The sequence below is a fragment of the Cynocephalus volans genome, chromosome 1 (genome assembly GCF_027409185.1).
Source record: "Cynocephalus volans isolate mCynVol1 chromosome 1, mCynVol1.pri, whole genome shotgun sequence".
In the NCBI taxonomy this organism is placed as follows: Eukaryota; Metazoa; Chordata; class Mammalia; order Dermoptera; family Cynocephalidae; genus Cynocephalus; species Cynocephalus volans.
In genome coordinates this window covers 189,573,500-189,711,707 of record NC_084460.1, presented here as the reverse complement: position 1 = coordinate 189,711,707, position 138,208 = coordinate 189,573,500, and the positions used below count along the sequence as shown (strand labels likewise).

The 138,208-nt window shown below is 54.9% G+C and overlaps 4 protein-coding genes and 2 non-coding genes across 10 annotated transcripts in view; 5 read left to right on the top strand and 1 right to left on the bottom strand.

Moving 5' to 3' along the window:
- Positions 1–8,604, top strand: part of AIRE (autoimmune regulator) — a 10,735-nt gene extending 2,131 nt beyond the window's left edge. The window contains exons 6-14 of the mRNA XM_063083896.1: positions 1,127–1,272; positions 1,458–1,538; positions 2,498–2,613; positions 3,686–3,785; positions 4,224–4,406; positions 5,082–5,203; positions 5,339–5,441; positions 7,258–7,326; positions 8,357–8,604. Of these exons, the coding sequence (XP_062939966.1) occupies positions 1,127–1,272; positions 1,458–1,538; positions 2,498–2,613; positions 3,686–3,785; positions 4,224–4,406; positions 5,082–5,203; positions 5,339–5,441; positions 7,258–7,326; positions 8,357–8,437 (1,001 nt within the window). The 3' untranslated portion in view covers positions 8,438–8,604. The remainder of the gene's footprint in view (positions 1–1,126; positions 1,273–1,457; positions 1,539–2,497; positions 2,614–3,685; positions 3,786–4,223; positions 4,407–5,081; positions 5,204–5,338; positions 5,442–7,257; positions 7,327–8,356) is intronic.
- A 13,024-nt stretch (positions 8,605–21,628) lies between these two features.
- PFKL (phosphofructokinase, liver type) lies at positions 21,629–45,544 on the top strand. The gene is made up of 22 exons (XM_063076495.1): positions 21,629–21,784; positions 27,031–27,104; positions 30,058–30,135; positions 30,999–31,188; positions 31,665–31,830; positions 32,312–32,356; positions 32,560–32,668; positions 33,978–34,073; positions 35,083–35,175; positions 37,089–37,214; positions 37,978–38,042; positions 38,644–38,707; positions 39,895–40,041; positions 40,287–40,357; positions 41,000–41,087; positions 41,444–41,596; positions 42,632–42,796; positions 43,076–43,137; positions 43,371–43,482; positions 44,265–44,364; positions 44,456–44,561; positions 44,967–45,544. Exons 1-22 carry the CDS (start codon positions 21,700–21,702, stop codon positions 45,112–45,114), a joined length of 2,343 nt encoding a protein of 780 aa, XP_062932565.1. The 5' UTR covers positions 21,629–21,699; the 3' UTR covers positions 45,115–45,544.
- A 1,396-nt stretch (positions 45,545–46,940) lies between these two features.
- Positions 46,941–58,756, bottom strand: CFAP410 (cilia and flagella associated protein 410). Of its 3 annotated transcripts, none has more exons than XM_063105988.1 (8): positions 58,633–58,756; positions 57,475–57,493; positions 56,098–56,144; positions 53,126–53,355; positions 51,969–52,137; positions 50,988–51,081; positions 48,278–48,322; positions 46,941–47,412 (listed from the first exon to the last, which is right to left on the bottom strand). In XM_063105988.1, the coding sequence occupies exons 1-8, from the start codon at positions 58,707–58,709 to the stop codon at positions 47,284–47,286; spliced, it is 810 nt and encodes a 269-aa protein (XP_062962058.1). In that variant the 5' UTR covers positions 58,710–58,756; the 3' UTR covers positions 46,941–47,283. The 3 variants fall into 3 exon arrangements, with proteins under 3 accessions (XP_062962058.1, XP_062962067.1, XP_062962076.1); XM_063105997.1 differs by having other exon boundaries at positions 50,988–51,078; XM_063106006.1 differs by lacking the exon at positions 48,278–48,322.
- A 16,368-nt stretch (positions 58,757–75,124) lies between these two features.
- On the top strand, positions 75,125–132,163 carry TRPM2 (transient receptor potential cation channel subfamily M member 2). 3 transcript variants are annotated; one of them, XM_063106902.1, is made up of 32 exons: positions 75,125–75,289; positions 76,135–76,223; positions 81,123–81,291; positions 83,344–83,524; positions 85,313–85,479; positions 88,992–89,172; positions 90,409–90,470; positions 91,636–91,836; positions 94,234–94,336; positions 102,875–102,996; positions 103,218–103,391; positions 103,449–103,571; positions 105,758–105,895; positions 106,430–106,559; positions 106,760–106,905; positions 107,748–107,860; positions 108,639–108,852; positions 111,325–111,443; positions 112,084–112,216; positions 112,640–112,811; positions 118,014–118,197; positions 120,360–120,541; positions 120,844–120,976; positions 122,281–122,368; positions 123,379–123,466; positions 124,140–124,297; positions 125,005–125,081; positions 127,250–127,336; positions 127,505–127,610; positions 129,389–129,490; positions 131,091–131,207; positions 132,038–132,163. In XM_063106902.1, exons 1-32 carry the CDS (start codon positions 75,125–75,127, stop codon positions 132,161–132,163), a joined length of 4,350 nt encoding a protein of 1,449 aa, XP_062962972.1. The 3 variants fall into 3 exon arrangements, with proteins under 3 accessions (XP_062962972.1, XP_062962959.1, XP_062962965.1); XM_063106889.1 differs by adding an exon at positions 125,353–125,454 and having other exon boundaries at positions 103,218–103,571; XM_063106895.1 differs by having other exon boundaries at positions 103,218–103,571.
- On the top strand, positions 127,564–127,630 carry LOC134365720 (Z6 small nucleolar RNA). Its single transcript, XR_010022157.1, has one exon. It is a non-coding gene; the product is annotated as a Z6 small nucleolar RNA (small nucleolar RNA).
- On the top strand, positions 129,357–129,432 carry LOC134365725 (Z6 small nucleolar RNA). Its single transcript, XR_010022158.1, has one exon. It is a non-coding gene; the product is annotated as a Z6 small nucleolar RNA (small nucleolar RNA).
- Positions 132,164–138,208: the final 6,045 nt, after the last annotated feature.

Sequence of the window (138,208 nt, the reverse complement as noted above, 5' to 3'; positions counted from 1 at the left end):
CCCTCTGTGTGGATCTGCTGGCTTTAGCGGAAAGGGGCGGGCACTGGAACCTACCTGGGGGGACCTTCTGAGAGGCCGGTGGCCAGGCCCACATCCCAGCGTGGGATGCCCAATGCTCCTGGGCATGTGGACGGGCCCTGCTGGGTCAGGGTCTGCAGCCTTAGCAAGTTATGCTGTGTTGCTCAGACCCCCCAGCCGGGGCAGCCTGCAGCGCCACACCCTGCCCGCCCCAGACTTCTCTTTGCCTGGCTCCCCTGCCACCCCTTCTTCCTGGGTGCCTCTTATGATGAGGGGTCCAGGCCCCTTGCACCCCAGCCAGGCTCCTACCACGGGCCCCAGGAGGCCGACAACCTACCTACAGGACAGGCCAGCCACCGACTGCTCGTAGCCATCGGCACCATCTGACTAGGGTAGCTGGCGGCAGAGCCACCAGGCCATCGCGTCACTCACTCCACAGTCCCTGCCACAGCATCTTCTCTATGCTGGACACCAGCCAGGGATGCAGAGGAGAACCAGGACCAGCCTGGGCTCTGATGCAGGCTCTGGCCTCACCCCACCAGGGATGGTCCCAAGGATCCCTGCATTAATGTCTTATAACAAACTGCTACCACCTGAGAGACTTAAAACAACAGAAATTCCAGAACTGAGGTGTTGGTAGGACCATGCTCCCTCCCGAGGTTCTAGAGAAGGTCCCCTCCCCACTCGTGCTGCCCGCAACCCTCACTCTTGGGTAGTGGCAGCATGGCAGCAGTCTCTGCCTCGGTCTTCACACGGCCTCTCCCTGGATCTCTCTGTGTCCTCCTCTTTTTATAATGACACCAGCCACTGGACTTAGGGTTCAGTATGACCGCACCTTAAGTAATTATATCTAAAAAGACCCTCTTTCCAAATAAGGTCACATTCTGAGGTTCTGGGTGGATGTGAATTTTGGGGGACACTACTCATCCCGGTGCAGGCCCCCAGCACAGAGTCCCTTCCTGCACCCAGTGCCCTGGCCCCAGGCTTAACTGGGGCACGGTGGGGTGAAGGACCAGCAGGCTTTAGGAAACACAGACTGTCTCTGCCAGACCCCAGCCTGGGACTTGCAGGAGGGGCAAGGCCTGGACCAGCCAGCATCTCCTCCCAGGGGGCTCCAAGAAGTGCATCCAGGTTGGGGGAGAGTTTTACGCTCCTGGCAAGTCGGAAGACCCCGGCTGTGGGAAGAACAAGACTCGCAGCGGCAGCAGCCTGAAGCCTCCGATCCGGGCCAAGGGTGCCCAGGGCACCACCTGTGTAAGCGTGGCCCACTGTCCCGGGTGCCCCTCCCCCCCAGCACTCCCAGCAGCTGCTGCTTGGTTCTGGCCCTGGAGCTCTGCTGAGGCTGGCGGCTACTGCCCAGAGGTGCCTGATGCCAGCGGCCCCATGAGTCCCTCACTACCCAGGCTGCCCTTGATGAGTGACCCTCTTTTCCCTCACAGGGTGGAGGCGAGACAAGGGCAGGCCAGCCGAGCAGGGTCCCCGCCCCTCCAGTTCTCCCCAGTGAGCCCCAGCTGCACCAGGTAATGCTCCAGACCACGGGAGCTGCCCCATCCTTGCCACTGTCCCCTCGGACAGGTCCTTGTGTGGCTTTGTCACCTGTCCTTGGCAATCAGGTGACTGGAGCTCAAAGGCCTAAGATCCTGCTCACGTTTTCTTTTTAAATAGTGGTTGTTGTCTTTTTCTGATAATACTCAATTGTTGTAAAAATTCAAATAAGTCAGAGAAAGTGAGGTCCTCCCAGGCCTTTAAATCCATAACGTCTGGTCTGGGCCGTCCCTCAGCTGGGCCGTCCCTCTTTCACTGGGGCCTGGCATGGGGCAGTGGCCCTGCTATAAGCCAGGAGCTTGAGGGTCCTCTGGGAATGTCAAGCCCATCTCTCGTTCTTTAGCACTGTTCTTCAATGAGGTAGAACCAGGTGGCGTGTGTCCACTGTCATTGGTTACAAACCCGACACCTCGGCACCAGGTGCTCTGGCCCACCCTGCCCTGCAGGGGTCTGGGGGGTTGTTACAATGAGTGTGATCATCACTGTGCCTGGCAGTCTGGGTCTCCTGGAGGAGGTGGCATCCAGGAGACCCTGAAGGCATCGTGGCCACCGTTCAGGCAGGGGGGGAAGAGGGAGGATGCCTCAGGTGGAGGGACAGCGGGTGCTGGGGCTGCTGGGAGACACCACTGTGTCTCTGTTGCCCTGTAAGGAGGGGTTGCGTATGGGCGGTGTGCAGTCTAGGGAGCTGCTTGGAACACAGCAGCCCAGGAAAAACCCGTCCTTCCCAAGAGGGATGGCCCCAGGGGCGGCGGGAGGGGACCAGAGCGTCAGAGAGGGAAGGACCCGGGCATGGGCAGGCAGGGCATGGGACTTGGAGTCCAGGTCCTGGAGACACTGCTGGTGGAACCATTCCATGGGGAGGGGGCTCCCGGGGAGGACACCACACCCCATCCTGGGGTTCTGCATGGTCCTCTCTCGCCTGCACCTGCGTCAGAAGAACGAGGACGAGTGTGCCGTGTGCCGGGACGGCGGGGAGCTCATCTGCTGTGACGGCTGCCCTCGGGCCTTCCACCTGGCCTGCCTGTCCCCACCTCTCCGGGAGATCCCCAGGTGAGCCTGCGCCCTCCTCACCTCTGCGGTGGCCCCAGGCCATCTGGCTTAGCGTCTACATCCACCTGCTGACCCTGAATGCGAAGCCATCTACAAGTCTCTCCAGTCCATGGAGTTTGGGGGGAATGAGGCCTACCTGGGAGGGGGCTTTGGTTCAGGTCACTGGGCTGTGGGGCTGGGGCCTGGGCTCTCCCACCATGCCACCTGCCTCCCTGCCCAGCCACACCGGCCTCCCTGCCTAGCCAGCAGGGCCCTGGAGGGTGGCAAAGGAGAACTGAGGCCCTAGGCAAGAGGGCCCTCCTGTCTTAGTTCACTCTGGCCTCCCCAGCTCCCCAGCCCTAACCTCACTCCAAAGTCCTAGTGCCAGACAGGGCTGGGGAGTGCAGAGGCCACGGAGCTGCACCGCCCACGGGCCTGTGGGTGCAGCTAACGCACGGGACCCCATCCTTGCTGGGGTGCAAGTCCTCCTCTGAGTCCATGTCCTAGAGCTCCCCACCCCCCAGCTCCCATGGGGAAGAGTTCTGAGGGGGCATCCAGAGACCCAAGTTCCAGGAAGGGCGCTGCTGCTCGCTCCCACTATGACCTTGACCAGGTCTCACCCTCTCAGCCTCAGAGGATTCATCGCTAAACCCAGGGGTGGGGGCAGCGTCATCATTCAGCCTTTCTGATGCTGACCATCCTTTTCCTGTTCTCTCCCTTTCTGCCTTTGACCATCTCCTGTTCTGCTAGTCACCACCCCCTTAGGGAAACATGGTGGTCCTTCCAGGGACAGAAAGAGGCCAGCTTAGGGAGGCTCCACCAGCCCCTGAGAGGCAGGCACAGGCCACTGCGGGTTAGTAGGTGCTGGGAATTCTTGGGGCTCATCAGAGAAGCACTCAGAGGGGACACTGTGCTGGCGAGGGCCACCCCACTTCCACCTGTCTCTGCCTGCTTCCCTGTCTGGGCCTGGGTCTCCCCATCTGTGAAGGGAATGGTGAGTGGAGGCGCCCTCAGGCCCCCTGTCCTGTGGGTCTGGCAGTCCTCACCCCTTTGCCTTGTCCTGCATGCCTCTGACTGGTGACCACATGGGCAGTGGGACCTGGAGGTGTTCCAGCTGCCTCCAGGGAAGATTCCAGCAGGTCCTGCCCTGGGCTGAGGAGCCCCAGCCCCAGGAGCCAGCTGCGGAGACCTCGGTACGCCCAGGACCACTCTCAGCCCTGGTCAGCCCTTCCCGTCCCTCTGCTCCTATGGAGTCCTGTCCCCGGCCACTCCCGTGGCAGGCCTTCCCCAGCTTTCTGCAGTCCAGCATTTTACACAGCTTTCCTGAAGCGCCTGGGGCCCGGGAAGCCCCATTTCCTCTGCTCTGACTGGCAGGGCCTCGGCTCTGTTGGCCTAACACGGGATGCACTGTGACCACTGACAATATTCTCCAAAAATGCTTGAAGTGTTCTGTTGCAGCTCATCCCCTGGGTGATGGGGAAAGGGTCGAAGACCTTGCTGAGGGCCACAGAGCAGGATTCCTCCTACCACACCAGCCTCCCACCCCCCACATTTCAGGGTTCTAGTAGTCACTGATTCCCAGTGGGGCTGGGCAGTCCCTTGTGGCCCCTCTGAGTGGTGACTGGTTCCAGGTCCTCCCGGGGCTGAGGTCGGCGATAGAGGAGGCGAGGGGCCCGCCCCGGGAGCCCCCAGCCAGCGTGGACACTGCTGTCACCTACAAGCACCTGCTGCCCCCACCTCCTGCAGCCCCCCTATCAGTGTTGGACCCCTCGGCCCTGCATCCCATACTGTGTGCAGGCCCGGAGGGGCAGCAGGTGAGGGGCTAGGGGGGGAGGCTGGGGGCTGGGGGTCTGTCTTCAGGGAGCTCATGACCTGCAGGGCAGCGGGATGGGCCTAACGCCGGAGAGTAAGGTTCTGCCACTGAAGATGGGCGCCAGGTCAGGGGAGCCTGCTAGGAGCCAAGGGAGGGCCGGTGGGAAGAGGCTGCGGGGGGCACAGAGCAGGGGGCTGCGGAGGAGAGCGCCCAGACCTGGGATGGAGGCGGGGGCTCCTGGAGGGCTTTCAGCAGCTGCCACACACTTTGTCATTGCTGCAGAAACCCCCACCCCAGCCCCAGACCCTGGGCATTACCGTGAACCCCCTCAGGCAGGACAATGAGGGGGGAATGGCCAAACACGTCCGGAAGACCCCCAAGCCCTCTCCCTGCCCTGCCTCATTACCTCCGGAGACCCCCGGGCGGGCCCGAAGGCTGATTTCTGCGGGCTGCAGCCCGAAGGTGCTCGGGTTGCCCAGAACTCTGGCACCGCGGGACCCACCGTCCTGTGTCCAGGAGGCGGCACCGTGTGCTTTCCCACGCGCGTTGGCTCTACCCGCCTGCGGACTCGCCGTGCAGCCCTGGGGGCGGGGGGGTGCTGAGCGCGCGGGTTCATCACGAGCCCGGGCTCGAGACATGCCCTGGATCGCATCACCCGCGCTGTCACCCTCCGCAGGGCTCAGCGGCCGGTGCGCGGTGCGGCGTGTGCGGAGACGGCGCGGACACGCTGCGGTGCGCGCACTGCGCCGCCGCCTTCCACGTTCGCTGCCACTTCCCGGGCGCCGCCAGGACCCCCGGGTGAGTGAACGGAGCGGGGAGCGGGGGGTCCGGTGGGGGGGCGGGGAGGAGGGGGGAGGCCCGCGCCCCTCCCGCACACCTGGACGCGCGCTGCCGGCCCCGCCCGAGCCCGCGGTCTGTCTGCTTCCGCCGCAGGACCGGCCTGCGCTGCAAGTCTTGCGCCCGAGATCCGGCCCCGGCCCCCGGGGAGGGGGCGCCAGCCCCGATCCCCGCACTTCCGGCCCCAGGGCCCGCCAAGGTCAGTGCCACAGCCCCGCAGCGTGCCGCGCTGGGGGACGGGGGTGAAGTCCGCGGGGTGGGGACTCGCGAGTTTGCATCGTACCCGCTGACCACGTGTTCGTTATTTTATGAGAAATGTTTTCTTTAAACCCACTCCTTTATGGTAACTGAAGTCTATGTGAAAAGGAAACCTATCCTAAGTAGTAACAGCTATGAAGTCACCATTGGGGTTACGGCTCCCTCACATGGGCCAGGGGGCCCCGCTGCCCTGGGTGGGGGTGAGCGCAGACAAGGTGGAAGGAAGCTTCACACTGGTGGGAGAGAACATACCAGCAAACAGGCTTGCTGACCTGGTGACCTCTCCCCAGTAATCTCAGCGCAGCCCTCCCTGGGGCCAGCACCCTCACCTCCTCGACTCTGCAGTTGGGGGACCCTCTCAGAGAGGCAGAATGACCCTGGGTCCCAGCCAGGGGCTCTTCCTACACTTACCACACTCTCATGGGTCAGATGAGGGAAGGGGTCAGAAGATGCTATCTGTGGGCCAAGGTCACAGCTGGTGAGGGGCAGTCAGGCCTGTCCTGGAGCTCAGAGACAGGTGTCTGGAGGCCCTGTACCCTTGTGTGGAAGCCTCCCCAGGGTGGGGGCCTCCTGCCCTGACTGCAAGCAGGGGCCCTGACACCGTCCCTGCCCCAGAAAAGTCTTCAGGGATCCTGTGAAATGGCCATAAGTCCACCATCCCCATTCTCTGGCCTGCCTCTTCCTCCCCAGTACACACTGTGGGCGACAGAGCACTCCAGTGTGCAGGCTCTGGCCAGGCACTGGGACAAGCATCAGACCAAGGCCTCGCCCACGAGGCTCATGTGGAACCACCAGCGTGGTCCGCATCTGTCACAGTCCCCTTCTTTCTCCTAGAAGCTTCTCTCCTCTTTCCATGCATCTTCACAGTGAGTGTCCAGAGTCCCAGCCAAGCTTGCTCAGATACCCCCGCCTCCAGGCAGCCTTCCGGGGATGCTTCCTTCAGTGACCTCCCTGGTTCCTGTCTCTTAACAGCAAAGATCCCTTTTTATTTTTTTATTGTGATTTAATTTTTAAATTTTTTTATTGTGATGTAAAATATAATGAAGAGTGAAAAGTTTCAGTCCCCCCCTTTCCTGTCCCCAGCCTGCCCCCTTCTCAAGTGGTAGTGGGGTGTGGCCCCCAGACCCTACCCTGAGTAGGTCTCCCTCACACCCTTGCAGCCAGGCCCTGGGGATTGCTCCTCCTTCAACCATCCTGGGCCGGTCCTGCCTGGCAGGGCCTGTGCTGATCACTGTAGGTGTGGAAGAACTGAGATTAGACTGTTTAGAGCTGCAGATCTGGCAGTTTCACATGGCTTGACTTAACACTGCCGGGCCATGAGGCTGGGGAGCCAGAGTCCTTATTCCCTGCTCCAGCCCCTCACCCAGGGGCTGGCCCTGCAAGCTTGTCAATGGGGGCAGGGCTGATCTCCTTGGACCAGGCACTTTCCTCTCTGAGCCTCAGGTTTTCTGTCCATGACAGGGTCTCTCCTACTTCTCCAAGTCCCCTTGCCCCTGGGGGCCTTGGGCAGCCAGCTTCTGGAGCAGGCAGAGCCCTGAGCTCACTCATGCCCAACCTCCCTGTGCCTGCCACCCAAAGAGGAGAGACACTTCTAGGAGGAGGGAGCTGGGCGTTGGCATTTGGTTCTCGGCCCTGCCTGGGAAGCCCCACAGCACCCCCACTGACCCAGGCCCTGTTACCTCTGTGGGGAGTCCTGCCTCCATTTCCCCAGTGGGGTTGCAAGAGCTGGGGTGACCCTTCCCTTTCCTGGGTTCCAGGGGGCGGATGACTCTGCCACTCAGGAGCCTGTGCTGCACAGAGATGACCTGGAGGCTCTCTTGAGTGAGGTAAGGAGATGTCATCAGGCCTGGACCACACCCCCTGCTCCTCGTCCACTGCACCCCACTCTGGACATCCCGGCACTGCAGCCCAGACCACTCATGAGACCGGAAACTCAGCTGCTCCTCCAGGATGGCGCTGGGTCCCCTACACCCACAAGGGAGCTCCTAAGTGCTGCTGAGCCCACAACCAGCCCCTCCCCCTTCAAGCTGGGAGACCAGCGGCTCTCAGAACCTCAGCATCAGCACAGGGTCAGCTCAAGCATGGACTTTCCTTTCCTTGGTGGGGGGAGGGTGTGTCCCGAACCTCTGCCTCTCCCCCAGGATCTCTTGCTCACCCCTCCCAACTTGGGCCTCACCCCCTGAGATGAACAGGTAGAGTCAATGGGAAGAAAACTTAGTTTTTAGGGGCCCCATCTTCTGACAGGAGGACGACCTCCTTCAGCCATTCCCAGACCCCAGGTGGCTGACACACGTCCTCCTCCATGTCTAACGTTGCACCTCAGGGTCCCAAGGGGCAGGGGACCTACCCTGTGTGGTGGGCTGTGCACAGGCACCTCCCAGGTGGTGCAGGGTCTACGTAGAGACCCCAAGGCATGAGAGAGAGGGAGGGTGACCCTGGCACTGGATGAGGTCATCGTAGCTCTGGGAGGGGGCAGGTCCCTGGATACGGTTGGAGAAAAGAGGGTCAGATTCTCAAGCCCCCTTCTGGGCAAGTGACCCATTCTATTGGAACCGTGGGGCTTCTCATAACTCCCCAGTCCTGTGGGAGTATCAGGTCCCTGAGCAGAGTGAGGAAGGAGCCATCCAAGGAGGCAGAGCGGCCGTGCCCTGGCTTATGGGGTGCCGGGAAGGAGCACTGGACAAGGAGTCCTCCCTGGACTGCCATGTCCCCACCTTTGAACCTGAGGGTCAGGTTGGAGGAGGGTGCCTTCGGTCACAGTGGTCATGGTGCTGTGGACATGGGCAGGGCGGTGCAGCTGCCTCCTGGAGGCTCTTGCAGGTGCTGGAGTTCCCTTGTGTCTGCTCTGTCACACAGCACTCCTTCGATGGCATCCTGCAGTGGGCCATCCAGAGCATGTCCCGCCCGCTGGCCGAGGCGCCCTCCTTTCCCTCCTGACCCAGCATGGCCCAGGACGGCCAGGCAGCACAGGGCTGGCTCCTCCATCCCACATCAGTGGGTGGTGACTGTTCTGAGAGGGACCAAGGGGCACGCCCCCTCACCCCTGCAAGCTGGGCCAGCTCAGGACCAAGAAGAATGGAAAAGTACCAAGTGCTGTCAGTGCCTGTCTGGTAAACATGGCCCAGTCCTTGTGGGGACACAGGCCATCATGTGCCCTGAAATTAAAGCCACTTCTGTGGAGTTTTGAGATGCTCTGTAGCGGGGTGGGTTTGTTGGGGGCCTGTACCCCTGTTCCTGACATGCAGGCCACACTGGAAGGGAACTCACTCTGTGAGAAGAGAAATACCTGTGAGCAGGAGTCACACCTGGAAGTGACCGCGTTCCTTCCCTGCTGCCCCTGGCGTGGGAGTGTGGCCCTTGCCACCCCCACCAAGGCTTTGTGTGGTCTGGTCCCCCCCCCCCACTGCCGCTGGCACTGTGCTCTTGCTCCCCCGACCTGTTCCTCATACAGCCAGGTGCATTCTTGCCCCAGGGCCTTTGCACAGCTGTTCCCTCTGCTTGGAATTTCCTTCCCTTGGAGCCTCGTGAGTCTGGCTTGTCATCTCTGAGGTCTCAGCTCCAACGTCACCACCTCACTCATTCATTTAGTTGCTCATTTATTCAGGATGCTGGCATTGCACATCTATGTGCTGAGCATTTTTCCAGGCCTTAGGGGTCCCAGAGGGACATTCCGAAGGGAGGGAGGGATCACTTAAAGGAGGAAGGTGACCTCAGACAGTGTAACTGCTGAGAAGCATGAAACAGAGTAAGGACTGGAGGAGGTGGGCATATGTGGGGATCAGCCAGGGACCCCCTCAGAGGAGGAGAGGAGCTGGGGAAGGATCTGAGTCGAGGGACAGGCACGAGGTCACGGGATTGGGCACAGTGGGACATGGTGGAGGAGGACTGGGACAGTGCTGTGCCTGATTTTATTCATGGCACCTGCCACAGCCTGAAGACCACCTCTGCATTGACTTCCTTTCTGTATGTCTCCTCCTGATAGCGGCAGCTCGGGGACGGGGACCTGATCTTGTTCTCAGCCATGTCCCTGGGCCTGGCACAGCTGCTGGGTCGGTGTCAGTAGAAGGAGATGGCAGAGCTGTTCTGACTCTCCCACCACAGAGACCCCAGAATGCCCAGCTGGGGGCTCAGAGACCTGGGTAGGGAGGGGGGCAGCCTCAGGCCCCACCATGCATGGGTGCAGATCTGGGACACATATCCTGACTTGGGACACATGGTTTGGGTCTCCACCTCCAGCCTGGAGAGGGCCTAGGCCGGGAGTGATAATAGGGGGCCCCAGCCCAGGACAAGCACACAGCCCTCACGGCTCGGGGGCTCAGCAAGTGGGCAGCTGTTCCAGTACAGGTGGGCAGGGTTGGGCCAGGCAGCAGGCCCTCAGATACCAGGAGGAACCCAATAGCAGGGAGGCACTCGGACCATCCAGTGTGGAGGCTGGACCACGTTCCTGAACAGGGAGACAAGAGAAAGGAAGTTCGGGAACGTGTGCATAAGCGGGCAGCAGGCACAGGCACACTCGTGCAGGCAGGGAATGGGGCTGGGGAGAGGGGGCTCTTTTTGACTCACAGGCCCTGCTGACCTGAGACATTCGCCCTCCGTGGGATCCCGGTGCTGTGCGGCCCCAGTGCCCAGAGCTATTGCCCCTCTCCGGCCCTGGCCAGGTTTCCCAGTGGGGCGTGGTTACTGATAGGATGGAAGAGGTGGAGCTTGCAGAAACCAAGGGGGTGGCCTGGTGGGGACTGTGGCGGGGGTGTTGAGGGAGCTGGCTGGGACAATCCTGGATACTTTGAACACCCTTCCCAATGCTGTCCACCCAGCTTCCCCATGGCCTTCTCTTTCCCCAAGTGCACCCTCGCCATGAGGTCCTCTGGCCGCTGGTACCAGGCACAGTCCAGCCTTCTCTCAGCCCTGTGCAGTGTGGCACCCTGGATCTTACCTTGGGGGACGGGGGGGGGACCCCAGTTTCATCAGAATTCCTCCACAGACAGGTACAAGGGTCTGGCTGCCTGCCCCCTTGAGAAGAAAAAAAGACTCAAAAGTCAAATGGTTGGTGTTAGAAAAGCACATGTATTCAGCTGAAGGAGACAGTAGGCTATTCCATCTCCAAGACTTACAGTTACTAAGGGGTTTTTTAAGGAGGGTTTGATGGAATGGAATGTGGGAGGTGAAAAGCAGGAGAGAGGGAGATGTGAGTTATGAGGGTCCATGTCTGTGAGTCAAATACAAGGTCTCACCAAGGCTTTGTCTGGTTTCTGTTCTCATCTTCACTCTTATCTCAGGACCCTGCAAGATTTTGATTTGCTCCAGAGTAGAGTCATCTCTTCTGTAGTCTTTCGTGTAGTTTTGCTTCGCATAGCTCTGGTTGACTTGGCTGGTGCCAAGGTCAGCTTCCAGTCATTTGGCCTTGATCATTTCTCAAAACTCCATGAGTCTTGAGGAAAGAACTGTTAGCTTTGCAAAGTACTGATTAGTTTCTCAGCCTTGTTCCCCTATTTAGCAGCAAGATAAGAAAGTCAGGGGGTGGGAAGAAAGAGTGGAGAGAAAAAACATTGTCCTTTTAAAATCTGCCCCGCCCCACAGCCCAGGCAGTTTTAGTTCCCAACATGGCTTCAGTCCTGCTCACTCCAGCACTTTCACAGGGCCCAGTGGCTTCTATCACCCCCATGTCACTTTCTTCAAATGCAGGATTGAGCCCTGAGGTCCTGACCTCCCACAACCTAACTGCTCACAGGCTCTGGGGCCGCCAGTCTCCTTCTCCAGAGCAGTCCAATTCCATTAGAAACAGCGAGAATTCTGTTCGGTGGCCCCCACCCCTCCCCTGAGCTGCATCCCATGCGGCAGCAGTGTTTGCTGGTCTGGTCTGCCTTTCTGGGGGGGTGGAAGCTCGTCTTGTTCACCCAGCACCTGGAACGGGCCCTGCCCATGTGACAGAGCCTGGCGTTTGCTGACTGAGCAGGTGAGCACCCACGAGGACCCAGCAACTATGTCCAGCAGCCCCAGCCTGCATAGCAGCTACACACCTGGGTCACCTACTGTGTTCATTTGCTCAGGCCTCTGTGACAAAGTATACAGACTGGGCAGCTTAAACAACAGAAATTTATTGTCCCACAGTTCTGGAGGCTGGAATTTCCGAGGTCAAGGTGTGGCAGGGCTGGTTCCTCCTGAGGTCTCTCTGCTGGGCTGTGGATGGTGTCTTCTCCCTGTGTCCTCACACGGTTGTCCCTCTGTGTGTGTCTGTGTCCTGACCTCTTTAATGACATTATCACACATAAAGTCACATGCATAAAGTCCTGGGGTCAGGACAAAGACGCTCTCCCTGACCACACTTGAGTCAGGCTTCTCTGAGTCCTCTTCTGGACTAGGCCTTGACCTTGAGTTCTGTCCTTGGCCCACCTTTTCCAGGTTTGGAAGAGTCCTACCCAGTCAGTTTAGAGAGAGTCCCTCATCCCTGACACCTGCTCACCCTTGATAGCTGATCAAATTCCTCATCCCCACCCTGGACAGCTATCACCCTGGCCTGACCTCAGCAGGAATCCTGTCTGATCAGTTTAGCCAGAATCCCCTCACCCCTGATGTTTCCTCTTCATGATTTTCCATCCACGGACCCCACCCTGCTTGTGGCTGTAGATCCCAGCTTGCCCTGGTGTATCTGAAGTGGAGCTCAATCTCTCCCTCACTGTGAACCCACTGCGGTGCACCCTTGCACAGTCTTCCCGACCATCTTCAGCATGAGTGTCGTACCATTGTCTCAAGAGGGGAGGGACATAGTTCAGCCCATGATGCCTGCATCAACTCATTTTTTTTTTTTTTTAAATTTTAACTTCTCAGTATACATTGTAGTTGATTTTCATGACCCTTTATTCGTTGCTCTTCCCCCTGCCTTTTTTTCTGAATCCAGACCTTGGTGTTATCAGCACCACACTCTAACCAACTGAACTAGCCAGCCAGCCCTGACTCTTTTAGTCTAAGAGGCTGGCAGCGGCCAGTTGACGGGCCTTGCACCTGGTTTTATGCTCAGCTGCCTCTGTTTGAGAATTATTAATAATTTATGAACACAGAGATCTGAACTTCATTTTGCGCTGGGCCCGGCAGCGAGTCCTGCCCGAGGCGCCGTGGACCATCAGGGACCGGCCGGCTCAGGGTCGGGGTCACGGTGAACAAGAGGCTAGAATCTGGTGGATGTTGATGAGCCTCTTAGGCTCAGAAAGTCAGTGTTTCTGGAAATGATTAGACTCAAGGTAGCAATTCAGTGCTGGAGTTCTTGGCTCAGAATTGGGGAGGGAGGTTGGGGATAATTGGGTGGGGGACATGGGGTACAAAAGCAATTTGTCGTAATGGGCATGCTGCCAGTATGAATCTGGCCTTCAGATCTTGGGCATGAGGGGTCACAATCAGCTTTGTATTCATGAATATTCATAACCAAAAAAAAAAAAAAAAGAATCCTAACTGATTTAAAAACCTACCGCCTAAGCCCCACCCTGTAACTGTAGCTCTCCAGCCCTCTGTCAACGTGGGTGCTGTGAGGAGGACAGTTCTGAAAGAGGCCTCAGCCCGTTCTGTTCATTCTCAGGGATCTCAGGACTTGCAGAGTTCCCTGCCCCCCAGCTTGGGAGGGTTGGGCTGGTACCTGCAAGCAGGGTGCTCACAGGGGCTCAGGGACAGGTGCCGCTCAGTTGCCAGGGACCAGGCCTCGGGAAGCTCTGATGGCCACTCCCTTCCCACCTGCAACTTTCCCACCTGCAACTTTTCCTACAACAACCTCCCTCCGCCCAGCTCTACGCTTCCCACGTAAGGTCAAGCCAATTTGTCCACACCTGGCTAAAGCCGCTCCTTAGCTCTGTCCTAAAGAAATACCCCAACAGAGGAAACCCATCTCATATGCAGTGAGATGTCCACCCCCTAGTCTCAGGAAAGCTCCCCTTACTTCGCTCACAGCCTCCCCTCCAGGCCTCTGTGAAGACCCTTCAGCATCCTGCCGCCTGGACTCGCTCACCATGGCCTCCCTCCCAGAGGTCTGCATGCACCGGGGCAGCCCAGCCTGTGTCGTCCACACTGTGGAGCCCAGGCCCATGGGGGCAATTGGGAAGTGTTTGCATAATTAGTGAGTGGGGCTTTGAAAATAAACTAAGTGTTTAGCAGTAAGGGGATGTTTCGAGGAATAACATTATAGCCACAGATTGGGACGTTATCCAGACATTAAATATAAAATAAGCACAAGCATGGTGGGTAAACATGGATAAGTATTAAGTTTTTAAGAAGCGTATGTGTGTGCGTGTGTATGTATATAGAGATGTGTATATATAGAAAACGTATATAGAATGTACATATGATTATATATGTATATAGAGAGAATATATTCATAGAAGAGAATATGTGCATGTGTGTATATGTATAAATGCACACACAGAGAAAATGGAGGAAAACACTGAAAAAAATGAAGACTTGTGTGTTTCAGCAGGGAATTATAGATGATTTTTCTTTTGTAAACTCTTCTATTCTTACTAATTTTTAAATAACTTCAAAAACATGATTTCTAAGCAGCAGTAGATGTAATTCATAAAGGAGAGTCCGTTGCCAGCTCATGCATGAAAGGGCGGGCTGGGTGGGGCCCCTCTGCTGGGCGCGGGCCCCTGGGTGGGGTGGGTCATCCACCCTGCACCCAGCACCCAGCACAGGCTGGGCCTCCACTCCCCTGCGCTGGGTGAGTGACCCTAGGAGGGATGTCACCTCTCCCAGAGTGTCGGAGATGCAAAGGATTACTCAAAGCCCATTTCTCCAGAGCAGTGAGAGGCCCAGAAGGGGTTAATCCCAGGCAGTTCCTTTAAGAGATCAGGAATTCCTAGGAAATAACCCCGAAGGAGGATTTCTCTGTTTTTATTGTCCAGGCAAGAAAGTTACAGAAAAGGAACACAGATGGTTACAAAAAGAACAATGAGATAATTATCGTGGCAACACTTAGTTCCTAAGAAACTTAAAGAAACAACTGAAAACAAGATGCAGAACAGCCCCCAACCAGCAGCCTTGAAGCCTTTAACTCACATACTTTCCCATCATTAGCTTTAGCCGCACCAAGGACGACTGCCCTTAGAGCCAGCATTTTTGCTGTTTTACAGTTTTTATCTACAACAGAGACTTTAGTCCTGGGAAAGTTTTCTCTTTTTCCCAAGCTTAGCATTTCTATATGCAATTCTAAAAAGTTAGGTGATTCCTAAAACTACAGGGCTGTGGTCCTACTATGCTATAAGTTAGGCCCTGTGAAATAACATTTGCTTTGTTAATGTTGGTATCCTCCACAGAAGAAAGGGACTGGCACCCACCTGCCACCCACGGTGTGGAAGTGCAGTGCTCCTGCACTGTGTGGGGGGGGATCTGCACACCCTGTTCTCTGTGAACAGCCCCATCATTCGAACTGGAGCCAGAGCTCACGGGGCTCCCAGGGAAGGGGCTCTCCAGCCCTAGCCCTGCCCCTCCCTGGTGCTGTGAGCCAGCCCCCTCCAGGGCCCCACTGTGCCCACCCCAGTCCTCCTGGTTGGGCCTCTTGTGTCTCACCCATTGTCCCCTTCTCTCCTCCCCATTGTCACTGCTCATACTTCCCCCAGAATCCCCCCCACAGCTCCTCTGCCTGCAGACTTGCTCCCCACCCCCCCACACCCCTGCTCCCCAGAGTAGTCTTCCTGAAATGCAAGACACTGCCCTGCACAGAGCCCTTCAGAAGTGCTCGTTGAGGGGACATGTGGCCACTTACTGCTTGCTGTACTAAGAACGTGCATGAAATTCTCTACAGCAAAATGGGAACACAGGCCGGTGAGCGAAACCTAAACCCAACAGCATTCATCCTTCTCTGTTGCTTATAACAGAATACCTGGAACTGGGTGATTTATAAGAAAATGAAATTTATTGATTATAGTTTCAGAAGCTGGGAATTCCAAAGTTCACGGAACACATCTGGTGAGGGTCTTGGTGGTGGCAATGATGACCCAGGAGTCTCACAGTCAGTGGTGGGCTGCATCCCAACAAACGGCCCAGGAAGCTTATCCTACAATAAGGCTCATGACAGAAGAGGTGGGGCAGAGAGAGAGTTCCTCATGGACTGTCCTTTTAAAGCCCTCAGAACCACATCCCTGACCACCATTACTAATCCATTCATTACAGTACAGTCCTACAATCTAACCACCTCTTCAAGGTCCCACCTTTCAGTTACCATAATAGGATTTCCCACTGTCAGCAGTTACCATGGGGATTAAGCTTCTAATTTATGAACTTTGGGGGACACAATTCAATCAATCCACAGCACTAACCACAGATCTCCAAGGCTTCCCACGTTGCAGGTGGAAGAGCAGAGTCAGTAGTGTACCTTAGAGCCAAGTCCAGCCCTGCCTGCCTCCCCAGAGAGGCCACGCAAGCCCTCCTTACAGCAGAGCCTGTCCCCCAGCAGAGTCCTTGCCCACCGCTGTCACTCTATCTTCTTTGCAGCACCTGTGTTTCAAGGTGACCCCGAACGAGACCACAAACCAGGGGTAGGCAGACAAGGCTTATGGTAGGAAGCCCTAGAAAGGGGTCTCCCCTGTGAATGATATGCAGGCATGTGGATACTTCTGCAGCTGGCCCAGGTAACCAGATAGGGCAAGATGAGGGCCAGACAGGCAGACAAGGGTCTCCCAAGATGTCTGCAAGCCAGCCTGCCCGCTCTAGTCTTCCAGAAGGACCCCAGGCCTAAACAGAAGCCCCTTCTGATCATGCATTGGGCAGCCCTGAGGTCTCAGCAGATGGGCCTGGTGAGGACCCCACCTTGGTGGTGGAGCTCCCAGGGAACTGGGGCAGGGACAGGGGCTAGAGGGAGGGGTGGTGCAGGTGAAGCCCTGATCCCTCGCTCACCCAGCAGAGGGCAGGAGCTTTCCTGTCTGGAGGGCAAAGCAGAGAGTCTGGACTGGGATGCCACCAATGGTCAAGGGCAGGGGCCAGGTCTCCACAGGCAGACATGCTGAAGGCAGTGACTTGCCCCTGTCCTCACTCAGCTCCCACCTGCTGGGGGCCAATCTTTCCTGCCAAGCCAGAGATGGGAAGAGGCTTCTCTTGAATCTCGCCAGCCTAAAAGGACAACAGTCCTGGTTGGGGAGGTCCAACAAACGGCCCAGCAAGCTTATCCTACAATAAGGCTCATAGTCACCTGTGACATTCAGAGGGTCTGCCTCCTAATCATGATCTGAGGACTCTCAGGCATAAAAGGAGTGTCTAACATGGCATAGACCAAGACAGACACAAAGAAGTACAGCAGCGTGGATGAAAAAAACTCAAAAGCAAGGAAAGATCACAAAAAATCAAATAAAACTGGCACTATCCTTAGACAGAGCCCATATTCATGAAGCCAGGAAGCAGGACACTATCAAAAGGGACATTCAGAGGAGAATGGCAGTAAAGCTCTTGGGAACCAAAACCATGGCAGCAGAAGTGAAAACTTTTCCACAAGGTGGGAACGCAAATTTAAAAAAATCCCTCTGAAAGTACAGCAAAAATGAGTTAGAAAACAGAAATAGGTCAGAAGTGTAGAGTTTCAGCCCAGGAAGTCCAGAGTGTAAATACCAGGAGTTCCCAGAAGGGTAAAGGGGAAGCTTGGGAAGGAATATATATTGTCAATGGAAGATCTTAAGGACTTGCCCCCAGGAAACAACTGCTGTACTGGAAGGACCCCCATGTGCCCAGTGCAGCAGTGGGAAGCAGACCCTCCCACATGAGGTGCTTCATGTGGACTTTCACAACAGCTGGGAAAAGACCATGCTACAAGCTTCTGGAGAGAAAATACCAGGTCATGTGCAAAGATGAGGATTCAGAATGACTTTGACTCCTCGGTTTAGTGCTGGAAGCAAGGGAACGATGGAATAAAGCTTTGAGGTGCTGTGAGCGGATAATTCTAACTTTAAAGTCTATGGACAGCCAAAGTTTCTATCAAAATTCAGGGCAGAGTAATGCAAGGTCCCAAGAAAATGCCCTCCCATGAGCCCCATCACCCCATGTCCTGACCAGATGAGGAAGAAAAGAGGAAGGAAGATTTGGAGCTGGTGACCATGAGATCCACCAAGGAAATGGATGGTGACCGGAACCCCTGGGATGACAGCCGTGCTGGTGCATGGCCACACCCATGCGGACAGGTGTGCCTACAGTCATGGGCAGCTTGAGGCCATCTTCCTTAAGATGCCCTGCTGTTGTTCCATCTTCCTAACCTGACCCAGCAGGCCCAGCGAGTGGCCCACATCTGTCTGTACCTGAGTTGGCATAGCCGTTAACTGATGAAGTTCCTATACTGCTCCTGCCCTGACGTGCAGTGAGGACATGCTTGTCGACCCAAAGGTGGCTTTGACCTTCTGGTGAGAGCTGGAAGTGGTCCTTGGTGTGCTTAGAAGCAGGAACTATAGAACAATGTGCCCTGGCCATATGTCTGCTGATGTCCAGGGCCTGCCCATGGTATGGCATGTATCCCAGGACTTAGGCTGGCCTTGCCCACACCTGCCCCAAAAGGAGCTGCTGGTGCCTAAGAACACGTCCACGAATGCTTTGCCACTCAGCTCTTTAAGAGGTAGAGATTTGTTCCTCTCCCCTTGAGGGTGTGCTGAACTCCATAATTTGCTGCTAATTGCAGAACAGGTTTACCACTCCCAAGGGAAGACTCCCACTGTACGGAGGATGGCAGAGGTCATCACTGCACCAACCACCAGGAATAAAAGGGTCCAAACACTTCTGCACTCTGCATCCTGGGCTACAGTTCTGCTAACAGCCTGAGCCAACAAGACAGAACACACTCACATGCAGCAAGGTATATGAAATGATTACTTACAGATAGGCAGCAAGGGACAGAGAGGTCTCAGCTCCATTGTGAGCCCCTTTCCTAAGGCTTGAGAAAACTGCCTGGGACGGATGGTCTTGACTGCCGTGCCCCACTTTTCCCTGCAGCTGAGGGACCCCAAAAGGCACCTACCCCCGTTATTTATTTCAGGTGCAACATGACTCACTGGGCAAAGCTTTGAAGAACATCCTGCTTCCAGGGAGGGAGGAACAAAGCCTGGGCTGTCCCGGGCAGTTCCTCCCTGACTTGTGATGTTACATTCCCTGGGAAGGACAGGAACAAGGCCCTGGCTGTTCCAGGCAGTCCTTCCCTATCTCAGGATATTGCATTCCTAGCACATTGTAGTCATTCTGAGAGCTACATGCAAGAAAAAGGGTGTGCGGGCGGAGGAGAAACTGAGGTGGTCCTGGAGAACTGTCCTGCACAGATGAATACAATGTGCTGGAAGTGACCATACATGACCTTTGAGGTCAGATGACATAAAGCACTGTGGCTGTCACCTTGGATTGCTTGCTCTGGGGGCAGCCAGCTGCCACATGGTGAGGACATGCAAGGATCTCTGTGGAGAGGCCACATGGTGAGGAACTGAGGCCTCCACCAAGAGCCTGCTGAGGACACCATCTTGGAAGTGGATGCTTCAGCCCCAATCGAGCCTTTGGATGATGCAGCATGGCCATATCCTGACTGCAGCCTCATGAGAGACCGCACAGTCAGCGTGGGCTACCGTAACAAAATATCACAGATTGGGCGGCTTCCGCAACAGAAATTTACTTCTCACAGTTCTGGAGGCTGGCAGTCCAAGGCCATGGTGCCAGCAGGGTTGGTTTCTGGTGAGGGCCCTCTTCCTGGCTTGAAGATGATGCACCCTGCTATGTCCTTGCCTGGGCTTTCCTCAGTGACCTCACCTGGGGAGGGAGGGAGAGCAGAGAGAGAGGTCGCTCTTTGGTGTCTTTTCTTATAAGGATACTAATCCTGTCAGACCAGAGCCCCACACTTAAATGAGAGACCTCATTTAACTCTAACTACTTCCTTAGAGGCCCTGTCTCCAAATACAGCCACATGGGGGTTAAGGCTTCAGCATATACGTTTTGGGGGAACACACACATTTAGTCCATAACAGAAACCCTGAGCTAGAACTACGCCAAATCCTGGCCCTCAGAAACTGTAGAGGCCCCATGACCCACAAAGAAACACCAGAACAACTAAACATTTTTCTGTTTGGTCACTTTAAAAAAAAAAATTGTGGTAAAGTACACATAACATAAAATGTATCACCTTAACCATTTTGAAATGCACAGTTCAGTGGCATTAAGCACATTCACACTGTCGTGTGACCATCATCACCGTCCACCTCCAGAACTTTCTCACCTTCCCAAACTGAAGCTCTGTCCCATTAATCACTCACTCCCCATCCCCTCCCCAGCCCCTGGCACCTGCCCTTCCACTGTCTGTCTCTATGGACTTGACCATGCTAGGGACCTTGTGTGAGTGGGGTCACACGGTATTTGTCCTTTTGTGTTTAACTTATTTCACTTATAATGTCTTCAAGGTTCATCCATGTGGAGCATGTGTCAGAATTCCTTCCTTTTTAAGGCTGAATATAGTTCATTGTGTATACAGACCACATTTTCTTTATCCACACATCCGTTGATGGACGTGTGGATGGCTTCCTCCTTTTGGCTGTTGTGAATAGTGCCGCTGTGAACATGGGTGTGCAGATACCTGTGTTAGTCCTCGCACTCAATTCTTTGGGTATATACCCAGAGTAGAATTGCTGGACCACATGGTAATTCTGTCTTCAATTTTTGGAGGAACCTGCACACAGTTTTCCACAGTGGCTGCACCGTTCTACGTTTCCACTAACAGTGCACAAGGCCTCCAGTTCTTCCACATCCTCGCCAACACGTGTGGTTTTCTGGGTTATTTTGTTTTTTATATTAGCCTTCGTAATGGATTAGAGGTGATATCTCATTGTAGCTAAACTATACATTTTTAAGAATACATGCAGGCACACACATATATACACTCATGATAAAACTATAAGAAAAGCAAGAAAATAATGACCAAAAATGTCAGCACAGAGGTCACCTCTGGGGGAAACAACAGATGTCTTGTCAATGCTCTTTAACGTGTGCTTCTGCGAGTACACATTCTTTGGTGTGTTTTCTCTCATTTCACAATTAAGCAGAGTAGTCTGTATTCACAGCCACCATTTCCTGGACCCACGTCCCTCTCCTCACCAATCCTACTCCTCCACTCTGAATATTTCACACAGTAGACTCTTTTTGTGTAAATGTTCTTATTAGGATATAGCATATGCAGAGAAAAACACACGAATTATAGGTGATGGGCTTGCTGAGTTTCCATAAAGTAAACACATCTCTGTAATCATCACTGGGGTGGCTTCCCCACCCCATCCAAAACTCCTAGTGGGTGTCTGGGCCTGTCCAATGGCCGCCCAGATCAGGGGCTCCTGCAGGCAGTGCCTTTCCTCAGAGCCCTAGATTTGGCTGGTGGCCGCCTCTCCCTCCACCTTCCAGGCTCCCCCAGGGCAGGGCCCTGTCTGTCCTGCCCCTGAGGCTGGACCTCCACTCCCGCCCCACCCACTGCCCATCCAAGGTAGAGGCCACTCTCCTGACCACAAGTTCCCTGCCCCCACTTTTGGTGGGCAAAAGTTTTCCAAGGGTCTGAGAAAGCACTGAAGTCAGGTGGAAACAAATGCACTCCTGTCGGTCTTCCTTGGCATTCCATTCTGCAACTGCAACTGCACCTGCCAGCGTGGTCCGCCAGCCATGAGGGGAGGGAGGGGCCTCCGGCAAACAACAAACTTCTTGAGACACAAAATTAAAATAGAGCAGGTGCATAATTACAAATGAACCAGGGCATCAGCGTTTGGCAGAGGACTGCGTGTGCGCGGCCACGCCTGCTCCGGTCTTCGCTGAAGCCCCGCTATGACAGGCGAAGTCCCCTGAAACTACTTGGAAGGTGTTGCTGCTGGTTTTCTTTAACAGTGCCTGGCTATCATGAAATGGACCCTCAATAAACGCGGAGCGTTTGTTAATTGAACAGGTTTGGAAACTTAAGGGGAAAAGATGGCCAGGATGGGCCAAAGTGGCAGATTCCCCACTAGCCGGGAGGTCGGCGGGGTGGTTCTGCCGCGCGCCAGCCCCCCTGCGGCCATCGGGTCCCTGCACCCCGTCAGTCAAACGTGGCGCTGAGGCGGGCGCGGGGCGGGATCTGGGGGCGGGTGCGGGGCGGGGCGCTCTGGCGCGAACGGCGAGGGGCGGGGACCCGGCGACAGCGGCCGCGGCACGCACAGTGGCGGCGGGAGAGCGAGCGCGGGCCCTGGGTCTCGGCCGCCGCCATGGCCACCGTGGACCTGGAGAAGCTGCGGATGTCGGGGGCCGGCAAGGCCATCGGCGTGCTCACCAGCGGTGGCGACGCGCAAGGTGGGCGGGGGCTGGGGCCTGTGTCTGGGCGGATCCGGGGAGAGGGGGAGTCTGCCTGTCCCCGCGCCCCTCTGGGTGCGCGCGCCACCCCTCGCCCTGGGACCTGGGGACGCGGAGTCAGCCCGTTCTCCTGCTCCGGCCCTGCGCCTCCGGGTCCCCGCGCCCAGACTCCACCCCGACGCGCCCCGGTCGCCTGCCTACGTGCGGCGCGCCACGGCCTCGCGCGCCCCGCCCTCGCGCGCCCGGCCCGGGGAGTGTGTCTGCGCCCGCCTGGCGGTGGCCCAGGGACATGGCGCGGACGGTGGGCGCGGGACTGGCTCTCCTCGCGCCACTTCCTTGGTGACTTGTGTCAGGAGCCACGTTTCCCGGAGGCCACGCTGGGCGCAGGTCTCCGAGATAACCCTGAGCAGGTCCCCGAGGGCCCGTTGGGTCTTCCTGGTTCTGAAGCGATGGGGACCCCGTGCTTCCCCCAGCCACCTCCAGGGCCGGCTCAGATGCGCTACACCCCTCCCCTCTCTTCCCCTACCCCCTCCTCTCTTCCTCCAGCCTGCCTGCTTCCCGGACTCTGTGTGGGGGCGATTCTTACCCTGGGACAGCTCCTCCAACCTCCCCCGCCCCGTCCCTCCTTGTCTCCTTTTGTTTTGGCCTAGGACCGGAACGGGGGGGAGGGGGGGAGGGTTGTTGTAAGGGGGCTTTGGGATTTTTCTTTGGCAAAGTCCTGTTCTCACCAGCCTAGTACAGGACAGTCCCCAGGTAGTGGTCACCTGCCCAGGGTCCTACAGCCTAGGTCTGGCAGAGCTGGGTGGGTTCTTGGCCTGGGGTCCATCCTTCCTGCAGCTCCCCTTCTGGTGGCCTGGTCCTGTCCTGACTGCAGGTCTTGCAGTGTCTCTGGCCTGGGATAGCCAGGGTGGCACCTGTGGAGCTCAGCCTCAGGGGGACGCCACCCCTGTAACCCTCAGGAGGAGGGAGGAGGGGCCTTGAGGAGACCAGAAAGCATGTGGGGACTGAGAAGGGGCTGAGGCAGCACCCTCAGGCTGTGCAGCAAGCCTGGTCTGTTTCCTTCTAGAGAATTCAGAAAGTAATTCAGAAAGCACAGACACACACTTCTCTCGCCCACCAGAAGCAGCGGGAGAGGGAGGAAAATGGCTTTTCCCAGGACACAAGCCCAGGAAGGCAGAATGCCAGCCTGCAGAGGGGATCTCCTTCAAATTCAGTAGAGCCCGGTGGGCCTGGCCTGTAGTGGCAGCCACCGTGCCCTTACGCACATCCATGGCGAGAGAGAGAGAGAGAGAGAGAGAGAGAGAGAGCGAGCTTGCTGCTTGTTGCTGGGCAACATAGCTTCTCGGAGCATGGCCTGGTGGGCGGGGGTCAGACTGGGCGACGAGGCTGGTGGGAATGGAGGGTGAACTTGGACAAGTATGATCCCATGATATCAGACTCTGGGAGAGGCCTGGGATCTGGACGACTGACACGTCCAGGGAGGGCTGAACCCACTGTGCCCACTAGAGAGGCCTCTGGAGCCCAGAATCACCTCCTTGGTGAGGCCGCTGGAGCCCAGAATCCCACTTACACAGAGGTCTCCACCTCAACTTGCTTGTCTGCAGATGGAGGCAGCAGCATTGAGGGTTTGGGAAGGTTGAGTGGCCTGCATGTAGGTAGGTGTGCAGAGGTCCTGTGGGTGACATGTCCCTGTCTCCCTCCCCTCCACCTGCACAGACTAAACAGAGAAAGAGGGCCTCTGCTGGGATGGATGAAGGGCCAGGGGCATCCAGGGTGACAGACAGTGGTTTTGGATGCTGGTGGAAGGTCTGGAGATGGGAGGTCCCTCCTGGACCAGGCGAGGGTGCTGCAAGTGTGGGCAAGTAGGCCGGGTGGGGGCAGAGCTTGTCTGAGCTGGGGGTCCCCCTGGCCGACTGGGCTCTGGTGCCTCGCACGGAGTGGGGAGCACCTCCTGGACATGCCTTCCCGAGCCCCCGGCAGCTCTGGCTTCTCTTGTGTGTGCACTGTCCAACTTGTAGACGTGAGAACTGATGTTTTTTTGGTTGGGACTGATGTGGAAACAGTTGTCATTGGATGACGGGGAGGAGCTGGCACTCTGAGCAGAACTGGAGCATTTTCTGTTTGGACATTCTGGAAAACAGTCCACGTACTGCTCCCCAGGCCAGCACCGCTCCTGTGAGCCTACTTCAGGCAGTGGGTACTCTGTCTGCCTTCGGGGGCCCCCCACTGCCTTACAAAAAAGGCTGGCCAGGCCTGGGAAACAGGCAGGCTCCACGTGTGCCCTGCCATGTGCTTTTCTGGGTCAGTGTTGGGCTGACAGCAAGCAGGAGAAGGGGAGCCCAGAAGCGCCCTCCCTCCCAGATGCTGAAGTGTGCATTTGCTGGAATGTGTGAAAACCAACCAACCTCACGGGGTGAGGGCGGCCTGGGTCTCCAGACCCCAGGTCCTGGTTGGGCTGGCATTGACCAGCTCTGTGACTTGACCCAAGCACCTTCCTGGGGCCTGTTCCTCCTTCTGTAAAAAGGGGGTGGGGAAGATAGGCATCTGCAGCTTCCTTCCAGCCAGCTCTGGGTCTCTCCACGGCATTGGGGGAACGCAATTTTTTAAGGATATGTATCTTATCAGAGGAATCTGTGCATAAGGAACTGGAAGACTTAGAACAAAAAACAGCCTGGCCCAGTCTGCCTTTTTCCACCCCGATCTCACCAGATCTCACCGGGCCTCCCTCCCTGTCCCTAAGTAACACCTGGCGGATGCTGCCTGTGTGGGTTCATTCCTGTTACTGCAGGTGAGGATTTAGCTCCCTGCTCCCCATAGGGTGGTGTTGTGTTTGGGTGAGCTGGCCCCATGCTGAATCGTTAGCTGATAACTAAATGTTGCCGTTGCTGAGCCTGGCATCATCTCATGGTTACTACTTTCTTGTACAGCATTTTGTTTCTCTGGGATCTAATCTTGATAAAAGGTCACTTTAGGAGCAAAGAGCCAGCCACAGACATCAATGTGGCTGCATCTGTTTCCAAGAACAGAATGCCTTTGGGACAGTCCGAGCTCTGCTTGCCCTTCTGCCCTGGGGGGGCGGTGACTGCTGCCCCGGGCTTATTTTGAGGAAGAAAGCAGATTAGAGGGCAGTTCCCATGAGATTTTCAAGGAAACCCGCCCCTTCAGGTTGGGGTGTGCATGGCTGCAGCACAGTCCCATTCTAAAACCAAATTTTCACATCACGTGGCGCAGTCACTTTGTTCTTCTCCCGGAGGGCTGACACAAAGCTTGGTTTGGCTGCTTTATTGTGTCTGGGTGTTGTTTCAGAGTAGGTTTTGTTTTGCAGAGTGTCCTGAGGTATTTGGGAGCCAAGGGCAGACTGTAACCCGGGCCCCTTTGCTGTCCCTAGGGGCTCTCGGAAAGCTGTCCAGGCTGGTTGGTGAGCTGGCTGTGATGCCAGGGTGGCCTGCCCAGCAGCACACGGACTCCACCAGGGGTTACCAGAGACTGTGGGCCTGGGTCCCAGCCACTGCCCCCCTTCTGCCTTCTCTTCTGACCCAGCCCGGAGCTGCTTCCTCCATCCACCTTCCAGAGGCAGCTTGGACCTCTGCCTCTACCCGGGTGGGCAGGGTGGGGAAGGGACCTGTGTGAGCTGGGGCAGGCGAGGGATGGAGGGAAGCTTTGCTGCTTTCGGGCTCTGGCAGAGCTGATCTGCCTCGCTGTCCCCCACTCCAAGGGCAGGGGAGGGAGGCCTGCAGCCCACAAGCACAGCCTTGGCCCCCTGACCTCGGACAGCAGGACGCTTGAGCTCTTCAGACTGCTGCTCGCGGTGTCTGGGTGCATTCGAGGGAGGATATGCCCACTCCCTAACTTCAGCCTTGGCAACCCCACTTCCATCTGTTTTGGGGGGTTGAGATGTTCATGGTTTCTTTAGAAAAGGGAGTTTGCTTGCTAAAATCAAGTGTGTAAGCTGTGAGTGTAGACAGCTCCAGGTCCCTGCTGGCCCCTGTGCCCCTCCTCTGGGAGCCCCTGGCACTGGCTGTCTGTTGGGTTTGGCTTCAGCCTCCAGGTTGGGGTGCCCGGCTGCCAGGTGAGGAGGGGCCGCTTGCTGTGCCCAGGAGGGGCCTAGTGAATCAAGGCCCTGCCCTTACCCACTGGGGCTCTAACAGGTCCCTTACCCTCCCTCTGGGACCTCGGTTTCTTGTCTATAACATGGGGATTGTGGCAAATGCCCCATCTGCAGTGGGGGAGCCCCGTGCGGGGGGCTGGTGTGAGGGGAAGGCTCTGCCCTGCTGAGCTGTTCTTCAAGGCTCGGGGGTGTCGTTGCAGACCTGCTCACTCCTGTGGGCCCCCAGTCCAATTTGGAGACCCCAACCGGGGACTCTCATGTAATCAGGGTGAGAGCAAACACAGGTCTGTGATCTGGCCTCCAGACCCATCTCAGAGCATGGACCCTTGGCCTTCTCTCTCCCCCTCTGAGGATGCGGGGTGGTCTCGCTGGCCCCGTCTGCACTGAAACATCTGCCTCTTTTGGGATGCTTTTTGTGACCTGGGCTGCGAAGAAGGTTTGAAGCGAATGGCCATAAGCATTTCCTGTGTGCAGCCTCTTCCCCGCTCCTGGCAAGAATCCTTTTCAGGAATCCTGCTCTGCAGAGTAGCTGCTGGGAGCCCGGGGCTAGGGGGCACAGAAGAGGAAGTGACCCGCCCAAGCCTGCTGGCACTAGCGTCTCCTCAGGCAGAGGGCAGGAGCTAGTGGCTCCAGCTGCCCTGCCTGAAGCCCTGGAGGCAGGGCTGTCCTCTGGGTGCTTGCGCAGTGCTGGGACAGGGAGCGTGTGGCCCCAAGGTGTTCTCGGAGTGGCCTTCCATGCCCCGTGTCCTGGGATGCAGTTCTGGCAGAGGACGAGGGTAGGTGTGGAAGGCTCTGCTGGTCCTTGTGGTTAGGTCCTGGCCCCTGGGCCTGCGCGGGTTGGGGCTCCCATGACTGAGCCCGGGTGTTAGGGCTCATAAGCTGGGGGAGCACGTTGTGGAATGAGCCAAATGCATTCTGGAACATCGCACACTCCTGGTCTCACTCTCCGGGTGGAGATTTTCCTAGTTTAACTCTGAGGGCACCTTATTTCCCGACGCTCAGAAGGTGAGACCTGGAACCTGCCAAGGTTCACCCCCAGGCTTGACCAGTGCCCCAGGGCTGGTCCTTGCATTTTTTGGCCCGGTGCTCTCTGGGATGGAGAGACCGGCCTGATAGGTTTTGCCCTGTTCCCTTGTAGGCATGAATGCTGCTGTCAGGGCTGTGACACGCATGGGCATTTACGTGGGAGCCAAAGTCTTCCTCATCTATGAGGTAGGTAAGGCCAGTGTGGCAGCATCCATGCGTGCGCCTGTGGGGAACATGGGCTTGTCTGCCAGGCAGGCCGAGGTCTGCTCTACACGGATCACTCCAGAGCCTTTATGTGGCCTCTGCTTGGGGGTGTACATGGTCAGGGGAGTGTGGGAGGGGAAGCTGGAGACCTGCTGTGGCTTGGGGCCTGCTGCCCAGAGAACCAGCCAGGCCAGAGGTTCAGAGGCTGCCTGGGGGACTGGGCGGGGAGGGGGCGGCGGCAGAGAGGAGTGAGGGATGGGGAGGAGGAGGGAGACCTGGCCTTGTCCTCCCACAGCCATCAGTGGTCATTGTTCAGTCCGGGGAAGGAAGGGCACAGGGAGGCTGGCCAGGATGTGGTCAGTGGAGAAGGCCGGGCCCCTCCCACCACATCCCTGCCTGGAGTCCGGCCTGTACTGTCCTATAGAGCGGCTGCAGTCACCCCGCTCTGAGGCATCTGAGCTGGACCGCTGTCCTCCTTTGACCCCAGGCCTCCTGCACTCTTACCACCCAAACTGTGAATTCCCCAAGCCACAGCAGCAGGCAGTCTCCGGGCCGCAGAGCGCACTGACTGCGGTGGGCTGCCTCACTCCATCCCTGGTCCAGCCCAGCAGGTTACAGGTCTGCGGAACTCTCTTGTGTTGCTTGTGGTTTTCTGGTGGTGTTTTGTTACTTTGTTTTCACTTTTTACATAAAATGAAGCAAACCCTAAGGCTCTGCTCTCTCCCACTGCTCAGCGCCTTGGCTGTCCCTGTCCCTTTGCCCCAGGTTAACGGGTACACACCCATCCCTGGGCTCTGCAGGGATGTCTGAATGAGTGAGCAAGTGAGTGAGTGGGCAGCAGGCTCCTCCCACCCTACGACTAGGCTTAGGTGGGGCTGGGACCCTGCAAATCCCAAAGCTAGATTTAGGAAGCAGTTCCCAGAGTCCCAAGGAGCCCAGCAGACATGGCCGTTCCCTGAGGACAAGGGACCTCCAGGCAGGGAGGGGTGGGTCATAGTCTCCTCTCTGAGGCTGTACACCTGTGACAAGGTGTGCCCTCGCCTCGATCCTGTGTTTCTTCTAAGTGGGGATACCGATTCTTTCTTCCTGGAGCTGTCAGGACACAAAAGCTAATGCGGGCAGAAATGCTTCACAGTCCCAGACATGGGCCGCTTTACTCACCCAGGAACCCGAACTGGACCTGTGGGCTCAGAGCTCGACACAGGGAGCTGCTGAGAGCTGTGAAGTGTTGGAGTGCTCCGGCCCGGCCCCTGAACAGACGGGGCCTGGTCTGCAGTTGGGGCCAGAGAGAGGGGAGAGTGGGGGAGGGGAGAGAATGGAAAGGAGGGATGGGAGGGGTGGGAGAGTGGGAAGGGGAGGGGAGAAAAGGGAGAGGGGCAGCGGACAGGAGAGGTCGACTGGGCCTGGGAGAAGAGACACAAAGCGGGTGGAGGTATGCAAAGACATTCTAGAAGGTTCCAAGGGTAAGAAGGAGCTATGTTTGTGAGACTTTGATTCCAGCAGATGCGCTTCATGGGGTCTCTGGGGACTGCTCCTCTGCACAGTGGGGCAGGGGCCAGGGTGGCGCCTGAGCACTAGGCTCTGTGCCCGACCCTGGGTTTTTGCAGACAGGTCTACATGTTTCATAGCCGCTTGTTCAGTCAGTGCTGTGGGTTTTCAAATCATTTTTTTCTGCATAGCTGGGGGGGGTTGGTATGACCAGAGTGGGGTGGGACTGGACTGGCCTGAGCTGGAGAAGGTAGCTCTGTGGTACCTCAGACTGGGGTGCCTCAGTCCTCCTGTGGCCCCTGAGGACTTTCTCCTGCTTTGGGCTCCTGCAGGGGCACCTGCCCCGCTCACACCTCCTGGGATGGGCTGTGGGGCGGGCATGGGAGGCTTTGTGTCAGTGCTGGGCTGCAAACGTGCCACTTCCTGAGCGGAGACCCTCGCTGCGCCCTGCAGCATGTGTCACCTTAGCCCCCAGGGTGGGAGCGCTCACCCTTCCTACCCCTGGGCCTCAGCACCTGGCTGGGGTGGAGGCCAGGGAGGAGCAGAGCTCAGAGCTGAGCTGGAGTCTGCCCAGGCCGGAGGGATGGCTCTCCCACAGCCTCACTGTGGGACTGGGAGCAGGCCGGGGGGCTTCTCTCATAAACAACAAAGAACAGAATAGGCCATGCAGTAGGGGAAGGGGCACTTGGCACAGAGGCTGTCCAAGTGGCCAGAGGCAGGTGTCATCAGGGAGATACTCGTGGGAATGCCTATGAGGGGCTGCCCACTGCCACCAGGAGGAAAGATCAGCCTGCCCAGGGCTGTGGGCATGCGGAGCTCAGGACCCCCTCATGTCACTGATGCGTGAGGAGCCTGGCACATGCCCCTGGGGGCACTGTGGAGCAGGGGCGAGGCTGCTCCTACCCACTGGACTCCAGAGTCCACTATTGGGTGTGGACCCGCCTGCTCGCCATGTGCGCACGTCCTTGCAGGGAGGCCTGTGTGTTCTTAGCAGCCTGATTTCTAATCTCCCCAAACTGGGACCCTCCCAAGTGTCTGTCAGCAGTGCGGCAGATGGTCAGCTGGGGGTGTTCATACCACAGCCTGTCACACGCCACGGGCAGCAAGGATTCAACTGCAGCGGCACCTGGAGAAGGCTCAGGGACTTGGGGCAAGCAGCCAACATAGAGGCCTTCTGTGATGTCATTCCCACCAGGTTCAAAGCAGTGGACCTAATCTGCGCCATCAGGAGGCACCATAGCGTGTTCCCCTGGGGGGTCCTGCGTGCTGTCTTGTGCCCGATCCAGGTGCAGTGACATGGGCTCAGCCTGGGAACACTCCCCAGATGGGCTGCTGTGCCTCATCACCCCAGGACCTGCTGGAGTTTGGCCTTGTCTGAAGTCCCTGCTCCGATGGTGGGGCAGTCGGCTCTGGGACCTCCCTGCTCATACCTGCCCTCTGCTTTCAGGGCTACGAGGGCCTTGTGGAAGGAGGTGAGAACATCAAGCAGGCCAACTGGCTCAGCGTCTCCAACATCATCCAGCTGGTGAGGCCTGCGGCCATATACCCCTTCCTGCCCTGGGAGTGTGTGAGCATGCATGTGCACACTCAGACACACGCAGACACAGACACACACGCACACAGATATACACCCTGTCCTTCAAGGGCTCAGCTCCAGGCTGCCGAGAGGTTGTGTGATTGTGGGGTCATGGGGTCACGGGGGTTAAGGGTGCCACTGGGAGTCCTGGCGGGTCTAGGCCCAAGTCGTGGTGATCTGGACCGGGATGCTGTGGGGTGGAGACAGAGAGGCTGCTGCTCTGCTCTAGGGGTCCCAAGATGGCACAGACCCAGGCTGGTGGGTCTCAGGAGCAGCGGGGGGTGGGGAGGATGGGGCTGCCCTCACCCCAGAGCGCACTAGCCTGGATGGGTAGAAGCTGACAAGCAGGGGCTGTGTGAGCTCCAGGTGGAGCCGCAGAAGACTCCTTCCCCTCAGGGCCCTGTCCAGCTCCCTGCCTTGGTGCCTGTGTGGGGTGTGTGCACAAGCGTGCATGGGATGTGTGTATGTGCTTGCGTGTGAACGTGTGTGTGCACATCTACCAGTGCATGCGCATGTGTGCAGGTGCCTGGTGCTTTACAGTCTTCGGATCCTTCTCGCTCCATTCCCTTGCTGGAACTTTCCCAGCCCAGTGTGCAGATGACATCCATCTTCCTTGTCTTATATCCAAGGGAGAAAGGCCCAGGGAGGCGGGGATAGGCCTGGGTTTCTGGAGACACCTTGGATTTCTCCCTTTAATTCTACGGGGTTCACCAGTTCTGATGCTGCCAAGGACTATGGTCCCTCTGGTGTCCCCCAGGTCACCTTCTGCCGGGCTGTCATCCCATCTGGAGATTCTGGTCTGTTCCATGCAGGGCGGCACTGTCATCGGCAGCGCCCGCTGCAAGGCCTTCACCACGCGGGAGGGACGCCTGGCTGCGGCCTACAACCTGGTCCAGCGTGGCATCACCAACCTGTGCGTCATCGGTGGGGACGGCAGCCTCACAGGCGCCAACATCTTCCGCAGCGAGTGGGGCAGCCTGCTGGAGGAGCTGGTGAGGGAAGGTGGGTCAGCAGCGTGGGTGGCACGCGCAACTGGGTGGCAGTGGAAGTGGTGGATTCCAAGTGAGTCAGGTGTGGGTTACAGACTTAGTTAACACATTAAACATGGTTCAAATTTGGGCAACATAAGACACGACGTCCCGAGGTCGTTGCTCACAAAGTGACATCTTGGAGCTTCGTCAGTGCTGGGTCACTCATGTGGGAGACAGAGATGAGGCTGTGGCCACTCTCCGTGGGTCCCTCAAGGCCTCTCTGTTGGGGTGAAGAGTCTACACTGGCACCAGCGGTTCTGCCACCTGCTGTGGGGACCTGGGGGGAGGAGGCTGAGCCTGGGGTGCTGGGGGCCCTACCCGGGTTGCACACTGAGTGGATGGGAGGGGAGAGGGAGGGGGAACATGGTCTCTTGCCCTGTGCTGTGGCCGAGGGAGGTGGTTGGGGCCCAGGGGCCTTAGCTAGGCCCCCTGCTTCTCCTGGCCCAGGCAGGATCTCAGAGACCACGGCTCAAACGTACTCACACCTGAACATTGCCGGGCTGGTGGGCTCCATTGACAATGACTTCTGTGGCACGGACATGACCATCGGCACGGACTCTGCCCTGCACCGCATCATGGAGGTCATCGACGCTATCACCACCACCGCCCAGAGGTAAGCCAGGCCCTCACTCAGGGTCCCTGTCCTCCCTGTGGTGGTGAGGCTGGCCTCATGGGGACGGCCACTCTGCAGGGGAACGACTTCCTCCTCAGCCTTTAGGACAGCTGCCCTAAGCCCCCTTCTTGGGGGGGATGTATGGAGGTCAGTGATGGGTCACAGGGGTTAGTCCCTCCTGCCAGGTTGTGAGGGGTCTTTGCAGTGCAGCCTGGCTCTGTCAGGTGCTGCCCACCTGGGATGGTGGCCAGGCCTGGGCTCAGCAACTGGCCCTCAACCTTAGAGCAGAAGTTGGGAGCTCGGGGTGTCCTTTAGCCAGTGACATGCCTCTGGGCTAGAGGAGAAGGGCAGCTGTCCTTTGCCTGCACCCCATCCTCTCTGTCACTCAGGCACGCCCCACAGAGCTGGGGCCACTGGGTTGGCAGGGCCCTGTGGCTGCTGAGGCCCAGCACTGACGCTTGTGCCCGTTCCGTTTCCACAGCCACCAGAGGACATTTGTGCTGGAGGTGATGGGGCGGCACTGCGGGTGAGGAGGGCCTGTCCTGGTCAGCTGGGGGTGGGTGGGGGAAGCGGCTGGGGACAGCGGTGGTGGGCGCGGCACCTCGCAGGGTGCCTGGCATGTAGCAGGTGCTCCTTGCGGGTGTGAGATCCTGGGGCTGGAGGCAGGGGAGGGAGAAGGTGCAGCCTGGAGGGGGTGTCCTGAGCAGCCAGGCCCCCTTGCTCCTTTAGGTACCTGGCGCTGGTGTCAGCACTGGCCTCGGGAGCCGACTGGCTGTTCATCCCTGAGGCGCCCCCTGAGGACGGCTGGGAGAACTTCATGTGTGAGAGGCTGGGTGAGGTGAGTGGACGAGGGTCCCTGCTGCAGCCGCGTGGTGGCACTGAGAGGTGGCTACCCTCGGGGACCCCGGAGAGCATCTCAGGGATTCTGAGGCTGTGGCTGATTCATCATGGCTCACGGGCTTGACAGCAGCTGGGGGTGTCCCCTGGGGCAGTACCCAGTGAGAAGTGGGGGGCTGCGGTGCTGACCGCATGGACGCACCCTCAGTCCTGCCCCTGGTTGGCAGAAGTGGACAGGGCCACTCAGGCCACCTCCTGGGCTCAGCTTCCTGTGGTCAGTGCGGGAACAAGAGAAGCTGCCTCCTGGGAGCTGACTGCTGAGCCGGGCTGGCGGGAGGGTGAGTGGCCGGGACATGGAGCAGTGACCCAGCAGGAGGGCAGCCCCTTCCAAACCCAGAGGGCAGGGCTCACGGTGGGGAGGGCGCTGGGCCCTCACCCACCAGGGGAAGGGTTTGTGCTTCAAGGGTTTGGGGCCCTGGTGGTGGGTTAAATTGGGGAGATAAGTGGTCAAAAGTGCCTGTGGCTACAGAGCAGACAGTGGGTCCTGGAGGCAGGAGAGGCCGCGACCCCATCTCAGGGGAGATGAGCAGGGGGTGCCAGGTATAGGGGTTCCCGGAATACAGCTCTCTGGGTCCCTTGGGATGGAGTTGGGGGCTGTGGCATAGAACGAGCTGACACTCTGCCCTGCAGACCCCTGAGACCACCCAACTAGGACAGGTTGGCCCCTCATCCAGGCCACCGAGTCCACTCCTGCCATCCTGTGCCCAGGCCCAAGGTTGCAGGGTGAGCCCCACAGGTCCTAGCGGCTCTGGTTCTGATCCTCTGGTTTCTGGGGTCCCAGGAGGCCTGTGTTCTTAGATTCTGTGGCCAATCTGAGGCAGGCAGAGTGTCCCCGTCCCCATGTGAAGGTGGCTTCACTCCCATCTGCTGCCGGACACTTGCTCTCCCTCCCTGTGGTGGTGCAGCCTGCCCACAGTAGCAGGAGGGACCGCAGGTCATGACTTGGCTTCTGGAACCTTCCCAATGAGGCCAAGGGGCAAGGTACAGGCCTCATGTCCGAGGCCTGCGGGCCAAGAGCTCTCCCCAGTCCCTCTTGTCCCCTGCCCCCAGGAGGGTAGGCTCAGCTCCTCCCCATGCTCCTCCAAGCCTGGGTTCCTCCTACAGAGCGGGAGGAGGAGGGGCAATCTCATTCTTGCTTATGTGGGTTTGGGTGTGATGGCCTTGGCCCAGGTCCTGCACCCCAGGGACGGCTCCCAGCACCTGGTGGCAGTATCCTGGCAGCTGAGCCCTGGGATGTGTCTTTGACCCAGACTCGGAGCCGAGGGTCCCGTCTAAACATCATCATCATTGCCGAGGGTGCCATTGACCGCCATGGGAAGCCCATCTCATCCAGCTACGTGAAGGACGTATGTGTGTTGACCTGCGGGTGGGGTGGGGCCAGGTCACAGGTGGCACTCCTGTGTCTCAGTCCCCGAGGGCTCCTGCTCAGGACCCCAAGCCTGGTCCTTGCAGAGGTGGCTGGTCTTGGGCTGGCCTTGTCCTGGCTGGAATGGGCACTGGAGGGGGCTTTCTCATCTCAGATGATAGCTCGGTGTGGATGGAGCTGCTAGGGTCTCCCAGAAGCCCCGACTCAGGCTGAACCTGGGCACTGCCTGCTCTGTGTCAGGAGCCTTACCCTCTGAATACAGTGTTCATTCAGAATGTGTTTTCTGCAGGACCAGGCCCACCCTATCCTAAAATCTACCCAGGCCCCCAACACCCTCCCAGTGACAGGGCCCAGCCCCTCAGTGACAGTGCACCCACCGTCCTTTGCTGGATTTGCAGCTGAACAGCTTGGACTGTGAGGAAGTCCTTCCTCCCTGTGACCTCTATCCACCCTGCTGCCATCTGCCCCCAAGCCCTGGGTTCCCCCACCCTCCAGCAGGGAGCACAGCCTCAGGGCCTCCAAGCCCCCGGCCTTTGACCACCCATCCTGTGACCATGTCCCACCCTCTGCCAGGGCTGACCAATCTGTCAATTCCTCTGTCCACTGTGGCTCCAGAACCACAGGGGCCAGGTGGAGACTGACCAGAGGGGGCCAGAGACCATGTCTAGCAGCACTCAGGGCTGCAGGCCCCGGGGACAACCCCCTACACACTTACACACAGAAACAGCCCCTACACACATGCACACACACACACACACATACACACACACACACACACACACACACACAGAAACAGCCCCTACACACATGCACTCACACACACATATGGAACACCCCCTACACATGCACACACATGTACAAGGAAACCTCCCATATGCATTATGATGCTATGGGCAGCAGCCTGAGCTGCGCTTGGGACCCCTGAGGCAGGGCAGTGGATGTGTCTGGAGCCCGAGGACCCTTTCCTGACTCTCTCTCCCACTGAGCAGCTGGTGGTCCAGAGGCTGGGCTTCGACACCCGTGTGACTGTGCTGGGCCATGTGCAGAGAGGAGGGACCCCCTCGGCCTTTGACCGTGTCCTGGTAGGTGGGGTGTCACTCTGATCTGGGCGTGCATGTGTGTATGTTGGTGTGTGCGTGTGTATCAGCATTTGTGTGTGTGTTGGCGTGTGGATGTGCATGTGAGTGGGGAGCATGTGTGTGTTGGTGTGTGTGTGTGCATGGGGGTGAGCATTTCCTTGCTGTTTTCAGTCCTCGTGGATGAGACCAGGTCCTGGCCCCTCCATTTCTCTGTGGGTGCAGAGGACCTGGGGACTACTGGAGACCTGCCCCTGTACTGTGCCTCCTTGCAGCCTCCTCCCCTCCCCGTGTATTGGCAGTCAAGGCTACAGACCCTCCCGGTGGCTGGGGAGGTCCCTGGGTGACCAGAGGGCAAGGCCTGCGGGGCTCATTCTGTGGCTCAGGCCTCCCATAGTCGGCCGAGAGCTGTCTGGTTGTTCTGGGTTCTGAGTTTCCATCCTCGGTCCTCATTGTGGCTGAGTCTCACGTTGCCCTCTGCAAAAGGGAATTCTGTTGGAGCCAAATGGAGCCAGGTCTGGGTCCAAGAAGGCCCCATGGGTGGCCAAGTGCCTGCATGTGGGGGCTGGTTACCTCAGGGAGGCAGGACTTGCCCTGCTTGAGAACAGATGATGCCGTGGCTGTCCCTGCAGTGTGGTGTAGCTGCTGTGCTGTCCTGAGCCTTCCCAGGAGACCCTTGTTGTGTGGTCTCTTCTGGCACTTGCCACAGAGCTGGACTGGGGTGCACTCTACAGCGGGGGACTCTGACACTCAGAGAGGGGCCTCGCTGATCTGGCCCGCCACCTGCTGAACCCTATGTGAGGCCTCAGGTGCACTCTGACAAACCTCTTGAGGGGTCTGGGACATCGGGGCCATGCTGGCCACCACCCAGCCTGGGTGGCAGAGACGCAGCTGCCAAGGGCCAGATGGGCCAAGATCCCCCACTTGCAGGCTAAAAGGCAGACTTGGCCAGTTTCACAGATGCTGGCAGAAGACACAAGACGCCTGGGTCAGAGATGAAGCGTGGTTTATTACCCACAGCCGCAGCCATCACCAGAGTGTCAGCATCTTTGTGCTGGTTCCCTGCGTCCACATTCCCACAGGTGGCATGAAGAGGGCCAGGTGACACTAGCCCACACGTGGGAACCTATGAGCCATCAGCCTGGCTGCTTAGCACCCCTGTGGAAGCTGTACTCACTCTTCTAGGATCATTCCCTGAACACATGTCCTGGGAAAGATGGTCCAGAACAGGAGCAGCAGGGGCCTCACTTGTGAGACTTGTGGAAACCCATGGAGACTGTGGAGAATTGTCCCTGGCATCTGTGGCCCAGCAGATGCACTGGCACGTCCAGAAGGCAGGGCACCCACCACCTTGGGGCATGGAACGGGACTAGGCGGCAGCAGTCTTGCTTCCTGGCATGCCTGTCTGTCCCCTTGGCTGCACCGGGACTTATGCTTGTGATTTGTCCTCAGTGAGGACAGTTCTTAGATGTTGTAACTGGAGCAGCCCGCCAGCCCATGCCCTTCATTGACACTTGCACCAGGAAAGCTGCGACACGAAGGAACTCCAAGCATAAAGAACCCTGGAAACCTGGCTCCAGCCCTCGCCTGCCGCTCTCAGCCCAAGTGACAGTGGGCAAGTCGCACCCCTGCAGCCCGTGTGCAGTGCGGTGCAGTGCATTGGCCAGGCCTTCCCAGCAAGCCTGGGGGCCTCAGGAGATGTGCTGGATGAGCTGTCCTGATTACTGGTTGTACTGTCACTGTCTCTTGCACTGCCAGTTGTAGAAGCTCCAGCCAACATGTGGGGGGCTCTGAACGCTGAGGTCTGTGCCTTTGCAGAATGACGCTGGGCACATGGTTCAGAGGGCAGAGGGGTGAACGTGTGTGTGTGTGGGTGGGGGTGGGCTGCACTGCTGAGCCATGCCTGCCGCCCCACACAGAGCAGCAAGATGGGCATGGAGGCCGTGATGGCGCTGCTGGAGGCCACGCCCGACACGCCAGCCTGCGTGGTCAGCCTCTCGGGGAACCAGTCAGTACGGCTGCCCCTCATGGAATGCGTGCAGGTGGTGAGTACCCAGCCCTCCCCACCTGTTTCCCTGCCACCCACCCGCATGTGTTACAGGGAGCAGAGGCTCCTACCATGGCTGGCCTGGGGGATCCCAGGGCTGCAGTCCTCCAGGCAGAGGAGGAAAGGGTGGGCCCATCCCCAGGTGGGACATGGGATGAGCCTCAGTACCTGAGATGGGTATTGGAGCTGCAGGGAGCTGGGGAGCCGAGGTGAACTGGCCTTGAAAACCAGGCAGGGCAGGGCAGGGCGTTTGGGGTTAGTATGGGAGGGATGAGGAGGTGGACAGAGCCCAGCCTTGGGCCAGGCTAGGGCAGGTGGTGGGGGATGCTGGCCCTGGCAAGCCCCGTAACTGGGGCAGAGCAGTGGGCTGCTGGGCTGGGGGATGGAGTGGCCTCCCTCCCCTTCCACTTCTGGAAGAACCTCTCGCTGTGACGTCCACGGGGCCTTGCTTTGGGCTTGGCTGGGCACTGGTTGTGAGCCTGGGGGCCGGATGGGCCTTGCCCTCCATTCCCAAGGTCCTGGCTGGGCTTCCACGGGTCTGAGGCCTTGTGAAGCCCAGGGGTACCTCTGTTGAGGGGGACCAGTGGGTAGGCCATGTAGGGCCTGCCCGGCCTCAGCCCTGAGAGCTGGCCTTGGCAATGACTGCTGTGCCCCGGACAGGAAACGTTGGCCAGGTCCCACTCCTGGGCCCGCTGGGTGGGGCTGTGGCTGCAGGCGTGGGCCTGGCTCCCTCCCAGCCTCTCTGGCTTTTCTTCTTCAAGACCAAGGAAGTACAGAAGGCCATGGATGAGAAGAGGTTTGAGGAGGCCATTCAGCTCCGTGGCAGGTGAGGCCTCGCACGCTGAGCCCTGTCGCTGGGCGGCTTCTGGTCTGCTCAGCCACTGTCAGGGGCCTCAGGGCCACGGCTCCCATGCGGGACGTGCAGACTCGTGGCCCGAGCCTCTGTTCAGAGCAGTCTGCAGCCGAGCGCAGTCTAAGGAGCTGGGGAGGAGGCGCGGTCACTGGGGGATGAGTAGGCAGGTGCGGGGTGGACATGAGTCGCTGGTGGGCGCTGGGTCCGAGCACGACGGGGGCGGGGTTGAGTCCGGATGACATGGTGGCCCAGTAGGGGCACCGGAAAGGTGTGTGCAGACGTTTGGGATTTGGTCCTTGGGCAGCATGGGTCCTCCCCTCCTGGGTTTGGGGACCTCGTTTCCCATTGCTGCGCCCCCACCTGCTGCCGACACTGCTGATGCCCTGCAGGCTTGTTGCCGCCACGCGCTTTGCTGTGCGGGGGCCACAGTCTTGTGTTCCGTGGGGGTCTTGCACCTTCCATCCAAGGTGCCCAGCTGGGTGCGTGGTGGCCGTGGGGAGCGGTGCTGTGTGGTGGGGTCTGTTCCTTGGGCTGCAGGGCTGGCTGCACACTGCATAATGGGCTTCCTTCCCAGGAGCTTCGAGAACAACTGGAACATCTACAAGCTCCTTGCCCACCAGAAGCTCTCCAAGGAGAAGGTGAGGGGTGGGAGCAGCCCTTGCTGCCAGGTCTGCTATCCACCATCTGCCTGGAGCTGTGGGCCCTTCCCTGCTGTCTGGCTCTGGGCTGTGCGCCAAGACAGTCAGGCTGGGCAGAGCTGGCTGGTGCTTATCAAACAGCTGAGGAATGAAGCCAGGCCCAGAGATTTAACTCGGGAGAGAAGGGAGCCAGTGTTTATGAAGTGTCCCCAAATTGCTGCAAACCTCAGGAAATGAGATCTTTCCAAATTAAGGATGATGAAAGGGCTTGTTTCTGAAATCCTGGGGATGAGGACAGGGTCCTATCAAGACAGTCAGGGACGGCGGGGTCCTGGCTCCAGGGCCTCTGAAGCCATGGCCATGGGGGTGGCTGACAGAGGCTGTGGGGCTGGTCGGGACAGTGAGGCTGGCCTGGGAGGTTCGTCATCCTCAGTGGTCAGCTAGTGAGTGTCCCTGTTTCTTCAACCTCCTGTTCATCCCCAGAAACAGCCAGGGGTGGGCAGCGCCCTCCGTGGTAGAACAATATGGTCTCCATGTCCCCTCCCAGAAACCAGCTAGGCTGTGATAGCCTTGGGCAGCTGGGCTGGCTTGTGGTATACCAGGACCCATGGGGCTACACTGCCTGGCAGAGCCCCCAGCCACGTGGCATCGGAGTGCACTGCTGTCAGCAAGGCGTGCTGTGCGTGCCAAACGCATGCCGGGTTCCAACGCCTGGGGTGGAAGCGAGGGTGGGATACGCCACTAGTAACTTCTTCCACAGTGATTCCACGCTCGAATAATACTATCTTGCATACATTGAGTTAAATTAACTACGATACCAAAGTTCATGTCACCATTCTTTGTACTTTCTTAATGTGGCTACTAGTAAACAGGACAGCATGGCCCTGCTCCTGCCCTGGCCTTGGGGATAGGGCAATTGCTGAAGGCCACGCAGCCCTGGCTTGAGCCCACGCACTGCAGCCTGCGAGCCCGGCTTGCACGCATCTCATCTGGTCTTTACCAGAATCTTCTGGAATTAGCAAGGCAGATATTGTTATCCCCACGACTTGACGTGGTGGGCAGTGTCCAGGCTGGCACGAGGACCTGGCCCCCTTTTCCAGAACCTGCTCTCTGGCTCACTTCCTGTCTGGGTCTGAGGGCCCCTCCCACCCCGTCTCATGCTTTTATTAATGCCTTTCTCTCTGAAGACCAACTTCTCCCTGGCCATCCTGAACGTGGGGGCCCCGGCAGCCGGCATGAACGCGGCCGTGCGCTCAGCAGTGCGGACCGGCATCTCCCATGGCCACACAGTGTACGTCGTGCATGATGGCTTCGAAGGCCTGGCCAAGGGTCAGGTGGGTGCGGCTGCGACCGAGGGCTGGGCTGGCGCCTGCAGAGGCTGAAGCTGGTTTGTCATTTGGCTTATAACCTCCCCGATTGCTCACCAACACAATCGGGGCCCTCTGGAGAGGGGTCGGCTGGTCCATGTAGCCGCACCCACCCAGCCTGTGGCATGATGGTTGGCTCAGGCCTGTCCCTACCTGAGAAGGCATTGGTAGGAGCCTCTGCTATTCCCCTGACACTGCTTTCCTTATGGCAGGTGCAAGAGGTGAGCTGGCACGATGTGGCCGGCTGGCTGGGGCGCGGTGGCTCCATGCTGGGGACCAAGAGGTGAGTGGTGGCTGCCAGGGCAATGGGCATTGGGAGAGTGCTGCCAGGGGAAACCAGCCCTGTGGCCCTGGGCTCAGACCCCACAGAGTGGGCCTCAGACCTTCTTGGTGGGGCTTTCTCACCTGTGGGCACCTGCACAGGAGATGGCTGCTCCCCCACCAGGTGGGGCCGGGGGTGGCGGTGTACGCGTGCCGCTACTCACTCGGCTGAGGACATGGCCGTGTCTGACAGCGTTCATGCCAGGGCTTGGGGGGCTTCTCATGGGCCTGAGGTGACCCTGTGTAGTACGTGTGGGTAGGGCCTGGTCACCCCATGTCACTACAGGGGAAGCTGCCCATTCTAAGCTGAGAGGCTGCAAGTTTTCTTCCTGCTGTCATGTGTCAAGAGAGGGAACCTTGGGCAGGAAGGGATAGCTGGGCCATACAGGGAGGCGAGGGCCTGCCCTGTCACCTGGCCGCCCACACATGGAGCCTCCGCATTTCTGTCTCTGCATGGGGGCCACACTGCTATGCTGAGGGGCATTTCAGTGACTGATTAATTGCTTAAGGGACAGCCAAAGCCTGCTTTTTCCTGCGCTCAGATACAATTTGGATGCATGTCCTTGGGTGATACATGTTCACGCTGACATATCTCTGACTGCAGGACGCTGCCCAAGGGCCACATGGAGTCCATCGTGGAAAACATTCGCACCTACAACATCCACGCCCTGCTGGTCATCGGCGGGTTTGAGGTGAGGGCTGCCTCCAGGGGACAAAGCTGGGCACAGGAGACCTGAGAGCTTTCCCTGTCAGCCTGGGGCCACTGAACCCCTCCTGAAAACCCAGGGGCCAGAAGTGTGAGCACAGGCCACTGGACTGATGCAGGGGCATGACGACCAGTGCTTTAAGTGTGGGGTTTGGCCTTGGAGAGTTTTATTGTCTTCTGAAGGCTTCAGAGGGGTCAAATCAATGCAAGGGTCAAATCAACCTGATGCTGGTGAGAAGGGAGAGGGGGAAGAAGGGGGACCCCGAGGGGGTGGAGCAGGTGTCGAGGTGGCCCAGCCTCAGGCCCAGCGGCAGGTCAGCTGGCTGCCCTGTCCCACCGCAGGCCTACGAGGGCGTGCTGCAGCTGGTGGAGGCGCGCGGGCGTTACGAGGAGCTCTGCATCGTCATGTGCGTCATCCCTGCCACCATCAGCAACAACGTGCCCGGCACTGACTTCAGCCTAGGCTCGGACACCGCCGTCAATGCCGCCATGGAGGTGCGGGTGGCGCCCGCGCGTATGGCGGGTGGCCCTCAGGAGAGCACGCAGGCGAGGGGTGGGCACGCTGCCCCGCAGCCCCTCACCGGGGCCAGGTGTAGTTTAAACTAGAAACCTTTGCGGGGATGGGGAGGGCGGTGTCCTGCTTCAATTCACAGCTCTCGATTTCTGGCAAAGCCGCACGTTTTGTATACATCCACTGGCTGTTTTGTTTCTTTTGGGGAATATCTTTTCCCAGCATTTGCCCGTTTTCCTACTGGCAAGGTGTGCTTTCCATCTTACCTCCAAGGGCGCTTTCCGTGTGTGGGCCAGTGGCCTGCGGCAGGTGTTGCCGACGCTTCTGCTATGTGCTCTATGTCTGTACCTAGATTTTAACCTCAGGGTTCAGATCCCAGTAACCTATTTATGTTGTTTTATTTCTCAGTTTTTTCTTTAATCTCAACGTCTCCTTTTCAAACTCTGGACTTCTCACAGAGTGTTATTAGTACCCGTTACATTGTCATCAGCATCTGTAGGCAGGTTGCTTTCACGTGCTGCCCACCTGGTCTTCACAAGGACCCGGCAGTGGCAGACTCATCTTTAACCACATTTTACAGACAAGAATGCTGAGTCTCAGTGCATGCCTGGCCCATCCCTGGGGATGCCCTGTTAACAGCACCCTTGGCCTCTGCCCACTAGATGCCAATGCCCCCTCTACCTCTTTGTGACAACCAAAAATGTCTCCAGGGTATTGTCCACTGTCTCTTGGGGGCAGAGCCACACCAGGTTGAGAGCCCCTGAGTCTGTGTGGCCCAGGTGGGAGGTGGGCCCACGCCTGGCCCTGCCCAGCTGCAGGAGGCGCTGCAGGTGCCCTGGATGCATGGGTACATGGGGGGCCACCTCCTCCTTAACCTTGGCATGTGACTGTCCTGGTCACCTCTGCTCCTCAGTCAATCCAAGACATGGTGGGGGGGATGCCTGCAGCATAGCAGCGTCCCGTGGCCCACCAGGGAGGGTGGGGACAGAGAGGCCACTGACTGCCCCCTCGTCCCCCAGAGCTGTGACCGCATCAAGCAGTCAGCCTCAGGGACCAAGCGCCGCGTGTTCATCGTGGAGACCATGGGGGGCTACTGCGGCTACCTGGCCACAGTGACCGGCATTGCCGTGGGTGCTGATGCTGCCTACGTCTTTGAGGACCCATTCAACATCCATGACTTAAAGGTGAGCCCAGCCCTGCCCCTTACTGCTGCAGATCTCCTGGTGGACCTGCTGGATGCCCTCCTGAGACACACACAGGGTGGGTGGCTCAGGGAGGGCCCCGGGCACAAGGACAGTGCCAAGCAGGCTGCGGGCCCTGTTGTAGTCTCAGGTGGGTGGCTGTCCTGCCTTGCCCTCTTTGCCCAGGGCTGTCCAGTTGTGCTGGCCCTGCTGTGGGTTAGTCTTGGATCCCTTCCTGCCTGCTGCCTTCTCCTGCTCACCTGTGTCCCTCCCTCCCTGCAGGCCAACGTGGAGCACATGACGGAGAAAATGATGACAGACATCCAGAGGGGCCTGGTGCTTCGGTGAGCTGCTGCCAGCCTGGGCCACAGCTGGGGCTCCCAGACCTTCAGAAGGGGCAGTGGCCACCAAAAGGCCGAGGGGGCCTGGGGAGGCTGCATGAGGCCAGGCTTTCCCGGGGGCTGCCACCCCAACCCCCAAGCCCAGTCGGTGGCCTGGCCCAGTGGGGACTCAGGATTTGCGGCAAGACCTGAGCCAGTTCCCATTTAACTCAGGCCCCTGCTGTTCCTCTTCCCAGAAACGAGAAGTGCCACGAACACTACACCACGGAGTTCCTGTATAACCTGTACTCATCGGAGGGGAAGGGCATTTTCGACTGTAGGACCAATGTCCTAGGCCACCTGCAGCAGGTGCAGGGTGGGGGCATCGATCCAGGAAGGGAGTCCGTGGGCCATGTTGGGGCTCTTGCGTGTTGGGAGCCCAGCCCCTGTCCCTGCCTTCACTCTGTACCTGGGGCCAGGGGTCCCAGGAGACATGGGTGCATACATGTGCCAGCACTTCACATGCATTCACGCCACGCCTTGGTCATCTGGCTGTTTGTCCCCACACATCCCGCTCCATGGTGTGGAGACGGGTCCCCATCTTGCTGAAGGCTCAACCCTGGGAAAGGGGGGCTGGCACCCAAACCCGGCACTTGGACCCAGGTCAAGCACCTTCCCCTCCCCCAGGCTGCCCAGTTTCCTGCATCCTCCTGTGGCCACCTCCACCCCTGCCAAGTCCCCTTGGCCTCATGGCCATGTGCCTGGGGTGTTTTGAGCCCAGGGAGTGGCAGGTAGGGTGGCTGGATGTTGAGGCCCATGGTGGGACCACCACCCGCCAGGTGCAGAGGCCCCTGGGGCCACCCCATCTGGAGCCCACTGCCGGCCTCTGGAGGTAGCTTCCAGGCTAGACTCCGAGGTGGAGAAAGGGGCTGGGGCCCTCCAGGCAGTGGGAACAGACTGGAAATATGTAGAGGGTGGAAGGACAGGGTTGAAGGCTCACCATCAGGTCATGACGTGGCCAAGTTGTGGCTCATGTGCCAGCACCAGAGCCCTGTCTGCATCCGGGCTGGGTGTCTTTCCTCCCACCCCCCTTTCCTGGCCCTGGGTGGCCACCACCAGCACCAGGAACAACTCCCCACTGCTGTTTCCAGGGAGGTGCTCCAACCCCCTTTGACCGGAACTATGGGACCAAGCTAGGGGTGAAGGCCATGCTCTGGATGTCGGAGAAGCTGCGGGCTGTCTATCGCAAGGGTAGGTGGTGAGGGCGGCCCCCAAACCATGCCCTCTGTTGGGGCTTGGGGTGCGGCCTGGCCTCAGGGGCTACCACGTGTCTGTGTCACAGGACGGGTGTTTGCCAATGCTCCAGACTCGGCCTGCGTGATCGGCCTGCAGAAGAAAGCTGTGGCCCTCAGCCCTGTCACTGAGCTCAAGAAAGACACTGACTTCGAGTAAGTTCCACCAAAGCCATGTGGAGAAGGGTGGACTGTCAGGGTGGTCAGACCTCCCCAAGGCAGGTGTGCCAGGCCTGGGTCCACTTGAACCCTGATCCCATGAAGGTGCCTCCGCCCCCACGCCTGGGGTCTCTGCCACGCTGTGGAGAGCAGGGATCACACCCGGGTCTTCTGACCCCAGTGTGGGGCAGTGTGCAGGGTGGGACCAGCAGCAGGGGAGCCAGGACTGGCAGGCTGGGGCTGATGGGCCTCACATCTGCACTGTGTTGGGCCCCTGATGGATGGGGACCTCAGGCATGTCCCAGACACCTCTGCTGGGCACAGCCAACATCAAGGTGTACAAAGGGAGGGGCATGTGGCCCAAGCAGCTGTGTGATCCCTAACACCCACCCCACCCTGTAGGCACCGCATGCCCCGGGAGCAGTGGTGGCTGAACCTGCGGCTGATGCTGAAGATGCTGGCACACTACCGCATCAGCATGGCTGACTACGTGTCCGGGGAGCTGGAGCACGTCACCCGCCGCACCCTGAGCATGGACAAGGGCTTCTGAGGCTGTATGTGCCTGCGCCCACCTCTCCTGGCCCCCCAACCCATGCCAGCTGCAGCTCCTGCCCCAAGGCCGGGGCTCAGATGGGGCTCGGGTCCCTCCCCAGCTGCCTGTGGGTCCTCCTCCAGGAGAATGGAGCACTCCAGGGTGATGTGGGGGCCTCGTTGCTCCCAGTTTCCAGCTCCTTCTTGCCTGGGGCTGCTGCTCCTTGGCCTCTGCATCCTGGGAGGCCCTCAGCCTCTCCCCTCCTGGGTGTGCACATCAGACTGCCCCTCACCCTCACCTGCCTGTGCCCAGGTCTCATGCAGAGAAAAGACATGCTCCTGCAGGGCCACTGTGACCTGCTCCTGCTTGCACCGCCCACCATGGCTGAGCAGCAGTTGTCACCCTTCCAAGAAATAAAAGCACCTGTGGATCTGTTGGCCTCTGGAAAGCATGCCTGCAGAACCTCTGGTGGGGAGGGGTGGCTGGACCATATGGCTGACCTGGTGGACAGTAGCCCTTGGGGTTGGGCTGGGCTGCACGTCCACGTGCCCTTGGAGACCATCACTCTCCAGGAGCAGCTGGAGAATGATCCTCTCCAGGGTTACCAGGGTGACCTGAGCCCCTCCCAGGCCTTGCAGAACTTCAGCCCTGCCCTGAAGGTCAGAAGGGGATGCAGCCTCTCACCTCAAGGTCTTGGGAGGGTTTCTAACCCTGGCTCCTGGGCCCCCATGTCTGACCACAAACAGCCCCCCAGACTCAGCCTGGGTGGGGGCTCAGATCTGCAGGCAGGTGGCTGCTCTAAGCCAGCATCCCAGAGACACTGGGGAGGGTCAGTTGGGAAGGAAGAAAGGCACCTAGACTAGCTGCATCTCTGTGGGCCCCTCAGCGTGCATGTGAAGTCCATGAAGCTCTCACAGCACAGCACGTCTGTCCCCACCACGGGGGCTGCCCACTTGCCACATACGTGGGCTGTCCCTGTTGGCACTGTGCAGGGACTCAGGATGTAGTTTTGGGACCACAGGCTTTTCTGAGGAGACCCTGGCTTAGAAGGGCTTCTTCGGGGTCCCTGGGCAGGGGTTCTCCTCATTGGGCCCATGCCAGTTAGGTGGCTGTAGGGGCCAGGTGGAGGTCCTGGGTCCCACCCCTCCTTCCCTCAGGCCACCTTAAGGTCCCCAGGGCTCCTTGGTGGGCTATTCCAAAGGGGAGCAGGTGTGGTAGGGTGGGCCCTAGAGTCCCAGCCTCCGGATGGCTCATTCCTAGAGCTGGGGTCAAGGGGCCCAACATGGGCCTTTCTGGTCTGTTCTGCCTCTGGGAGTGTGGGTGGGCTGGGGAGGGGACAATAACCCAGGGAGGAAGTTCTGGATCTAGACTATGTCCTGAGACTGGAGAGGCGACTAATAAGGCCCGCATGCATGTGTGTGACTGTGCGTGCCAGCTGATGGGGGGTGGGACTTAGAGGTGCCCATTCCCTAGGAGAGACCCTTGCTGGTGTCAGGTGTCCCTGGAAGACTGGGAGCAGGAGCCCCCTCCAGCTACAGAGCCATGTGCCCTCCTGTCTCCCCACACATCCAAGCTAAGACCTGCCTATAGCTGGCCCAGGCCAACCTCCCCAGCATCCCAGTACCCCAACATCCCAGATTCCCCAGCACCCAGCATCCCCTGCATTCTAGCAGCTCAGCATCCCCAACATCCATCATTCTGGAAGTCTGTGTAGACAGCAGTCTGTCCCATGATAAGGACTGAAACAGCAAAACCACTGGTGAGCACTTTCCTCATCCTGCTGAGAAATGCAATTACCTCAGAAAGGAACGTCAAGGCCACGTCTGCCACTTAGGAAATGTCTGCTTCCAGGGCTTGGAAAAATACTTTATTAGGGAGGACAGCCCGCAAAGCCCCACTTTAAGAACCAAGTTGAGCCCAGACCCTGCCAATCACAGGAGAGTTCCCAGCCAGTCCTGGTGTGGCTGAGGCTCCTTCTAAGCCGCAGACACATGAGCCAGGCTGACCAGCCAGTGTCCGACGCCCCTCCTGCCCTTGGCCAGTGTGGTAAACCGAGGGGGAGCCTCTCCTGGATGGGGCTGAGGCTTCCAAAGGACAATGCTGAAAGTGTAGGTGGAGGCTGGGGCCATAGCAGGGGAAAAACGCTGGGTCTGTGTGGATAGCCTGGTGGCTCCAGGCCACTGGCAGTCACTCCGCCTCCTCCTGTAGCTCCTGCTTGTGCAGGGCCTGCAGCCGGCTGCCCACAGTCTGATGCACAACCTCCAGCCCCTCAGTGTCCAGCTCCTTCAGCAGCAGCAGGATGGCAGTCAGGATGTTCTGGGAGCAGAGAAAGTGGCTGGCTAAGTGTCAAACTGGGTGACGCAAGGGTGTTCGCACCACAAGGGCCTGGAGGCCCCGGCCAGCAGCACCCCATCATGGAGGGCACAGTCTCCAGGTAGGGGCCTTTGAGACAACCAAGTACACGGGGCACAGGGAGAGAGAATCCAAACAGGAGAAGCAGCGCAGATGCTGAGTGCTGCTTCCTCTATCCCCACTCATCCGATCTCTCAGCCTGTGAGGGCCCGGGCCTACATGTTATAGAAGAGGAAACAGAGGCACCGAAGGCTGAGAGGCCCGGGAGGGCCCAGTGTGGTGCATGGGAGTGTGTGTGTGGGAGTGTGTGTGTGTGTGTGTGGGAGTGTGTGTGTGGGAGTGTGTGTGTGTGTGTGTGTGTGGGAGTGTGTGTGTGTGTGTGGGAGTGTGTGTGTGTGTGGGAGTGTGTGTGTGTGTGTGTGTGTGTGGGAGTGTGTGTGTGTGGGAGTGTGTGTGGGAGAGTGTGTGTGTGTGTGTGTGTGTGTGTGTGTATGTGTGTGTGTGTGTGCGTGTGTGTGTGTGTGTGTCCCAGGGTCCCGCATTAGAGGTGCTCATAGGGGCCTGGCTGGGACCCTCCCTCACTATGTTCCAAAAGCAGGCACACCTGTTCAGGCAGGCATGCAGGTTCGAGGTTTCTGATGTGTATTTGTGGAAGGCCCCGAGTTGGATCAATGCTGTCATCTCTGGTCCACTGTCTCCTCAGGGCTCTGCTGAGGGGCCCGGGGGTGGGAAGGTAGGGGCCGTGGGCGGGGGGGGGGGGGCAGAGCTGCCCCTGGGTATTGAACGTATCAGGGTTCCTGTCCTAGTGTGGGAGAACGGGCTTACACACCTGCAAGTGCATGTACAAACTGCTGAGCCGGCTCCATGAGGTCACCTTGTGGAGGAGGAAAAGAAGGTCCTGAGGGACAGTGTCTGGGAGGGGTGAGGGGAGTGGAGAAGGGCCTGGAGAGTTTGTAGTGAGGCTGACACCTTGTCCCCTCTCTTTCCTTCCTTCCCAACAAATCGGCCCACAGGCCCGGCAAGGCTGGCTGCCCCACAACCTCAGTCGGGGGGCACATCTGTTCACCCTACGGGGGATGCTTACCCAGGGGGTGGCACTGCCTCTCTCAGATTGTAAGCTCCCCAAGGATGGGGCCTCGGTCTGCTCTTCTCTGTACCCTCCACAAATTCTGCGTGTATTTTATGTGGTCACTGAATAAGTGACTGAGCCTCATCTAGGATGTCAGGAAGCCCCACCTTCTGCCTGTGGGACCCCTCCCTTAAGAAAGGGTGTGTGTGAGCCACAGGGAGATCTGGCCAGGCTGAGGACAGCAGGTGCTGTGGTGGCTCAGGCAGCCCCTTCCCGCGTGACTTTGCGCCACGCTCACCATGAAGACCCTGTTCTCCTCGCAAAGGCCTGGCTCCGGTGAAACAGGGTAAGGCTAGGCCTGTGAACCAAACTGACTCCATTTTTCCCCGCAGAGAACACTTTGTTACTTTTCCACTTCTCAGTCAGGAGACCCCCAGGGCACATCATTACCCCATGGCCTGCCCTGATAAAATAGACTGAGATAAGAGAGGAAACAGATACTTAATGAGTTGCAAAACCCCTCCCCAAGGCTTGTTTACCATAATTGTAAAAATTAAGTTACAGATTAACCTTAAGACCCCTTTGGGAATTCCCGCCTGCACTCAAAACTTCAAGGTGACTGCTACAATGACCCTCCTGGGGTGACAATGATGAACACCACCGCCTTCTTCGACCTACTGAGAATGCACCCATGACACAACCAGGAAGAACAGAATGGACCACCTCCAGTGATGCTGGCCTGTACCCTTTATCTCCTTTCCCTGTAAAAGACCCTGAACAGCTTCCCTCGGGGGGCTAGCTTTAATGTTGCTACCCACCATATATGTAAGTCTATCTCTTCTCTTAATAAAGTGTTGCTTGCTTTACTGCGGGGTACATTGTTCATTTCTATGACTTTGGAATCCAAGAGCCTAATTTAGTCACTGGTGAAAATTGGAAAGCTTTGGGCATCAGAGAAGACTCCAGCTGACACAGGCAAGTGGCCACTGGGACTACTTTGCTCCCACGTCTCTGCTGCTGGTAAGTCTCTCCTGGAGTCCCTGGCCTAAATTCTGACACAGCAATGCTTTATTCTCTTTTACTCTCCTTTTTCCCCCTTTTCTTCCTCTTTAAAGTGACTGCCGGACAAATCCAGCTTGAACTCCTCTCAACCTGTGAGAAGCTGCTCCCCCTGGCTGGCAGCAGCTTGCACTGACGGGTAACAAGCAGAGGTGGGAAGGCCAGTCCTACACCATGAAGACCTTGCTTAAGCAGGTTCCCCCTGACAGGGGATGCATGAGAGTGGTGGGGATTCATTCCCACTTCATGCAGTGACTGGAAGTCCAGAAGCCACTAAAATTCTCTTTACCTTTCTCTGACTTTCTGAGCCCCCTTCTGCTATTTGGTTCGATTGTATCCACTACTATGTAGGTGCACCCAGGAGGGATCCTGGCTATGCTTTGTTTCTCTGATATAAATCTAGTTGGCATTTTTCTCCTTTGTGCTGACAAGGTAGGGAGAACTGCTTTTATCAATTACTATGTCAGCAGGATACTTGGCCCCGCCTATTGGGACTAGGATAAACTGGACCCCACTGCTCCTCTTTTCTCTGTTTGCTTGGTTAGACATTTAGTTGAGTACTAGTAATTTGAATAAGCCTTTCAATCCTTGCACCAACTTTTGGACTTTCAAGTCATTTGTTTAGAGTGAGAGAGTGAGCTGAGCCTGGTCCGTCAGTAACACTGGCACAGGTGTGCGAGCTCAGGCACGGGCCTGCGAGCACCTCTGGCCCATGAAACAGCTGTCTGCAGGGGGTAGGGACATAGGGAAGCTGACTTCTGCTGTTAGAGAACATACTTGGGAGCAAACAGCCCCTCTCCTCCTCTGGGGTGTGAGTCAGGACTTGGGGGGGTAAAGGAAGAGGCTGAGGACAAGCCAGAACGTCGTGGGAACCTAGAAAAGTGCCAGGCTGCTTACTTAACCTCATTATGTCACACTCCAGAGCCCTGGGGTCTGTCACAGGTGTTGTGCCCCCGCCGCTGGCTCTGTTACTGCATCCAGCCACCTTGGCCAGGCTGCTTCCCACAACTAGTGGCAAGTAGCACAGCCCTGGCAACCCTGCACGTGGTCCTGGCAATCTGTCCAAGACGTGCTGGAAGCCCCGGCCCTGAGGACTGACCCAGGGCTTTCCCTGCAGCTTCGGACCCTCAGCACAGGCTGCGCTGCCCGCCGGGTGTCGGGTTTTTGGGTTTCCCCTTTGCCATGCTTCAATGAAGCCAGCTCCACAGCCTCAAGTCCCTCCTGCTCTGTTCTGCCCCTTCTGGTTACCTCAGCTCTGGAAACCAGGCTCATGGCCTGGGCACCACTTCCCACCCTTCAGGGCTTAGCTCTGTGAGTGCCTGTGGTGTTGCCAGTCCCCCGTCCTCCACTATTTCTGCCTTCTGGGCAGAGGGACTAGCGGCCATCAGCTAGGGTGACCTCCGTCACTCACTTTGTTCTTGCAGCTGCTGGGAGCGTCCCTCTGAGAGAAGGAAGGAAACCGGTCCCGGGAAGGGGCCTTCAGGACCATCTGGCTCTGGATGCTGCTGGTGGAGGAAGAGAATGAAGGTGCGTGAGGGGCCGGCGCTCGGGCTCCAGCCGACTTTGCAAGCGATGTCTGTAGGCCAAATCCCAGCGAGGAAGAGACCCAAGTCATGCAAATGGGCCCCATGCAGGACGCAGGGCAGGAAAGTGAGGCCAGCTACACCAGGATACTGCTGTGGCACCTGCACACGGCATCCCAGCACTTATTTCTCTTTCATCCTGCTGGGACAAGCTCCCTGCAGCCCAGGACTCCCAACTAACACCTTCCACCCGGGCCTCAGAGCGGGCAGGGGCACTAGAACACACAAGCAGCATGTGTGAGAACCCCTGGCCACAGGTCAGAGCTCGAGCGCTGGCCTGCAGCGTCCAGCACGGAGCTCACACCCAAACTCCCTCCCCTGCTATAGGGACACAAGATGGGGGGGTGGGGGTCAATCTGCCAAGTGGGCTCTCGGCCTGGGCCCATGCTAAGGACTTGTCTCCACAACCTGCCCGATGCTGTTCCTGCTCAGACACGGCCACAACAAGCACAAACCACCCCGGGACGTGCCCGAGCCACAAGCCATGGGCTCTGTGGGCCAGGGAGAGCCCTACCACGGGGCCCTCGAGGCTGGACAACAGCACTGGCTGGGGCCGTGTGGGCAGCTGGCCCTCCTGAGCCTGGATTCTGCCCTGTCCCGGGGCTACATGAGCCGCTCGCTCCTTTACTCCTACCCCAGGCGTGTCCGTGGTCTGACGCCACACAGACCTGCTACTGAAATCAGTCCCGGAGGGCGACTGAGAGTTGCTCCCAGAGACAACAGGTAAGAAAGAATAACCACTGGGGACCCCCTCCCTCACACCCCAGGGACACAGGTCATGGTGGGACCCTCCCCTCCCACGGCCTCACTCTGCCTCCTCCTCACTGCAGCTCAGCGGGTCCCGGCCGGTGTCTGCGGTGGAGCTGGCGCAGCTCAGCGCATAAGATGGCTTGGGGCTGCTGCTGTCCTCACTGCCCGGGGCAGCAGTGATATCATCTCCCTCCATCAAGGCGTGGGACAGCTCCTCCTCGGTCACAGCTTTGGGGTGAAGGACAGAGGAAGCAAGAACATCAGAGTGGCCTCACCCACCCACAGGCCACATGAACTGCGCACCTGTCCTCACTGCAGCCTTCAGCACAGTCTGCCACCTTCTCATCCCCAGCCCTGGCACGTGCCAGACACATAGCAGATGGCCACTGACTGCTGGTGAACCCGAATCCCAGCATCTGCTGGGGGCAATGCCTCATGAAAAACCCAATGAAGGTAAACATAAGAGGAGCCGGCTGCACTGCATCTATTCCACTTCACTCTCACACGACGGCTTTCCTGAAGTTCATTCATATTAAAATTGTTTGGGAGAAAACATCTGTGCCCATGTAACTGACTAGCTATACTGAAGCTAGCATTCTGAGAATGCCAGTGAATTAACAAGAGAAAAAGCAGCAGCCCTGGAAACCAGTGAGCTGGAACCTGCCCTAGGAGCACATGTGGTCATGCTGCAGCACAGCACCACCTCCAGGCTCATCAAGGAGAAGCGCTTGAAGACTTCTCCAGTGGTAGGAGCACCCTCCCCGCGCTCCAGGTTCACAGCAGGCCAGTGCAGCTGAGCCACACAGTCCCCATGGACCAGCATGACGCTGCTTGGCTCTCTGGGCGCTCACAGTCTCGCCACGCCAGGGATGGACTCTCCAGCAGCACTGCCCTTCACAGGCACAAAGGCAGGAAGAAAGCCTCGGGCCTCTGACAGTCAGGGGGCAAGTGCACTGTGTTAAGTTCACGGAAGAGAACCCTACACCACGCCCATGGATGAATGGCCGTGTCCAGGTGACCGAATTACACTAACGCTTTTGAAAGGAGAAATACAAACCTGGGGAAAAGCTCCTTCAGGAGACTTTACAGAGGAGACAATTGTGTCTTACAAGACCAGGATTTTGCAGAGAAGGAGAAGAGGAACAGAGGGACAGGGTCATTTCACCAGTGCCAGTTCCAGGCCCAGGGTGACCTGTCACTGGCTGCGGACACCCACCTTGGTTGTCCAGCTTCTGGAGGCTGGGCAGGTTGCGCAGCACAGTCATGCGGTAGTGGTGGGGGTTGGCACCACAGCACGGGTTCTCGGCCAGCCATAGCACGCGCAGGTGAGGCAGGTCCTTCAGGTAGAACAGCTCAGCCAGGCTGGGGATGCAGTTCCTCCTCAGGTACAGCTCGCTTAGGTGCTGGCAGCGGCTCATGGGCTCCAGGGTGGAGACGCCATTGACGCTGCACAGTGACCAGCACAGTTAGTGACAGACGTGGCTTCTGAGGCAGGCAGGGTCTTTTAACACCACTGGTCTCAGCTCAACCACAAATACTAGAAAAAGACCTCGTGGGGCCTGTGCCCACCTGCCTCCTCCTTAGAAGTAGGTCAAAACTGGAGGTAATGGGTCAAGTTCAGTGAGGACCCTGGGCCGACTGGAGCAGACTGCATCAGGGAAAGTTCTTCCAGCTTCATGCTCTGCATTTAGGCAGCCTAAGGGCTACTGTGGGAGGTTGATGGTTAAGGCCTCCCAAAGGACACATTACTGCCCCAAAGCAGACAGTGGACAGAAAAACTCATGCCCAAAATGTAAGCAAGCTCCATGTCACACAGAACTGAGCACTGGGACTTCCAAAACCCCACATTAAAAGGAAACAAAGGACACGGGTTTAATTTCTGTTCCACAGAAATGTGAACACATGAAAGAAGCAGAAACATGAGGGTGCACCAGCATAGGCCTTCAGCCACTTCCACAACCATGCAGAACCAGGCACGCAGGCAGAGGCAGCTAAGTGCCCTTCCGCCTCCTGAGGGCCAGGACCTGGGGACGCCAGCCCCACCTGCAACATCTTTCCCAGAGGCTGCCTTGTGGGGAGGTCACAGTGCTTCCCATAGGGACGCCAGGGCCACACTGAACACTCCCTCATTCACGTAGTTCCTGGTACCAAGGGCTGTGCTTGTATTTCACAGGAATGATTTCATTTAGCATCTGGGTAGCAGGTCACCACCATCGTACCAGGAGCAAAACTAAGGCTTCGGAATCCTTCCAGTACAGAACCCGCCCAAAGCACAGGCAGCCGGCACTGAGTGCAACCTGCAGCCGGGTCGAGTACTCCTCAACCACTTCCACCCACGGGGCACTAAGACCAAAGCCAAGTGACTTCCTCTGATAAAGGACTGCCGCCCAATGGTCAAGCAGCGATTCCCACACTGTGCTGGTCCCCACTTCAGCCCAGCACAGTCAGACATCCGCCACCATGCACCCAAGCTGTCAGCAACCTCAGTGCTGTCCTTCCTCCGAGATGTGCCCAGAATTCCTGCTGCACATGAGGGACCTGCCCTAGACCAGCAGCACACAGCAGAGACCCCCAACTCCACATTTCCTGCTGTGTGGGGGAACCAGAAGCTACGCATTTGTCAGGTGAGGTTCTCTGGGGCAGAGGCTCCAATCCCAGCTTTGCTGTAATCGCAGCACAACAAAGGGAAGCCTGGTGGCCGGCGTATGCACCTGTCACATGCCCGCACATGCCCGTGGCCCTGGCTGCACCCACTCCTCTGGTGTACAAAACTCAACTCAGCCCTAACCTCACCTCGCCACACAAGGCCAGCCCTTAAATTTTATGCTCAAATCTCCACAAGAGAACATGGTCCATGTGTAACATGCTTGATGCCACCCCCACATGCACGCTTGCCTCTGTAAACACGTGTGACGTAAGCCAGCCCTTGCTGAGTAGGTATGTGTTCCTGCGGCTACACCTCTGCACCTCCCACCTGCTCGGGGAGCTGCACCCCTGCCTCACACAACGCAAACACTACTCCTTTCTGCTGAATGCTCGAACCTCAGTCTTTGTGTTTCCTTCAATATTCACAGTAGACAAGGGCCCTGCCGGTGTTCGCTCGTGTTACAGATGAGGAAACTGAGACACAGAGAGCTGAGGCAGCCCACAGGTGGGAGAGCCGGGGTTCAGCCCAGGAGCATGGCTCCAAGCCTGCTTGTCCATTCATCATTTGGTAAGAAGGCACTGGCAGGATGGGCTTGTGCCTGCACTGGGGCTGCCCAGAACACAGGGTGGACTTGCCCCTTCCCCAGGATGGACGTGGGCATCCAACAAGGCAGCACCAACCTCGGAAGGTGCAGTGGAGACCAGGTGGCCAGGAAGAGTTCCCAAGGATGAGGGGTTACCCAGCCCAGTGGCTAGCCCTGTGATCAAGAAGGTAAGTCACAGCCATCGGCAAGGTGACCCAGGGCCTAACAACAGCCACAACAGAGGGCAAGCTCTGGAACCTTCTCCCTGCCACACAGGGAGAGTCTGCCTTCCTTGCAGGGTTTAGGTCCTTGTGGGATTCAAATGTGGGACTATGGAAGCACCCACCCCGCGCCTAGAAGGCAGTGGTCAGCCACAAGGGTCGGCTCCCCCCACATCCTCCCAAATTGCCTGAATCCCGATGATGACATCTGGCTCGTTAGAGGCTTCCGTGATCTGTTAGAATGTCAGTGACTCTGGAAGAAGGAACTGTGACCAACAACAGATCCTGGGATGCAAAGAGACTGGTAAGCCGATGGAACCAGGTGGGCTGCAGGTCCCTGGGGGCAGGCGTGGCTGGGGCGAGGGTGGCCAGGATGGATTGCTGCTCACCATTAGCAGGGCTCCCCCCACCAAACGTGGCCAGTTTGTGCAGAGATGACTTCTCAGAGCATAGAGACCCAGGATGGGCAGGATATGTACCAGGGAGCTCGCGGGGGACAGGAAGCTATTACGAGGCCCAGGTAAGGCCCCCTGAGAGAGAAGGGGAGTGTGGCGGGAGCTGCAGGAGACACTAGGCTCTCACTGCTCCAGGGCCCCCATGCCTCCAGAGGCCGCCCTCCCAGACTGTGCTGGGGGTTTCCAGCCCATCTCATGTCACCTGGTCCTGCAAGAGGGATGTGAGGCTCTCCCCCAGCTTCCATGCCCCAGGGACTCAGAGCTGCAGTGGGAGTTAGGTACCTGAGGGTGACCACCTCCAGGCTGGGCATTTCCCGGCATATGGAAATCTAGGAAGGAAAAGCATGTGGCTGGTGAACACTGCTCAGCACTGGCGTCTTGACGTCACTTCTATCGGGCCCACAGGGACGTACATTCGAGCCTCGGTCAGCTCCACTCCAGGGGCCTAAGGGGTGCAGCCTTGCTCAGCCAGGGCTCTCAGAATGAAGACCCATGGGTGCTGTGTCGTGCTCCACTGTGCAGTCTAGACATTCCCTCAGACTGGAAGAGGAGTGAGTGTGCTCACGCTCTCAGATGTGCACACAGCTCTAAAGAGTCGTCACTGTGATCTAATGCTGCCAGCTCTCTAGACAGAGCACTCACTACTTGAGATATTCTCGGAGGACATCAGGGAAGGGGACCTCTATGTCCCCTATGCTGGGACAGAGAATCTTTCTTCTTGTTGTCCTTGAGGTACAAGGACAGGATGGAAGCCCCTTCTTGCCATCAGAGCTGGGCCAAGAGGGAGGCTGGGTTGAAACCGGATCTCAGAGCACATTAATACTATTAATGCAGCGGAACAGAGCAACTTGGTGCTCGGGCTGGTCCATAAGGCTTTCATAACCTGTAAGGTTGCTGAGTGGAACGTGCCCCAAATATGTGAACCCACCATATGCTGGCACGGTGCCAGGACTTGGGGGCCAGATAGGGCCCCGATCTCAACATGCTCACAGGCCAGTCAGAATGCCTCACACATGCCAAGGGTCTGTTTCCACGACCATGGCGTTCTTGTTTTTCTGCTGCTAAATTTGTGGTATTTCAGCTGCAGCATAAGGTTGAATGGTCCAGGCTTTTCGGGACTGGCCCAGCCACTCAGCAGCATTTTTGTTTTATTTTTAAGGAAAGGTCGGTTCAAGTAGCAAAGCAAAAGTAGATAAAGAAATAAATGACTGACATGTAATCCCCGTGTAAATTGGAGACGACTGTTCTAGGATTGAGAGAGAAAAATCTCTTCACAGACCCACAAGCTCTAGCTCCCCCACACTAGGCCCAATTTCTGCTGGCCACTGGGGTGGGGGGCATGAACTGGACTTGACCCTCCCAAACCCTCCTGGCATTCCTTCCAGGTGAGAACTCTGACTCCCTCACCTCCTCTGTGAGTAGGACCAGCAAATGATAGTGTGTTTCATTTACAGGAATGCTCACAGGAATTTCAAAATAAACTTTGCACTACAGGATTTTTTTCATTAGTAGTTTTGCACTACAAAAACTACTAAATGAGCAAGGTACCAGGCCCGGGACGAACTAATGGGCAGTTTTGTCAGTTCAACAACTCTCCTGGGGAAGAAGCTGCAACTTTTGGGATCAGGGCCACTTGGAGATGATCAACGCGATACTTACATCTGTGAGATGGCTGCCCCTGGGAAAAGAAGAAACATACATTCTTCAGTTTTGTTAGAGTTAAATAAGAAATATGAAAAACAAAAATTCCAAAAAATAATGACAAATGTTTATAAGCCTTAAGATTCTATACTTTAAGTGACAATAAAAAAAAAAGGAACGTTGACCAGATAATTGGCAAAGGTGTCAAAAATGGTTTCTTGGTTGGTTTTCAACAAAACTACTTATGTTTAATGCTTGGGAGGTACTTTTCAAACTAGGGAGCAGCAGAGATTGCTCCATTTGTAGGACACAAAAAGATTTACTCTTTCTCACGGTTGCTGAGCCGCAGAAAGTTAGTCTCCCTCGCTGAAGTGAACAAGGAAGTCTTTATAAGAGGCCAAGTCCAAAGGCTAAATATGAACAGACAAAGCAAACTGGGGAAGGCTGAAACAGGGTTGCTCTTTCTCCTGGTCAGAGCAAAACAAAGAAACGCACTATTGAAAGCCAATGACAGAAAGGAAATTGTGGCCAAAACACCATATGTGCCAAGGCAAAGCGAAAGGCTTTTTGATGAACAGTGCCGAGCCCCCACACTGCAGCCAGTGTGCAGGGGGCACTGAGAGGAGGGGTCTGCTCCTGCTGAGCCCCACTCACTCCCCACCTGCCCCGTATGGCAGCTCACAGGGCACTTAACCTCGCTGGGTGCCCAGGGGTCACTTGCAGGTCTTCCAGGCCTCAACACCAGCTGCCACCTCCAGTAGTTCTGGTCCTCCCGGGCCCCGCGACCCCGGCCACCCGCCCCGAGCCTACACGGACCCCACAGCTGCCCTCCGCTCCTGCCCGGACGGCGAACCAACCCCGGCAAAGGTTCCCCAGCTCTCAGCTTCCCACGTGTGCGCGGAGTCGTCACTTCGTGTGCCAGCCTATGTCCCTCCTTCTAGGCGTGACCACCGGCCTGGTCTCCTCCTTGGGTGGGCGTGACCCAGGCGGCTGCCCCCAACTTCGCATCAGGCCCCCCGCAGCACAAGGGACCCGCTGTAACTCTAACTGCTCTGGTCGGGACGGCATGTTTGGAGCCCCGTCCGAAAATACAGCGGCTCGGGGTCCCCGGGGCGGGCGGGCCGGGGCGCCGACCCCTCCGGCCCATCGCCGTCTCCCGCCCCCCGCCGCCCTCACCAGCAGTTGAGCTTCCGCACGCTGCGCAGCTCCGAAGCCTTAGCCCGGGACAGGACCATCTTTCGCGTCAGCTTCATGGCGAACCTGGGCCCCGCCGCCGCCCCGCAGCCCCTGCTCCCCTCGCAGGTGCGACCCAGCAGCGCGTATCCAGGGGGAGGGGCCGCGTCGTCAGGGGCGGATCCTGCGACCCCATTGGCGACCCGACGAGGGGGCGGGGAGGCGCAAGCGCGGTGGGGCCGCCTGCGCTTCCGCGGAGCACATTGGTCCCGCCCGCCCCGCCCCTTGGACCGCACGCCCTGCCCTGCGCGTGCGCGGAGTGGGGGCGCCCGGCTATGACGCAGTTCTGTCGCGACCCCGGAAGCGCGCTGAAAGCCGGCCCCTTTGTTCGGGGGTGCTGATCCGGCTGGCCGGGTACGCTAAGCATGAGGACGCGGAGGCCGAGACCCGACGGGAAGGGCCGCTCCGTGGCGCCGAGCCGTGGCCCCGGGGGTGGATGGGGATGGTGTCTTCACTGCGCCTGTTTACAGCGATTTAAACTCTTGGAGTAAATCCGGGGCAGGCCTAGGGCTGCGTGGATGCGCGCCCTCTCTGCCAGCGTCTACAGAAGAGACACAGGTGCCAAAGACAGGGTCAAGCCTAACACACCTCTCAAGTATTTAAGCCTTTTAGAAATCACAAGCGACCACTTAAGTATCGCTGCCTGGGCTACAGGTAACATCCAGACCCGGGTTCGGGTTCTCACACCTGGAAGAGGTGACACAGACTCTTCCCTTCATCAAGCTTTAGTCGGGCTCCTCAGAGCCCTCTTTTTGGCTCGACCTGCCCAGCCCAGTCTTAGCAAAGAATCCTGATAAGTCATCCCTCCACTGTCCACATCTGATTACCTTCCGTAAGTGATTAAGTTCCCCACATCCTACTCTTGGTATCTAATCATCTTGACCTACCTTTACCAAGAATCCTGTGTCAAGAGGCAAAATTACAACAAACTTAGTTTAAAGACCTTAATTGGTTTTATTTGCAATTCTGGAATTGGGCAACATTTCATTCTATAAGATAGAATGAATGTTCCAGTGAACAGAGGAAGTTGAACAGTGAACAGTGAGCAGAGGAAGTTGTTTTTATAGAAAAGGGATGAAAAGTAGAAACAAAGAACATCGTTTCAAAGTTACTTTCCCTGTAGGATGGGAATAGGGAAAAGAACAATAGAAATATATCTGATTGGTTAACCTTGGGTTACTTCAGGTTACTTTTTTTGTAAGCATTAAAGGCAGAGGGAAGATCATGATCATGCCTATTGCAACTGGCCTGTTTGGGGAATTTGGCTGTAATCTCTCTCCTGATTTCTTGGAAGGCCAGATAACAACTCAGTTTCAGTTTTGGTGACATGGAACTTCAGTTCGAGTGACTTCAATTTGGTTTTTAGTCTGGTCTGTTGGAACCCACTGCAGGAATTTTGTCCAAAACAATGGCCTCCTATAGTTTTACTTAACACCTCTTATGGCAGTATAGCAGGAATCCCCCTGGCCTCGATGTCTCCTCTTAGTAGTTTTCCATCCACTGACTCCCTCACTCTGCTGCTTGGCCATAAATCCCCACTTGACTTTGCTGTATTCAGGGCTGAGCACACTCTCTTTCCCATATTGCAATAGTCCTGAGTAAAGTCTTCCTTGTTGTTGTAACAAGTGTCAGAATAATTTTTTCTGTAACAGAGGTCAAAGGTTGCTCTCCTAGGTCATCACAGCAACATCTGAAGGCTAGTGCCCCTGAGGCTGGTGGAAGACCCGCCTGTACGAGGGACCTATGGCATGACTAGGGGTCGTGATTCAGTGGCAGAGAACAGCTTGACCTTTCTCACAGTGGAATTTTGCTGTGGAGTCTCCCCATGTCACCCAGCCCCACCATTTTTATTATAAAGACAATAGGAGGAATTCTAAAAGGAGAAACATGTTCTCACAGTGGTTAACAACTGCTCCTGTTTTCTGTTTTGTCACACTTGTGTTTTGCTGGGCCATGGGGTGTTATGAGGGGTTTATCAGTCAGATTCTTGACCCAGCCTCTCACTGATGCCAGAGTGAGGTGGCCGCAAAGAAATGGTGTGTGAGTCTCTCCAGGCAACAGAGAACTGTGGAAGTACTTTTGGAGAAGGCAAGCTTGCAAGCAGTGTGATACAGCTGCTCAGAGCTCTCAAGTGGACACTGGCTTTAGTATCGGCCTCCTGGGGACTGGTTAGAGTCTCAGGTATTAGGGCAGGAAAAGATGGCTCTCATGTTGGAAGGCTACAGTCACTAAAAGTCAGGGTTTTGGTGGTGGCCTGCAGGTGCGCTGTGGGTTCATCACGTGGAAGAAATGTAGCAGGAACAGAATGGCCCAGAGGCTGGAGAATGAGGAAGGTGCTGTGCTCGGGGTGGTGTGGGTGCTAGTTAGGTTGGCATAAGACTTGGGAGGATAGAGATCCTCCAAGCAGCACATCCCAAGATCTTCACCACCAAGGAGGCAGAGAACAATCCGTACTAATGAGGCTTGACCTAAGAGAAACAGATACAGGAGCTAGGCCCTGCCAGGAGTGAAAGGACGCTTCTGACAGGCTGAGGCTTGCAGAGGGCCTCTGGCCATCTCACTTGGGTGACCATGTCAGTTGGGCAGAGGCAAAGCAGGAGCTGCCAAGAACTGAAAAGAGCAGGCGGGAGTTGGTGGCAGCTCTCAGAGCCAAGATGGTGCAGAAGTATCCCAGAGATGTGGATTAGATGTGGATGTAGGATGCCTTTGGCAGGAGGAAGTGAGCATCCCTGAGTTGGGCAAACTCCCCCTTTTGTTCTGGGGGAGACTGAGCAGGCCTGGGATGGAGTGTTGTGTGTTGTAAAAGATGCCACTAGGCTGGTAGCTGATGGGGAGATTTGCTGGTCATGCTCATCCTGGCTTTGATGCAGCTGGCCTAGGTGGCCCCTTCCCCTTCTCCTAGATGGCATAGTTACAGTGAAGGGCCAGCCCAGGTAGAGGGCAACATGCCAGGCAGGGCTGCAGGGCCGCCCCTGTTCTCCAGCATTGCCGGTCATGGTGTCTGCCCTTGCCCATCGACAGTTCCCCATGGGATAGGCCTCCCTGCAAGAGGGCTCTGTACATGGAGGGTTTTCACAGTTGATGGGGCTGAGGGAGGAGAGGTCCTGCTGCAGAGATGTGGAGACCCTGAAAGTCCGGCTGGAGCAGGTTGAGGACTTGGCACTTCAGGGCATGTGGATTTTCTTGCACTGAGTTCCAGAAGCCCTGAACCACCCAGCAGGAAGCATCTGTTTCATGGTATTGAAGTGGAGGGTTGGCTCTGGTCAGGCACCCACAGCTAAGGAGGTGAGAAGGCAGTAGGTAGGGGCCTTTTCACCTCCTTAGCTGGTTTTCCACCTCTGGGTTCTTCTGGAACCCCCGCCACTCCCAGATGGCTGCTCGAGCGGGATCTTAATCTTAGGGGTGTGGTGTCGTCAAAGGTCCTGACGAGTTCAGGTGACATTTGTAAAGTGAGGATTCTTTGAGTGTAAGTAGAAATGCAGTGGTTTTGGGTTTTGTTGCTGTGGCGAGGCCGAAATTTCTCAGAACTCCCTTCCCTGTATAGCTCCAGGTGGTACTTGACCCAAACAGAAACTGGCATGAGATTTAGAAGGAAGAGCGACAGCCATGACCAAGAAGGCCGCCATGGTTAGAGATGGGGCGAGGGGGATGCAGAGCGTTGGGTGGGGGGTCTTCCTCACTCTGCAGCCAGCTCTTGTTACTGAGCGCCATCCTGCCCCCAATAGCCACCCAGGCCACCAGCATCCCTCACAGCAGACTCACAGAGGCAGCCCCGTGGTGGTCCTGTTTCTTATGTGCCGAGCTCCCCAACCTCACTGCAAGCCCCTCTTATGCACCTGCTTTGGGACTTGCTCTCCATTCTCCAACTTCTTCTTTTGGATTTCTCCCTCCCTCACTCCTCCCACAATTGTGTAAAGTCAAACTCCTATTATAAAATTATTTCATAATACTCATAAGGTGTTTTCTTCCCTGAAGAAACCCTAACACAGGCAGAAATGCAACCTGAACTTGCTTAAGCCAAAAATGAAACATTGACTCTCGCAACTGAGAAGCCTGGTATGGTGGCTTTAGGTGTGGATCGATCCAGGGTCTCAGACGCTGTCACCAGGGCCTGGTCTCTACCCACCTATCCCTCCAGTCACCTCCGTCCAGGTCTCTCCAGCCTCCGGCTCCAGGTGTTCATCCCAACGCCTTTAGGTTCAGCAGGAAGAATGATTTTCCCCGATTACTCAAGTCCAAGTTTGGGGATTGGTCCTGTCTGAGTCATGGGCTGTCCCTGAACCTGTCACTGTGGAATGGCCATGCTCTGTCTTGACCGCCAGGCCTAAGTCACAAGCCCAGCTCTGGAGAATGACCCAGAGAAAGATCCAAGTACTGTTCTCCCCAGAGGGGAATGGATGCGGGGGAGGAGGGGTGGCTGAGGAGGTGACAGACCCATGCCATGCCTGTTCTCTGCACAGCCTCCTCCACATCCTCCGAGCATCCCCCTCTCTGAGAGTTGCAGCAGTCAGCACCAGCACTGCCTTGGCTGTGCTCCAGGAGCCACATGTGTCTGCCCTGGGGTTGTCCTTGTGGCCCTGGCCAGAACAGGACAGTTTCTTATTCTTTTTTTTTTTAAAAATAATTCAGGATCTCTGAAGCACTTGCTGACTGAATCCAGACCTGATCCAGTAGGATCATGAATTCTATTTCTACCAGTGCGACGTCCTAGACGCTTGGCCACCCCAACCTCCTGCAAGCATCATCACCCACAGGGACACCCTGCAGTGCCTCCTCCTCATGTGACCACCCTCGGGACTGCAGGGGGAGGTGGGGGGAGCACAAGGGGCTTCCTGTGTGCCACCTGGCCTTGGGGCTGTGTGGTCATGGGTCCCTGTGCATTATGTGGCTTGTGGCTGTTTCCCAGGGGGACACAGACCCAGGGGAGGGGTGGCCCTTTCTGAGCAGCACTGTCCTGTGGGGGTGGGGAGCAGCCAGCTCCTCCAGCAGGGGCTCTGCTCCGTGGCAGCAGAGACTGTCAGAGCTAACAAGGTTGTCCCCCAGGGTGGACATTTCCAGGCCCCCTCCTCTTCTCCCATTGGGTTGCCTGTGGGGAGTGTGCCCCTCCTGCGTTTCCAGCAACGGAAGCTGGTGGATCCCAGGACTCACAGGAGTGACCAAGGAAGTGGGAACGATGGCGCGGGGCCGCAGCTGCCACGGGGGAGCTCAGAAAGAGGGCACAAAAACAGGTCCCAGTGGGCACTGTGGTGGGCTGCCCAGACCCTGCCTCAGGACGGGGTCTTGTGTCAGCTGGTGGCCTGCATGAGGGGCTGCGTCCAGACAGTGCACAGCTGAGACCCTCCCATGAATTTGCCTCTGTGCAAGGGGCTGCCTGGCCTGAAGTCATGCCCCTCCTCACCAACCAGTGGTGGATGATGGAGGGGCACGAAGCCTGGCCACCCAGGCTTGAGGATGCACAGCTGCCAAAGCCATGTGGCCACCAGCACACAGTCATGGTTCTCCCTGCCCAGCCCCCTCCACTCCTCACTGCAGGTGGTAACCCTGAGGACGCCCCGCCCACCCCAATAGGCCCCAAGGGCAACACACAGAGCCTGCTCCCCAGGGACTGGGACACAGATGGTGAATTGTGGGAGCTGCTGGTGAGTCTCCCCTGAAGTGAAGCTCCTTCCACTCTCTCCAGTTATGTGGCTGGACATCCCTTTGTCGTTTAAACCAGATGGGTGGATGTTTCTGGTGCTCAGGATGTATGGTTGCAGTCCATGGACACCGCAGCAGCCCATGTCCTGACAACCCCTGCTGTCTCCTGTCCTGACAGCTGTGCTCCACGCTGGGGTTCAGTAGGGCAGGCCCCCAGGGGCAGGGGCTGTTCTGACCACATGTATCATTCTGGAAACCACTGGCCTACCCCAGGCTCTGTCATCAGCTTCCCCTTTTCCTCATCTACCCTCGCCCCCAATGACACCCTCGCCCCCCACGGGACTCCCTCCAGCCCACCCACCTCCAGGCTGACAGTGCCCACGGTGATCTTTCCAACCATCCTGGTCCTCTGTGGCTGCGTGATAAATTGCCCCAAACTTAGCTTACAGGGACATTTGTTATCTCCCACAGTTGTCTGAGCTGTGTAATCCAGCTGGGGCCTCTTGTGAGGTGTGGCAAGTGAGAGCCGTCTCTAAAGACCTACGGGGTCACTAGAGCTCACTCAGCGGTTGACCGGAGGCTTTACTCCTCACCCTGTGTCCCCTCCAGGGCTGCTCACACCTAGCTTCCCCCAGAGCCAATGATGAGAGAGAGGCAGAGACAAAGAGACAGAGTCTGCGGTTGGGCACAAGTGCTTAGCAGCCATAGTCTTTTTTTTTTTAGGGATGACCACCGCCCCACTGATGCTGGTGGTCCACAGCCCACCTGGCACAACGTGGGCAGCAGGACCTGGGGCCGGCACCACACTGTACCCCCAAGGTGCACTGTGTGCACTGTCCAGACCCCCAGGAACACAGGACTCCCCCCAGCCTCGGGTGTCAGTGCTCCTTGGGGAGTCGGCCCTGAAGAAACTGTTGCACCCAGGGGCATGCCTCTTTCTGGGGGACACCCCCACCCAGTGACTGTTCACATGGGGTGCAAAGCCCCAGAATCTCATCCCAATTTGGGGCACCTCTGCAGTGCAGGTGGCGCTGCCGCTTGGACTGTACCACCTGGCTGACCCATGGTGTTGGAGGTATCTGAGGGGGTACAAATCACCACTGGGCTTTGGGGAGGCCCCAGTAGGAGAACCACAGCATGGTCCCACAGGGTTCTGAGTAAGAGCCCTGGCAGAGCACAGCCCTGACCAGGGGATGCCAGAGACTGTCTTCCTGTCCCACCCTGTGCTGAGCTGGCTGTGAGTTTGGTGGGCCCAGCAGCAGTGAGTATAGCTCGAGGCCCAATAAGCCCCCGTCCAGGTGGCCCAGGCCCAGACACCTCCACTGTGCCCCTGTGCCTGCAGTCATGATTTCATCTAACTTGGTCTTGAGGTCTCTCTCTGGAGAGTGGTCATAAACAGCGTAGCCACTGCCTAGAGAGCCCTGACTGGGAGGAGAGTTATGTTTGGGCATGTGGTCAGTGAGACACAGAGGAGGCAGCTCAGCCAGACACAGGACTGACAGGAGTAGTTTACTACTCACATATCCCAGAGGGATGAGGGCAGCAGTGTCACAGGTCCAGCAGGAGGCGGGAGTGAGAGAGAGAAGCAGACACACTCCTGGGCCAAAGCCTCTATTGGGGTCGGGGCATCACCTGAGCAGGTTTCTCTCAGGGAGCCCTAATGGTGGGCTTAGAGCAGGCAGGTACGGGGCCGTGGGGTCACACCGTGCCTGGGAGGGGTCACTGTGGCATGGACCTGCATGTCCACGTGGGCTGTGGAGTGAGGGGGTGAGCCAAGCATCCAGCCACCCCAATGGGGAGGGGGTCACCAGAAGGTGGTGTTGTGAAGCAGGTGTCTGGATGGACCACACTGAGGAACTGGGAGGGGAGGAGAGCTGGAAACTGCCTCCAGGTGACTGACTGAGCCCTGCTTCTGGAGCAAGAGAGTTCACTTTACAATCAGCACAGATGCTGAGGCAAGCTGTACTTAGAAGAACTCACTACAGTGGTCCCTTCTGATTGCATGGGCTCACAGGTGGGCCAGCTCAGTGTGTGGATTGGGAATGTATGGCAGTCCACTGTGGCCCCACTCGGTGCCCTTGAAAGACAGTGTACAGGGACAGCTCTCCCCATGGGCAGAGCTTTGAGCAGGTATTAGCCTGGAATTTGATTTGGCCCCCCTTGCAAGCTAATACGTTAATGGACAGCTTTCATGGATGCTGTCAGAAGACATGAGACACCCAGCCAAAGATGGGACAGTTTATTACGCACCTGCAGTGAGAGCACTGCATGTCTGCATCGGTTCCCTCGAACCCAAGCTCCATGGGAGCAAAACGATGGGCCCAGGGTATGCTGCACACACAGCAGGTGCAGTGCAGGTAGGAGCTTGAAGCTTGGGGACCCACCGCTTTCACAGCAGGCAGGTCTCGTGCAGGGGAGATGCAAACTCATCACTCAGTGTTCCCAGCTGCAGGAACAAGCCTGAGAAACGGCCTGAGTAAAGGAGCTGCCAGGGACGTATAAGCATGTGGGAGGCCTGAGGTGGCCAGCTCTCCCCACAGGAGCACCTGTGCATCCACTGTCAGCAGGAAGAGACTAGGGCTGGAATTGGAGCATGTGTAAGTTCATGGGCAGGGCAAAATGGTGTTACTGTCTGACCAGGGATCCAAAAAGAGAAAGGCTGGAAAATCAGGGACAAGGAGGTCTGGAAGAGGCATTTGGGGGTGGGGCCAAAGTGAAGATCTTCATATCCCATGTTAATGCCCACCAGGGAGCATCCGCCATGGAGCAGGTGCTAGAAACCAAGTAGGAAAACGACTTGGCCAGTGCACATCCACCAGCCTCGGTCCTCTACCACTCCTGCACTGGCCAGTGGGTCATGGAGGGATTAACCATGGTGCCTAGGACAGGGGCTTACATGGGCCACCAGCATGGGCTCCTTCAGCAAGGCTGATTTGGCTACACCTGCTGCCCAAAGTCCAGGCTGCCAGCCCCTGGGACCAGCCCTGAGCCCTGTTGTGGCACCATCCCTCTAAGAGAAGGGACAGCAATGCATGTGGATGGAATAGACACCTCTGGGTCTGAGGGCCCCAGCCAGCAACACCATCTGAGGGCTCACAGGGAGGATCCCATGTAGCATCTTATGGGACAGAGGGACCGCTTCCCAGGTGTTACACTTCTCTCTGTGTAATGGAGATGAAAAAAGGATTACTTGAAGCACCATGAATGCGATGAGAAGCCCAAAGGGACTGCACCTCAGCAACTCCTTTGTTAGAAGGAGAAAACTGGGTACAGCCCTGATTCAAAGTTAGCTTCTGTTTTTTGTTGTAAAGACAAAGAAGTTTCACAAGAAAAATCAGTTGATTCAGTCATTACCAAAGGACTCAAAGACATGGGCAGATAACTCAAAAGTTATCTATGGCTAAGTATAGCTTAAACAATGGAAACTAGTAACATCAGTAAAATTAACAACATGACATTCCAAAGTTCAATTTGTGAAAGCTAAGTTGGTCAAACTGTGATCTTTATCTAAAATATAACCTCTCCTCAAATGATTTAAGCAAAGTTACATTCTTATGATTAAATCTAAGTACAATTGTCCCTAAAGTTTCCACCAAAAGACAGCTTGCCCCTAGCAAACATTTTTCACATCTTTCTCTTCAGCAATTCTTAAAATCTCTTACCAGGATTCGTATGATAACCACCTGTTAGCTCTAAAATCATGAAAGTATACAATCCCATACTTGAACAAATGATTAGAGTTGATTAGATGGGCTGTTGCCTGCCAGCTATAGACCGTTGTCTCTTAACCAAGGACTGTTGCCCCATACATGCATTTACCTAAAAAACCCTATTCTAAAAATCAAATGAGAATCAACATATATTTAATTAAAATTGATTAAATGGGCTGTTGCCACACTAACTGTGGGCTTTGGCCCCTGACCAGAGACTGTTGTCTCATACATGCATTTACCTGAAAACCCTATTCTAAAAATCAAATGAGAATCAAGATTTCTAACCCTCTACACCCAGGCCACAGGCCCTGTGTGGTCTGCTCCCCCTTCCTCGTTTGTCACCACACCTTCCTGGCTCACGCCGGCTGCCATGGCCTTCCTGTTCCTCAGACACACAGGCTTGTGTCCGCCTCAGAGCCTTTGCACTGGCTCTCGCCTTTGTCTAGAGCCCTTTGTTAGACTCTTCAGGGCTCACTCCATTGCTTTATCCAGGCCGCTGTCCAAAAAGGCTTTACACCTGCCTGAAAGCGCACTCTCCCATTCCCCAGCTCCTCCTCTGCTGAATTCTTCAAGTCATGTCCCAGCCTGAAGTTACATGCTTACTGCGAGTGCTTCTTGTTCTCCCCTTCTGGGCTGGAGACCCCAGGACAGCAGGACCCATCCTCCTGTGTTCCCCGGTACCCAGCCCCTAGGACAGGGTCTGGCCCGTGACAAGGCTTCAGGGAACACCTGTTCACTGAGTGCCTTGGCCTGCACCTGCCTTCAGGTCCCTGCTCTGGCAGTCCCCAGCTGGGGGCCTGAGGCACTTTCTAAAATTTCTCTGAGTCAAGCTTCCTCATCAGTGAATGGGGAATATCTTACTCTGTTCAGGCTGCTACAACAGAATACCATAGGCATTTGGTATTCGTGTGGCTTAAGTAACAGATACATGTATATATTTCTCGCCATTCTGGAGTCTGGGAGTCCAAGATCAAGGTTCGGGCAGATCTGGTGTCTGGCCCACCTCCTGGCTGTGTCCCTACACAGTGGAGAGAAAGTCAAGCGAGCCCTGTGTCTCTTTTCACAAGGGCTCTAATCCCATCACATTGGGAATTAGGGCTTCAACACATTAATTTGGGGGGACACAGACATGCAGTTCACACAGGGGATGAGATTACTTCCTGCCACACTGGGGTGTAAGAATCACAAGTGGGCCTGAAGTGCTCAGCATGGCACTTGGCAAGGAGGGTGTGCTCAATCAATGGATGCCCCAGCCAGTGCTGCAGGGTGTTTTAGATCTCCACGGCAAGTCACTGACCAGCACTGGCAGACGAGGAGAGCAGCTTGAAGTTATTCGTTTCTATCTGGAGTGTCCTGAGAGATCTTCCAGGCCTTAGGGCCATTTCCGGCTCCCTTCTCATTGTTGTCACTGTAGGGATGTGCCACCTGGCAGAGAGGTCCGAGCAGGTGTGCAGGGAAAGGAGAGTCACAGTGGCTGCACCAGTTGTGTTTTTACACTCTTGTGAGGCACCGCCACTGCCACTTTACTTTTCAATGTTAAGAGCAGTTCTTTTTGATAACATGTTTCTAGAAAGCAGATGGTCTGCTGACTCCAGAGATGAAGGAAACAAGGATGTTCTTCCAGCTGGAATCCTACTTCTCTAGACCAGGGATCAGTAAACTACAGTCCACCAACCAAATCTGACCCACTGCCTGTCTCTGTAAATAAAGTTTTACTGACACACTCCACACCCGTCCATTTATGCAGGGCCCATGGCTGCTTTCCCATTACAATGGCAGGGATGAGCACTTGGGACACGGCCAGCAAACCTACATGGTTACTGTCTGGCCCCTGCTCCATCCCCAGACCTCCACTCTTTCCTCTGCTCTTCCTGAGGGAGGTTGTAGCCCTGCTTCCAGCTCCTGTGAGTCATTTGCAGAGTGGTCAGATCATGATCTTCTTCTCCAATTTTGGTTTTCTTCTTGCTGCTGGAGCAGGGGCTTTTTATCTCCGGCATGATGTCCATGTCCTGAAAAACTCCTTGTGCTGAGCACTTCCTTCATCTGAACATGAGACAACGTTCAGTCAACATCAGAATCTACTGTGTCTGTTTTATGGTCAAATGCCCCTTTATTTTTATGGGAAGGATATTTCATAATTGCTGCTGCAGCGCGTTCTGGCAGACAGAACATGGCTCCTTGTGAAACATGTGGTTCTTCTCTAAAAGAGAAAGAGCCACTCTGGGGCCAACAGGGCACCAATGTTCCATCAGAGATGTCAGCTCATTGACTACTTCACCTGAAATGATGTTCTCATGAGGCCCTGGGATACTTGGAAACAAAAGCGCAGCTCAGAGTTGGTTGGCTCTGCGGTTATTACTCTCATGAAATATTAACAGCCCCGCACTATGTTTCTGGTTAACGAGACGGCTCTTGGGCCAGAAGGCACCCAGGGCAGGAGCACTGGATGGGGCTCTGCTGACATGGGTGGGTGTCTGCCTGTTAACTAGGCTCTACGACACCTCTCCGGGATGTGGCAGGTTGTTATACAGCCTAAGTTGGGCTGTGGGCAGTCATGGACTGCTTCCTAACTCTCGGGCTCTGAGAACGCAGTGGTGGATGGGGTGGAGGTCTGGGCCACCCCTGGGGGTGCGAGTCCGGCAGGGCAGAGCCACAGCATAAATGGTCAGTGGCAGCTGCCACTGTGATCCCATGGTGCTAACTACTTTGGAGGTTCCAGTTACATGTGTGCGTATCAAAGTGTCTTGAAAAACACTGTTTCCACAACTTCGTAGAAAACGGGGTGGCGGGATAGTGAGATAGTGGATGTCCTTCGGCCCGTGGGCAGCTAGCACCATCGCTGGGTGGTCTGTGGAGACGCAGCGGGGGGAGAAGGCAAAGAGCCTTCCAGAGGGTGTGCTCTGGGCAGGGGTCTGGACAGTAGGCCCACACATTGGGGAGGAAATGAGGGGGTGGTGGGTTGGGCAGGAGCCAGTGGGCAGCCCTCCCCGCCAGATCAGAAGCCACAGGACCCTCTTCACTTTCCTGGACACTGAGGCCAGCAGGGCCCAGGAGTGTCAGCTGGGCATTGTTGGCTGGCAGTGGGGACGGAAAGAGCAGAGTGGCTTTGTGGGCTGAAAGAATGGTGGCCATGTGGTCTGGATGGTCTGGGAAAACTGTAGTCGTCTCTTCAGCGTCAGTTTGCAGTCCCTGTCATCCCTAAGCCAGGCACAGAGAAAGGGCAGTGCCTCTAAGGTCAAGCTGAGATGGGTGGGGCTGGTGGCCAGTGCCTATAGTGGTGAGTGCTATGGGCGTTTGACCTTTCTGGCTTTTCCTGTCCCCTCCCTGGTGGGACGGTTTGGAGAGCCCGCCCCAACCATGGGGTCCTGCTTTGCTCATGGGGAGTGGTCTCTGGCTTTGGGTGGCACCAAGGGTGCTGGGGTGGGAGCTGCTGCAGAGATCTCTGAGCAGGGGGTCTTGAAGCCCATAAGGGAGTGACACCCTGGCCGCGGACTCCCTGGGACTCTGGCCCTGGCTCCCCCCTCCCTCAGGCGGTTCAGGGCTGGAAGACAACCGCCTCAATCGCGCGTGTAAGCGAGACGCTTGCAATAACCCTCAGGAAGGCGAATGCCCGGTGAGTGGCCCGTCCCAGGGTCTCTGGGGAGGCCGGACCCGCAGGCGAAGCGTTTCGGGAGGTCGGCTCGACTTCGCCTCCCGCTGCGGCGCGGCCACGCTCTCCGGGCCGGTGACGCAGAGCGCGCGGTGGGGCGAGCGGGGCTGCGCCCGGCGCGGGGCGCACGCTCGGCCGAGATGCGAGAGGCCCGCAGGGCCGGGGCGGCCGTCCTTCGCGGGGGCGCTCGGAGCAGGTACGCACGCCGGCCAGGACGACAGCCGGTGCCAGGACCGAGGCGGCGGGTCGAGCGCCCGGGCAGGAGCGCGGGCCGGGGGCAGGGGCGCGGGCCGGGGGCAGGGGCGCGGGCCGGGGGTACTGAGTGCGTGAAGGGACGCGGGCCGGGGGTACTGAGTGCGTGCAGGGTGCTGGGTGGGAGTACTGAGTGCGTGCAGGGGCACGGGCCGTGGGTACTGAGTGCGTGCAGGGTGCAGGGTGGGGGTACTGAGTGCGTGCAGGGCGCAGGGTGGGGGTACTGAGCGCGTGCAGGGCGCAGGGTGGGGGTACTGAGTGCGTGCAGGGCGCAGGGTGGGGGTACTGAGCGCGTGCAGGGACGCGGGCCGGGGGTACTGAGTGCGTGCAGGGCGCAGGGTGGGGGTACTGAGTGTGTGCAGGGCGCAGGGTGGGGGTACTGAGTGCGTGCGGGGCGCAGGGTGAGGGTACTGAGTGTGTGCAGGGACGCGGGCTGGGGGTACTGAGTGTTTGCAGGGGCGCAGGCCGGAGGGTGCGGACCGGCGCGTTTTGTTCGCCGGACACTATGCCAATCGGGGAGACCCTGGCCTGGCAGGGGGTTGGGAGGCGGGGGGAGATCTCGGGCTTTTGTTCTGAACCCTCCTTAGAAAAGACCACTGGGCCACCTCTGCCGCCTCTTGCTTCCTTTGGCTGTTTATACTGGTGCTCTCGAAAGGAAGTGCTTTCACGGCAAGAGGACGCTGTGCAACCTCGGGGAGCGGTCAGAGGCGGCCCGCGGTTTCAGAGAGGGAGGCTGCAGCGGGGACGCGCGGGCCGTGCGGGCCAGTGTGCGCCAGGCTGCCGGTGAGTCTTCGGCTGGGGTGGGTGCGAAAGGAGGCGGTACACCTTGGGTCCTCATGGGTCCCCAAGGGCCTGGACACATGCGGCGGCTGTAGGAAGTCCTGCAGGAGTATTATTCTATTTCGCGTTGGTGTCTGTTCCTGAAGGGGGGCGGGGAGTGCCCTTCAGTCTGCCACCCTGCATGGCAGGAGCCTGGTGGGGCTGTGGGGAGCTGCTGCACGGGGCTGACACGGAGGGCCGCATGGCCCCTCCCCAGCGCGGTGCCCTTTCCTCTCTCCTCCCAGAACTGCTCAGAAATTCACCCACCTAGGGCCTTGCCCTGTTCACACCTGCTTACACAGTTACAACAGGTGCCTGGTGCCAAATGTGGTCATTAGGAGATATGTTTTTGGTATGCTGTGTGGCCAAGGTCCTGTGCTGCCAAATCCTGTCTGTAGATCTGTCTACCTATCTTCTTGGAACTCCATTTACTTCCACATTGTTCTCTACACACACATCTATGCGGTTGCTCGTGGAGGGTTTTAGTTCTAAATCAGAGCGGCCAAGCTGCCTTTTGGTGATGTGTGAAGAAAGCGACTGACCCTGTGCTCTTGGGCAGGAGAACCCCAGAAAAGGTCAGATGGGGCTTTGTCAGGTCTTTGTCAGCTCTGGGTTTCAGGCTGCCCTCACCCCCGGGCCTAGACTGAGGCACCCTCTCCTATTGGGCACAGGGAGGGGTTGGGGAGGGAGGGCCAAGCTGGTGTCCCCCATGCAGCCAGCCCATCCTGCAGATGTGATGGGTGGCGAGTGGTGGAGTGGGGTGTGACATGCTCCCTAGGGATGTGTGTGCAGCTGAACTTCAAGAGGTGCTGCATAAGACTCCGGCGGGTGCCATGAGCTGGGCCACTGCCTAGAAGGTGGGCACGTGGGTGAGAACCCCTCTGAGGTCCTGAACACAAAGCCCTTTCCCTCACACACTCTGTCCGAGGCTGGCCCTCATCTTAGCATAGCATCACCTTTGTCCTGCACAGGCCGAGGCCAGCCTGCCCATGGGGAGTCTCCTCTGGGGCAGGTCCCCTTACAGATCGGCCACCACGTGTAAACTTTACGAGCCTCCTTCTCCTTTTCTGTCAACTGGAAACATCTCTTGCCTATCTGCCTCACTCAGAAGCTGGTTGTAAGGCCAGGTGAGCTGCTGTCAAGGACAGCAGTGGCCCTGGGCGACCACACAGGCATAGGCAGACCCTCTGTTCTGAGAACTGTGTGGGAAGGCCCAGGTGGGGCAGCCCACCATTGTGTGAGTGCAGTTCACATCCCTTCTTCTCAGCAGGTTTGAGGGTCTGGGAATGAGTGTGCCTGAGGTGCAATGGGGATGGGAGAGGCCCCAGGGGGTGAGGGTGGGAGAGGTAAGGGGTGGCCAGGGAGCATCTGCCCAAGGCCAGCAGCCGGGGGCTCAACCCCAGGTTCCCAGAGCCAAGTGATGTCCCTACATGGCTCAGTGGCCAGTGTTGATCACTGAGAGGGCAGAGGAAAGGCTTGTCGGTCAGGACGGTCATGTGTGCTGGAAGTGATGTGACCAGAGAAAGGGTTTCAGGTCTGGGACAGGGAGCTGAAACTTAGTCACTTTTGCCTTGGGGCTCGGCCTGGGGGCGGCGGGGAGGGGCGTTGTCTCCACTAGACAACATCGTCGTGGGTGCCATGGGCTCAGGGAAGCCCTGCAGGGCTTGAACACGATGATTTCTTTCATTTGTAAAGTGAGGAAAATTGCCCAGTGGCTTTCTGTGGCCTCAGTGGTGAAGACTTGGGAAAGTGAGACTCATTCTGATTGGCAGATGTGAGGAGCTGCGGTGCTCCCAGAGCTCACTTTGTGGGCAGTGGGGGCTTTTTTCTCTTTTATTGAAAGAAGCAAACTGAGGTCTAGAAACGTGCTGGCGGGTATGCCACTGCAGGTGATGGCCACAGCTGTTCCTCTCCTCTTGCTGGTCCTGGTGATCTGGGCATCCTGGCATGGGCAGTCACATTCCGGGCATCTCCAAGTGCAGCCAGGAGTGACAGGGGGCAGGGGTTGGGGGCGGGAGGAGCTTGTCCTTGGAGCCTGCACAGTGACCTTGGGCTGTTATCATTATGGACAGGCTCCCGGGCCCTGATGTGTGTGTGCTTCCAAGACTACCCAGGGACCCTGGCTGGGAACTGAGCCCGGGCAGCTGGAAAAATGTGCAGACTGATAATGGAGAAATGGGCGGGGGCTCCTTATGAGGATACAGGTGGCTAGGTCCTCCCAGAACATGGGCCTTATCCTCCCCTCTCCGATCTATCTCAGCAGCCCCTCATGGTGTGTTTCCGGAATCCCCCGCCCAACGAGTTGAAGTAAAGCCCATCTTGAAAGAGGCAGGAGACCTGGGTAAAGCTGGAGTGAGGAGTCAGGATGGAGCCCTCAGCCCTGAGGAAGTCTGGCTCCGAGCAGGAGGAGGGCTTCGGGGTGCAGGCCAGGAGGATCGCTGATCTGGGCATGGTCCCCAATCTCCGGAGAAGCAACAGTAGCCTCTACAGGAGCAGGAGGCTGCAGTGTCCCTTCGGCAACAGTGAAAAGGTAGGTGTCCACTGGCTAGCCTGCAGCTGGCCCGCATGGCCGTAGAGGACCAAGTAGTCCCCATCAGCTGGGTCACACCAGCCCTTGTGCAGCACAGTTAGTGACCATGGGGTTAGGCACATTTCCTACCTGGGCAGAAGGTCGGCTGACCTCAGGGGCTCCAGCCCAGAAACCCCCTTTGGGAGGGAGAATTGGAGAAAATGGCAAGTGGCTGCAGCTTTCACAATCATTTCCCTGGTCTGGTTGGGAAATCGCTGGGTGAGCACTGACGTCCTGTGCTGGGCTCATGGGCAGCCATCACCCTGCTTACTAGTTGCACAGTTGTTTCATATCCTTTATCTGACAGTGGAGGCCCCAGGCTCAACCTCAAGTCCTGGACTAGCTGCTCCTGAAAGCCCTCGATAAAAATGTGCTAAAAGCACATCTGAGTTTTGTGGTCCCCTTGTCGGGTGGGCAGGATGGTGTCTGTCATTCTCCTGACAGTGAAGGGGAAACCAGGTACCCAGATTGGGGGAGACCGTGCGTGTTTCCCACCACACCGCGTTGTGCCCACGAAAGGTGATGTCGAAGTATAAGCTGTAAAGTGAGGTGCACATTCCAGTCGGGCCCAGGAGGAAATGATTTTGTAGATTCATTTCTCCTTCCTGAACCCACAGCTGAGAGCCTTCAGCAAGGTACTCTACCCTTTGGCATGGAATGGGATCACTGAGGTCTCCCTTCTCCAAGCAAAGTGCCACTGAAGCATCTTGGGGAGCACAGATGTGTCTAAGATGCACAGGATGTGCTTTTTAAAATGTAATTGACTTGGTGGCCTGAAGATCTCAAAATGCCCTCTTTACCCGTAGCAAGAAAATCTTAGTTCTTGGATTCCTGAAAACATCAAGAAGAAAGAGTGCATGTATTTTGTGGAAAGTTCCAAGCTGTCTGATGCTGGGTAAGTGATGTGTTTTGTGTCTAAGCCTCTAACGTCTTTCTTCTGATCCTGTGTGGAGTGACTGGTCAGACCAAGGCCACGCAGGGCCTCAGCAGGGGGCCAGTGAGGAGCATCCCTGGGTCCGTGGAAGGTTTAGGGTCCTTAAGGTATTTCCATTGGACCCCCATGAGCCTCTTGTGGGGAGTGGCTGACCCCATCCTCCTGGCACACGAGAAGCCCAAGGTGCCACATTTAGGTGACCAGGGTCATGATGTGGCTACATGTGGTGCTGGGACCTGAGCCCGTGGGTTGGGCACCAGATGCAGCCCCTGGACTATCTTGTTTCCCTGGAGTGGAGGGCTGTGGGGCCCAGGAACCGGGAGGGGCCTTAGTGCAAACCGTCACTGAGGGGGCACCCAAGTCCGGGGAGGCCCAACTTGCCCAAAGGCCTCCCCAGCCTCTTTGCCCCTCCTCCCTGCAGAGCCTGCGGCACTGTGTGGCCACCAAGGCCACCTCCAAGGCCGCAGTGGCTACTCTGCCTCTAAGCCGCTGGACATTGCCCTCCTGGGTAGATGGCTGCCCACAGGCAGCTGCTTGTGAGTTGGGGAGCCTGACAGAGCTGTGGGAGAAACGGCAGATGGCAGAGCTGCTCCTGTCCCTGGGGACGCAGGGCCTCCCGGGGGCGCTGCCTTACCGCACTCCCTGCTCCTTTAGCTCCGTTAGCAGAGTCTGGGCCTGCGTGTGCGCCCTCCCTCCAGCCACACCTGTTTCATGCTGCTCTGTGACATGCCATGCTCGCTCGCTCTTGCTCCTCCCTCTCCTCCCGGAGAGATCCCGCTTACACTTCAAGTCCTCTGTGGGAGCCGCCTCTGCTGGGCAGCCCTCCCAGACTGCCGCCCTCTTCCAGGCAGGGGCCTTCCCTCCCGCCATGCCTGTGCATTTCTCTTTCATCCAGATGTCCACTGTCTTGTGGTTCTGTGGCTTTGTGTTTGTCTTTCCTGCTAGCTGCCAAGCTCTTCTGGGGCTGGGACCGAGGCAGGTGTGCTGTGTACAAACAGCCTAGGCCCAGTGAAACAACATCAGTGAGGGAGTGCAGGGACGCTGAGAGCCCTCTCCCAGAGCCAGCTCTGAACTCAGGCCCTTCTCGGGACAGTAGCCTCGGGCTTCTCTGGTACCTCCCCGCTGCGCAGAAGCTTTCTCTGGCATCCTGATGGGAAAGGCCAGGTCGCTCCTTCCCCTGGAGCCTGCTGGGACTTCCCTGCCTCCTGCAGAAGGACCAGGATCGCGGTGAGCTGCGAACGCCCTTCCCCATCCAAACACAGCTTTCAGAACAGATTATTTGTACACCCTAAATGTCTCCATTAAGTGCTTTAGGGTCTTCCCACCCCCACCCGTATCTAATTAGTCCCTGTCCCAATGATTCTCCTTGTCGCCGCCGACCAGATATGTCTCATTTGTATCCTGCTGCCGCCCTCATCCAGACCTTCCTCCCACTCATATTTTGTATTTTGTCACCATTTCTCTCGTGACCTTGGGCATATCCCTTCTCTTCTCCAGACCCCAAATCCTCATCTGAAAGCACAGAGACTGAGGGGATGCTTCGGAAGCTTTCCTCAGGAGTAAGGTGTTCATACTCAGTGAGACCAAGGTGCCACCCTTCAGATGGAAGGAAGGGACCCAGGTTGGGAAGGGTGTGCTTGCAGGAGCTGACCCCCCTACAAGGAGCCGGTGCTACTGCTCCTGTTTCAGCCTATCGAGGCCAAGAATTCGGGATCATGCTGATTGTTTCTGGGTCAGTGGTCCCAGTGCAGTTTCCTGCCCCCTGTTGGGCTTGAGATTTCCTCACAGATGTAAGATCTGATCTCGTCAGTGATGCTTCCAAGAGAAGGGAAAGGGGCTGCTTGTTACAGTCTAACTGCGTATTTGGGGCAGTGCTGGGCCAGGACACAAGGGCTCAGTTCTCATCCTGTGACTTCTCCTGCCTTGCACCCAGACCTCACCCACAAAATGTACAGATCTCACGAAGTAGTCTCTAAGATCCCTGCAAGTCTGAAAGTGCCCTGACCTCAGGGGTCTGTATGATTTTGTAGGGTGAGGGTCAGGGAATGTATTATTTTTCCCATTTTAATGGTTGAGAAATTAAGAGTCAGAAACATCCAAGATCACACGGTTGCTACGTGGCAGAGAAACCCACGTTTCCTTTCTCCTTTGTCATCTCTCCCCTTTATCATCTGGTTCAGATTTTTTCTAGCTTTAGAGTGGGATTTTTTTGTTTTTGTTTTTGACTTGTCTGTACCTAGTCTTTTAGGTCATTTGTTACTAGCAAAGAGTAGGAATCTAAAAATTTGTGGTTTTCCAATGGAACAACACGCAGATACACATACATTTATCTTGTCTCTCTCCTGAAACCCCAGCAAATAGCAGTAGAGGAATAAAAAAATTCAGTCTACAAAGACATAGAAATCAGAGGGAAGGTGGCTGCTGAGAGATACCTGCTCCAGGTTAGGAATAGGCACAGTGTCTGCCCCCAGAGCTTCATCTGGTGTCACGGGCTCCAAGCACGTGCAGCGGGCCTGGTGGCAGGGGAGCATTGGCGGCACCTGCCTGGCGCTGCCTGTGACTTCTGCTTTGTGTGTCCACTGCCTGTGAGTGTTTCTTCAACTTTTTGTTTTGAAATAATTACAGATTTGCGGGAAGTTTCAAAGATACTGCAGATAGGTCCCACGGTTTCACCCATGGTCACATTCTGCATAACTATAGTTTGGCATCAAAACCAGTTCAACAGTGGTAAAACGTGTGTGTTATCACACACAGATTCGTGTGACCACCATCACGGGAAGATACAGGCTGGCCCATCCTGGCGCATCTCCCCACACATCCCTCTGTGGTCACTCTCCCCTCCCCTCATCCCTAACCCCAGTCTGTTCCACATTTCTAAAATGCTGCCGTGTCAAGAATGTCATGTAAGTGGAATAATGCACCACATGACCTGTGTGTCTTTCACTCAGCATAATGCCCTGAGATCCAAGTGCTGTGTGTATCAGTAGTTTATCACTTCTTATTGCTGGTCGTCCTTTCCTTTTGACTGGCCTGTATCATTATATTGGAAGTGAGATTTTTATAGACGACACATAATTGGGTCCTGTTATTTTATCCACTCTGCCAATCTCTGTTTTCTAAGTGGTGTATTTAGATTTACATTCAGTGTAATTATTGATATGTTAGGATCAAGTCTGCGCTTCATTTTTTGTTTTCTGTTTGTTCTCTCTTTTTTTCTGCCTTTCTGTGGGTTACCAAACATTGTTTAGCATTCCATTTTACTTTTGCATTTTTGAGTGTATTTTCCCATGCTGCCTCCCTTAGTGGTTGCTCTGGGTGTGGCACCATGTAACGTAAAACCTCCTAGTGTTGACCCTTTACCATTTGGGTGCAGTGTAGACACGTGACCTCCTTTTACATACTGCCACCCTTCCTCATATAAAAGGGGCTTGTTTAAAGTGTCTCCTCTACGTGCATCGAGAACACGCCTCCAGTGGTGTGTAGTTTTTGCTTCAATCTTCAAACATAGTTTGGAGAACTCAAGAGAAGGGAGATAATGTTGTATTTCCCATATTTCTACAACTTCGTTTGTTTTACTTCCTTTCTGATATCCCACATTTCCTTCTCTTACCATTTCACTTCTGTTTGAGGAACTTCCTCTGGCCATTCTTTAGGGTAGTTCTGCTGGTGACAAGTTCCCTGTGTCCTCCTTCAGTAGTGAATGTCTTTGCTTCCTTCATTCCTGGACAGCGTTTCTGCTGGAGGTAGAGTTCTGGGCTGGCCTTTTTTATCTTCAGCATTTGAAAATTGTGTGACTCTTCTTTTTGGTCTCCACGGCTTCTGATGAGAAATGTGTGGCTTAAATTGTTTTCCCCTCTAGATAAGGTGTCATTTCTGTCTTGCTGCTCTTGAGTTTTTTTTTGTCTTTAGTAGGAAATTTGACTAGCATGTGTCTTGGCATGCATCTGTTTGGGTTTATTCTATTTAGTGTTTACTCAGATTCTTGAATCTGTAGCTTTATGTCTTTTTTGTCAAGTATGGGAAATTTGGGCCATTATTACTTTACATACTTTTGCAGGGTTACCCTCTTTTTCTTTTCCTTTTGTAACTCTGATGACAAGAATGTTCGATCTTTTGTTGTAGTCGCACAAGTCCCAGAGGCTCTGTTTGTTTGTTTTTTGGTTTATTTTCTCTCTGTTGTTACTGGGTAATTTATATTGTTCTATCTTCTCATTCACGGATTCTTTCCTCTGTCCCTCCATTACTGCTGTTGAGGTCATCTACTGAATTTTTAATTTTGGTTACCACACTTTCCAGTTCTAAAATTTCCATTTAGTAGATCTTCTCTTTCTTTGCTGATACTTGATTTTTTTCATTTGTTTCAAGCATGCTTGTTGAAGCATTTTTAATATGGCTGTTTAGGGTCCATGTCAGTAATTCTGACATCTGTGTCACCTTGCGGTTGGTGGCTGTTGATTGTCTTCCTCATTCTGGTTGAGATGTTTTTCTGGTTCTTGGTATAACTAGTGATTTTTGATTGACAAGTTTTATGTAATGAGACCCCAGATCTTGTGTTTTAGCTGGTTCCTTACAGCATATCCATGGCAGGGGAGGGGTGGCCTCTCATTACTGCTGCAGGGGCGTGGTAGTCCAAGCTCCCACTTCAGCCCCTCAGTGTGGAGGGACTTCCTGTTACTGCTGGGCTTGGGGGCAATTTCTGCTCCCCACCAGGCCTCTGCTGGTACCACCATGGCTGGGAGGAGCAGGGGGGCTTCAGGGTGGGGTGAAAGTACTGGCTCTTCACTGGGCCTTCTCCAACACCCTGCGGGGAGCAGGAGAGGCACCTCATTCCCACGGGTGACTTGTACTGTATCTTTACAGGAAGGTGGTGTGTGAGTGTGGCTACACGCGCGAGCAGCACTTGGATGAGGCCACCAAGCCCCATGCCTTCCAGGGCAAGGAGTGGGACCCAAAAAAGCATGTCCAGGAGATGCCAACAGATGCTTTTGGTGACATCGTCTTCACGGGCCTGGGCCAGAAGGTGGGAAAGGTTGGTTTCTAGCATTCTGTGGCTTTTAACTCTGGCTAGAGCTGTGGTGGCCCCACGGTGACACGTGGTGGCTGGGATTTCCTGGGGTGAGAGTGGGAGGCTGGCAGAAATCCAGAGTGCACAGAGCCCACCAAATGCTTAGTGATGGGGCAGGTGCTGTGCTGGGCAAACCAGAGACACCGGCTCTCAGAGTATGTGGTTATCCGCAAAGCAGGGTGGGGCGTGTTGAGCTTTCTAAGGACATGCGAGCTCAGAGAGGAGTGAGCAGATTCTGGCTGGGTGGCCCTGGATGGCTCTTTGTCCTGGCCTGGAGAGAGTAGGGAATAAGGAGAGGGACACAGGACAGGCGCATGCTTGGGGTGTGCTTGTGGAATGGCAGAGGGGACATGGAGAGGGGACGAGCAGTGGGAAGGGGTCGGAGATGGTGGGGAGGCTCCTGTGTGGGAAGTGTGACCCACGCCAAGCCCCAAGGCCTGCACACTGCCAGCCCAGTGTGGTCCCAGGGCCATCAGCAGCACCAGGCACATCCCCAGGCCTTGCCCCAGACCTGCTGAATCAGGGGCTCTGCCACCTGCATTTTAACAAGACTTCTGCAGGATTCAGATACAGCTCTTGGGCACCGCTGTCCCATGGGGCTGCTACCACTTCTTCCTGTTCTGGGGTTTGGGGACCCCTGAGCCACCTGCCAGCTGGCTGCAACCTTTTCCCTCGACTCCCCTGAGTGTCCCCCGTGGCCCCGCATCACATTGTCCCATGTGGGTGCTCCCAAGTCCCTGGGCGCATGTGTCTTTGTGGTTAGGGGAGGTGGTCCTGTTGCCTCTGGTTCCAGAAGAGGAAACGAGGTGCATGGAGGTCCTGCGCATCGCTTGAGGCTGCGGCAATGGCAGATCTGGATTGGCAGGGCCCAAGCCCAGGGTTCTAACCCCCACACTCTCCCGGCTCCAGCCTGCCCTGGCAGCTGCCCACAAGGACAGTTGCTAGCAGGGACAGTTGGTAATAGGGAAAATGCTATGGTCCAACAGTGAATGAGAAACCTGGGAGACAAAACCCAAGATGCAGCCTGCCCCCAACAAAGTCCCCTTCACCAGTGTGTGCGTCCACAGTGCAATGGACCCATGGCCCTTCCCTCCAGGGGGCCACGCGGCTTATACAGGACAGTGAAGGGCCTGCCTCTGGGCACCTGCTCAACCGTGGGACCCACTGCTCTGGGGGTGGCAGGCAGCAGCCGTTGTGCATTAACTAGAACTCTTTTAATGACAATGCTGCTACTTGATTACTTTGAGGACACTGCAGCCATATCTGGATTCTGCCCCATCAGGTTTTCTGTTCCTCAAGGAAAATTCCAGGCCCGGCTGGGTCTCTTCAGACTCAGCCAACTTAACCAGGGAGGAAAAAGTGTACTGTGAAGCACATAGAACCTTCTGGAACCTAAGGGGCCCAGAGTAAGGGCAGTGTCTAGAGAGAGGCAGAGGACAACTGAGCCTGCTGAGACTGCATGGCAGGCCAGGGCACGGGACCCAGGATGTGGGACCCAAGACGGGGGCACCGAAGTTGGGGCACCAAGGAGGGGGTGGCCTGGACGCCTGAAGGAGGAAGGGAAGAGACCCAAGCAAGGGCTGGCGACTGAGTGCTGGAGGAGGCGGGATCAGGGACATGGGGCCTGTTGTCCAGGAGGCGCTCCCAAAGTGGAGAGGAAGGGGAGGGCAGGGAGCGTGGTGGGTTGAGTGGCTGGTTCTCCTGGGGAGGGCCGTTGCCCCGGCTTGGGCCTCTCCTCTGGGCTCCCACCTTCTTCCCTTTCCTGTCACAATCCATGTCCCGGCTGGACACTGGCCACTCTTCTTATTGGGTCTAAAATTGAGGTGTGAGGTTCACCTGCCTGGCTAGGACTCCTCGGGTGTGGCCTGTGTGGGTCGGGGCGCCATCCCCTCTCACGGTGCCATCAGGCCCTGGGTCCGAGGAGGGCGGACAGGGGCAGCTGCACCCCGTGTCTGGCGTGAACACCGCTGCCCGCCAACATGGAGTCCCCTCCGCTGCTTGTTGGTTTCCCTGTAGTATGTCCGAGTCTCCCAGGACACGCCCTCCAGCGTAATCTACCACCTCATGACCCAGCACTGGGGCCTGGACATTCCCAACCTCCTGATCTCGGTGACTGGTGGGGCCAAGAACTTCAACATGAAGCTGAGGCTGAAGAGCATCTTCCGCAGAGGCCTGGTCAAGGTGGCTCAGACCACAGGTAATGGATGTGCAGAGGCTGGCAGGGCATGAGGCCTCGTCTGCAGTGGAGATGGGTGGAGATGGGCGGGCAGAGGGGCCATGCTGGGAGGTCAAGGCTATCAGGACTGGAAAAGCCCTTGGGGTCACCTCGCCACACCTTGGCCACCCCTCGCCCCATGCCCAGGTGAGACTCACCCAGCCTCTCACCTGCCCATGATTCCTCGGTTTCCTGCCCCTACTGCCCGGCTTGCTTGTTGGGGGCTTAGACAGCTCTGGTTTGTAACCCTGGAGTGCCTCAGGGCCTGGGAGTGATGATCTTCCTGGTGGCACAGGCACAGGGGCCAGAGGAGGCCAGAGCAGGCTGGGCTGACGGTGGGATGAAGTCTGTTCTCTGTCTTCTCACTTGAGGCAGCTGCTACATTGGAGTTAGGTAACTGCCAAGGTCAGGCGGCGAGTGAGAGCCACGCAGGGGCCCAGGTCCATGTGGGCAACAGAAGAACCCCACTGTCATGACCTGTGCCCTGCCATGCCTGGGGCTCTACAGGGAGTGGGGGGACATGGGTCCCTGAGGCGCCGGTGTTCCCTTAAAGTGGCAGTTGATAGGCGGACACAGCGCTGTGGTCTGTGAAGTAGACCATGGCAGAGAAGGCTAATGACACGGGACAGTGACGTTTCGGGTCTAGACAAGCCTGGAGTCACCCAGCTCCTCCTGGAACCTGGTTTCAGTAAAGGGGGTTAGGGCCACCCCTTGGTGTGGTCTTAGTTCCTGATACAGAGTCTTCATCTGAGTCTTCATTGGCTCGTGTCGCTGACAGTGTCCTCAAGTTTATTGGCTGCCAGTAGGCGATGGGGAACAGTGGTTCCTGTCAACCCACCCCCTGATCTTCTGGCCCGTCGCCCTCCCTCCATCCTTGCTTGTAAATGGACCAAACCTTTTCTCTGCCTGGTCATGCGGGACTTGGTTTAAAGCTACTAACCATCCCCCAGGCACACCGTCACCTTGGCAGCCTTTTACCTCCACAGATTGTTAGGGTCTCTCCTGCCTCCCAGGGGATCACAGGCGGTGGTTTTACCACGGTCTGACCTCGCACCTATCTAGCTTTCAGTATCAGTGTCCTCATGCCACAGGATTTAGATTGCTTTTATAAATGGCACCACTTTCTGAGGCCTTGGTCAGCACTGCATGGGGAACAAACTGCCCCAACCACGACAAACATGACTCTGTGCTTGTTGCACAGAAGCAGGTGCTGGTGGCTCACCTCACACATCCTCTCACCGTGGGACACAGGCCCCACTGGGGACCTACTGGTCCTGTGGCCTGGCTGGTGTGAACTCACAGTGCTCAGCCCTGGTTTCTGTTCCTCTCGTCCACGTGCGAGGACTGGAACAGGCCACCTGGTCAGGCAGGACAGCGGGGTGGGAAGCACATCCCTGCACGGGTTGCTGTAGGCCATGTGGTGCTTTACAGGGAACAGGGCTGAGTGACTGGGGGCAAGGACACAATCCACCACACTTGGGGCCCAAGAGCTCCCAAAAGGAAGCGGGAAAGTCACATGTCTTGAAAATTGCTGAGACTGGGACAGAGAGGAGGCAGCCTGGAGGCAGGGTGGGGGGCAGGTGAGGGCTGCAGTCAGGAGAGGGGCCCTGCCGCACCCCGCGAGGGCAATGTGGGGATCCTGGATCCCAGAGCTGTGCCATGAGATGATTGTAGTAGGTCTCGTCCTTAACCCTGCTTCTGAGAGAGTCCCGTGGGAGGACTCTGAGTGTGAGACCTGCCAGGCCTGCCCACGCCTGTCTCCCTGCCCAGGTGCCTGGATTATCACCGGAGGATCCCACACAGGTGTGATGAAGCAGGTGGGCGAGGCAGTGCGGGACTTCAGCCTGAGCAGCAGCTACAAGGAGGGAGAGGTCATCACCATCGGAGTCGCCACCTGGGGCACCATTCACAACCGGGAGAGCCTAATTCAGCCCACGGTGAGTGGCTGCTCCTGCGTGGGCCAGGTCAGCTGAGGGGGTTTACGTGTGAGCCTGACTGGACTTGCAGGGGGCACTGTGGAAATGGAATGAGCCGGGGTAGACTGGACAGGCTTTGGGGACCCGAGTTCAAGGCCTGGCCATGTCACAGACCCACGTGCCCGGCAGCAATGAGCCAGCTCGGCTGGACTCCAAGCTCACGGGATGGGTCCACATGGGAGTTACCTCAGAGCCCCCACTGTTGAGGGCTTGTCCCAACAGCTGCTGTGATGAGGGAGGATGGGAATGGACTTGGGGGATGGAGCAACTTGGCCCAGGTCATATGCCAGCGAGCGTCTGGTTAGGCTAAGCCAGGCCATCAATCATAAAGCCTGAGTTTTTAACCCCTGAACCTCTATGCTCAGGGGTCTCTGGCCCACGACAGTCACGCCCCCAGTGCCTCTCTTTGGAGGCTGAAGGCAGAGCACTCCTGTCTCTGTTTAACTGGTGGCAGCAGTGACAGGCGGTTGCTTAATAGAGACTGGAATTGGCAATGATAATTTGATCCATCCAAGATTTTCCAAGGACACGTTAGACTTGGCATAGTGAGTGCATGGCCACTTAGCTCACGTGGTCGTGGTCGGGAAGTCTGGGGGAACACTGGCCCGGCCTGCTGAGCAGCTTCTCCTGCACTGCCCCCAAGGGGTGACACGGGTGGGGCTCTTCCTCTCCTCTGGCAAGGGCTCCACACACTCATTTCCCAGGGGAAGAGCCTGTCTGGGATGGTGGTGCCCTTCATCGGCATACATGCCCCTGAGTGGCACAGGAAGCCCTGTGGCCAGCCTCCCCTCGGACTTGGTCTTCCTTTTGTGTTGGCATCGTAGATGCGTTCACTGGGCAGGTCTGGACCGACTCTTCTGTTTTGCTCCTTTTGTGAAGTGAAAAACTGAGGCCAGGGGATGTTGGGTGACTTCCAAGATCACTCTGCACTTTTCTCCCACTGCAGCACCGTCCTGTTCTCTGTGGACAAGAGAGGACGTGTGTTCTGGTCCAGCAGCTGTCCCCCGCAGCCGTTTCCTGTGGCCGCTGCAACAGATGATGACAGACCTGGTGGCTTAAAGCAACAGAAATTTATTCTCTCAGTTCTGGAGGCCAGAGGTCTGGAATCAGTATCAGTCAGCCATAATCACGGTGTCGCAGGGCTATACTCCTTCCAGAGGCTCTCGGGGAGGGTCCTTTCTGCCTCTTCCAGCTTCTGGTGGCTGCTGGACGTTCCTTGGCTTGTGGCTGCATTGCTCTAGTCTCTGCCTCTGTGTCACTTTGTCCTCTCTGTCTATGTCAGGTCTTCCTGTGTCTTCTGTAAGGACACTTGGGAAGGTATTTAGGGCCTACTTGGATAATCCAGGGTGATCTCCTCACATCAAGATTCTTAATTTACTCACATCTGCAAAGACTCTTTTTCCAAATAGGGTAGCATTTACAAGTTCCAGGGATTAGGACTTGATATCTTTGGATGGCCATTATTCAGTCTAGTAAGGTTTGCCCTCTGGCCCCAAAAGATTCACGTTCATCCCATGATCCCCCAAATTATCAACCAATTACAGCATCAACTCAAAGTTCTAAATCTCATGTAAATATCATCAGCTCAAAAGGCCCAAACTCATCATCTAAATCATCTAAATCATCTAAATCAGCTATGGCTGAGGCTCTGGGTATTATCCATCCTGGTGCAAAACTCCTCTTCATGGGTGTACTGTGAAACCAGAAAACAGGTTGCGTGCTTCCATAGTGCAGTTGTGGAACGGGCGTCATGCAACAGACACAGACATTCTCATTTCAGAGGGGAACACGGAAGGAATAAAGGTGTCACCAGTCCCAAGCAATTTCAGAATCCAGCAGGGACAACTCATTAGGTTGTAAAACCTGGGGATGGTCCTGCGTGGCTTGAGGCTCCACGCGCAGGACCCTCAGCTGGGGCCTCTGCCCTCGTCCCACCTCCAGGATGGGCCTTCCTTCTTCTTGATGGTTGTCAGCCTGTCTCCTGCTTGGAGAGTTTTAGGAATCTGACAACCTTTCTTCCATTTTGTCCTGTCTCTGTCCCTTTTGGTCCAAATTTGCAGTGTTGTTGTTGATGTGTATCACAGGGACTTACACCAGTAAATAAGAAGTTCCTCCACACGTCTTTCTTCGACAATGTTGTTTCTGTCCCTGGCTTCAGCTGAGATGGTTGAGTGAATCTGTGGTCACATGCCTGATCTCTTCATCTGCAGCAAACGTCGGCTTGCCACACCCTTGACCTTCCCTCTAGAGTATGGTTTTCTAACAGTGAATCTCTTAATTTAAGCATTAAATACAGTCTAGATAGACTGAGAATTTCCTCAATCATCAAGTCATGATTCTTTTTTACCTATCACTTCTTCCCTCAATTTATCTCTTTACCTTCACATTTTGCAATAAGCAGCAAGAATAAACCAGGTTGCAACTTCAGCACTTTGCTTGGAAATCTCCTCAGCTAAATATCCGAGCTCATCATTTACAACTCTGCTTTCCACACAACTGTACAACACAATTTGTCTGAGCTTTCTGCCACCATGTAGCAAGATTGCTTTCCTCCAGATTCTAATAATATTTTTCATTTCCTTCTGAGGCCTCACCAGGAGTATCTGTACTGTTTATATTTCTACCAAGACTCTGTTTGACAATACATGTGTTCTCTAAGACAATAAAAGCTTTCTCTACTGTGCTTCTTACTTCCTTCTGAGATCTAGTCAGTAATGTCTTTAACACCCGTATTTTCTACCAGTAGTCCATTCAAGAAAACTGAGACTTTTCCGATTGTGGAAAATTCTCCTGTCCTTTACCTATGACCCAATTCCAAAACCACCTCCATGGGTCGGCTTTAGCTCAAGCGGTTACTTCCTCAAGCCAGACTTCAAAACCACCTCCACATTTTTAGGTATTGGTTATAGCAGCACCCCACTTTCTGATACCAAAATCTGTATTAGTTTCCTGTGGCTGCTGTAACAAATTAGCACAAATTGTAAAGCTGCAGAAATTTATTCTTTCACATTTCTGGAGAACAGAGCTCTGAAATCAACATCACTTGGCTAAAATCAAGTTGTTGTGCAGGACCCTCCCCCTCCAGAGGCTCTGGGGGAGTCTGTTTCCTAATCTCTTCCATTTCTGGTGGCTCCAGTGTTCCTTGGCCTGTGGCTTCATCCCTGTCCTCTCTGCCTCTGTGTCACATGGCCTCCTCCTCTGTGTGTCTCCCTCTGTCTTTCTCCTATAAGGACATTTATGATGGCACTTTGGGCCAACCTGGGTAATCCAGGTTAGTCTTCTCATGTTAAGACCCTTAACTTAATCACATCTGCGAAGACCCTTTCTCTAAATAAGGTAACATTCATAGGTTCAGGGACTAGGACTTGATATCTTTGGGGGCCATTATTCAGCCAACTAGACCCCCAATTCCTGGCGTTAAAAATGCAGAACGTTCCCTCAGTCTGTGTGTGACTCTGCCCCACCATCCCCAGGGTGGCTTCCCTGCTGAGTACATATTGGATGAGGAAGGCCAAGGAAACTTGACCTGCCTGGACAGCAACCACTCCCACTTCATCCTTGTGGATGATGGGACCCACGGCCAGTACGGGGTCGAGATCCCCCTGAGGACAAAGCTGGAGAAGTTCATATCGGAGCAGACAAAGGAGAGAGGAGGTAAGTGGAAGAGGCTTTCAGGGCACCTGTGGTGGAGAGGGCAGCAGGCTGGTGAGAGCATCAGGGATGCCGCTGGCCGTGACCGGGATGTTCAACAGGTGTGGCACCTGCACATGTGATCAGAACTCACCTGTGTATCCTTCTGCTTTGTTCATGGGGTCACCCTCCCTTGCCTCTTTTAACCAGTGGAAGGAACATCAGGATGGGCCTGTAGCTTGCTTAAACGCTCTCAGGTAACACACCTATTGAAAACCACAAACTCAATCTCAGGTTCAGAAATCAGGACATATGTTAGTCCTGAACTCAGAACTTCCCTGGTAGGTGGGATGGGATGGATCCTAGGACACTGGGAGGTCTGATACACGATTTTGCATGTGATTTGAGGAGGGGTTGAAAGAGATTCAAGATAATGGGGAGGTGTCCAGGTTGGCTGGGAAACCTTTTGAGCAGGCTTCAATGTGCATCAGAATCCCCTGGCGGGTCTGTGTGTGCTGGGCCCACCCTAGGGTTTCCGACTCAGTGGGTCTGAGTGGGCTGAGAACTCACATTTCTAAGTTCCTGGGTGATGCTGATGGCTGCAGGTCTGGGGACCACACTTTGGGAACTGCTTTGACTAAGAGAACCCAGTGTAGGGAGTGTGGGGTTGTGAGTGTGGGAAGAGACAGGGCCGTTGTTGGTGCTGGATGGAGAGTGTGCTGCCAGGGAAAGGGATTGCTGTGGTCTTCTCAAGACCCCTGCTACTGGGCTGGGTGGAAAGCTCAGGGCAGGGGCTGGAGGTACGGAGGCAGGACGGAGGCTCCCATGCCTTGTTCACACCTGTGCAGGAAGGGTTATGTCACCTGTTGCATGTTCCCTTAGGCATGCCCAGATTTTGAGGCACCGTGAAAGGGTTGCAGAGAAAAGCAGGCTGGCTGCCATGTCCTGCAGAGTGAGAAGACAGGCTGGGGGGACCTGGGGCATCTCTGAGTGTCCTCATCCTCCCCCCACCCGAAAAGTGCGTGGGAGTGGGATGGGATGCAGGCAATGGAGAGGTGGGTCAGCAGGTGCTCTGGAACTTGGGCATTTATTTAGAATCGGCAAATCACCTGCAAACTCTGGAGTGTCCACCTTTCAAAGCTGCTTTTTACCTGTGACCTGTCTCCCAGCTGATGCTGGAGTTGGCAGGGGGTGGGGAGGGGCGCCCCACGCGGAGGGCTGAGCCCCCTAGCCCCTCACCTGGCTCTGTGCTCTGTCTAGGTGTGGCTATCAAGATCCCCATTGTCTGTGTGGTGCTGGAGGGCGGCCCTGGCACGTTGCACGTGAGTCCCACCTGCCTGAGCACTTCACCAGCCTCCTCGTGTGATTACTGGCGAGAGAAGGCAATGAGCATCTCCACAAGGAGCTGGAGAAAGGGGGTCCATGGTGTGGCAGGGGCCATTTCCAGTAGGATGATGGGGGAGCCCACTGCATGGGCCCTGGTGCAGAGGGTGGGCTTGGCTTCTCCTGGGCAGTTGACTGACACGGAAGGCAGAGGTGGTCTTAAGGGACTGGGGTGAGTTGTGAGCCAGCCGGCAGCTCTCTGCTCCCAGGACCCCTCTAAGGAAGCCTCAGGATTTCTACAACTCTGCCTTCCATACACCCCAGGGCGTGTTTTCAAAGTGTTGGCCCTGGGCCCCTTCCACAGACCCTGGGATCAGCTGTACTGAAAGCAGATTTACCAGGGGGCATAACATGCTGCTCCCTGGACCTTCGTTCTGAAACCACTCCGCTGTGTGTGTTCGGCTGCCTGCCTGGGGGCTACCCAGCTCCATCTGTTGTAGGAATGTAGGATGAGCGTATGACCTGTGGATCTGGGGCAAGGGTACTGGTGTTTCATTTACGGGGTCACTGAAAGTGTCCCTGCTGATGTTCTGTAATTCCAGAGGTGAAAATGAACCCTGGGGTCTCCTGGCTGAATGGGGATCTGTAGAGCACCAGGTCCCCATTCCCTGTGCCACCAAGTCCCCTCCATGGCTCTCCTGCCAAGCGGCCATACCCCAGGCAGGCGCCCACCCTTGCTGAGGGCGATCTTTCTGCTGGCGACTTTGTCAGAGGTCTCTTGAATTCACAGGGTTCTCATTGCCCTAGTCTCCCCAGGGCCTTTGTAAGGCCTGTAACTCCAGGTCACACAGTGTACCTGTTGTGGAGACGGCTCTCTCTCATGTCCCCATGTCAGTGGGTGAACATGTCACAACAGTTTTGTTAGGGTGGTATTGAGTGATAGGCATGAGAAAGATGGCGTGTTGGGTGTACATCCCACAGAGTGTCTGGATTCAATCCTTTGTCCCTTGTGCAGCACATGCTACCAAACCAATAAATTCTCCAGTAACCCCCACAGTGGCAAGTCAGCCTTGCCCCAGCTGCTGCCATTGGAGAATTCCCCACAGCAGAAAGCGTCCGAGCACAGCGGGGCTCACTTGGCTCACGGTAGCTATTGCCCTGCAGACCATCTACAACGCCATCACCAATGGTACCCCCTGCGTGATCGTGGAGGGCTCAGGCCGCGTGGCTGATGTCATTGCCCAGGTGGCCAATCTGCCCATCTCTGAGATCACCATCTCCCTGATCCAGCAGAAACTGAGCGTCTTCTTCCAGGAGATGTTTGAGACCTTCACCGAGAGCCGGATTGTTGAGTGGACCAAAAAGGTGAGGCGGCAGGACCAGGCCATGAGGGGCCCCAGATGGAGACCCCACCCCAGTGGTCTAGGTAGGGGGGAAGTGATTCGCAGAAGGTGGGGGCTTCAAAGAGGGGCTCAGGTGGGAAGCCCCCTGGCTGTGCTTGGGAGGTCAGATCATGGGGCAAGATGCCTGGGGAGGCCGGCGGCTTGAGTTCCTCACTTGCAGAACCTCAGGGTCAGACAGTCTGTCTGAGAAGAAGAGGCTGCTGGATTGCAGGGGTGGGGGGTGGTCCTGGGGGACCCGGGGAGGGCTGGCAGAGGGCTGGAGAGCCCAGGGTAGGCCTCAGTCTAGATTTGGGCAGTGGGGAGCTGCCCAGTGACGGCAGCAGGTGGCAGGGTCGAGCCCAGCCTCGGTGTGAAGGATCGTGCCCCCCCCATGAAGCACTGCCCAGCTGGAGCCAGCTCCAGCAGAGGGCCCCCAGCGCCTGCCAGTTCTTGTGGCCATGCTGACCTGCTGTTTCGCCGCACTTGGACCACCAGGACCTGGGTTTCGCATGCCCTGCCGTCACCTGACCTGTTTCCTGGCAGGATTCTTGTGGGGGGGGGGGATGATGCCTTTCTGACCCTCGGTTTGGGGCTGGTGGTGCCACCAGTGTCTATACCTTTCACCCGGCTCCTGGGAAGATGAACTCCTGGAGATTTGCACGCTGTTTTAAGTAGCTCGTGTGCTTTTTGGGGCAGTCTGTGGAGCGGCATTCACTCTGATGGTTTCATTTGGGTTCTGTGGACAGTCAGGGCCCAGCAGCCAGACCCCAGGGACACACCAACGTTGACATTGCTGACCGAAGGAGATGGTACCCTGGGAACCCCAGGTGTGGTGAAGGACCTGGGGCTCTGTGCTGACCTTGGCTGGTGCGCAGGTGGCACAGTAAGATCATTTTTGTTGTGTTTTACACTCGTCTCAGATTGGCTTCATTTGGTACAGGTGTCCTGTGAGACTGTTCTTGTCCAATAGGAGAATAACACGGTTCAGCCGTGAGCCTCAGACCGGCTGTGAGATGCTGGGGTCAGGCTGTGAGCACCGCGCAGCTCTTGACGGCAGGGCTGCTCTCCTCGTCCTGGTGCCACTGGGACTTGTCAGACGGCCCTGCAACGTTTCCTCAGTTGGCTTATAAATTATTCAGGCACTTCTCAGAACTGCATCTAATCTAGTGCTATAGAATAGAGCTTCATTTTAAAAATCCACTCTGCATTGCGAAGTCCAGGCCTGGAGGTTGCTCAGCAGGGGGGCTGCTCTCCCCTAGTTGTGATGGGCTCATTCCTTCCACACACCTTCTCAGAGTGTCGGTCTACACTGTGGATGTGCGGGACAGGCTGCTGTCCTCAGATGCTGCTGTGTGGCGAGGGGAAAGCTGCTTTCCACCGTTGGCATGGTTTTTCTCATCCATAAGAGGGATGGCAAGTGCTGAGTTCCACGTGGGAAAGGGGCTCATCCCTGTGAAGTGCTCAGTGTCACATGGGCACATTGGCACTCAAAAGTGGAAGCTGCTTTATTATGTGAGCCGGGGGCTGGGTTAAATTCAGGAGACATTATTTTGGTTGGTGGATGGGGGGTGGGGTGTAGAGGATACCAACATTAATAAAGCAAATGTATTTCACAGGGCCTAGCACATAGAAATGTTAAGCTTGCAAAAGACAGGAAAATTTCCCCAGGCTAAAGTCTCTGTTGTAGGTAAAAAATTGTAACACAGCAGCAAAAATGCTTGCTGTAAGGGCAGATGTCCTTGGTGCAGCTAAACCTAATGAGTGTTGCCATGACAATTATCTCGTTCTTTTTGTAACCACCTATGTTCCTTTTCTGTAACTTTCTTGCCTGGACAATAAATACTGAGAGGAAACCTGATTCGGGGTTATTTCCAAGGAATGCTTCTTTCTTGAAGGTTCTGGAAGTAGCCCTTTTGGGCCTCTCACTGCTCAGAAAAATGGGCTTTGAGTCATCCTTTGTATCTCCATCACCCTGGGAGAGGTGACAGTGGGGTTGGGCAGGGACCCCAGGGAGTGTCTTGGACCTCGGAGATGGGGAGCCACTGAGGTCTTAGGGACAGAGGGGCGTGTGTGAGGGTGCATCAATGCTGAGGCATGGGCCACATGCCAGGAGGAGAAGCCTTGTGTGAGTGGCATGGGGTGTCCAGGAGACCTGGTGTCATCATCGAGGTGAGATTCTTCACACCTAGGTTGTGCCGTCCACCAACAGACCACTCTCAAACGTGGTGTATTTAGTCCCTGTGTGTCGGCGTGGGCAGGCGAGGGGATGGCCCTGCCACAGGCAGCAGGACTTGAGACCAGGGCTCTGGCTCTTGGTACTTAGAGGAGGCAGGAAGTTCACTCATCAATGCAAATCTCACTTGCAAAATGTTTCTTGCAGATCCAAGACATTGTCCGGAGTCGGCAGCTGCTGACTGTCTTCCGGGAAGGCAAGGACGGTCAGCAAGATGTGGATGTGGCCATCCTGCAGGCCTTGCTGAAAGGTGAGGGTCAGGGAAGGTGGGGACAGTGGGAGAAAAGGCCAGAACATGGGCCCTCAGGATGCTGAGTCCCAGTCTTGAGGTGCCAAAGTGCTCCCCCTCGGCCAGATGCACTGGGTGGTGGCCAGCTGGTGGTGGGCCAGCCATCTCCTGCCAGGAAGGTGGGTGCCTGACCATCACCTGGTGTTAGGGGTACAAGCTCCTCTCTGCAGTGTATCTTCTTAGCTGAAACCCAAGTGCAGGCAGCGCTCATTTATACCTTTGTGGTCATCGTGATTTCTCATACAATTTCAGGGTAGAAGGAAAGAGCCGTGGAAGTCACCTCTCCCGACTTCCCACTTTGAACCATGCTTAAACTCCTTTGCTTCACACACACAGCAGAGCCCCCAGGAACAGTGAAATGAACTTTCAATGAGCAGATCCGAGCTGCTAACCCTGCTCCTTACCTGGTTCTGTCCTGCGGCCCGTCCCTGGCCGCATATTTCACTGTTTTCATCTAGTGCTCTGCAGAGAAGGTAAATGCTCTCCTCGTCCTTCCCTGCTGGCTTGATATTGCAGGGACAGCCCTGATGCCGGGGAAGCTTCTGCTGTGTGCGTGCCCCTCCTCCCGAGGTCAGGCTCGTCACCTTCAAGGGTCAGACCCTGGTGGGGCTTGGTGCAGCAGCCCCGGCCAAGGATCAGCAGGAAGCTTTCATGGTAGCAGGTCAGACTTTAATCTTATTTCTGTATATCAATTTTATACCTCCTACTGATCCAAGGACTTGATACTGTGCCTAAAGCATCACATAGACAATGAGATGGTTAAAACTAAGACCAGAGACTTCTGTTTAAAGGTCTGTGTCCCGGAAGAATGTAGCCCAAACAGAAAAGAGACAGAAAGAGCCCTCCTGACAAAAGCACTGGGGATTCAGCCTCACGCAAAAGGAGCCAAGCAGACTTCCATCCAGGAAGATTCCTGCTGGAACAGAGAAAAGCCAGGAAGTGCCCATTTAAGAGTCGAAGCAGAGGCATCAGCAGGTGACTCACCACTGTGGATCCAAGTCCCTAGCCAGGAAGGACAGTGAAGGCCCAGGAAGCGGCATGAGTAGCTGAGTGAAGATGGCAGGTCTGAGTGCCACCAGCAGTCCATCCAGTCACGGTCCCCAGACGGTTCTTGTTACAGCAGGAGCCGTGACAATGTCCATCTCTTCTTTGCCTTTCTCTGAAGCCAGCCAAAAGTAATGAGGAGTGAACCCCGGGGAGCTCTGTCTGGTGCAGTTCGAAGCTGCCGGGGCCCTCACAGGCAGTGACAAGGGGCCTGCTGTGGGTGCTAAGTCTGACCTTTGGAGAGGCACAGCCCTGGGAGAGATGGAGGTGGCTGCTCACATCACAGGACAGGCAGGACTCGCAGCAGGAGGCTGAGTCACAGGCGCCAAACTCCAGGGACTCTGCCCTGCTGTTAGGAAGTTCAAGAGCAAGCAGAGCTAGTTTGCAGCGGTAGAATAGTGGTTACTTCTGGGTGGGCGTTGACCAGGAAGGGGCATGATGGAGTCTCTGGGGTACTGGAATGTTTTATATCTTGATCTTGGTGGTGGTCGTGCAGGTGTAAATGTCAGTAAAAAGTCATTGAGCTATATGCTTAAGATTTGTGCACTTTGGAGGTATGATATTCTCAAAAAGTTTTCAAAAGTGTATTAGTCAGCTCAGGCTGCCATAACAAAATACCACAGACTGGGCAGCTTAAACAACAGACATTTATTTTCTCACAGTTCTGGAGTCTGGACATCCCAGATTAGAGTGCCAGCATGGTCAGGTTCTGGTGAGGGCCCTCTTGCTGCCTTGTGGACGGCACCTTCTTGCTGCATCCTCATGTGACCTTTCCTTGTTGCATGTGGAGGGGGGGCGGGGAGGGAGAGGGAGGTCTCTCTGGTGTCTCTTTTCATAAGGACACTAATCCTATTGGTTCAGGACCCCACCCTTATGACCTTAATTACTTAATTAATTTAACCTTAATTACTTCCTACTCCAAATACAGCTGCACTGGAGGTTAGGGCTTCAACATATGAATTTTGGCAGGGAACGGGGGGGACACGAACATTAAATCCATAACAGAAAGATTATTTTGGCATAGCTCTGTGTTGTACAGAGTAACATGTATGGTACAGTCCCGTCTGAGCAGAGGGGGAGAAAAGGTAGAGATTATGAGAGCCATCTAGGGAGAGAAAGAGAGTGCATTTGCTTCTAGAAGCAAGCACAACTCAACTGGTTGTAAAGGGTTGTTTGGAGGAAAGGAACTGGGCATTGGGGTGGGAGGAAGGAACTCTTTCCTTATCATGTGGAGGTTATTTTATATGCATAAGAAAATAGAGGACTTAAACGCAATAAACCAACTAGATCTAACAGACGTATACAGAATATTCTACCCAATGACAACAGCACACACATTCTTTTCAACTACACATGGGATGTTTTCCAGGATAGCCACATGTTATGCCACAAAGCAAGTCTCAAAGAACCTTTCAACAGATTTAAGATGGATATCATATGAAGTATCTTCTCTGACTACAGTGAGACAAAGTTAGAAATCAATAACAGAAGTGAAATTGGGAAATTCACCAATTGGTGGAAATTAAACAATACGCTCTTAAATAACCAATGAATCAAAGCAGAAGTCAAGGGAAAATTATAAAACATTTATAGACCAGTGAAAATGAAATCACAACGTTCAAAACTTATGGGATGCAGCAAAAGAAGTGCTAATGGAGAGACTCGTAGCTAGAAATGCTCACAAAGATCTCAACCAGTAACCCAACTTTACAACTTAAGGAACTAGAAAAATAAGAACAAACTAAACCCAAAGGTAGCAGAAGCAAGGAAATAGTAAAGGTTAGAGCAGAGATCAATGACACAATGACTAGAAAACAATAGAGAAAAATCAATGAAACCAAAAGTTAGTTCTTTGAAAAGATCAACAAAATTGACAAACCTTTAGCTAGATGAACTAAGGAAAAAAGAAAGAAGACTCCAATTACTAAAATCATATATGAAAGTGGGAACATTATTACTGATTCTATAGAAATAAAAAGGATTATAAGAATATTACGAACCATTGCACACCAACAAGTTGGATAACTCAGATGAAACTGACCAATTTCTAGAAACAAAACCTACCAAGACTAAATTATGAAGAAATAGAAAATCTGCATAGACCTATAACTAGTAAGGATATCGTATTAGTAATCAAAAATCTCCCAACAAAGGAAAGTCCTGGACTTGATGGCTTCATTGGTGAATTCCACCAATTTATCAAAGTAGCAGGATACAAAGCCAACAGAAAAAATCAATTGAATTTCTATACACTAACAATGAACAATCTGAAAATGAAATTACAAAAACAATTCCATTTACAATAGTATTGAAAAAAATAAAATAATTAGCAAGGAGGGTGAAAGACTTATACAATGAAAACTATAAAACATTACTGGAGGAATTTAAAGAAAACCTAAATAAATGGAAACACACTCCATGCTCATGGGCTGGAAGACTTAATATTGTTCAGATGTCAGTGCTACCCAAAGCAATCTTAAGATTCAATTAAATTCCTATAAAAACCCCAATGATGTTTTTTGCAGAAATAGAAAACCTCATCCTAAAATTCACATGGAATTTCAAGGGACCCCAAACAGCCAAAACAATTTTGAAAAAGAACAAAGCTGGAGGATTCACACTTCCTGATTTCAAAAATGACTGTGAATCTTAATGAATCACCACAGTGTGGTACCAGCATAAAGACAGCCATATAGACCAATGAAACAGAATAGAGAGCCCAGAAATAAACCTCACATATATGGTCAAACGATTTTTTACTTGGTTGCCAAGACCATTCAATGCAGGAAAGGACGGTCTTTAACAAATGCTGCAGGGAAAATTGGATATCCAGATGTGCAAGAATAAAGGTGAAACCTTATCTAACACCATATACAAAAATTAACTCAAAATGAATTAAAGAACTAAAACTCATAGAAGAAAACACAGGGCAAAACTTCATGATATTGGATTTAGCAGTTATTTTTTGAATATGACACCAAAGGCACAGAGGACAAAAGAAAAAATAGATTGGACTTCATGAAAATTAAACATTTGTGAATTAAAAGACACCATTAGTAGAGTAAAATGGCAACCCACAAAATGGGAGAAAATATTTGCAAATCATATGAGGTTACTTCAAAAAGATTATGGAAAGATTAGTATTATCTTTCAATTGTATTTTTCCATAAACTTTTTGAAATACTCTCATATATTTGATAAATGATTGATATTCAGAATAGATAGAGAAGTCCTAAAACTCAACAACAACAAAAAACAAGCATCCTGGTTCAAGAATGGGCAAAGGACTCGAATAGACAGTTCTCTAAAGAAGATATACAAATGGACAATCAGGACATCAAAAGATGCTCGACATCAGTAATCATTAGGGAAATGCAAATCAAATCCACATAAGTAATCTTTAGGGAAATGCAAATCAAAACCACAGCGAGATACCACCTCACACCAATTAGGATGGCTGCTATCAAAAAAATGGAAAATAGTAAGAGTTGCGGAGTATGCAGAGAAATCGGAACCCTTGTGTACTGTTCGTGAGAATGTAACTTGGTATTATAGCCACTATGGAAAACAGCATGGTGGTTCCTTAAAAAATTAAAAGTAGAATTACTGTATGATCCAGCAATTCCACTTACTGGCCGAAATAAACTGCAGCATCTCTAAGAGATATTTGCATCCATGTTTATAACAGCGTTATTCACAATAGCTAAAACGTGGAAACAACCCAAGTGTCCATCAACAGATGATAAACACAATGTGGTGTAGTCGTGCAGTGGAATACTACTCAGCCTTGAAAAAGAAGAAGATTGGACACACACTACAACATGGATGAATCTTGAGTGAAATAAGCCAGTCACAAAAATGCAAATAGTGTATGATTCCACTTATATCAGTTAGAGTAGCCAAAATCATACAGACAGAAAGTAGAATGGTGGTTTCAGGGGGTGAGGGGAGAGGTTTGGGGAATTATTGATTAATGGGCACTGAGTTTTGGATTTACAAGATGAAAAGAGTTGTGGAGGTGGATGATGGTGATGTTTACATAATATTATGCATGTATTTAATTCCATTAAACTGTACACTTAAAAATGGTTAAAGATGGAAAATTTTATGTTGTGTGTATTTTACCTCAGAAAAAACTAATGAATAAAAAAATCAGCTTTGTTGAGGTTCAGATTATACACAGCAAAACTCCCCCATTCTCAGTTTACTGCTAGGTGACTGTGACAGGTGTATACATGCACATGCCCACCACAGTCACAAAATGCAGAACATTTCCCTTGCTCCTTTACAGTCAGCCTTTCCTCCAGCTGGGCCCTGGGGAACCATTTATCTGCTTTCTGTCGCTGTAGGCTAGTTTCACCTGTTCTAGAACATCACATGAACAGAAGGATGTGTTATACATTCTTCCACATCTTGCTCCTTCTGCTCAGTGAATTGTTTGTGAGATTCATCCGTGCTGCTGCATGTATCAGAACTTCCTTCCTTCTTCTGCTGAGTAGAATTCTCTTGCATGAGCACACCCCAGTTTGTTTTTCCATTTCATCTAGGTTGTTCCCAGTTTGGGGCTATTATGAACAAAGCTCCCATTCGTGTTCATTTCTCTTGGTTTGATACCTACATGTGGAATTACTGGTTCTTTATGATAAGTGTGTGTCCAACTTTATAAGAAACTGCCAAACTATTTTCCAAAAAAACTGTACTGTTTTCCCTCTTTGTTGGCAATGGCTGAGAGTTCCAGTTGCTCTGTATCCTGGTCAACACTTGTAACTGTCAGTCTTTTAAATCTTAGCTGTTCCAGTGGGTGAGAAGTGATATGTCAATGTGGTTAGAACTCACATTTCCCTGATGACTGACAAGATGTGGAGCATTGTTTCATGAACTTTTTGGCCATTTGTTTATCTTCCATGGTGAAGAGTCTTTCAGATCTTTTGTCCAACTCTACTTGGTTATGTCTTCCTATTTTTGAGTTGTAAGAGTTCTTTGTGTATTCCAGTACAAGTCCTTTGCCAGATATATGTGTTGGGAATATTTCCTCTTGGTCTGTGCCTTGCTTTTATATTGTCTTCAAGGTGTCTGAAAAGCAGAAGGCTTAAATTCTAATGAAATTTAATTTATCAACTTTTTCCATTTATCACAGTTCTTTGTATCTTATCTAAGAAATCTTTGCCTATGCCATGGTCACAAATACTTTCTTTTGTTTTGTTATAACAGCTTTATAGACATGGCTTTTATTTTTTTATTTTTTTAATTTTATTTTGTCGATATACATTGTGGCTGATTATTGCTCCCCATCCCCAAAACCTCCCTCCCTTCTCCCTCCCCCCCTCCCCCCCAACAATGTCCTTTCTGTTTGCTTGTCGTATCAACTTCAAATAATTGTAGTTGTTATATCTTCTCCCCCCCCCCCCCCGGTTTGTGTGTGTGTGTGTGTGTGTGTGTGTGTGTGTGTGTGTGTGTGAATTTATATATTAATTTTTAGCTCCCACCAATAAGTGAGAACATGTGGTATTTCTCTTTCTGTGCCTGACTTGTTTCACTTAATATAATTCTCTCAAGGTCCATCCATGTTGTTGCAAATGGCAGTATTTCATTCGTTTTTATAGCTGAGTAGTATTCCATTGTGTAGATGTACCACATTTTCCGTATCCACTCATCCGATGATGGGCATTTGGGCTGGTTCCAACTCTTGGCTATTGTAAAGAGTGCTGCGATAAACATTGGGAAACAGGTATACCTTCGACTTGATGATTTCCATTCCTCTGGGTATATTCCCAACAGTGGGATAGCTGGGTCGTATGGTAGATCTATCTGCAATTGTTTGAGGAACCTCCATACCATTTTCCATAGAGGCTGCACCATTTTGCAGTCCCACCAACAATGTATGAGAGTTCCTTTTTCTCCGCAGCCTCGCCAGCATTTATCGTTCATAGTCTTTTGGATTTTAGCCATCCTAACTGGGGTTAGATGGTATCTCAATGTGGTTTTGATTTGCATTTCCCGGATGCTGAGTGATGTTGAGCATTTTTTCATATGTCTGTTAGCCGTTTGTATATCTTCCTTAGAAAAATGCCTGCTTAGCTCTTTTGCCCATTTTTTAATTGGGTTGCTTGTTTTCTTCTTGTAAAGTTGTTTGAGTTCCTTATATATTCTGGATATTAATCCTTTGTCAGATATATATTTTGCAAATATTTTCTCCCACTCTGTTGGTTGTCTTTTAACTCTTTTAATTGTTTCTTTTGCTGTGCAGAAGCTTTTTAGTTTGATATAATCCCATTTGTTTATTTTTCCTTTGGTTGCCCGTGCTTTTGGGGTCGTATTCATGAAGTCTGTGCCCAGTCCTATTTCCTGAAGTGTTTCTCCTATGTTTTCTTTAAGAAGTTTTATTGTTTCAGGGTGTATATTTAAATCCTTAATCCATTTTGAGTTGATTTTAGTATACGGTGAGAGGTATGGATCTAGTTTCATTCTCCTGCATATGGATATCCAGTTATCCCAGCACCATTTGCTGAAGAGGCAGTCCCTTTGCCACTGAATAGGCTCGGTGCCTTTGTCAAAGATCAGCTGACAGTAAGTGTGTGGGTTGACTTCTGGATTCTCTATTCTATTCCATTGGTCAGTATGCCTGTTTTTATGCCAGTACCATACTGTTTTGGTTATGGCTTTTATTTTTTATTTATTTATTTATTTTTTTGTCTTTTTCGTGACCTGCACTCAGCCAGTGAGTGCACCGGCCATTCCCATATAGGATCCGAACCCGCGGTGGTAGCGTCGCCACGCTCCCAGCGCTGCACTCTCCCGAGTGCGCCACGGGCTCGGCCCTAGACATGGCTTTTATATTTAGGTCTGTGGTCCACCTCAGATTGATTTTTGTGTTGTGAGGTAAGGGACAAAGTTCTATTTTTTCTTCCCCAAATAACAACCCGTATTTGGGAAAGTTAAATGAGAAAGAGCACAGAAACTACTTGTGCAAAATACTTGTCCTGAGAACCTGGGTGAGGGGTTGTGCAGTTGAGTGTTCTCAGACAATCGAGGCCGAAAAAGAAACATGACGCTTTGGAGTTCTGGTTTTGAACATTAATGTAAAATGCCTGCATTTCAGAGACCTGTGTCTTCTTTAAACCGTGAGGCTCTTTTCTTATGTCATTGCCCACCTGTCATGTAGGGGCCAGGGGCATGGCCAGGAAGTGAGTGCAGGGCAGGGGGAATGGGGTGAGCTGCAGTCACGACCTGAACCCCAAGAGTCTCCGATTCTAACTCTGAAATGAAAACTGCTTTTATGAGGGCGTGTGTTCATGGGGGGCTGTTGCAGACAAGCACTGCATTGTCACCTTACATTGTCAAGAGACTTGGCTCATGACAGATCCCTAATGCTCTGTTTTCATTGGTCAGTGGGGCACTGAAGGGAGGTGGCATTGAGACCCATATCACAGCCCCGATATGCACTTTCACCTGCAGCCTCTCGGAGCCAAGACCACTTTGGCCACGAGAACTGGGACCACCAGCTGAAATTGGCAGTGGCGTGGAACCGTGTGGACATTGCCCGCAGTGAGATCTTCACCGATGAGTGGCAGTGGAAGGTGAAGCTGGGCCACCTGCATCGTGCCGCGGAAGCAAGGGCAGGCCCCAGGGTGGGGGTGAGGGTCCCGTCTGGATCCCAGCCTTTCCCTTGGTAGTGGGTGACCTTCATCCTTCCCAGATTGGAGACAGCATCAGCCCTGTCTCCAGGGTCCCTGAGATCAGGAGTGCTTTTGTGAAGTGATGACCAAATGCACAGTCACCCCCATGTGCTCGCTCTCAGCCTTCAGATCTGCACCCCACGATGACTGCTGCCCTCATCTCCAATAAGCCTGAGTTCGTGAAGCTCTTTCTGGAGAATGGGGTGCGGCTGAAGGAGTTTGTCACCTGGGACACGCTGCTGTACCTCTATGAAAACCTGGAGCCATCCTGCCTGTTCCACTGCAAGCTGCAGAAAGTGCTGGCCGAGGAGCCTGAGCGCCTGGCTTGTGCGCCTGCCACGCCCCGTGTGCAGATGCACCACGTGGCCCAGGTGCTGCGGGAGCTGCTGGGAGACTTCACGCAGCCGCTGTACCCCCGCCCCCGACACAGCGACCGGCCCCGGCTCTTGCTGCCTGTGCCACACATCAAGCTCAACGTGCGTGCTGGTGACGTGCCCTGCCTGTACTCAGAGCCAGTGTGTCCTCACAGCTCTGTTTATAAAATTAGCTTTTATTCTTACTAGAAAAGATATATGCTCCCAGTCTTAGTCTGCTTGGCTATTATAGCAAAATACCACTTGCTGGTGGGCTTACACAACAGAAATTCACTTTCTTACAGTTCTGGAGACTAGAAGTCCAAGATTAAGGTGTTGGTGGATTCGGTTCCCAGCAAGGCCTGTCTTCCTCACCATGGCTTGCAGACGGCTACCCTCGTGCTGTGTCAGATCTCTGGTGTCTCTTCCTCTGATAAGGACACTCATCCTAACAGATTAGGGCCCTGCCCTATGACCTCATTTAACCTTAATTACCACCTTGAAGGCCCCACCTCCAAATCCTACAATCACACTGGGGGTTAGGGCCTCAACATACGAATTTTACGGGGACACAATTCAGTCCATTACACTTCCTTTCGAAAAATTCTAAACAATAAAAAAATGTCATGCAAAAAGAATGATGTCCCTCTGCCCTGACCCCAGTCCTGCTAAGCAGGTGTTCTCGGCTTCTGGTGTGGTCAGGTCGAGATTTTGCTGTGTCTGTGTGTGTGAGACACAGTCATGTGCTGCAGCAGGAGCGGGGTGGGTGCTGTAGACAGCATCCTTGATTGGGGATCCTGTGCTGTCCCAATGCTGAGAATGATGCTGGCTTTTGTATGTGCATTTATGTTAGGGAGTATTCATATCTTTCTGATTCATTAAGGTTTTACAAAACAAAGAAAGCATCAGTGCTGAGTTCTGTCAGATGCCTTTTGAGAAGATTGAGCTGCTTTTCTTCTTTGACCCATGACTTTGGTGAATTCTTTTAATAGATTTTCTGATAGTGAAACGTTTTTATTCCTTTTTGAATCTCAACTTGATTGTAGTGTAGTATGTTTAATACTAAGTTTAATGTTTTGCTGGATTCTATTGCCAATATTTTCAGGCTTTTTACATCAGAATGTTTAAGCCTTTGTAGTTTTATTCTGGGGGCTGTATTTGTCAGCTTCTGGTATCAATTTTATGTTACCTTTGGAAAAACAGTTGGGAAGCTTCCTTCCTTTCTGTGCTCTAGAGCAGTTTATGTGGCTGGAGTTAACTGCTTCGTACATGCTTGTAGGCTCTCCCATGAGCCTGTCGGAGCCCAGTGCCTTTTTATTTTTATTTTTTGATAGTAGTTCTCATAGCTTTCTTAGTTTCTTTCCTGATTTTTTCTCTATTTGGGATCTCTTCTAAAATCTTTTTTTTTTTTTCCTGCTAGAAAATTAGCCATTTCCCCCAGGTTTTCCAATCTGTCCATTGTCCCAGGTGAGCTATGCCTGACCTCTGAGAAAAACATAGTTACAGCTTGGTTTTATATATTCATAGTTCTGCTCTTCTTGATTCCAGGGTGTTTATTTAAGACACCCAGTTGGAATGTGCTTAAGAAGGTATAAAACAGAGGCTCACACTTAACTGTATCTGCAATTTTTTATAATGTCTTTATAATGATAACCCTTCTAGAAATTCCTAGAATCAAAGAAAGTGCAATTTTGCACATGATGTGGGAAATGTCTTCTCTACTTCTGAGAATTGTTTCCAGACTATCTGAGCACCTGTTTACTGATCAGCAGGACAGCCTGCATTGAGTGTGACTGAGGCTGAGGTGCCCTTCTGCCCATGTGTGACTGTCATTGTTTATTCAGCAGCCCTTTCTTGGTGGCCTTCTGTGCAGGAGAAACTGTGTTAGATTCCCCTAGGGAGCTCAGAGCCACAAATCTTAATAGAATGTGATAGAATTTTCATTAAAAAAGGCTTTGATGCCACAAGATAAGGCTAAGAAAACTTGAAGCACCTTGTATGAAAAAGGGTCTAAAATTATTGGTGAAGGAGTTAGAAGGGTATTCCACTTTCCAGATGTTTCTAGATATCTCCAGAACAATGGTTTTAAAACTTCAGTACATAAGGACAGTCTAGGGTATTGTTGAAAATAGAGGTTGTGGGCCCAGCCTCCAGGGATGGTGATCCCAAGAAGGTCAGGGCTGGGGTGGGAGCTGGTGCAGGGGCTGTGGTTGGGGTTACGGATGGGGCTGCACTCCTGAGAGGCTCCCCCAGGGATTTCAATGCCAGCAGGGGCCTAGGTTGGGACTCTGACTGTCCACTGCTCACAGGTGCAAGGTGTGAGCCTTCGCTCCCTCTACAAGCGGTCATCAGGCCACGTTACCTTCACCATGGACCCAGTCCGTGACCTTCTCATTTGGGCCATCGTCCAGAACCGCCGGGAGCTGGCAGGAATCATCTGGGCTCAGGTAATAAGACCTGCTTTTCAGCAGACATGGCTACGTGTAGACCAGTTGACCAGCTAGGAGTGTGGCTGGAGAGCCCAGGGCCAAGAGCATGCAGGGATGGCTCTCGGCTGAGTAGGAGGTTGTGAGCGTCCTCAACACCAGAAAGTACTTGTGTGCTCAGAGTTGGAGACAAAGAACTTAGGTCTAGGCAGGAAGAAAATTTTAAAAATTCTGCCAAGTGAAGTCCTGCATTGATGTCTAGTGCTGAGGTTTGTGAGGGTGCACAGGCTGGGCAGTATTGTGTGGGCCACGTGGCTCTGGCAGGCCAGTGCACATGCTGTGTCTGCTCTGTCCATTGGAGAGAGACTGCAGGGCAGGTAGAACACCCCACTGGGCAGCACGGGAGACCGGGCCTTCAGAAAGGGGTTACATCCTGTCCAGTGGCCCGTCCTGTCCATGTTCTCTGCTTTCACATCCCAGCAGTGCATCAGGTTCCCCGGGTGGGCTGGGCCTGGCTGGCCCTCCAGGTTCTTACGGTGACTCCTGGGTCCCCAGAGCCAGGACTGTATTGCGGCGGCCTTGGCCTGCAGCAAGATCCTGAAGGAGCTGTCGAAGGAGGAGGAGGACACGGACAGTTCAGAAGAGATGCTGGTGCTGGCAGACGAGTATGAGCACAGAGCCATTGGTGAGCACCGGTGGGGTGGGACTGAGACCATGACTCAGCCCCTGTGCTGTTGCCCTGGGCGCAGGTGTTTGTGGACATCAGCCCCTGTCTTGACTCTGTACCCCTGCCAGACCTTCCAGCGATGCTGTCTGGAGGGTACACTCTCCGACACTGTCCCTGGGGCTCAGTGTCCTGCTGCTCCATCTTCCTTCTCCGCCCAGGGGTCTTCACTGAGTGTTACCGCAAGGATGAGGAGAGAGCCCAGAAGCTGCTCATCCGTGTGTCGGAGGCCTGGGGGAAGACCACATGCTTGCAGCTTGCCCTGGAGGCCAAGGACATGAAGTTCGTGTCTCACGGGGGCATCCAGGTGACCTTCCGAGGGCCTGCTTCCGGAAACAGGCACCTGCAGTGCTTTTGGGGGGACACAGCCTCCTGCTCACAAGGAAGGCACACATGTTCATGCAGGTCTCGGGCCCCTCAGTGACTTGGGGCAGTGCCTGACCCATTTGTCCCAGTCCCCAGCAGAAGGCTCTTCCCTCCCATCCTGTAGATGAGGAAAAGCAGGTGGTATCTGCTCATGAGACAGCGGCTCACCTCCACATGGGATGTCCTGCCTGGGAGCAGCAGGCAGTCCCCACAGCCTGCGCTGGCCCTCTCTACCTAGGGGCCCAGGAGGGATGGGGGCAGTGTGTCCATCTGCACCACTAAGGGCAGGGAGCACCCGGGGTGGTGGCTGCTCTCAGCACGGCCTCGGGGCCACGGGGACCTGGCACACAGTGGGGTCCCCTCAGCTTCATGCTGCACTTGCCCACTGGGCTCCATCATGTCCCGGGCTGTGCTGGGGCCTGGGATGCCTGGGGAGGCGTCTGTTCCCGCCCTACAGGGCTCAGTGGGGCCAGCTCACGAGGGCCCATGACTGTGCGGCCTCAGAACCCTGCGAAGATGGGGTCCCGCAGCTCGAGGTGGGAGGACAGACGGGATTGGGAATCGGGAGCCTCCATGTGAGCCCTGCCTCTTGGCCACCACTCCTGTGAGACTGCAGCAGACTCTGCCCTCCTGGAGCCCAGCGCCTCAGCTGGCAGATGATGGCGCCCGTCCTGTGCTGGCCACAGCATGGGCAGGGGGCTCAGAGTGGGTTGTGATTGTGAAGGCCCGGGTGTGGTGTGGCGCTGGGGCCCCCATCCTGAGACACCTCCCTACTGCCTGCAGGCCTTCCTGACCAAGGTGTGGTGGGGCCAGCTCTGCGTGGACAATGGGCTGTGGCGCGTGGTCCTGTGCATGCTGGTCTTCCCGCTGCTCTTCACTGGCCTCGTCTCGTTCAGGTGCCGTGGGGGCCACAGGGCTGCGGGAGGGGCCCTGGGGACTGGAGACCTTCTCTCCCAAATGCTGTCACTGGGAGCAAGTTGCACATGTCTTTATGGTTGTGCCTGGGTCCTACACTGGCAGAGATGACATGGGCAGGAAGTGGAGGGGGTGAGCCATGTGCACAGGCCCATGCTGCCCACCTCCTCCTGAACCCCTTGCTGCTGGAGACATGGGCCTGGGTTGCTGTAAGTGCTCAGAGAGTCCTGGTGGGAAACTGAGGCAGGGCTTTTTCAGTGCCCCCTAAGGGCAGCAAGCCATATCTGCTGACGAAGCCTCTGCCTCGTGGCCAGCTGTCCTGTGATAAGAGGCCGTGTGTCAGAGCATACCGCGTGGGCAGCACTCTGTGGTCACAGTCGGCCCTGACCCCTGTGAACGATGGTGTTTGTTACTGGATGGTGGCTGAGGCCCGGGCATCCACAGGCAGGACCTGACTCAAGGCTGGGCTAAGAGCCAGGCCGTGTCACCCGCTTGAGAGTCCTGGTGTGGGTGGGCGTCAGAGGGTCATCTCTGGGTCCAGGCCTTGCTGGGCGCCCTGTCCTGCTGTGGCTGCATTTGGGGGATGTGGGGCCGCACAGACCCAGGCTGCATCACACCGCCTCCCTCCGTAACAGCGAGACCCCCGAGCACATCGCCCCTGCAGCAGCATCTCTCGGGGTCGAGGGGGGCCCCCAGGGTGGTCAAGGGCTGTGGACGTCAGGACCCCAGCCCTTCATGATCACCTGGCATCGGCCACAGGGAGAAGAGGCTGCAGGCAGTGGGCGGCTCTGCGTGTGCCCGCGCCTTCTTCAGCGCGCCCGTGGTCGTCTTCCACCTGAACATCCTGTCCTACTTCGCCTTCCTCTGCCTCTTCGCCTATGTGCTCATGGTGGACTTCCAGCCCACCCCCTCCTGGTGCGAGTGTGCCATCTACCTCTGGCTCTTCTCTCTGGTGTGTGAGGAGACGCGGCAGGTGAGCCCCATCCGCCCTGGGTCCTGGTGATGCCAGAGGAAGGGTCTGGGGGCCCAGTGACTGGCCTCAACCCACCCCGTCCTCTTACCAGGTTCTTGACTCCACCATAGGAAAGAATTCAAGGGCAGAGTCATGGTATTTGAAAGTGAGAACAGGTTTAATGTAATGAATAAGAGAAACAGACCTCACGGGGAGAGTCTGGCACACCTCCAGAGACTGAGCAGGGCCCACATCAAGTCTAACACAGAAGTAAGTGCAGTACAGACATCAAGTCTAACACAAAAGCCAGAAAAACACACTTGAAGTTCAGTACTGAGGACAGGCTGGCTCAAGAGAGTGAGCAGCCGCTCTCTGCAGGTAAATTTGATACAAGGAGAAAGAAATACACATTGCACAGGCAGAGTGTGGGCTGCCTCCAGGAGAGTGAACACCAGCTCTCCCTTCTACTGGGATCTGGCTTTTATAGTTTCTACATCTAATGAATATTCAACTAAGGGGGTGGTTCCCATTGTGTAACTCAGTCTTGCACATGCTCAGTCGGTCCCTTCATGGAGGATGCTCATTGGTCAGACCCTATCACAGGCACTGGACATATTTGAGAATGTTCTGTGCTCTCTAGCACCTCTAGCGGAAGGTCATTCAGCTCCCAGGGTTACATAACCCCTCTCCACTGAGCATGCTCAGCCACTGGATTTGCAGAAGCCAACCTCTTGTGGTCTCATTTTCCTCATGTTGGTGCTAAAAATAGGTCTAACTGGCAACAGTAACTTTCCTCTAGGGAAGAGCTCAGAGGAGGGGGCCAGAGACATTTGGGAGTGGCTGGAAACCCCGGAGGCCTGTCCTGAAACCTGAGCCCAGGGAAACTAAGCACCTCCTATCTCAGTTGAGGCCCCCCACAGCCCCATGGTGGCCCTCCCACCCCTGCTCCAGTCTGGCCATTTCCTCATGGTGGACCCTTGGCCAGATGCCTGTCCTCACTGAGCCTCACCTGGCCCCTGCAAGCTGGGCAAGGCCCCAGGATATAGGGGAATGGGATGCCCTCACCCCCAAGACCTCATGGGCTTTGGGTGGGTGTGTCTCCTCCTTCTCCTGTGAAGAGCAGTGCAGAGTACAGGGGTCCCCAAGACCACCCTCAGGCTCAGTAGTTTTCCAGAAGGACTCACAGGATCTCTGAGAGCTTCAACACTCACAGTGATGACTTTCTACAGCAGAGGTCTACAGATTAGAACCAGTCCAGGTAAAAGATGTGCAGAGTGGAGTCCAGGAGGGAGACCAGGTGCAAGCTTCCAGCCATCCCCTCCCTGTGGAGGTGTGGACAGGGCCTAGTTCTCCCAGCAACAATGTGTGACATCGTGCTCAGAGCACTGCCACCCAGGGAAGCCCACTCTAGCCTCGAAGTCCAGGATTTTTATTGTGGTCTGTCACATAGACATGGCTGACCACCCATGTGGCTGACCTCAGTGTCTGGCCCCTCCAGAGGTTGAGCTGATGCTGCGTGGCCCACGCCCCCACCCTGAGTCACATTGTTAGGCTGTCTGGCATGGCCCAAGTCCCTGTAAACAAAACTTCCATCAGGCAGGACGTTCTAGGGGCTCAAAGTTCACTCCCAGGAGCTGGGGGCACAGGCCAAACTGCTCTTTGGGCAGGGTTAATCCCTACTGTATGGGGTTCCCTGCTGTGTTCCCACAGTGCCAGCGCCTGGTGGCAGCAAGTGAATATGAATTGGGCTGATGTGATCCTTGGGGCTGGGTTGGGATCAGCCAACTGGGGGACAGACACAGCCTATACTCTTTGTCCTCTGGACTTGGCAGACCATTAGGCCCTAGTCAGATGGCCTGCCTACACTGGGTATGCATGCTACCTGCTGGGAGTCCTGGGAAGGAAGTGTGGATCCAGGTGGGCCCTTCCCACAGGGGACCAAAGGACTCTGCATTCCCCAAGCCTCTGCCTCTTGGTGGCAGCCCCCAAACTAAGAGGGGATGCCCCCTCCCTGGGTGTGCCTGTTGGATCCAGGGAAGGGACTTGGTTGGTCCTATGGGTCATGCCCCACCCACCCAGCTGGTGGGATCTGGCCTGGGACTGGGGGAGGGCATGGGGACTCCTGCCAGGCAGGCAGGCTCCACCAGTCCCCCACAGGGTGTCAGCCCCCTCCTGAGGCAGCTTCTGGAAGCAGGTGCGGCTCTGTCAGAATAAAAGTCTGTGTGTGGGGAAGCTCCAGCACACACACACGTGTTTGAGAGGGGCCACTGGGGACAGCGGTGGCTCTGGGGGGCAACAGAGCTTGATGAAAGCCCTGCATTTGCCCTTGACTGTGGTGTATATAGGATCTGTCCCCTCCCCATCTCACTCCCAATCTCCAATGAACCAACCAGCTCTCTCCACAAAGGAAGAGTCTTTTCACAAGCCGGTGCTGATGACAACCACGGTAGTAATGATTACCCCGGCTGCCCCTAACTTCCCTCTTGTCAGCAGCTCTTCTATGACCCGGATGAGTGTGGGCTCATGAAGATGGCAGCCCTGTACTTCAGTGACTTCTGGAACAAACTGGACGTCGCTGCCATTGTGCTCTTTATAGCGGGGCTGACCTGCAGGTGGGTGGCCAGGGATTCCCTCTGCTTCCTCCATGTGGTCCCCCCACCGAAGACAGCCAGGGTCTGGAGCTGGCTCCACCCTGGGCGAGGCTCAGCTCCTCTCTGAACCCGGGATCGTTGTCTGTCCAGTGGGTGTTGTGATGACAGCACCTCTGCCTATCCTTGGGATGGCTGAAGGAGCAGAGGAGGGAGACACAAGAGCCCCTTGTAAGCCTCAGACTGTGGCCCCTGTGTGGGGGCTGTGGATGGCAGTCGCTGGAATTGTCCTGCCTGCTGGACATGCGGCTGCTGCTGTGTCTACCTGCCTCCCTCCTACTGGGTCCTTACTGCCCATTATGGCCTTGCGTACTGGGAGGCCATGGTCCCCTTTCTCCAAGAGGCAAGAGGGACCCGGGAGGTCCCCAGGACCTGGCACCCTGCCCGAGGCTGGGCTTCTGGACTTTTCTGAAGAAAAGACTGTTTTCCCTTGGCTTCACACCTGGCTTTGAACACGTTAGGGTCCAGGGTCCACCCTTTGCCTTCGAGGGCCAGGCCTGGGCTGGGCAGGTGAAGCGCTGGCTGGGACAGGTGCTGGGAGCTGTGGTGGCTACCTGGGGTTGCAGAGAGCTGAGGTGGGGTGTGCTTCTGCCCGGGTCACCAGGCTCATCCCAGCGACACTGTATCCTGGGCGCGTCATCCTTTCCCTGGATTTCATCATGTTCTGCCTCCGGCTGATGCACATTTTCACTGTCAGCAAGACGCTGGGTCCCAAGATAATCATCGTGAAGCGGATGGTGAGGGGACGAGGGCCCCAGCAAGGCCCGTGGGCCGGGGGAGGGGATGCCTGTCGTAAGTGAGGTGGACCAGGGCCTGAGCACACCGTAGGTTCTGCGTTCCTGCTTTGCCTCTTGGCTCCCGCCCCCTGGAATCCGTTTTTCTCTGCTGGTGTGCCGCCTCTTCCTAGAGCCTTCCTTGATTCTCCCCCATTCTCCACAGCTCCTTCCTGACCTCCGATTCAGCTATAGGAGCTTTCCTCTTGGGTCATGGTTATGTCTGACCCCCTCCTATCCCCTGGGGGTGCCCAGCACAGAGGTGCAGGCACACTCTGTGAAGTTATGGAGGCGGCCCCAGGGCTGCTCCTGCCATCTCTGGGTGCAGCGGGCAGGGAGAGCGCCGGGGCGGGCAGGTACAGCCGCAGTGCCTTGCTGTCTCTGCAGATGAAGGACGTCTTCTTCTTCCTCTTCCTGCTGGCAGTGTGGGTGGTGTCCTTCGGGGTGGCCAAGCAGGCCATCCTCATCCACAACGAGAGGCGGGTGGACTGGATCTTCCGTGGGGTCGTCTACCACTCATATCTCACCATCTTCGGGCAGATCCCAGCCTACATTGACGGTAGGGGCCTGGGTCATGGGCGGGGGGCTCAGGGTGTCTGAGAAGTGATGCCTGGAAGCAGGAGAGAGACCTGGGGCGGCGGGGGAAGCAAGCTAAAGTGGCAGCATTCCTGAGGTTGCTGGCAGTGGCAGGAACCGAAGTATGATGCCTGCAGGGCCTCCTGCCAACTCATGGAAGGACAGACGGGGTGTGGCGTGTGCAGAAATACCTTCCTCCTCCTCTGGATGGAGAGAACACCTTTTATATAGTGTATAAAGTGAGCTTTCAAGCTTCATGGAGATGTAACTCACATGTCAGAGAGGTCACCTGGATAAAGGGCACACTTCAGTGGTACTTAGCATATTTACAGAATCTAATTTCGGAACATTTCATCACCTTAAAAAGACACCCATACCCTTTAGCACTCAGTCCCCATCTCCCCTGTCCCCAGCCCTGAGAACCACTAGTCTACTTTCTGTCTCTATACATTTGCCTTTTCTGAACATCTCATATAAGTACATGGTCTTTTGTGTCTGGCTTCTTTCACTGAGCGTAATGTTTGTAAGGTTTGCCCATAACATAGCACGTGTCAGTATTTAATTCCTTTTTATGGCTGAATAACATCCCATTGTATGGATATAGCACATTCTGTTTATCCAGTCATAAGTTGGTGAACATTTGGGTTGTTTCCACTTTTTGCATTCTATGAATAATGTTGAGTGAGCAGTTATTTATAAGCTTTTGTGTGAGCGTACATTTTCTTTTCTCTTGGATAGGTCTCTAGGAGTGGAATTGCTGGGTCACGTGATAACTCTATGTTTAACTTTTTGAGGAGCTTCCACACTGTGTTCTGAAAAGCCTGCACCATTTCACATTCCCACCAGCAAGGCACAAGGGTTCCAGTTTCTCCACATTCTTGCTGACACTGTTCTTGCCCATTTGTTTTGTTTTGTTTGTTTGTTTGTTTAAATGCTAGCCATCCTAGTGGGTGGCGAGTGGCCTCTCACCTGGTTTTGATTTTCATTTCTCTAATGACCCATAACATTGAGCATCTTTCCATGTGTTTGTTGTGCCGTTTGTATATCTTTGGGGATAGGTCTATTTTTATTCTTTGCCCATTTTTCAGCTGGTTTATCTGTCATTTTATTATTGAGTTGTAAGAGTTCTTTACATAAGGACACCAGTCCCTTATCAAATGTATGATTTGAACATATTTTCTGTCAACCTGTGAGTTGTTATTTCACTGTCTTTATGGTGTGCTTTGATACAAAATGTTTTAAATTTGGATGAAGTTCAACTTACCGAACTCGTTCACCGTTTGTGCTTTTGGTGTCATATGTAAGAATCCATTGCTTATCCTAAGGTCACAAAGATTTATACCTACGTTTTTCTTCTAAGAGTTTTGTAGCTTTAGCCCTTTCATTTGGCCTTTGATCCGTTTAAATTAATTTTTGTATATGGGGAAGGTCAGGGGCATTCTTTTGCATGTGGTTATTCAGCTGTCCCAGCACCATTTGTTGAAAAGACTATTCTTTCCTCACTGAATTGTCTTGGCATCCTTGTTGAAAATCAATTGATCGTTAATGTAGGAGTTCATTTGTAGATTGTCGATTCTGTTCCATTGATCCATATGTCTATCATGTGCCAGTACCTCACTGTGTTGGTTAATGTGGTTTTGCAGTAGGTTTTGGAAGTGGAAAGTGTGAGTCCTCCAACTTTATTCTTTTTCAAGATTGTTTTGGCTTCAGGATCTCTTAGGTCCACATGAATTTTCGAGTCAGCTTATCAGTTTCTCAAAAAAAGGCATCTGGAATTTTGATTATGAACATGGGATATCTTGTTACTTATTCAGATCTTTAATTTATCTCAACAACGTCTTATAGTTTTCAGGGTATGAGTCTTGTGCTTCTTTTGTTAAATTTATGCTTGAGCATTTTATTCCTTTCATGCTTTTATAAATAGAGTTTTATAAATTAATTTCATTTTTGGATTGTTAATTACTGGTGCATAGAAATACACTGTATTTCGTATATTGATCTTGTATCCTGAAACCTGCTGAACTTCATTAGTTCTAGTAGGTTTTAATTGGATTTGTTGGGATTTGTTGTATGAGGGGTCTTCAAACAGTTCATGGAAAATGCACATTATGAGAAAACTATGCATGGATTTCAGGTTTCTTTCCACCAAAATAAACTCATACCAAGTTGTTATTACATGTCTGCACAGGCTCTAGTTTGAGTCACTAAGAAGGATAAGACATCAGTTTGAAAAGAGCCCCTGTCAGAGCAACATGAATTCTGCTCAAATTGAAGCAAAGACAAACATCAAATTTATGGTGAAGTTTGGGTGGAAGAATGGTGAAATCATTGATGCTTTATGAAAAGTTTATGGGGACAATGCTCCAAAGAAATCAGCAGTTTACAAATTGATAACTCATTTTAAGAAGGGACAAGACAATGTTGAAGATGAAGCTCACAGCAGCAGACCAACCACATCAATTTGAGAGGAAAAAATTAATCTTGTTCCTACCCTAATTGAAGAGGACCCACAATTAACAGCAGAAACAATAGCCAGCACCCTAGATATCTTGACTGGTCCAGCTTACACAATTCTGCCTGAAAAATTATAGTTGAGCAAACTTTCTACTCAATGGGTGCCCAAACTGTTACACCCAGATCAGCTGCAGACAAGAGCAGAGCTTTCAATGGAAATTTTAAACAAGCGGGATCAAGATCCTGAAGCAATTCTTTGAAGAATTGTAACAGGAGATGAAACATGGCTTTACTAGTACTATCCTGAAGACAAAGCACAATCAAAGCCATGGCTACCAAGAGGTGGAAGTGGTCCAGTCAAAGCAAAAGCAGACAAGTCAAGAGCAAAGGTCATAGAAGAGTTTTTTTTGACATTTTGCTTGTTGATTTCCTGGAGGGCCAAAAAGTGATAACACCTGCTTATTAGGAGAGTGTTTTGGAGAAAGTTAGCCAAAGCTTTAGCAGAAAAAACACCCAGAAAATCTTCACCAGAGAGTCCTCCTCCTGCTCATTCCTCTCATCAAACAAGGGCGATTTTGTGAGTTTTGATGGGAAATCATTAAGCATCCACCTTACAGTCCTGATTTGGCTCCTTCTGACTTTTTGTTTCCTAATCTTAAAAATCTTTAAAGAGCACCCATATTTCTTCATTTAATAATGACAAAAAGACTGCATTGTCATGGTTAAACTTCCAGCACCTCAGTTTTTTAGGGATGGCCTAAATGGCTGGTATCATTGCTTACAAAAGTGTTGAGAACTTGATGGAGCTTATGTTGAGAAATAGGATTTATGTATTTTATTTTATCAATTCCATTTCCCCTTGTAGATCATGCCATCTACAAACAGAGATAGTTTTATTTGTTCCCTCCAATCTGGGTGCCTTTTATTTCTTTTTCTTGCCTAATTATCCTGCCTAGAGCCTCCAGTACAATGTTGGATAGACGTAATGCGAATGGACATCTTTATTTCACTCCTGGTCTTATGGGAAAGCTTTCAGTCTTTCACCACTAAGTATGATGTTAGCTGTGGGTCTTTTGTTAATGTGCTTTATCAGGTTGAAGAACTAAGTTCCCTTCTATTCTTAGTTTCTTGAGTTTTTTTTTTTTTAATTATAAAAAGGTGGTAGCTTTTGTCGAATGCCTTTTCTGCACCTATTGAAATGTTTATATATGTTTTGATCTTTATACTATGAATGAAGTACTCATTACGTTAGTTGATCTTCAGTGTTACACCAGCTGTGCATTCCTGGGATACTGGTTTTGGTGTCAGGATAATACTGGCCTCACAGAATGACTTAGGAAGCATTCCCTCCTCTTCTATATCTTGGAAGAGTTTGTGAAGGATTGGTTTTAATTTGCTCTTAAACCTTCAGTAGAATTCCCCAGTGAAGCCATCTGAGCTTGGACTTCTTTTTGTGCGAGGTGTTCAACTTACTAATTCCATCTTTACTTATTATAGGTCTATTCATATTTTCTATTTCTTCTCCAGTCAATTTTGGTAGTTTTTGTCTGTCTTTCTAGGAATGTGTCCATTTATCTAAGTTACCTAATTTCTTAGCAAACAATTTTCTCTAGTATTTCCTTATAGTTCTTTTTATTTTTGTAAGGTTGGTAGTAATGTCCTCTCTTTCACTGATGATTTTCATAATTGGTGCCTTCTGTCTTTCTTTCTTGATCAGTCTAGGTAAGATGCTATAATTTAGTAGATCTTTTCTGAGAACCAGATTTTGATTTTGTTGATACTCCTTATTATTTTTTTTCTCTATCTCCTTTACTTACATTCTAAGCTTATCACCTTCCTTCTGCTTGCTTTGGGTTTAACTTTATCTTCTTTTTCTATTTTACTAAAGTGGAAGGTTATGTTGGTAATGTCAGCTCTTCTTTTTTAATATAGGGATTTATAGCTACCAAGGTGTTTTTATATTAGAAAATTAGTAACACTTTCAAAAATTATATTTGATTACATAATAGTGCATACTCATTGGTGAAAAAACTTAAAAGGTAGGCATAAAGAAAAGTGTTATCCATAATCTCACTTCCCAGAGTTAACTGCTATTAACAACTTAGTATGTTTCCTTAGTGATTTTTTATCATAAAAGTCAATTACATATTTATGTTATGTTATACTATATTTCCTTTTACTTTTCTACAAATGCAGGGCTGTATTTTGTTTCACAGTCACCTATTTTGCTTATCAATATATTGCTTCTGCAGCATTTTTCCTTTTTCATGTCTCCCTTCTCTTTGTAATAGCTGCTATTTTTTTTGTTTTTAAATTCTTTCCCACTAAGTTGATCTCCCTGGGGTTGGGGACTGTGTCTTACCGATGGCTGTAGCCCAGCCTGGTGCTGGCCCCTGGCCAGGGTCCTGGAAGTGCCCTGGTGGGGGATGGCTGGACCCCAGGCAGGGGCACGTGCCAACCCAGGTGCAGTTGGTTCTGGCTCCTGTGGCTTCCCTTGCCAGCCAAACTTCCTGTCTGCAGATGATGCTTGGGTGTGGACAGATGCCTTTTTTTTTTTTTTTACATTGTCTGGGCTTTGAGCTGACAGCTAAGTCGCCCAGAGGTACAGACCCATGGAGATGCCCGTGGGGATGCCCAGCAGTGACCGCATGGCCTTGGGGATGCCCTCCAGCCAAGCCATCTGCTTGACTGTACTGTTTTCTTGCCCTACCCACTCCACGGCCGATTCCAGGTGTGAACTTCAACTTGGACCATTGCAGCCCCAATGGCACAGACCCCTACAAGCCCAAGTGCCCTGAGAGTGATGTGACACGGCACGAGCCTGCCTTCCCCGAGTGGCTAACGGTCATCCTGCTGTGCCTGTACCTGCTCTTCACCAACATCCTTCTGCTCAACCTGCTCATCGCCATGTTCAAGTGAGCGCCCCAGTGGAGGCTGTGCACATGGGTGGGCAGGCAGCTTTCCCTGGGCTGCGCCAGTCCCTCTGTCCACCCAGAGTCTTAGTGGACGGTTGGACGGTCCACGCTCTACCTGGTTGCTGTGATGTCTCTTGAGCTGGTGTGATGGTCTGCCCACATCACTGCTACTGGAGGTCTGCAGTGCCGCAGATCCATCCCACGGTGCCACGTGGGCTTGGGGGTGCATCTTGCAGTCTCCATCTTCCCTGCTCCATGGGAAGTGCCTTAGGTCTTGCCCAGCACAGGGAAGGGCTGTTAGTATCCACTTTGTTCTTTGTGAACAGCTGCAAGGATGTAGTGTTATTTATCCATGTGCTCAGCTCTACCTGGGGGTGTGCTGTGGCTGCTGGTTCTCAGGGCTGTCCCCTCATCACCCAAGTGTTCTGCCCGTGTCCCCCCAACCCCCAGACGTGTTCCCGCTGCCCCTGCTGTCCACCTCTGACTGTGCCAAGCCAATGCTCCCTTGGGGCTTGTTTTCCTATAGTTCTGAGCCATCCGTGGGCAGCTGTGTCTGGTTCTCCCCCTGTCAGGGGCTTATTCACCCACACGTCTTTTGTGCCGATGTTGTTCTGCAGGGTGTTTACGTGTCTGCCCACCTCCTGACCATTTGCTCAGTTTGTGAGTGGCTTCCAAAGTGCCAACAGAATCTATGCACCTTGGACCTTTATTGGTGTCTGTGGCACAAAGATGTCTACATCCTAATCCACAGAACCTGTGGATGTTGGACCTTATATGGCAAAAGGAGCTTGCGGATGGGATTAAATTGAGGATACTGAGATGGGAGATGATCCCGGGTCATGTGGTTGGGCCCAACGTAATCATGAGGGTTTTTGTAAGAGGGAGGCAGGAGGCTGTCAGAAGAGGAGATGTGACAGTGGAAATGGGCCTTGCGGTGACGGGAGGCATCGAGCTGCAGAGTGCAGGTGGCCTCTGGAAGGTGGAAAGAGAAACACAGTCCTGCCAACACCTTGCCTTTAGCCCAGTGAGGCTTCTGACCTCCACAACTATTAGAGAATAAATCAAACTGTTCTAAGCCACTCCGTTTGTGGTAATTTGTTATAGCAGCAATAGGAAACTAATACAGTCACTGTTTCTTCTCTCTGGAAATTTCTAGGATGTTCTTTAAATCCTTGGTGTTTTGAAGCGTTCAGTCTTATTGTAGAACTTTAAAACTTTTTGCTATTTTTGTTTGTGAAACTAAAAATACAAAATCAGTGGTCTATTCTGCAGTCCTTGCCAGTCGGTGGAAGTCATCATTCAGGCCACAGGACCTTCCTGCTGATGTCATGTCCCCGAGTAGCATAGAAGCCAGGGAGCCCGGGCTTCAGGGGCCCCGTACACTCCTGTGGGTTTTAAACTTTGGAGCAAAGAGAATGTTGTGGACCTCACGTAAGAGGTGGCATAAAAGGCTCCGAGCAAACAGGAGACTTTGCGTACTGAAAATGCCAGTGTTCGGGGGCCAGATCCCAGCCCCCCACTGGCTCTGGGGGCTCCTCTGTGGCCCATTCCTGGCCCTGACAGTGGAGCTGAGGAGGCCAGTAGCCTGGGGCTGTCTAAGCTCACAGAAGGCCCAGCTTCCCCCCTAATTCAGAAAGCCCTTCCTGGCGTCTGCAGACAGGCCCGTGGGACCCGTGACCCTCTGAAAATCCTTTTATTCCAGGTGGTGCTTGGCACTACGTCTGTTCCCCTTTCATCAGCTAGGTTGCTGGTTTGCCCCTGGTTGTTTTACTGAGTGCTCTGATCATGGAGAGAGCCTGACCCCTGCACTGGACCTGGGATCTAGAGGGGATCAAGGGGCCGCAGCAGGACCTGTCCCTGAGGCAGTGAAAGCAGGTGGAGCCAACCGAAGCCTCCCTGTCTCCGCAGGACACACACCTGCAAATGTCAGCTTCGCTTCATTTGCTAACAAGGCGTATACAGTCTGCAATCTGTGTGCTCTTTCTCTCCTCTCACCTGGGCCCCCAGGAAGCTCAGAATCCTGAAGCTGCTGGCCTATCCGTCTTTCATTGCATCTGGGTTGGCTCCTGTGTGGTGCTGCTCTGGTCTGCGGGCCGTGAGGTGGGGAGGCTCTGCGTCTGCTGCAAACCTGCTGACCTGTGCATGGTTCTTGTCTCCCACAGCTACACGTTCCAGCAGGTCCAGGAGCACACGGACCAGATCTGGAAGTTCCAGCGCCATGACCTGATCGAGGAGTACCACAGCCGGCCCCCCGCACCACCGCCCTTCATCCTGCTCAGCCACCTGCAGCTTTTCATCAAGAGGGTGGTCCTGAAGATCCCAGCCAAGCGACACAAGCAACTCAGTAAGCTGCCTCTGTCATCCCCAGAGCATGCACCAGGCTGTCATAGGGCACAGCGGCGGGTTGGGGTGCACGTGGCAGCACCTTCTAGAATCCAGGTCGCTCAGCAGCGCACTGGCCACTCAGGCCGCTGGCCTCCCATCAGCCCTGAGCAAGTGCTGGGGGCTGAGCCTAGCAGCCCCCTCGGGCGGGGGTGGAGTGGGCCCCTCCTGTGCTCAGGGCCAGACCCTTCCTGTGGGATCCCTGGGTAGCTCAGGGCCTCGTGCGGAATTCAGGCCCCGTCTGTCTGTCCCCCCGCCCCACAGAGAACAAGCTGGAGAAGAACGAAGAGGCGGCCCTCCTGTCCTGGGAGATCTACCTGAAGGAGAACTACTTGCAGAACCAGCAGTACCAGCAAAAGCAGAGGCCGGAGCAGAAGATTGAAGACATCTGCAATAAGTAAGGGAGATGGGCAATCCTGGAGGGAACCTCTGGGCTTGCAGTTCCACAGGCAGGAGAAGTGCACATCCCACCTGGGGTGGCCCAACACACATCCCACCTGGGGAGGTTAAGTTCTGTGCCTGTGTACCCCTGCAATCCCACAGGCACTGGGGCCTGTGCCCAGAAGCTGACAAGTGGCCCTCTTCCTATGGAGGCCTGGGCCCCATGGGTAAACAGCGGGGTGGGGGGATTGGAGGCTGGGAGGGAAGCCTGCGTGTGCTTAAGCAGGCAGGTTGGCCTGCAGGATGCTGATTGGGAGGCCTGGAAGGATGTGCACATCCAGAGCCCAGGATTGCCCCGAGAATGGCTTCTCTGTGAGCTGGCAGTGCATGGCCTAGTGCAACTTCTGCAGGGCCTTGGCAGTGCAGCCCTGGAGCTCGGCCGCATTCAGCTCTGCCCGCCTCCCTCAACTCCTCCATTTCTGTTCAGGGTCCGAGGTCAGTGCTGGGGATGGACCTTTCTGCTCCCTTCTCTCCAGCCCTAGCCCCTCAGCTCTGGTAGGCACCAGTGGGGCCTGGAGGACAATGGGGAAAATGATGAAAGACCTTCTTGGCCCTTATGGAGGTCCCCTGGCCTGGTCACCTTCTCTCTGTGGGTCCAGTGAGGATTCAGGGCCCAAGGAGGCACCGTGGCATATACGTTGTCCGTCCTGACCTCACAGCATTATGGCTGAGCTGCTGACTGCGGCTACTCACCCACAGAGCAGGGCGGAGGTTTGGGGTCTCTGACGAGCTCTGTCAGCAAATCCAGGCAGTGCCTACATCTCATAGATGGCTGAATCACGGGGGTCCAGAAATTCCCCAGTTAACACCCTGGCATAATTGCAAGGCTGTCAGGAAACAAGGTGGGGAGGTTAAGAGGCCTTTAAGAGCACCGGCTGTTCCCCAGACTACCCCAGCTGTGCCCACCACAGCTTTCCTGTTTGTGGCTAAGGTTTCGGTTTTGGAGTGGGGGCCCAGCAGCCTGTTGGCAAGTCAGGTGAGCAGGCTCAGGTGTGTGGGTGTGTCACTCACTGGGTCTCCCCAGCAACACCTGGTCGTCCCTCTGCTGAGATGCCTTCCCCTCTGGGCACTAGGCAGCCTCGCTGTACAGCAGAAACGTGTGCTAGAAATAGCTTCACGTTTAGAGGAAGATGACTACACTGGGCACCAATGCAGGGCCTGGGAGGGTGGGTTGACAGTGCCATCTGTAAAGTGGCGTCCTGTTTCCCACTCATGCCAACCACAGCCTGGCTGAGCTGGGCTCAGCGCATCCTCTTTCAGGGTGGATGCCATGGTGGACCTGCTGGACATGGACCACCTGAAGAGGTCAGGCTCCACGGAGCAGAGGCTGGCCTCCCTGGAGGAGCAGGTGGGTTCCAGGTCTTGGCCTGGCAGGTGGCTCTGCCGTGTCGTGGCATCAGGGATGAGCACTCTGAGAAAACAACACAGAGGAGGATATTGGGGTGGTCCAGGCATCATTCCCAACTGCAAGAGATGCCTTCTTTGGCCTCTAGAAAATTCTGCCCGACAGTTCTGCAGTGGAGCTCTGCGCCATTGCGCCCTGAGTGTTCCCCTTTTGGGGGCTGTGCTCCCGGCAGACTCTGTGCCCCAAACCTGGGAGAGGGCTGTGGGATGGAGGCAGAGAGGACTCGAAAATGGTCCCTAGCACTCTCTGAGGCTGCCGAGGCTAAGCTGGGCAGGGAGGGAAGGAGGGACGGCCTCAGGTGCTGAGGAGAGACTGTTTTGCAAGGAAAGACAGCAGGACCAATGCCGTCTGCTGAAACCCCACTGCCCACAGCAGCCCCTAGGTGTCTCCCGTGGCTGTTCCCCCATGGCATCACCCGGGGCTACTGCTTCCACCCTCGATGAGCAGATCAGGGCCAGGCCTGGGCTGGGGTCCTCTGCCCCAGCCAGCCCTACCCTCGCACCCATTTTCCTGGCCCATGCTGGTCATAGTTTCCTGCCGTCCCTGTGGTCAAGTGGCATGGGCCTCTGGAGTGGTTTCCTCCAGGAGGTGGCAGAGCTGAGGAGCTGCTCCCACCGACAGCACATCACCCCCCCACCCCCAGTTCAGACTTGTCTCACGGGAGTGTTGGGTCAGTTCCATTGCCTTGGTGTGTCCATCCCAGTGAACACTGTGTCTCATCGGTAGGCACTGCTGGGGGTCAGGGAAGCAGGTGGGCCTGGTAGTGTCCTGGAGGGTTTGGAAGGGACTTGTTTTAACTCAGATGGCACAGGGTGCTGAGAAGCAAGGTCACCTGGGCAGCCAGGGTTCCTGAGCCAGGTCCCAGCCCCACTGTCGGGCGGGCAGTGGCAGGAGGGCCCGTGCTGTGTGGATGGAAGTGACTAACTGAATCTGTTCTGGGATGTGCTTTCCAGGTGGCGCAGACGGCCAGAACTCTGCACTGGATTGTGAGGACCCTGAGGGACAGTGGCTTTGGCTCGGAGGCAGGCGTCCCCATTCTGGGTGAGTGGTTGGCTGTCAGCACCTGGTCTCCACTGGCCTGTGTGCTTTTGAATCTGGGGATCGGTCAGGAGGAGAGGCAGCTGGCGGGGCTCTGCGGGCCTGGCGGAAGGCTGTGGCTACAGCCTGAGTCTAAGCACTGCAGTGCTACACCCTGGGGAGCTCAGCCCATCACCTGACCTGGCCAGGTTCCTGGACCTCCAAAGGGAGGCCTGGCCCCTAGCCCCTGATCTACATGCGGTGCTGCAGAGCCAGGGCTAGGGGTGGACAGCTCCAGGAGATGGCTAAGACCCAGTCGCATCGACAGAGAGCAAAGTCTGTTTTCCTAGTGTGGCATCCAGCAACAAGTGGGCGTGAGAGACCTTCACCGGGCACTGCTGGCCCCCAGAGCAGGTCTTCCCTCACTCATGGGACAGGCTTTTGTAATGGCAGAGAGTTGTCAGTTACTGAGACCTCTACTGTGGCTGCATGAAGAAGCAGGCACCAGCAGGGGACACTGCCCAGACCCTAGAGCACTGTCATCCCAGTGCTTGGGCTGATGTCCACCCTGCTCAGCTGTGTGGGCTTGGGGAGGTGGAAGCAGCCCAGACGTTTTGGGGAAAGGACACAGAGGGAGCCTCCATCCTACAGGCCAGGTGCCTGAGCCCTGCTCATGGCCCCATGTGGCTGTTCCTAGCACCCCAAAAGGCTTCTGAGGAGCAGGATGCTGAGCCAGGTAGCAGAAAGAGGGCAGAGGAGCCAGGTGACGGCTACCACGTGAATGCCCGGCACCTCCTCTACCCCAACAGTCTGGTCACACGGTTCCCTGTGCCCAACGAGAAGGTGCCCTGGGAGGTGAGTGCCTGTCTCGCCAGTACCCCAACACAGTGGGAGGTGGCCAGGCCCTGGGGAAGGGGAGAGAGGTCCTACCCCCAGCCCCTCTGATGTTGACCATGGCTCTCCCTGGCCATTGCAGCCTGATAAGGAAACAGGCACACAGAGGCCAAGTCACATGAGTCACACAGCTGGAAGGGGCAGAGGGGGCCTGGCGGGCACTCTGACCCACACATGTCACCTGCCTCAGCAGCCTGGCCCCCATCCTTGCATCCACCCTGTGCTAGTCCCCATGGTGCCCAGTGCCAGTCACAGAAGAGACACACAGGGACGGAGAGTGGATAGTTGCATTGGGTGGAGTGGCCCCCTGCCGTCTCCGTTCTGGAACATTCCAGACTGCTTCTTCCATGGCCTTCTCCTAGCCCCCATCACATGGAATCCTTCCCACCTCTGGGGTCCAGCTTAGCCCCCCACCCCATCCTGGGAAGAGTCCCCAAGGCCCCAGTCCTGGTCGCCAGCCCTCGGCTGGGCCCCGGGGGTGGGGGTCCCTCTGCTGAGCCCCCCCTCAGCTCTGCCCCAGCTCAGAGCTGACGTGTGCACCTTGAGGTCAGTTTCAGGTCCAGCTGGGCGGCCGGCCTTGGCCGTGAGTCTCCCTCTGACTCATTCTGGGCCCCTGGACCCAGCTTTGGGGAGAAAAAACCTGACGGAAAAGCCCTGTTTTGCTCCAGGTAGAGTTCCTAATCTACGACCCACCCTTTTACACAGCGGAGAGGAAGGAGGCAGCCATCGTGGACCCCACAGGAGAGTGAGTGTGGGCCTCCCTCCGGGCCCCCATCCCTGCCCCAGGGCCCAGGGGAGGGGAATCCCCCTCGGCAGCCCTGCAGGGTCCGCTTCCTTCATCCCAGAGGCCTGGGGTGTGGGGGAGGCCTGCACGGTGCTGAGCCTTCCATGTGCGGGCATGGTCCGAGGTGGCCCTCTCTGAGCCCAGACGAGGTCCCTCTGGGCGGCCTGCCCATGTCCTGCTTCTGCCCTGCCTGCCACGCCTCCCATGAGACTTCCCTGTCCTCTGCTCCCAGTGCCCTGGAACCCCTTTCCAGGATCAGGTACAACGTCATGGATGGACCGACGGACCGCCAGAGTTTCCACGGGCCCTACGCGGTGCAGCACGGGCTTCCCCTGTGAGTGCGGCCCTTTGGGGCTTGCTTTTGGTGGCCGGTTCCCTCTCTTGCAAACAAGGCAGTTTGCTGGTAAAAACAAACTCAGAGAAAGAAAAGAAAACATGACCTTGCAGTGTTTCCATAGTGCCCCTGCTGGAACTGTTCTTTGTGTCCTTTCCAGAGGTGGCGTGTGGGGAAGGCTGTGGACTTGTCCCAGCTGGGCCCCCTGATATGCCTCGTCCCTCAGTCCCTGATGTGATCTTTGGGGATGGTCCGGGGACGGCCATGTCACGTGGGAAGGACGGTGCAGGCGATATGAAGGCGCTCTGCCTCAGGGATGCTGTCAGAGGGGAGGATGGCTGGTGGGTATACTGGTGGGGTGGTGGCCTCCTCGCATGGTGTCCCCATAGGACCAGCACTTCACCCCATTGCACAGGTGAGGAAACCCGGGTAAAGATGTCAGGTGACCTGTGAACCTCACTGAGTGCTGGCCTGTGGCCAACAGAACGCAGAGGGACAGGTCACCGGGATGGGGGTCTGGAGGAGCATCATGGAGCAAGGGGGACTGAGGGGGTCTGCAGGGAGAGGGACGAAGTGGCAGCCGGCCTTTTGTAGAATGTTCTGGAGCAAGGAATGTGTTACTCTGCTTGGAACCAGAGTTTATGTAAGGAGGTGGCAGGAGACAGGTGGGGCACGAGAACAGGGACCCTGAGCTGGGGTGGCCTTGGCCCCAGCATCCCGCTCTCGTGATGGGGACCATGCGGGACAGGTCGAAGGGGTATTTAGGAAGGCACATCTGGCCATGTGGAAGCAGCAGGTGCTCCAGGAAGGACCTGATGGACTCAGTGGCCATGTGGAATGTAACAGAACAGAAAATAGTTTTTATCATGCTTATGTAGTTTACTTATGAATTACATTTTTATTATATTATCTCAGGCATATTTTCTCTCTATGAAGTCATAAAGACACACCTTTCTATTTTCTTCTAATATGTTTTTAAATTAGTTTTTTTCATTTGAGTCTTTAATACAGCTGGAGTTTGTTTGCATAAGGTGTAAGGAGTGATGTGATTTTATTTTGTGAATTCATGAGGAAACTGAGCTCAGGACAACATTTCACCCAGGGCGGGGCTCCTGCTCTGTACCTAGGCCCTGAATAACTGTCCAAGCCAGGACCAGGAGGACAGTGCAGCACGGTGGGTGTGTCAGACCCGGGGGTCTCACTCAGGGTAGAACAGTGCTGGTGCATTTCTTGGTCCTGTTCCAGTGATGAATTCACATAAACCCACCCATTTCTAGAACTTATTATTTGTAATAAGACCTGGTCTCTGTGACTAGTGCTCTGTGCTCGGGACACAGGACTAGCCCACATATTTGCAGCCTGGTCCCTCCAGGCTGGGTCCAAGCATGGTGACCATCGTCTGTGGTCACAGCCATCAGATGCAGGGCCTCCGGATGTTTGGTGTCCACCCCCATGCTCGCCAGGCACAAGGTGGCGGAAGGTCTCTTGTGTGCCCGGGGCCTTGGGATACAGACAAGTATAGTCCCAAGCAATCTGTGGGTCCTGCACTCTATAAGGGAAAGGGTGGTCATTTTAACACCTCCCAGCCTGCAGTGGGGCTTGGCTTTTGCTCCCGAGGAGATCCCTTCCCTTGCCAAGTGACCCCAAGGTAACCTGAAGCCCCTGGCCTCACCCCTTGGGAATCCCTGAGGGATCCTCCTCCCTGGGTCAGGGCAGGTCCTGGTGGGATCTGGCCCCCCACGCCCCAGTTCTCCCAGTGTGGGCAGGGGGCTGAGCCAACCCCTCTTCACCTCAGGAACCCCATGGGCCGCACAGGCCTGCGTGGGCGTGGGAGCCTCAGGTGCTTCGGACCCAATCACATGCTGCACCCCGTGGTCACCCGGTGAGTTCCACACCCAGCCGGGCACAAACACCTCAGCAACACGGTCACCCATACGGTCACACGAGGGGCTTCTGGGCCACCTCCTGAGTGCTCAAGAGCTGAGAGGACATGGGCATGGGGCAAGGGGCCTCACGGCATCCTGGAGGTGTGAGCAGTCCCCTTTTTCAGGTGGAGGCGGAATCAGGATGGAGCCATCTGTAGGAAAAGCATAAAGAAAATGCTGGAGGTGTTGGTGGTGGAACACCCTCTCTCAGAACACTGGGCCCTGCCAGGGGTAAGCCACTGCAGCCAGCGGTGACGGTAGCTGTCAGCTGGTCTGTCCACTTGGTCATTTCATCATCTGTCCTTCGGCCCCTGTCTGAGCACCAGCCACCTGTGGTCACTGGGCAGGGACAGCTCCAGAGCCCACCCCTGGTTCTGAATAGCAGTGGTTCGGGCACTTCGCTTTTTAGAAGACATTCTCCCCACTCCTGTGTCCTCATTTTGCAACTATGAAAACTGAGGCTCGGATTCTCTTTGGTGCATAGACACTAGTTGAGCACCTCCTGTGTCCCAGGCTCAGGGCTGGGGCTACCTTGGAGGCTGAACAGAGTCCCCCTGCTGTGCTTAGGGCATCAGGGGGCAGAGACGGCTCCTCACAGGTGTCTCAGATATGCCCCTCACCATCTAGCACCTGAGCCAAGCCCTGAAGACATGATGGCGTTGTCCAGGGGCAGGGGCAGGGGCAGGGGCACAGGCCCCTCAGCTCGGGGCAGCAGCTGGTCATGGGGCTGAAGGGCAGGGTGTGTCCCTGAGGCTGTGGGGACAGACAGGCAGGATCAGGGTGCAAAAGGCCCAGCCTCTCCTGTCCAAGTGGTTCTGAATGCTCATGTTGGCCCTAGATCAGGCCCCCCTCTGCACCCCCACCAGGCCCCCCTAACTGCAGGGTCAGAAGAGGCTCATCCTGCTAGGAGGAGAGTCCAGCAGGGCCCCAGCCGTGGTGCACAGCATCTGGGATGTAGAGTCTGAGATTCACCATCCCTCAGTAGGAAGCTGTCGTATTTCTCTGACCCCAACCATGGCCTAGAGGCTGCCTCTGCTGGGAGTGATGTGTTGCCACATTGTGCTCACGGCAGTGGGGCCACTGCCGCTGGTCTTCAGGGTGAACGTGGCTTCCAGGCTGAAGCCCCGCTGCTGCGTCAAGCACTGTGGGTGGCTCTGGGCCCTGCAGCCGTGGCCACTGCCTGCTGCGAGGCAGTCATTGACTCGGAGTCTTCTTGCAGCTTAGCTGTGCTTGCCCAGGGACTCTCCTGGAGCATGATTCATCCTCTGCCCTCGGGCACTTTGGTCTCCAGGCAGGGTGCGTGTGGTTGGGTCTGACATGGTCCTGCTGACCTGCAGCCCAGTCAGCTCAGCCTGGTCACCAAGCGGGCATCATGAGGAGCCCCCAAGCTCCTGCCTCTACAGGGCGTGTGTGCTAGCGAGGGCAGGGGTGTCTCTGGGGCTGAGGTGGGACGGACATGCCAGGCCTACAAAGGCTTCATGAGATACATGTCTTTCAGGGGACTTTGCATAACAAATAGAGTTGAAGACTGTGGGGGAGGGGAGGTGCCGGGGGCAGGTCCACATCCAGGAGGCAGGTGGCACTCAGGAGTGGCTGAGAGCCCTGTGTGCTGCAGTGCAGGTGGGAAGGCCACCAAACAGGGAGAACGCAGCCCAACTGCCACTGGTCTGCAGGGACATCTGGGCCACTTCACAGGGAGCCCAGGGAGGCTGGTGCAGGGATTGCGGGGGGCTATCCCTGCTCCTCAAAGGCTGTACCTTTGACCTCACACCCCCACTTAGGCTGCATGAGGCTGTCAAATGAGGACGTGGACAGTGGGTTCTGGGCAGTGTCACTCCAGCCCTGGGAGAGCAGCTCCAGGCTGCCAGAGGCTGGCTGGCCTTCGGCTCCTGGGGGGCTGGTGGGCTGCCCACAGGGGGCAGGTGGCCAGGCCAGTGGAGATGGGCTAGAGCGGCCTGAGACCTGGTGTGGATGCCTTGCTGACCTGCCCCTGCCCCCTCTCTGCCCAGGGCTCCCGGGAGCCGGGGGACACGCTGCCCCGGAAACTGAAGCAGATCCTTCGGCAGGAGTCCTGGCCATCCTTTGAGAACTTGCTGAAGCGGGGCATGGAGGTAGGGGCCTTCCTGCTCTGCTCCCACTTGCACGCAGTGCTCTGGGCTCTGGGCTCCATGTGCTTGTGAGGAATGAGCACAACGTGATGCTGGGGTTCTGCCCCAGCCCGGCCAGGTGACAGCAGTCTCCGCTCCCATCCCCATACCCTGCAGCTTCTGGATGAACGAGAAGGAACTGGGACCAGGGAGTGTGGCTGAGGGTCTGGGCACCTTGAGCATCTCACTTGCCCTCTCTGTACCGTTTTCTTCTCTCCAAGTCAAGGGGGTTGGGCCGAGGACCCCTGCCACCTTCCAGGGGGGACAGGCTGCTCAGAGGTCTGGCTCTGCCCTGCCCTGAGCACGCTGGCACTGGCCTGAGGGTGCTGGGACACCCACCCTGCTGAGCTCAGGGCACTCTGGGGGGCCTCAGGCCAGCCGGGAGCATTTGCTGGCTCGTTTTCTTTACTGAATCTTTACCTAGTTACAAAAGCAGTGCACATCTGACATACCGGTGCGTGGAGGAAAGCAGAAGCCCCCCACGCCACACAGATGCCCTGCCCAGCTGACCATGCCAGGCTGCTTTGTTTGCTTCTTTAGAAACCTCGGTCTTTCTTCAGAAAGGCTCAGTCCCCACTCTCTCTCTCCGTGCAAACGTGCACTCTTTCAGTAAAAACGGGCTACTCAGGGCACGTTTTCCCATAATTTGCTTTTCCTCTTCATCTTCAATGATCTTAGTTTTAGATCAAGATTTTCACATCTACCTCACTCTTGGTCAGGATTCCCTAGTGTCTTGTAGACCGCACATCCCACGCTTCATGTAGGCAGGCCTCTGGGTGGCAGGAGGTCAGTGCAGACCCATCACCGTTACATCGCAGGTGGAGACTGGTGCGACTGCGTGTTGGGCAGTTGTGACCCACCAGCCCAGCGTTTCGTGTGGTTTAAGCTGCACAGCACCGCAGAGGACACCACCATCTCTCTTTTCTTGCCATTTAAGATGAATCTACTTTTACTGAGGTGAAGTTCACCTCACATAAAGTCAACCACTTTAAAGTGAATACTTCTGTGGCATTTAGTGCATTTGCAGTGTTGTGCGGCCACCATCTCCATCCAGGTCCGAAACATTTGTATCTCCCCCCAAAAAACCCATACCCATGAGCAGTCAGCATAGCCCCTCCCCAGCCCTGGCCCCCCACATCTGCTTTCTGTCTCTGTGGACTTGCCTGGCCCGGATGTTTATATAAGTGGAATCCTGCAGCATGTGGCCTTTGGCTTCTGAGCAGAATGTTTTCAAGGCTCTCTCTCCTCTTGATCCTTTCAGGATCTTGGGAGGCCAAGGACAGTCAAGTCTGATGTCCAACGGCCTCTAGGCAGGCCAAAGGCTGGGAGTGGGATGAGAGAGGCCATGGGCCCCTGAAACTCATTGGTCCAAGCTAAAGCCCATGTAAGGCAGCCCTGAGTGGCTGGACGGGGCAAGGAGAGCACCAGGCCAGAGGCTGGGGAACAGGGTGCCATGGATGGCTGTGCTCAGAGCCTGTCCCGGGAGGCCCCTCCCTTGGGAGGGAAGCCCCTCAGGGGTGGGCCAGATGGGACTCAGGTCCATCTGCTGTGCTGGCCCTCGCAGGTGTACAAAGGGTACATGGATGACCCCAGGAACACAGACAACGCCTGGATAGAGACGGTGGCTATCAGCATCCACTTCCAGGACCAGAACGACATGGAGCTCAAGAGGCTGAACTCTGTAAGGGGCTGGGGGTCCCAGGAGTGGGGGAGACGTGGGGGGAGACAGGGTACATGCTATGGATACACCTCAGGGGCTTCTGGGGCCCAGGACCAGTGCTGCCAGGACCAGAGAGTGGGGGCTGCAGGGGTCAGAGTCTTGCCTGAAAGGTCCCAGGGGAGCTCCAGGCAGAGGCCAAAGAGCAGCAGCAGATGCCAGGCCAAGGGTTGGACAGGTGGCCATGAGGCGCTGGGAGCACTGTGTCCAGGATGAGGTCGTGAGGCCTTCCCTGCCCAGGCTCACACCCCCGTGAGGACATCCGTCCCCTGTGCTTAGATCAACCCTACATATTCTTAGCCCATATCTTGATGACACAGTCCCACACGACAAAACCTGGGCTTTATGTGGGGATAAAGAACAGCTTGTCCTTGCACAGCTCAGGTTTGAACTGTGCAGTCCACTCATGGCTGGATTTTTTTTAACAAGCTGTGGATTGAAAATACAGTATTTGTAGATGTGGAACCCATGTAAACGGAGGGCAGACTTTTCATATATGCGGGTTCTGTGGGGGTCTCAGAATCCATTCCCTGCAGATACCGAGGGACAACTGTCCCTCCAAGCAGGGTTCGTCCACTCCCTCTCTCGTGTGAGGATCCCTGGGCCTGCAGGTACCGCCCCGGCTCCTGAGGCAGGCGATCTCACTCCCTTTCACAGGAGGGGAGTGGGACAGTGCACCGACCTCCTGTGAGGGCTGGAGCAGGCCGTGGGGTCCCCACTGCCCTCTGTAGTCTGAAGTCTGGGTGGATGCTGGGCTGGCTGGGGGAGAGAGTGAACCTTCCTGTTCCTTGCAGCACCTGCAGGCTTGTGACCCGGGGGTTTCTGCCCGGTGGCAGGTGGTGGACAAGCGCATCCCCCTGTACTCCAACCACAAGACCATCCTCCGGAAGGCGGCCACTCTCTTTGGGGCTCACTACTGACCACGGACCCAGGCTGGGCAGCCCCATGGGGGTCCTGCGGTGGCCTGGACTGCCGTCTGCTGGTGACCGCACAGGAGTTGGCCGACACTGGCTACCTGAGGCACATGCGGCCCTGGACCTGGGTACTGGAGGGTGTGCCACCTGGCACCTGCATGATGTGGTTCTGGTGGCTCTGCTGCCCCTGTGCCCACCTCGAGTCAGCTGGCTGGACCAGCCTGTGCACAAGGTGTCCAGGCACCCCAAGAAGACAGATTAAGCAGGTCTCTCAGAATTGAGGGGCCCTGGGACCCCATCAGCAATCACCACCTCCCCCAGCCAGATGGCAGCCAGTCAAGGGGCTGGGCCCCCTTGCAGCTGTGGCCCTCAGCAGAGCCTGCTCCCATCTTGGTCACGTCGTGAGCAGCATATCCACTCTGGAGGTGCATCAGCCCAAGGCTGTTTCCTGGAGAGCTGGGTCCCCTGCAGCCTCCTTAGGCCCATGTCTGTGAGGACTTGGGGGCCAACCTGCTACACCCCTGAGATGGCTTCCTCTAGCCAATGGGATCTAATGTGGACCCTCTCCCAGCCTAGGTGAAGGCACCGTGTGAACCCAGCTCACCACCTGTGTTGTAAGGGCCCCTTGAGGTGGGCAGGAGGCCCAGGCAAGTCCTGGCCTCTCCCAAAAGGCAGAGGGTTTCTGCTCCCTGTGCTGCCCAGGGATCCTTGGGGTGAGGCCGCAGAAGCAGAGGCTGGGCTCCCCCTCCACCCCTCAGAGTCACGGGCAAGTGGGTGTGGATGGTGGGGCCTCCTAGTGTGGCCTCGGCACTCAGAAAAGCCATCAGGAGCTGTCAGGGCAGGGAATGCTGTAAAAACTCAAGATATTAGATCTGTGGTCTCATGCCAGCCTGTGCTCACCACAAATAAAGTTACTGGCATATCCAATGGTCTGGGGGCTGTGTGTGGGTCACCCAAACCTCTTGCAACCCATGAGTGAGCTTCCTGCCACCATGGGCATCCTGCAGGCCCCTCTAGGCCTGACTCACCATTTCCCCTCTGGCCACCCCCATCCCACCCACCCCTCTTCATCTCCTAAACCCATGCTCCAGCAGCGCTCCTGAGACCTCCATGCCAGGGACTCAGGCATCCTTGAGCCCCCCCTGCCCTGGCCTCCCCTCCATCCATGGTGCTGCTGGGCCCTGCAGGTGCTCCCGCATGGGGGCTCTAGACATGTCCCTTCACTGTGTTTTCAGAGCCCAGAGTCCAGGCTGGTAGCCAAGCACCACCTGCATGCTACGTCTACCTATCCAGGCATGCCTGTCTTCTGCCTGACTGAAGCTCTTGGGCCACATCCCCATCCCCATGTACCCCCAGTCTCTTCTTACAAGGACTCTAGTCCTATTGGATCAGGGCCTCACCCTTCTGACCTCATTTAACTGAACTACTTTCTTAGAGGCCCATCTCCAAATACAGCCACATTGGGGGTAAGGGCTTCAGTACATGAATGTGAGGGGGACACAACCATTCAGTCCATAGTGTGCACACACACACAAAGACCAAACTCCGTGGTAAGGAGAGAAATTACTGAAATGTACAACTCAGTTTCATAATTGTTGGGGCACAACATAAAAACAGATTTAGTGACTAGAACCTTGAACCTTGACCAATGCACAGCATGGTGACTGCAGCTGACAATGCTGGATTGTGTACTTGAAATTTGCTAAGAGTGTGGATCTCAGGTGTTCCCACCACACACACAGACACACACACGCACACACACACACAGAGGGCATGGTAACTGTACCATGATAGGCATGTTGATTAGCATCATTGTGGTAATCAAATGTACACCTACATCAAAACATCAAGTTGTATGCCTAAAATATGTACAATCCCTATTTGTCAACATCTCCATAGAGTTGAATTTTTAAAAAAATTAATAACAGCCTAGAATTAGAATCGCAGAGGGCCTTGCCTGGAGGTGTGGGGGAGGCTCAGCAGGCGGTGCTTGTCCTGCACTGGGAAGAAGTGGGCACCGGCCAGATACGGTGCTGGAAGGACGAGGGCCCGAAACTCAGGCAGGAAACTTCAGGGTACCACAAAGAGGACAGAAATAGAGAAATAACTTTAAATTACTAGGGGAATTAAATTAGCAACAAAATGAAGGATGAAAAATTATCAATAAAGAGTGGTTAATAGAAAATAAAAAGGTAGGAAATAGCCAAAACGTGTCAATCATTATAACACATTTAAGTGGAGATTCTCACATTGGGTTAAAAAAAAAATTGTGCTATTTTCCATATACAAAAGACTCACCAAAACAAAAGTGACATGTAATAGTTGAAAACATGGGAAGTCACACTAGGCAAATGGTCTCAAAGAGAAAGTGTGGAAACAGTTACAACAAGCCAGGACCTCAAGGCAGAACACTTTAATTGGATAAAGGTGCGAATCCATTAAGAAGATATCACTATCATGGACTATTATCTAACGTCATAGTTTTTTAAACACACGAGGGTACTTCAAAACTTTCACAGAAAGGATCGTACTATCCTTATTTTAGTGGCTGGCCAGTGTGGGGATCCGAACCCTTGACCTTGGTGTCACCACCACTGCCCTCTAACCCAGTGAGCAACCAGCCAGCCCTCGTATTACCTCTTGATTCTACTTTTCCATGAACTTTTTGAAGTGACCTTGTATATGTATATGTGTATGTCTATATTTATATATGTACACATACATCTTTATATATTTCCACATTATACGTGTAATTTATGTATAATATACATGAATACAGACATACACACGTACGTTAACACATACATTGCATACATGAATATATGAACAAACATTCTGTAGTGTGTGTATCTGTGATTCTGCACCCACCCCAACAACCTCCCAACCGCAGGAAGGTCCTGAGGAGACCCATTGTTTTCTGACATGAGCATTCACAAAAACTCAGCATGCATCACACCTTGGAGAAGGTCTCAACGAATTCCCAAAGGCAGATCCATCCTATAGAACTGCCTCTCCTCCACCACATTAGAACACAGAACGTGTAAAATAAGATAGAACATGCATTTAGTGGTTCCAGGTGGCTGCACCCTCTCGGCATGCTTCAGATTGTGAGTGATTGGCCCCCTGGCCAGCCCAGGGATGATGCTGCTGACCAGCAGGGCACTGCTTGGAGATGCAGCCCTCTGTGCCCTTTTTCCCCCCAGAGGGGCTTCTGTCCTCAACAGCCACCTGTACAGGAGGTATATTAGTCAGTTTTCTGATGCTGATAGCAGAATACCTGAAACTAGGTAATTTACAAAGAAACAATTTATTTCTTACAGTTTTAAAGGTTATAAAGTCCAAGTCCAGGGGGTGCATTTGGTGAGGACCTTCATCTTTTTGGTGGGCGCTGTCTATGGGCAATGTGGCAATGTAGAGTGTCACATGGCGAGGGCTGAGCAAGAGTGTATCCACACGCTTCGTCCTCATAAAGCCCCCAGTCTATTCCCTGGTAACCCGTTAAACTGTCAGTGCATTACTCCATGAATGGATTAATCCATACACAAGGGCACAGTCCTCCTGACCCAATCACCTCTTCAAGGCCCCACCTTTCAAGTACTGTAGTGGATTGAATTATGTCCGCCCCAAACTCACTGAACCTTGAATTATGTCCTGCAAGTTTTATGTATTAGAAACTTGGTCCCCACTGTGACTGTTAAGAGGGTGGGAAGTCCTATTATGGAAATTGAAAGGCATGGCCTTGAAGAGGTGATTGGATTGTAGGATCATGCCATAGTGAATGTATTAAAAATGGTGGCCGGGGCGTGGTTCTGAAGGCTTTAAAAAGAGGGTGAATGAGGAGGTTACTCTAGCTATCTCTGCTACACCGTTTTTGCAATGTGATACCCTGCGTCACTGTCACCAAGGCCATCACCAGCTGTGTTCCCTGGAATTTGGATTCCCAGCCTCTGAAACTGTAAGCAATACGTTTCATTTTTTTACAAATCACCCAGTTCCGTGTATTTTGTTATAAGCAACAGAAACAGACTAATACAAATACCACACTGGGGCTTAAGTTCCCACATGAGCCTTGGAGGGGACACATGTTCAGACCATAGCAGGAGGTGTCACCTTCTGTTTCCCGGGCAGGAAGATCAACGGGGAGGGCAGGGCCTCTCCCAGAAGAGCAGCCTGCCTCTGTGACTCTTGGCCAACTCTCACTCGGTCACAGGGAGATGGGGGAAGGCTCTGAGCTGGGCACACTGTCGTCACTAACAAGATGGGGATTTGCCACAGACAGCCAGAGGGGAGGCAGTGGCACCCTCCACGGAGGCGGCTCCCCTCACACCTCCACCTCCGTTGTGACGCCATGCACGTTTGGGGCAAAGAACGTAGAAGTAAAAGGCCACGAGAGGATCATGTGCCATGCTGTGGGGCATGGCCGAGGAGTCTCAGAGGAACAGCTACAGTGTTACATGCCCTTGTGTACTGAAATAGAAGGCCTAAGTTTATGACTCAAGAACTCAAAAAATAGCTACAAAATAAATGCGGAGGCTAAGGCAGGGGCAATGTCAGAATTTAATGAAAAAGGAAAAAATAAAGAGCTGGTATGAAACATATTCAAAAATCAGTTCTTGGAAAAGATCAGCAAAGACGACAGAACTTGGACAGCCTGGAACAAGGGAAGGCATGAGCGAGCTGGGGTGGGTTGGGTATGCAGGGAGAGCCCACAAAGGAGACGGGTCTGGACACCCAAGTGGGAAGCACTGTGCACGTGAGGGCACCCTTGTCCCTGGGAGTGGGCCGGGTCTTTGTCTCCCAGGGATGGAACCCAGGAAGCCCGGAGAGGGGAGGTGGTTTGGTGGCTGAAGGGACTTTGGGGAAAGATGGGCTGGGCCCCAGCAGAGGGCTGACTGCGTGGGCCTCACTAGAGGCCAGAGGGAACCACCCTGGGCCTTCTTTTTTGTTTTCCAGTCCAGTTGGCAAGGTCAGACAGAGAGATCCAGGAATTCAGGGAGTGCAGGAGAAGGCTCAGTCTGGCCAAGGCTTCTGAGGACCAGTTTGCTAGAAGGAGATTTGTGGGCTGTCAAAGCTCTCTGTAGAGTGTGGCTGCTCCCTGGCGGGCCTGGCCAGCATCCCAAGCAGCTGGCCAGGCTCCCATGTGCCTCTGTCCTCCCCGTGCAGTGCTCTAGCCCCTGCCTGTGAAATGGCCACAGTCAACAGTTCCGGGCACTCCTGGGGTTCTGTCTCAGGGTCCTCACATCTGGGTGAAGGGCAGGGTCCCAGGGCCAGGTGGGAGCAGTGTAGAGGCTGGGGCAGCAGAGGGGTCAAAGGGCGACCCCAGGGAGCTGAGCAGCCAGCACACACCCAGATGGCCATCCCGTGACCCCAGGAAAGGGCCTGTCCAAGGCCGCTCTGAGGTCTCTCCATGTGGGCAGGGCAGCATTTGGCCTCAAAGGGTGTTTTATTCATCTGCCTGATTCATCCCAGCCCTGTGGATGCTGCGAGCTCTGCTCCTCCACACTGATCCCCAGAGAGACACACTCAGGCCTTGCCCAGCCAGACAGCCTTCCTGATGGGAAAGCAATTAACCAGGTGGAGCAGCCGTGTTTCATCCTGAGACCGCAAGGACTGGATTCTGAGCGGATGAATAGCAAGATAATCAGTCCCGAGCCCCATTACAGTCATCAGGGAGGCTGCAGTGGTCAGACCATGCGGCCAGGATGGCATCAGAAGGTTGCTGGCGTTTCTGAGAGCAGGTTGTGGTTCGCGTGCACAGTGAGCCCAGTGTCCCGCAGGGCCTGGGAGGCCTCTGACATCATCACCAGTGCAGGACTAAGAGGACACAAAGGAAACGCTCACCATGCATCTTGCACCAGTGCTCTGGCTCAATCGATCCATCAACTGATGCACAGATTACTGACACCTGCCATCATTTCCAAATAGCAGACTGATGCTGCAGTGCTGTTTTCTTCATCGAGGCACAGTGCAGTTTCAGTCATGTGCACAGTCTCGAGTGTGCGCAGCTGATGGTTACCTATGCTTACAGCCAGTACCAGGCCATGACGCAGC

Excerpts from the sequence above, each read along its gene's own strand:
- CFAP410 (XM_063105988.1), bottom strand. The coding sequence starts at position 58,709 with ATGAAGCTGACGCGAAAGATGGTCCTGTCCCGGGCTAAGGCTTCGGAG. Across the intron at positions 51,082-51,968 it reads TGCAGTGAGGAGGAGGCAGA|CAGCATCCAGAGCCAGATGG; the intron begins GTGAGGCCGTGG and ends TTCCTCCACCAG. Across the intron at positions 48,323-50,987 it reads CCAGCAGCTGCAAGAACAAA|GTGACCTCATGGAGCCGGCT; the intron begins GTGAGTGACGGA and ends CTCCTCCACAAG.
- TRPM2 (XM_063106889.1), top strand. The coding sequence starts at position 75,125 with ATGGAGCCCTCAGCCCTGAGGAAGTCTGGCTCCGAGCAGGAGGAGGGC. Across the intron at positions 75,290-76,134 it reads CCTTCGGCAACAGTGAAAAG|CAAGAAAATCTTAGTTCTTG; the intron begins GTAGGTGTCCAC and ends CTTTACCCGTAG. Across the intron at positions 81,292-83,343 it reads TGGGCCAGAAGGTGGGAAAG|TATGTCCGAGTCTCCCAGGA; the intron begins GTTGGTTTCTAG and ends GTTTCCCTGTAG.
- PFKL (XM_063076495.1), top strand. The coding sequence starts at position 21,700 with ATGGCCACCGTGGACCTGGAGAAGCTGCGGATGTCGGGGGCCGGCAAG. Across the intron at positions 31,189-31,664 it reads GGAGGAGCTGGTGAGGGAAG|GCAGGATCTCAGAGACCACG; the intron begins GTGGGTCAGCAG and ends CTCCTGGCCCAG. Across the intron at positions 44,562-44,966 it reads AAGAAAGACACTGACTTCGA|GCACCGCATGCCCCGGGAGC; the intron begins GTAAGTTCCACC and ends CCCACCCTGTAG.